Raw genomic sequence first — 142567 nt, forward strand, 5'->3', positions numbered from 1 at the left:
CATTCGGACCCTAAGAAATTGGAATCAATGAAGAAGCTAAAATTAAGGTTGAGAATGGAGACACCAAGTGCGGGACGGTTTTGAATTGATTTGATTTTTTTCCGCGAATGTCACCAATCAGAATTAAAAAGGAGAAAAGGCGGTTTTGAAAAAAACAGAATTGAAATCCGCACGCGATTTTCGAGACACCAAAACAGATATAAATGTAAGAAAACGCGGTTCAATGGTGCCAACACCAAAATAGTAGCGGGACAACTAGAAAACGCCTTGTGCAGTATATTATAATATTTTTTTATTGAAACACACAGTACATTATAAATTGTTTCTCTTTATAGTAATAAATTTTATTTATAAATTCATCTCTTCTAGTGTAAAGAAGGTATCATTTTTTACTTTATTACGAGCAGAAATATGAACTTTACAAATTGCACTTGTATGTCAAACAATAATTAAAGATAAATATTTTTAGTGAATATAAAAATAGTTGGTTATCTAATTATATACTTTATTTGAAAATATATTGTATATCTTATACCACAAAGTATTTTAACTAATAATATCTATTTTTATAAAACAATATATTTCACCTATATATTTGGTAAGTGTACATTGACACATATGTTATATAATATATATATATATATATTATGTATTATAATATATATTTTTTAAAATCTATATGCACAATAAAACCAAAATTCTGATAATATTTCAGTTATATAGTTATTCAAAATAATTAATTAAAAGATAAAATAAAAAATAATAACCAAACAAAATTGATTAAATATAGGAATATATAACCATGTGTAGATTCATCTGGAACCGGAGAACTGAATCGAATCTCTTTTCCGGGTTTGTTTGGATTTGGATCCTACCAATTATCCAAAAAAAAAAATCTATATCTATAGAATCCAATAATCAAAACCAAATTTTATATTTTACATTATTTTTAATATTTATCTAGAAAAAACACAAAATATTTTTTATCCATAAGGTTATTTTTTATTGCTTATTTTATCAAACTGCACTTATCAAATACATTTCAATTAACATTTTAAAATAATTATTTTTATATGTTTATACATATTTGTATTGTTTTAATATATTCTATATTATATACCATTATTATTGTGTTTATTAAATAATTATTCAATACCGCAAATATATACTGTCACCAATCAAACAATATTCCGCACCACTTTTTACTTAAAACCGCAGTTGACCCGTACCGCACTCTAATTCCGCACGCGCAGTTGCACCGTCCCACACTTTAATTCTGCACCGCTTTTATTACCAAATCTGCCGTCACTATTCGGAGCCTTAGTCTGAAAATTTGACCCGATAAAATAATGGCTGGGGTGCCCTTTTACCTATATTACTTTCTACTCAACATTGATCCCAATTAGTGGCGGAGCCAGAAACTTTTTGTACCGGGGTCGGAAAAAAAAATCAAAACATAATGTTTAAATGACCAAAAAACTACAAATGTATTATACCAAAAAAAAACTACAAATGTACTCTACGCTCACTCATAGCTTGAAACCTTTTTATAACAGTTTCATTGGCTACATCTTCAAATATATTTTTTTCAATAAAACAAATAAGACAATCACTTAGAAACTGATCACCGATGCGATTTCGTAATACTGTCTTGACGATCTTCATTCCTGAAAAACATCTCTCAACAGTTGCAGTTGCAGTTGCAACGGGCAAAGTCAAAGATAACTTCAAGAGCCTATACACCAAAGGTTGAGAAAGATGTTTCTTGGTTTCTACCATTAACCGCGATAGATCTCCAAGATGTTTCAAATCAGCAAACCTTTCATCTCCTCGTACATTATCAATATAAATGTCAAGTTGCTGCTTAAGTGATATGCACTCCATAACACTAAAATCCTCAGGATAGAATTTAGCCAGTCTCAATAACTTTTCTTTATCAAACTCACGGAATGAACCAGTAGGACTTAAAGCTGATGTGCAAACGAGTAACTCAGAGTTTACTTCGTTAAAGCGACCATTAAACTCTTGAAGCTCCATATCCAATACTGTATAAAAACAGTTGACTTGATAATGATGCAAGTTGGTAATGTTGGTCTTTTTGCGTGGCTTCCTTGGATCGATGAAATCGTCCTCCATGTTGAGAATACCAGTGTCATGTTTCTTACAAAAAGCTGAAACATCATTCACAAAAGAATTCCAGCCATCATCTCTGAACTTCTGTAGTTGCCGCTTAGTGGATTCTACTAGTGAGACAGCATTTAGGATGTCTTGATCTTTTAGTTGCAACGCCAGTGACAAGTTCTCTGTGAGTCCCAAAATGTGCAACATCAAATGTAGGTAGAACACACAATCAAAAGTATGGATATATTTGAGAAGACCATTTGCTTGACTTCGCTGGGTAAGATCAGCACCTTCATCCTCGACGTACATAAGCATCTCATCCACAGAAGAAAACATCTCAACTAACCGCATCAACGTTTTATAATGAGAACCCCAACGTGTAATCCCTGGTCTTGGAAGAGAAGACTCTTGATTCAGTCCTTTTCCAGTCTTGATTTCACCACTGCTTATTCCCTTTTCAATTATATCCCACTGAATTTCTCGCATCTTATCTTTCCTTTTACAAGAAGCTGCAACCACATTCACTAACAAAGAAATCTTATCAAACAAATCTCTCACTTCAAAATGTTTCTTCGCGACAGCAACAACTACCAATTGTAGTTGGTGAGCAAAACAGTGTACATAGTATGCCGAACTGTTTTTTTGAAATCAGTGCTCTCAGACCATTAAATTCACCTCTCATATTTCCTGCTCCATCATAGCCTTGTCCTCTCACCTTTTTCAGACTCAGACTATATTTAGCAAGCAATGAATCAATTCCAGATTTCAAAGATAAAGAACATGTATCCTTCACATGGATAAGACCAACAAATCTCTCTTTGACCATACCGTGTTTATCGACAAAGCGAAAAACTATAGCCATTTGCTCTTTCATAGAACAATCAGCTGATTCATCCACCAATAAAGCAAACACATCATTGTCCATCTCTTGAACTATGGAATTAATTACTTCTTCCGAAAAGCAATTAACAATGTCTTTTTGAATAGGATGAGACACCATTTGATTATTTCCAGGAGCATTCTTCAGCACAACCTTGCTCACATCTTCATTCTGTGCAGCAGTATATTTCACTAACTCCAAAAAATTTCCCTTGCTGCTAGAATCGACTGTCTCATCATGAGCACGAAACGGTAATCCTTGTTTCAGTAAGTATCTAGCAGCATCGACTGAAGCATTTAGTCGGATACGATTCTCTTTTTTTACAACATCGGTTTGCTTTTGAAAAGCATGTTTGATTGGCTGACCTTGTCTCATCAAATCTTCACACTTCTTTTTGGCTATGTTGTGAAAGCTATTTACCGCACCTACATGGCCAGCCAATCTGTCAGACTTATTCCAACTATCAAATCCCTCTGTGACAAATCCAACACTTCCACTTTTCTTCTCGTTGCTGAATAAATAACAAAAGAAACAATATGCCTTCTCTTTCTTGACATTGTATTCCAACCAATCACCATACTGATCAAACCAAGAAAGATTAAACCGCCTTAATGCGCCTGAGATAACTCTTTGCTTAAAACTATGCCCACGAGGTTGACAAGGTCCTCTAGTCAAGTACTTGCGTCTCACCTCGTCTATTTGATTATGATCATATTCATGAATCCCTTTTCTTTCTCCGGGATCATGCGGCATGTCGTCTAGATGAACATCATCGGTTGATGGAGATTTTCTTTTCAGATTTAGAAATTTATCCATTAGCTTTCTGTTAAATAAGATAGATTAGTCTTTTTGAGATATAAAACTAATCATTAAAAATATTCAGATCATGACATAAAGTAACAAAATAAACAAAAGAGTAGAATATAACAAAAAAAAGTATATAAAAAACAAACCTGAATGTGGAGAGCACGAGTTGGAACAGGTCGCCGTCGTCTTGTGTTTGCAGGGGGAAGAGAAAGGGTTTTTTTCCTATTTTTAATGTTTCTGTATTATAATTTATTTGGGCTTAATATAAGCTGGGCTTAAACTAAAATAACACTAAAGTTTAAATACCCAAAACATGTTTAATGATTTTAAAATTTTTTTGCAACTATAGAAATAAAATAAGATTAAAAACTAATATAAATCCAAAGTTTTAAAAATAAAAAATGAAAATATATTATTTGTATAATTAAATTTTGCCTTTAATGTTTTGTAATTATTTTTGTGGGGTCAAAATTATTTTTTAAATGGGGTCAATACAAAAATTATCTTAAGAAAAATATTTTTTTTTAAAAGTAGTGGGGTCAGCTGACCCCTACCCCTTAGCTGCCTCCGCCCCTGATTCCCAATGTTCTGTATATCAATCATTCCATTTAAAAATCTTATGAGGAATTAGGTTTTAATAACTTTGTTTGGTAACTTCCGTTCATATTTTGGACGAAGTGTATCCCAATGTTCTGTGTATCCGTCGCCTATGCAAGAAAATCTCAAATAATCAAATGACTTTTTCGGAACAATTTGGACGAAGTTAAAACGAGAAAAAAATTTTAGATGATATTAAACTAGGTTGTTTAACAAGGATTCATCGGACACGAAAGGGAAAGGAGTAACATACTAAAATAGTTAAAAAGATTAACGATATAGAAAATGAAAATATCGTTCTGTCACAAATTTTTATCGTTTTCAAATTAGTAACAACTAAAGCAATATATAAACCTCGTACTACTTCTGCAACTTGGAGTTATCAAACAAACACAATAAATACTTGAATAAAAGTATATCTTTAAAACAAGACTGCAAAATACAACTTGTACATGAGCTAATCTTTGAGATAAAATCGATGGTAGTTTGGTAGTAATCCTTTGAGATTCGATGTGTATTCACATTGAATTTGAATTCGATTTTTGCTGAAAATTAAATTATCGCTATTTAATTAGTTCAATTTGAGTTTCAGCTTAAATGGTTAACATAGTGAGCCGTAACAGATGTTCGGTCTATTCTCTGATATTATTCGAAAAGGATGTTCAAACTAGGATTAGGTGGTGTGATATATTTTTTGACTAGACCACTTTAAACTACTAAATATGTTTTCATCGGGGCAATTGGATAACCAATTAAGTTTATAAAAATATATATATATATATATATATATATATATATATATATATATATATATATATAATCTTTGAAATAATGTATTTTAGTGCGAAATAACGAAATCTAAGTTCATAATGTGGAAACGGGTTCGAGATCGGGCATATTTACAGAACTTTTACCGTTACAATAATGCTATTTTTGCGGATACAAGTTTTTTTTTTAATTTTGGGGTATCCCAAACCGATGAAGAGTTTCAAACTAATCCATAAAATGGTGGTGCGGTTCACGGTTGAACCCTCAATCCGAGTATTCAAATGGATCCTAAGACCAGCTCCATCAATGAGGTTTTAAAGGAGTTCTCATCATTTAAGAAAAATGAAAAATAATTAATATTGGTGAGAGAAAGTAGGAAAGGTTCTGAATATAGACATTTAAGCGGTTCTTTACTTTAAGTGACAGATGTCACTACACTACTCTCTCAATTAGTCTTATAAAATTAATGCATAATGAAACTATTATAATAATATTATTTTTTTTGTTTTAGAATCTTTCATAGCATTAACCGATGGAGGTGCTCTAAGATATGTCTATATCTGCGTGGCCACGAAGTAAAGTATAATGTGGTGCCTTCAAATCTGGATTATTTAGCAACCTAAATTCTGCCTACCACTAGACCACCACCTTGTGGTTATACTATTTTTGGTGATACAGGTTAAAAATTAATCATGTAAATATTGGTACAGAAAACTAATTTTATGAGACACGCGCGATTAAGAAATTCAAAGCAAATCTAATTTAGAACCGACGTACATATAAAATATTATAACAGAAAGATATTTGCAATCTAAATACAATTTTGACTGGTATGATTTGTTTGTCTCAGTTGTACATATAACACCATAAATAACTAGTGAGTGGCATTCTATACTATAAGATGAACCAGTGCAAGAGTTCCATCTGTATTTGTAAGATTCTTTTATCTATTATAATTTGCTAGAGCTTATATACGCTTTAATTATTATCAGTATCCTCCCTTCCTATCTTCGTCCCTTTTATGTGAATTCTTACTTCTTTTTGGTCAAGATAAATTTATTACTTGAGATTCTATTCTGTTAATTTTAAACTATATTGATCATTATCCATCGACATCATGATCTTAGGCAATTTACGTAACACCACAAAACACCTCTGGCTCTGAGTAATATATTACCTATCTCACGAATGGTTAGTTTACCTTCATAGAGCGATTATGTGCACAATGAATGGCCTAGAGAAAAAAATTACCGTGGCTAATACTGATTTATTATTTGGTTTTAGTCACAACAAATTTAACATGTTCTAGTGATTTTCCATACTCGTTTATATCATATTATAGTTGAATTTAAGCTAAATAGAAAGAAAAAAAAGGGAATCCACTACTCTTAAAAAGGGATGACACGTTAAGATTTAAAAGCATGTTAACTATAAATTAGTAACGAGAAAATGAAAACTTAGAATAGACAACAGAAAAATAATCAATGCATATATTCTTGTATTGCAAAACGGTGCTTTAAATCTCCATCCTACAAATAATTAATCCTTCCCAAAATTTCTAAAAAATAAGAAAATAGATTCTACAAAATGTTGTAAAAGAAGAGATTCCACAATATGTTGTAAAAAAGAGATTCCACAGAATATCAATATTTCATTTAAGAACATATCCTAACGCTGAAATAAGTTATAGCAAATTACAATTTCATGTCTTTTATTATGAGTTGTTTTTCTTTGAAATATATATATATATCTGAGTACTGATATACATGCTCAACTCGTTTAGAAAAATATCTGATGATAACTAAATGATTTAGACTTTACATTGGTGAAAAACGATCTATTCCCTAAGTAACAATTTTTAATTATGTCTTCTTGGATTTCGATGATTTATAGCTTTGTAATACTGAATTTTAGCCGACCAACCAAAAACTTAAAATTAAACTAAATAGATATATTATGTTTATAGTTTACCCTAACAAAAGAACTCAGACCAGCTCATCTGAAGATTGATCGAGCAGCGAACACCACGTACGTCCATGCAAATATAATATGTATAATAGCATGTTTGGGTTTCGTGATAAGCAAGCTTATGTACACTCTTTCGACTTAGAATCGTTCTAGCTAACCAAGTGGCGATAGCCTATTGGTGATTTCTTAGGGCTTGGTGTGTACCCACATCAGTCATGGATTCGATTCTTCCTGAAAACTAAATTATCATCATTTGGCCAGTCTGGACTTGGGCTTCGGCCAAAGTGGTTTACATGGTGGATCGTAACAGATGATCGGTTCACCCACTGATATTAATCGGAAGGTATTCCAAACTCGGGTCAAGCAGTGTGGTAGCCAGTCCACTTTGTAGCATTGAATGTATTCTTTCCGAAGCCGACCGGATCAGCCGATAGAATTTATAAAAAAAAGAATCGTTCTAACTTCAAGTCTTGAATAAAAAGAAATAGATATATCTTTAGAAATGTGCACCTTCATAAAATTATAAACAAGAGGAAAATTAAGTGGATTATATTTTTTTTCTTTTTCATAATAACATATTATTCTATTTTCAGTTTTATACTTTGATTTTAAAAGATATTTGAATGTAGTTTGACTATAGGAGATACTTATGTAGAAGCAAGTTTTCTTATGAAGAAAAAACACACAATTCTTTATATATGGAACCGTAAAATTTGAGGTTCTAAACAAGTATTCATGCCCAAGGTCGGCCTGCATCTACTAATTATCATCAAACCATATTGACTTCTCGTATAAAATACTTAGCATTCATGTTCTCTTGCAAGGACAGACGCAACTTAAACAAAAGTGTGACACATGCTCTACTCATTTTTTACAAGTACTCTATTCAAAATTTATCTATATACCACTGAACTAATATATGTTATAGTAAATGCCCCATACTAAATAAAGCTCTGGGTCCGCCCCTGTTCTCTTGATCAATTTGTTTGTGTACTCTACAATAATACGTATATAATGGAGATTGTAATCGAATATGCATATGCAAAGGTGGAGAAAAAAAGGCCAAGAAGAATCTCTAGAAGAGAGGACGAGGACGCGCCTATCTTGTTACGCGGCGAGATGTAGAGGCACCATTATATTCCATTTAATTGTTTTGATTTTTGTTTTTTGTAAGTTATATTCTTCTTGCTTTTTTCGATTTATTTATTTCTTCTTTTGGAAAATCTTGGCAAAGAAAAAATTATTTTATCATTTCCCTCTCTTTTCTTTTATTGTTGTGTCATATCATATTTTGTAAAAGCGAAGACCGTGAAATTACTTTTTTAATAGGTAGTCTCACAAACGATGAACCATTTACTTGAGCATAATGTCTTGATTTTTTGTTTGCTTGCGTATAGTGTTTAGTAATATATCTCTTAGTTCACTTGTTCCCTTTCCTCCCCCAGAACATTAGTTAGTTACTATGTTACTTTTTAATATGTTTATTCGATATTGGGTTACGAATCTGTATCGTATGCACGCACTGTAATTAGATGCATGTTTATGGAGCTTAATAATTATTTAGCTCCATTTCTCAAAAAAAAAAAATTATTTAGCTCCCACAACATTAGTTACTATGTTACTTCTCATATGTTATATTCACTATTGGTTTCTCACGAATCTGTATCGTATGCACACATTGTAAATAGATGTATAGTTATGGAGATACACAAATGTTATCTAACATTTGGTCGCAGTTGGATCACAGTCACCACAAGTTATAAACAAATAGAACTAATAACATTGTTTTACATTTTAAAGACAAGGAATGTTGTATATAACATTTTTTGGTAATAACTTAGACATTTAGAAGTAGATCCACAGTTACTGAGATCAGTACCGATTAAAAAAACAACAACAAAGAATATAGCATATGTACCAAGTATTTTATTAGAGTAAGCCTTTTTAAAGTATTTTATTAGAGTATCGTTTCAAATGTTAGATAATTAAAGATTTCACATCAATTGCACACGTTTATAACATCTGCATTGATGAGTTTTTATTTTAATAGATGATTTGAGTATCTTTATTATTTAACCTGAAAATGCTTAATCGATATGAAGAATGAAGGCGATGTATTATGTAATAATATATGGAAATTTCATCATACCGTTGGCCGATGTTGACTTATATATAGTGATGCAGCGAGAAAAAGTCCCCCATAATACATTGATAAACATGCATGCGTCAACTATGGATCCTATATTAATATTATACACGGTTATGTTACATACCTTATGCATATTAAGTTCTATATATCTATTAAATGAAACAAAAAGAAAATTACATTTGACTAATGGCCCGGGCGCATGGTAAAACCAAGGATGCGCAATATGAGAAGAATTGGTATTAGTTTGAACATTTATAACTAGTGATATATATTCTATGCATCAGGATGGTAATTTGGATTGTTCTGAAAGAAGATGATAACTTGGATTTTTCTACCTTGATTTCAGTTATGCTTAGTTACTATAGTATTACATGATAAAAAAATTATTTGATTATTCTACAAACTCCAACGACTAGTGGGTTTTACGGTCCGATTCCAATTATAACAAAAATAGAATCGACGACACAATAAAAACACATGTTGATTCTGAATGACTACTATATAACAAGATCCATGAAACAAATGAGATAATACGCACGTCACACACATTATATAACCATTTTCTTCATAAATTAACTGCTGACGAATTGTTAAAATGGTGAGGAAATACATTTACTGCGATTGTACAACTTCAACCACAACGAACGCATTAGATTCGTGAACTTGTTGGTGTCCACCCTTAGACACATTCCACTTTTAGGAGCCTTTAAACTGAAAAAGCGAGATCTTTAACAAATGCGAAGATGAACATTATTAGTCCTTTGATCTATCTAACGGTAGATAGCTCTTTTGTAAGAAAATAGAATGTTCAAGTCTTTAGTTTTGATTGGCTAGTATCATTTATTTTCAAAAATTCATAAGTGGACTGGTATATGCTTTGGAATATACCAGTTTCATTCTCCTTCGACCCTTCTTCCCTTTAGTACGTGCTTCAATCATTTCGATTTTAATTTTGGCCTAATATTTTTTGGTGTGTTCACTAGTTTTGACCTGATATATGTAAGTAGTTTCTCTCCTTTGACGGGCCAATGTAAGGTCAAAAGAAAACACACATTAGAGACATCATTATTGTTACACTTATGATATTTGAATATTAGGTTTCTAATTAATAAAAATATAACCACGTACGTATTACTGACGGGTTTATTTAGTAAATGTTTGTGAATGTAAAGAGTCAGGAAAATTCAGTAGAATGGGACAACACGCATCTAAACAACTAATCTCCTTCGGGAGTTGATGTGTGATGCGTCGAGTCGATACATGCAACAAGTAATGCAAGTATATATTCATCATGGTGTAATCATGATCATATATTCTTTTTTACACACGTAAATTCAGATGTAATTTTTAAATATTATTATTTCAAATAATTCGGATGCGTTAATCCTGTTGATAGGTATTTCTCAGATTCCGAATAAAATTAATTGGCCATTTGTATGTCAATTTGTCAACTACCAGTTCTAGCATTTGGTTTAATGATGAATTCGCAAACAACTTATTATTGGATGTCATTTAAAATAAAGAACTTCAAAAGAATAACAATCTATAGTACTATATATTCAAAAAAAAATTCTTCGGAAAAATTATTTTTATAGATGGGTAAGTTTCCAGATGATATCTTTTGCAAGTTCATAATAGGTTAAGGTAATATGAAGGTTAATCCTTCAAATAATTGAATATATTGTTCATAAAACTTGGTAGGAAGTGAATATGTTGTTTATAAAACTTGATAGAATCATGAAGGTTTATTCTCACTTCCAACAACCCATTTCTAAATATCTTAAAGCCTCTAATGACATTTTGTCTCTCTTTCCGTCAATCTGTATTAAAGGTTGGTCCTTCTACCAAATATGTTGTCTAAGAAAACATGGTAGGAATCACGAAGGTTTATTCTCATTAACAAAATGCCTTTTCATTTTCTTAAAGCTTTTAGTGACATTTTGTCTCACTTTCTATCAACTTTTTGGTCTTAAACTCGATTACATATGAATAATTTAGGGTAATATGCCAATTATAATTCCGTTTCAATTTAAAAAAAAACATGATAAAAGGATAGCTACAAAGAGTAGGAAATGATAAACTAGTGATCGTATAAACACGAAACCGATATATGCGGCAGAAAGTGCATCATACTTCTCTCGTTTTTTTTGTTTAACTTGCGTTAGAACATGATTATTGGGGGTTTTTAGGGTGAGGTTCTTATCGGAATATATTTAAAAACCGGTTCTTAACTTTTTCAGTTAAAAGTTAAGAAACTGGTTCTTATATTCCGCTAAAAACTCCACCCTAAGACCATGATTATCCCTAGTCTCTTAACTGGGGTTTTTAGATTCGGCTAAGAGACGGTTCTTAGTTTTTCTTAGATTTTAACTAAGAACTCTTAAATAAGAGATATAAGAGTCGTCTCTTAACCGAAAAATAAAAAAAAACAAAAAAACAAAAAATATCAAATCATGAATTAAGAACCCCGGGCTAAGAGACCGGGGTTAATCATGCCTTAAGAACTCCCAATAATCACGCTCTTAATGATACTTATTTAATTACTAAATTTACACAAAGCTAACTTTCACTTGTATTTTCATTTATTTTCAACATGTCCAGTCTAATTTTCTTTTTTGTTGAATAATATTGATCGATTCCGGTATATCCTAGCTAGCTAGTAAAGGATATCTCATGTATTTTATTTTTTTTGTTTTATATGTTACATGGTTATTTTTTAATCTAATAATACATTGTGTTTCTATCAGCTAACGTAGTTATTTGCAGCATATGAAAACACGCTGTATGTCTTCAAAAATAACGTTGCAAATAACCATTCTAGATCTATCATAATAGTACAGGCTAGATGGTTATACTAACACCACGCTTATGACCATCAATCTATACAAATTATTTCAACGATTCTACTAATACCAAATTCACGATATATAGTTTTATACTTCATACATGAGATCACGATGAAGGCTACACATGTACCAAATTTTAGATATCCAATGAATTTTATTTTATTTTGGAAAACCGAAGCGCAACCGTGGTATTAAAACTCTAAACTCTTTCTCATCCATTAGATGACAGGGCTAAAATACGAGATTACGTTAAACAGTTTAGCAACTTGAAAGTCTCTGAAGTTTCAAAAAAATTAAAAATTGAAAGTCCCTGATAGTTTTTGCTTTCATCAAATAATTTATTTGCCTGTCAACTGAACTCAGAACTAATATAAACACCAACTGACAATTCAAAATACAAAAGATTAAAAATTCAATGAATATTTCATTAATAGTTATTCAATTTTCAAGAAAATCAAGGGAATCGTAATTATGCAAGAGGCCTTTTAAGAATCAGGCCTAAATGCTTCATTTATGTCTGGGGCATTGGACCATAATCACCTAGTTTATTTTTGTATTGGGCTACTTTGCAAGCAAAATGTTTATACTAGAAACATAACTTTAAATAGGAAAAAATCGGGATTAACAACCTATTTCTACACCAGAACTTTCGTATAGTAATAAATATACACCATTTTTAACCGTCCTAATTGCACACAGTTCAAATATATAAACCTATAATTCCTCAATCACAAAGTTCGAAACTCGTTTCCACACAACCGAAGATTTGGGTTGATTTGAGGTTTAAAATATCAACCGATATTAAACCAGTTGGTATCAATTGGTTTTATAACTGAATTGAAAACCAACCCAAACGAAAATTCAACTACCTAACCCGACCCAACCCTCTATTAAACATTTTAAAATCCCAAATAGAACACATGAAGAACCCTAAAAATAAAATTTAAAAATTTGATTGTTTATTATCATAGATCGGAATTAGTGATTAGGTCGTCAAATACTACATCTAGAGTTTAATGAATCATCTAATCTGCTGTAAATTGCGAAGAAACGAGTGAAAATGCAGAATTTAGGGTCTCCAAATCGCAAGGTTGAAGACAAAGGAAAAATAGTCATTTATTCATTAAATTGAAAAAATAAATGCATTACTCTTGGTTTCGAACCTACGACTCACGTCCATTTATTATAAGGCACTAACCACCAGCTACACATCTTCATTGTTAACACTTTACAAAGTTAATATATATAACTATTAGCCTACATATTTGTTGTTAATACAACTTCATCTTCTCCGCAGCTTCTCTGCAAACAGGGCCGGAGGTAAAGAGGAGCTTGTGGGGTCAGGTGACCCCACTAAAATTGGGGAAATTTCTTTTTAGTATATTGTTTTTTTAAATTACTATAATATTAAGTCAAAATATTATTTGACCTCTAATTTATGTATAAATTTTCATATGCTCCCATTAATTTGTAAACAAAATATTTCTGTTATAATAACAGTACAAATATTAAATTTAAATATTAAATTTTCATAACATGACCCTCATAAAAAATATTTTTGACTATGCCACTGTCTGCAAATATACATCTATCTCTCTGTAAATAAATATATTCTATCTCTGCCTTTATCATTCTCTCTTTGAGATTAATCTTCTCTCTGTAAATAAATATATTTTATATCTGCCTTTATCATTATGTCATTGAGATTAATCTTCTCTCTCAAATTTCATTTTTCTTTCGTTTTGTGAAATTGGAATACACAATTTGAGAATTTTAACTTAGATTTCTATTTAGGGTTAATTAGCGGGTATGGATTTTGGGTTAACAGATTTTTTGGGTCTGGGTTATAAATTATAAGTCGGTTAAATAATATCTATGGTTAAATAAATTGAATTTCGGTCATAATTGGTTAAGTTTTAAAACAAAGAATACCAAACTAACTTTACACCGCTATTTGTTGATTTTAGTTCATGTTTTAAACTTTGTGTAAAACCGAATTTCACTTTTTCTTATTGGGGGTAATAGGTTTATATACTTGAATAGTGTGCAATCAGGATGAGGTTAAAAAATTGTGTACATTTGTTATTATACGAAAATTCTGGTGTAGAAATAAGTCGTTAATCCGAAAAAATCTAACAAAGAAAATCAAAAATTTCTAGACGAAAGAAAAAAGAAAGAGACAAAAATTATCATCAGACAAAAAACACACAAAAACAATAGGGTTTATTGGCGAAATAGCCATTTTTCAGTGACAAATTAGCTCACTAACATTGATTTTGACATAATTCAATGTCAGTCTTTTTGGTCACTTTCCAGCCGGTTATACCCCTTCACATAACAGGTTGCAAGTTACAATGCATAAAGTAAGCAACGTGGTGTTTTTCCGTGGAATATAAACACACACATACTGATACGAAGATAAGAGGCCAGTTGTATTTATCACGTGTGACAGAACATTATGAAAGAAAATAAGTGGATAATAAGAGTACGCGTTCTAAAACATATGGTAACGTAATGGAGAAACCAATTTTCGAACATTGCTATTCTATATGATACAATAGTATATATCACAATATAAAGGCCAAATAGCATGGAAAGTGTAAAACCTCAGTAAACCACATAGAGGAATATATGCTACATCCTATTAATTAATCACTAAACCTTACACGGAAATATGACTCCTAATCTAATGTGAACCCCAATCTTCAAATGGAAAATCCAATATGCCAGAAACTAACCTCGTTCCAATCATCATTAAACCCTACACGAAAATATAAATCCTAACCCAATTATGAAACTAAAACTTTTCCATATTAATTCACTCTCTACCAAATCTTCAAATTCAAATGGAGAACCCAATATGCCATAAACTAACCCCTCCCCAATAATCACTATACCCTACACGGAAATATAAACCCTCATCCTATGTCACCTCACATCTTTAATAAACTAAACCTATCAACTAATCACTAAACCCTACATGGAAATATAAACTCTAATCCAATGTCAACCATAATCTTCCATAAAATAAACCCAAATTTCAAAATGCCAGTAAAATGAATACCATTTTACATGAGGCATATATAATAGAAAATGTGAAAATGTAGTTGTATTCTAAAGATTATCTTAACATATTTCTCACATGTTGATATGACTATGCCTTCATGGAAGGTGATAATGCTTGCCCAATATCAACTCAATCGTACATAAACTAAACCCTATCAACTAATCACTAAACCCTACAAGAAAATATAAACTCTAATCCAATGTCAACCCCAATCTTCCTTAAACTAAAACTAAAACCAAACCAGTAATCACTAAACCCCACATGGAAATATAAACCTTAATCCAATGTCAACCCTAATCTTTCATAAATTAAACCCAAATTTTGAAATGCTAGTAATATGCATTTCCATTCTACATAAGCATATAGAATAGAAACAGTGACAAACAATATAAGTCAATACATATTTTTCAAATTTTAAAGTGTCTATAATTGAGGGAAAGGAAGTAATGCTTACACCAAATTCAGATTGATTGTAGAAAAAATAAAGATTGGCGGCATTAAAGAAAAGAGGTGGAAGAAACTAGATCACATGAATATCATTCCAATTCAACATCACATTGTATTCTGTTTTATTTGATGTCATAATAAATTTTATTCCATTTACTTTCATATATTATTTCTCTTTAAAAAATCATATACACACTAATATAAAACACATACACCGATACAAAACTAATATCAAGAGAACATGAAATAACAACGAACAAGATTGAACCCTCTAATGCATTCTTGATCATCTCAAACCAGCGGATGTTGAAATAGTTGTTAATCTGTCTTTCCAGTGGGTTCAAAACATGTCTTCAATAATCTACTAGGAATGCCTAATTCGTCCATGCCAAACCTAAAGAACAAAGTATGAGGAAAACATGGTTATGACAAAGTAATTCATTCTATTTTATATAGAAATTAACCTTTTATATTTCAAACAGTACGGTTGTTGATAAAAAATGGTAGCACGTACGTTACAGATCATTCAATTCCATCTCAAGTAGAATAGGTTGTCAATCGATTTCATCTCAAATAGAATAGTTTGAACATATAGTTTTCTTATTCCATCTCAAATAAAATAGGCGTAAGAGATCTCACACATACATGTTGTATTAGATTACAGATGCTATTCCATATAACAAATTATATTACTATACTATTTACTATGTATTTTTCCTAAAATTTAAAATCAAGAACAATCGGGGAAACCAAAACCCTAAATCGATTGGCGAACTTCGGCGCAAAAATCAAATCCGACATGCAATGGTAACAAGGTTGTAGATTTACCAACTCTAGTACTTTAATTCTGACAATATCCCAAATAGAAAAGAAAAATAACAACATACGAAGAGATTCGAAGGTAAACACCCGAGAACTTATTGTAGTTCCAGAGATCTGACAAGAATCAACGGTGTGAAGTGGAATAGGAACAGTCTCATACTACTCGTCACTGACACTTTAACGTCGTCGTGTGACCGACGATTTCAAACGAGAAGAAGAGGACGCGCTTGCAAAGAATGAAGAAGAAGTCAACAATTCAATGTTAATCTGGTGGAGGTGACGATGTGGAGTAAAGCGGTGCCGGAGAACATTCAAAGGTTACGAAGTTAGTAAAGAATACAAAGGAAATATGTGATGTTAGTAAATCAACATTTTACTTTTTAGATATAATAATAATTAAGAATAATATTTATTTTTGTTTCAGGTAATATACTATTAATTTATAAAGTTAACACCGTGTATAGAAATGTTAGGGTAAATGGTTATGTAATGAATTATACGTTTTTGTTTGGTTGTACAGCCCAATTTCCCAAAACAATATTAAATATGATTGTATTCTAATATCGACAATGAAATAAAATTATAGTCATACTAATTGGAAATGTGCCTAAATCTATTGTTATATAACGAGAAACTGAAATGTAGACACATAAACATTATTTATAAGGTACACCGACAAAAATCAGAGAAAAATACTGACCGGTGACTTTGATTGGCGTCAGGTGTGGATCAAAAACCTTTTATAAAATGAATGATAACTACAACAGTATATTTTCTAAATATATAGGATTAATCTCTAAAATATTTTATGAAATTAGTTTGGTTCCAATGCCTAGACTCAAACTTGTTCGATTCCTTTAAATTGAGTTTTAGTTGGAGTGTTTAAAACTGTGACATGTCTTTTTTTTTCTGCTTATTATTAATCTGTTTTAATTTTCTTTTTAATGATGTGTCAAAATTTGACTGGAGAGATGACTTCAATTGTGTTTAATACTATAAATGATATTTATCTCCGCCGTATTAATTCGTCCCAGCTCTCCGCAAGCACCTCCTAACGCCTTTCTCCGATCGCGGTTCTGCCGATTTGAGCGAACCACGAGATCCCAGAGAGCAGATCTTCTTCTGCTTTATCTGCAAAGATGGTGAGACCTCAAATCTCTCAATGTTATTTCCGTTTCCTCTCTCCCAGATCTCAACCGAACTCGCTTGCGATGCGATCTAGATCATTGAATCCGAAATCAACATCTCCGTTTCGTGATGTTGCCATTGGTTGTAGTTTTCATGAAATCGAGTATAGTGTGTGGCATTTGGTTTAGGAGATTGAATTTGGATTGTTTTCATTTGAATTTCGCAAAGATCTGGTGATTTTTTTTTAGGTTTTTTAAAGCTCTCTATGTTGTTACTGACTATATGCTCTCTTTTCTCAACAGCCGCTCAGTCTCGATATCAAGGTATGCAATGAGGAACACTTTCCTGACCTTTCTTCTCTGTTGAATTTTTTATTATAATGCTGTGGCGATGATCTGATTTTGTTATGTTTTGCATCAGAGAAAATTTGCTCAACGATCAGAGAGAGTCAAATCTGTGGATCTGCATCCTACAGAGCCATGGTATGTAATTTCAACTTTTGATTGTGCCCTGCTACAGACAGTTTAATAAATATTTCAATTGTTCGGGGGGCCTAAACTTTTTCTTTTTTTTACAAATTTGGGAGCCTATCTATATATAATGTTTTTCACAAATTTTGGGGGTTTGAGGCGAATGGCTTGGCCATCTTGCAGTTTTGTTACATGTCACATTTTGGATGTGGTGATGCAATCACTTTTTTTTTTTTCTCATGGTGCTTCTTCACTTGTTAAATTTCAGGATCCTAGCAAGTTTGTATGCTGGAACCGTGTGTATTTGGAACTACCAGACGCAGGTGGGTGAATATTTTTACTATCCTACACTCAACAGCTTGTTACATGGTTCAGAGTACTGTAATTAGTCGTTTAGCTTGTGTTTTTATGATTTCATGGAACTCTTTTCTGATTCGAATCTAATATGATTGTCCTCTCAGGTGATAACAAAATCCTTCGAGGTGACTGATGTGCCAGGTATAACAGTTATTACGAGCTTATTCTAAATTAATGTTTCCTTGTTATATGTTTTTGACTTGCTGTATATTGCCTTGTTTAGTTTGTTACTGTTGCTGAGTTTCATATATGGCTTTGCAGTTAGGTCGGCCAAGTTCATTCCACGCAAGCAATGGGTTGTGGCAGGAGCGGATGATTTGCACATCCGTGTATACAACTACAATACAATGGACAAGGTTAAAGTTTTCGAAGCCCATGCGGATTACATTAGGTGTGTTGCTGTCCATCCCACCCTTCCGTATGTGCTGTCATCTTCTGATGATATGCTCATAAAGCTTTGGGACTGGGAAAACGGTTGGGCCTGTACTCAGATATTTGAGGGACATTCGCATTATGTGATGCAAGTGGTGTTTAACCCAAAAGACACCAACACTTTTGCCAGTGCATCGCTTGACCGTTCCATAAAGGTGCGAAAATGGCCCAATCGCTTTTATTTATTGCTTATTCAGGTGCTGTAAAATGTGTTTGCTCAGACAATTTTTTTCATCCTTGTTCATCTCCAGATATGGAATCTTGGTTCCCCAGACCCAAATTTTACACTGGATGCTCATCAGAAAGGAGTCAACTGCGTAGATTACTTTACGGGGGGTGATAAGCCCTATTTAATTACTGGCTCTGATGATCATACTGCTAAGGTATTCTTCTGGTTAAGCTTCCTATATATGTGATTTGTTTCGTCTGCCCAATATGTATTTGCAGATAACTTACTAGTTGTGCTTTTGTAATCAGGTTTGGGACTATCAAACCAAAAGTTGTGTCCAGACGCTAGACGGGCACACCCACAATGTATCTGCAGTATGTTTCCATCCGGAGCTTCCAATAATACTCACAGGTTCTGAGGATGGCACTGTTCGCATTTGGCACGCCACGACTTACAGGTGTTTTAGCTAAACCCTTTCTTCTGTCAATAGACATAACAATGCTGTTTTTTTGTTGGGGTATGTAACACTTAACTACGCCTTGGACACATGAGATTCTTTCTTGTATTCATTTTCACAGATGTTTTTTTTTCTCTATTTTGTCCTTTGATTTGTTATTTTTACTTTTATATTTTTTTTCAGGCTAGAGAACACACTGAATTATTCTCTCGATAGAGTTTGGGCCATTGGTTACATAAAAAGCTCGCGCCGGTGAGTTCTAATTTTTTGCTTCCTCATTTTACCTTTCTATAATAAGTCAATGTTTGTTAGATTTGTTTTCCATGAGTAGATGTTCTCTCTTGGTAGAATCTTTGTTTCTGATTTGCTGTTAGTTCTCGTCTGAAATTGCGATTTGGAGAGCTAATGGTGCTTAGAATTGCTATAAGAGCTGTTGAGGGATCAGGGTTATACAAGACCATCAACAACGAATGTGTTTGCATTTTACAGGGTTGTGATTGGGTATGATGAAGGAACCATCATGGTTAAACTTGGACGAGAAATTCCTGTCGCTAGCATGGACAGTAGCGGAAAAATTATATGGGCTAAGCATAATGAAATCCAAACTGCAAACATCAAAAGTCTCGGTGCAGGTTATGAGGTGTAGCTTCTAACTATAACTATTGTATTATATTTATAGCATGCACCATGCAGCAACATGGCGATTAAGCTATTTATTTGTATTGTCTGATGATTTTAAGTTTACGTCTTTTTGCCTAGGTTACTGACGGAGAAAGACTTCCCTTGGCTGTTAAAGACCTGGGGACATGTGATCTTTATCCACAAGTAAGTGTTACTATACAGAACTGTCTGAAAATTGTCCTTTTGTGCTGAATTATTATAGGGGATATTGGGGAAACATTTCGAAGTTGTGGGTACCACTAGAGTCATGTTTCAGCTAAAAATGATGCTTTAATTGTTCTTTGAAACAATATACATTTGAAATGGAGCAGTTTAAATGATATAAATTAAATTATGTTTCATACGAAGTCCCAAGAGTGTGGTTCCGTATAAAATCATCTCTTCTATCTCATAAATAGCTATTCGTTCTAACTCCCAGAGCTTGAAGCACAATCCTAACGGGAGGTTTGTGGTAGTCTGCGGTGATGGAGAGTACATAATCTACACAGCTTTGGCTTGGAGAAATAGATCTTTTGGTTCTGGACTGGAATTTGTTTGGTCATCGGAGGGGGAGTGTGCAGTTCGAGAAAGCCCATCAAAGATAAAAATATTCAGCAAAAATTTCCAGGTTTGACTTCGCGCTACATTTTTGTAAGAGTGCTTCTAGTGTTGAAGAAATTGCTGATGCTTGCAATGGGGACATATATTTGTGGGTCTGGTTTGTTAATAAAAGTGGTACTTACAGGAAAGGAAGAGCATTCGGCCTACTTTCTCAGCTGAGAAGATTTTTGGAGGAACCCTGTTAGCAATGTGTTCAAATGATTTCATTTGCTTCTATGATTGGGCTGAATGTAGGCTGATTCAGCAAATTGATGTCACTGTAAAGGTACACAACGAATGAACTTGTCTCTGAAGTGAAATTTAACTTTCATCAGTTTTTTTTCCAATTCTCTCTCTTTACATTTTATTCAGTTGGAAGTTTCTCCATTTGTGTCTTATCTAACTCTTTAGTGCTCCATGAAAATTTGCAGAATGTTTATTGGGCTGAAAGTGGTGATTTAGTAGCCATTGCTAGTGATACGTCATTCTACATCCTGAAGTACAATGTGAGATTGCCGGTCAACCTTTAAATTTTCAGCAATATGTTATCGATTTCCGCTTTCGTGGATTTTCCAAATGTTTACTCTGGTGTTCCTCTCTGTTACAGCGTGACTTGGTTTCCTCGCATTTTGATAGTGGAAGACCAACTGATGAAGAAGGTGTTGAGGATGCTTTTGAGGTCCTCCATGAGAATGATGAACGTGTTAGGACAGGTATATGGGTGGGGGATTGCTTCATTTACAACAACTCTTCTTCGAAGCTCAACTATTGTGTTGGAGGCGAGGTACTCTTCGTGTATTTTTATTTTTTCAAAGATTCAATCATCTTTATGAGCCACACTGTATCTTAGCTGCTAATATACTTACGGCAGGTAACCACAATGTATCATTTGGACCGTCCAATGTACTTGTTAGGCTATATTGCCAATCAAAGTCGGGTATACTTGGTAGACAAAGAATTCAAGTACGTTCCTTTACTTCTTTCTTTTATTTTAGACTGTTTTATAATGCATTCAGAATTTGCTGACGTGTTTCACCCTTTTTTTGGGAATGCAGTGTCATAGGATATACCCTGCTGCTTAGCCTCATTGAATACAAGACACTTGTGATGCGAGGTGATTTGGATAAAGCCAATGAAATTTTACCTACAATTCCAAAAGAGCAGCTTAACAAGTACGTTATACGTTACAGACTCATTCTTTACCGCATCTTATCTCATGCTATCTCCTACGACGTGATGTTATTCAGCTTGTGTTTTACATATATGCCTTCCTATCTATTCTTATTTCACTATATAGTTTTTGTATATATCTCTTATTTTGTTCTGGAATTGCTTCCAATTGTTAGTGTTGCTCATTTCTTGGAGTCTCGGGGAATGATTGAAGATGCTTTAGAAATTGCGACAGATGCGGACTACAGATTTGAGCTGGCCATACAGTTGGGTAGACTTGAGATTGCAAAGGTAAATATTATATGTGATGATTGAATGTTTATGAAGTACCTTTTTATTTTAACAAAAGGAGTGTAGTGAGCAACCGTTTCTTATCCATGTTTTTCCATTATTGTAGGAAATCGCTGAAGAAGTGCAGAGTGAGTCTAAGTGGAAGCAGTTAGGAGAGTTGGCCATGTCTTCTGGGAAGGTACATCTTCTCTAGAATATTCTGTCTTAATGTTTTGTGTAAATATACAGGAAAATGACTCTCTGAACAGATGCTATATCAGTCGATTTACTACAAACCCTCTATTGACAACAGAAAGTTGCTATTGTTTAGATTTTACAGTGGCATCTCTCATAACTACTATCTAAGTGATTCTGTTGAATTTGTGTGTGCTCCATCATGATAGCTACAACTGGCCGAGGATTGCATGAAGTACGCTATGGATTTAAGTGGTTTGCTACTACTTTACTCTTCCTTGGGAGACGCTGAAGGGGTGTCAAAGCTTGCATGCCTTGCTAAGGAGCAGGGAAAGAACAATGTCGCCTTTCTTTGCTTATTCATGCTGGGTAGATTGGAAGATTGTCTGCAGTTATTGGTGGAGAGGTATTTCACTAGTGCTCAAATGGCGGTTTATAAAAATCAAGTCCATATGCCTTTCTTGTTATCTCGATGACAAATTTTTTTATTTTCCAGCAATCGGATACCAGAAGCTGCTCTGATGGCACGTTCTTATCTTCCAAGCAAAGTTTCAGAGATAGTTGCTCTTTGGAGGAAAGATCTCAGCAAGGTTACTTACTTATCTTTCTATTATAACCTTTTGGTCAATGAGATTATATATTATATGGCTTTAAGTTAGCTTTGGCCTGTCAACAGGTTAATTCAAAAGCAGCAGAATCTTTGGCTGATCCTGAAGAGTACCCAAATCTTTTTGAGGATTGGCAAGTTGCCCTTTCTGTTGAAGCGAAAGCTGTAGAGACGAGGTACTCCTAGCATAGCTTTCTTGCTAATGTTCTTTTTTTTTTACAGTCTTTATTCCAAGCTGTATGTTCTGAATTGGGACAACATCATCCATGAGCAACTCTCTATTTCATTTGTCTACACATTGAGATAATTAGTGTTGATGGTTCATACCCAGCGTATTATTGGTTTGGTCAAGCCAAGAAATTGACTCTTGTTTATCTACAGGGGAGTTTATGCTGCTGCAGAAGATTATCCAACCCACGCCGATAAATCTGCCATGACCCTCGTGGAAGCCTTCAGAAACATGCAAGTTGAAGCAGAGGAATCAGTGGAAAATGGACACATGGAACACGAGGTGAGTTCACATGGAGCTGTAGGATCCTAAATAGTGGATGGTTCGTTTATATCAAAGCGGCAAGTAGCTTTAATTTCCACAAGACTCGCTGTTTAAAATTGTTTTTTGTAGTCTGAGCAGGTAGCAGAAGAAAATGGTCATGAAGAGTGTGAAGGAGATGAAGAGGAGCAGCTTGAAGAAGAAGAAGAAGAAGAAGAAGAAGAAGAAGTGAATCAAGAAGAGGGAGTTGTTGTTGATGGAGACTCAACGGATGGTGGTGCAGTACTTGTTAATGGAAGTGAGGGTGACGAAGAGTGGGGTACGAATAACAAAGGAAACCAACCAGCCTAATAAATCAAGTCAGTCCAGGATCAATGTTCTTGAGTGATTAATTGGAACTCCCACAGAAAATAATTTTTTTGCCGCTTCTAACATCTCAGCCCTTGTGTCTTGATCATAATCTTGAGTGTTGCATGAGATGGGTTAGGTTTTTATATGAGTTAACTTTTTGTTATATCTCTGCATGTACGTGTTTTAGGATCTAAGGGACTTGCGTCTTTCAATTTCTTCATTTTGAAGTTAGTCTGAACTTATCGTTTTCCATTTGTTTTGTTATGCAGTGCTTACGCCACGTCAATAGCCAGTTACAAAGTACTTGGATGCGTTTCGGAGCAGGAAGTGGTAGCTTTTTTCTCTCTCTCTCTTGGGCTCCCAAGTGGTATTGTGGTTTTCTCATATAAATGATCATTATAAACTACATTAGAGAGTTTCTTTCGAACAAATTTCTGCTTTAGATTTCACAGCTTATGTTTACAGATTGCTAGTGCATATATAATTCTTTGGAGACCTTACTTTTGCTACCCTTTGTTTACAGTTGATGTTAGATATGAGCAAAAACGTAAACATAAATCATTCTTTAAAAAGTGAAAAATATGCTTTTATTTTGTTTGTATTACACAAACTAGTGGCGAAAGAAAAAAAACATGGCTATCAAATGCATGCTTAGATTAAATATTTGCAGAAGAAATATGTTCTAGATTCGATTTATTATCATTTTTGAAAAGAATTAGCGTAAGGTATCAAAAGTTCAGCCCAAAAATGCTATATATGCACATAATTCCTATTAGAGGAAAATGAAAAAATGAAGAAACACGAGAGTTTTCTCTGCTTTGTGAAAATGCTGATTGTATATGGTCCAGTGTTTCCTGAGACTCTCTGACCAACACAAGAGTTTTCTCTGCTTTCTCAAAAGTTCTATGACACAAAATTCAAAATAAAAGACTTCATTTTTTCGTAATTTAAAAGACTTCATATTTCAAACGGATCGATATTATTGTACATATATTAATATAGGGTAAATCTCCAAAATAACACATTTCTAAATTTATGTCACAAAAATAGCCCTCAAAAACTAAAATGACAAAAATAACATTTTATCTTTTGAAAAATTTAAATTTTTTTTATTTTTCAAAATTTAAAATTTTATCCCAAAACCCCACTCCTCAACTCTAAACCCTAAACTCTAAACCCTAAATCCTAAACCCTAAACCCTAAACCCTAAATCCTAAACCTCCTCCTTAACTCTAAACCCTAAACCCTAAACTTCACCCCTTAACTCTAAACCCTAAACCCCACCCCTAAACTCTAAACCCTAAACCCTAAATCCTAAACTTCACCCCTTAACTCTAAACCCTAATGTCTAAATTAATTTACCATTAGAGTATAAGTGTATATTTATCTCTTTTGATAAAACATTAAGTGTTATTTTGGTCATTTTTACTTTTAGAAGCTATATTTGTGACAAAAACTTTTTTAGTTCTATCTTAGTCATTTTCTCATTAATATATATTCAATTACCAAGGAAATTTCCATTGATAATGATCTACTCACGTCAGTCATCCATATGTACAGTATATTTAGTACTAGGATCGATCTGCGGTACGCGCGGGATATGATTTATGTATGATATATGAAAATATATAATTGTATCTTATTTTTGAATGTGTTTTATAAGCTTTTGTAAGAAAAATGTATTATACCATTTAAGGTTTTTAAGAATGTTGGTGTGTAGAGGTTATATGTTAGTATATTCTTTAGTTTATTATTTTAATAATCTTACTAAATTTAGCCGATTCTTTAAAAATTTGATGTGAAAATAATATTCTAGTTCTTTAACTTAAAAGATTAAATATTCTGAATTATATAAATAAATTTTGTGTACAATTCACGTATAACTTTATCTAATTTTTACATATTTTGAACCGATCATTTATATATTATGATGAATACTTTTGGTGTTTATAATAGGTATTGCATATCTATTTGTATTCTATGTTTACTAAATTGTATATTTCGTTTAACGTTTGATTTTGTTTATTTTTCTAATGTGTTTTTGTGTTTTACTTGTTGTCAAATATATTTTGCAACATTGTACTATTTTAGTTATTACCTTCCTTTTATGTTGTATCTTTTCATTTTAATGAAAACACATCCTCATCTGATCTTTGTATACATCTAATTAAAATTAACATTTTTTATATTTTTATTAGTGTTGTTAGAGATCATAATTTGTCTTAGGAATAAAATATGAGAAAAAGACAAAAATAGCACTAAATCAAGTTTTTGTTTCCAAACTAGCACTCAAGGTCAAAAGTCACAAAAATAGCACTTAATGTTTTATCAAAAGTCACAAACTTAGGGTTTAGAGTTAAAGGGTGGGGTTTAGGATTTAGGGTTTAGGGTTTAGAGTTTAGGGTTTATGGTTTAGGGTTTAGGGTTTAGAATTTAGGGTTTAGGGTTTAGGGTTTAGAGTTTAGGGTTTAGGGTTTAGGGTTTAGGGTTTTGGGTTTAGAGTTTATGGTTTAGGGTTTAGAGTTTAGGGTTTAGGGTTTAGAGTTGAGAAATGAGGTTTTGGGGATAAGATTTCAAATTTTGATAAATAAAAAAATTAAAATTTTTAAATGATAAAATGTTATTTTGGTCATTTTAGTTTTTGAGTGCTATTTTTGTGATATAAACTTAGAAATGTGTTATTTTGGAGATTTGCCCATAAAATATTTTCATTATTGTAATTGTTATATAGTTTCTTAAAAGGCAAATCTCCAAAATAGCACATTTCTAAGTTTATATCACAAAAATAGCACTCAAAAACTAAAATGACCAAAATAGCACCTTTCAAAGTTTATCCTATGAAAATTTTAGTTTTTTTATTTTTCAAAATTTGAAATCTTATCCCAAAAACCTCATTTTTCAACTCTAAACCCTAAACCCTAAACTCTAAACCCTAAACCCTAAACCATAAACCATAAACCCTAAACTTTAAACCCTAAACCCTAAACCCTAAACCCTAAAATCTAAACCCTAAACCCTAAACTCTAAACCCTAAACCCTAAACCCTAAATCCTAAACCCCACCCTTTAACTCTAAATCCTAAGTTTGTGACTTTTGATAAAACATTAAGTGCTATTTTTGTGACTTTTGACCTTGAATACTAGTTTGAGAACATAAACTTGATTTACTGTTATTTTTGTCTTTTTCTCTTTCTTAAATGTTTGCTCAAATTTAATATATACATATAGCGAATGGAATATAATTTTTATTATTTCGGTTAGGTTTAACACTTACAACATTGGGTTTATTTTCTCTTTTGTACATACTTTTGAATTTACTGGTAGATTAGTTCATTATATTCTTTTGGAATCAATAATTTAAATAATCCAAAATGTAAGTACATAATTCACTGTTATAGATTTTTTTTTAAAGTTTGGTAAATACATTGAAAACAAAATATTAATTATTACTATTCAGATAAAGATATTACTGGATTTTATATATTATTATATTTAGAGACTGAATAAACTTTGTTATCCAAATAATTAATTATATTTAAAAAAAAAAATTATTTATTATTTTCGATAGATTGTCACATTCATTTTTAATGTACGTATTTTCATTATTTGACTCATTTAATTATGTAATAGTTTTTTAGAAGGTTCTGTACAATGTATTTGTAATTTTGATTTAAAATCAAGGAAATAATTTTCTTAAGTTTATATTACTAATTAATTTAATTTAATCTAAAATACTAAAATAAATTCCAAACTAAACCCGAGTATTCCCGGATTATTTTGTAGGGTTACACCAAACGGCTATAAATTATAATGCTTCATTGTTTCGCAAAACACGCTTTCAAATCAAAGTCAATAAATGATAGTCAATTTCACAGTCTAATATATATGTGACCTCAAATCCGAGAAGTCATTAACTATGTGTTTGTTTCCTCCGTTTGTTCAAAATTTTATATCTTATAGTCAACTTTTCTCTGTCTTATAAATCTGACCACAAGTCTGGATGGTCATAAATTAAGTATTTGATTCATTCGTTTATTCATGTCAATTTCACAGTCTTGTAATATATACGACCTAAACTCGGTAGTGTCATAAATTATGCATTTGTTTCCTTCGTTTGTTCTTCATGGCCATGTGAACCTTTATGATATAAACCTAATTTTGTGGTCAATATCACATGCTTTATTTATTTATATTTTTTTTTGTTTAAGGAATAAAATAAAGAAATTTTCTTTTATTGAGAAGTGTATATATAGTATTCTCTTACGAATTTTACTTTTAATTCTGAATCTTTTTATTGTTGGAACTAGAGTTGGACTCAGGACCGTGGAACCTAGCGTCCAGTGCCAAGCCGGCCGCACAAACGAATACGATTTGAATAATTTTTGATAATATATTGTTTTAATCGCGAAACAAATTTTAGGTTTAGTAAATAACTTTAATAGGAATTTGAACACTTGTTTTTATTTTTTATTTTCCTTGTCGTCTATACATGGACCAGATCTGAACCTGACTTATGATATAGCGAGTGCACTTATAAAAAATCAATAAGCTCCATCACTCCATGACCCGGTCAATTAACAACTTCATAAGATATCAAACCTTAGCGTATATTTACATCATTGATTACGAAGCATATAATACGTTATGTTACTGATGAATATATAAAAAGACTCGTGAATTGATTATATGTGTATATATAAAAAGACTCGTTAGTTTAGTCTGCATCATGGGCTCTATTTAAAGCACAAGAAGTTTTGCTTCAAACATCAAAACAACTAAAAAGTACAATATTAAGGATCAAAACAGTGTATTTAATTTGGTGTCTGTAATGGCAATCTCCACGATGGGAAAGAAAAATGTGGGTTTGGCCCTAGCAATGTGTCTCGTTCTCTCAAGCTTCCATGAGATTTCTTGTCAGGTAAGCAAGCCACAATCAGATACCTTTTTCCTAATTATTACCATACAAAAGAATTAAAGAAGGAATAATAAGATGAAGATCAGAATTAAAATTGACTTGCATGCATGGATTTGGTTTTTGTTTAGGTTGGCGAAAGCAGGGAATTTGGAACGTTAGAGAGTCAAGAATCTGAATGTAAACTATATATTTGACGAACTTAATATTATTGTTATCTTAACGTCGATATATAAATAGCAACGGTATTGAATTTGGGTTTTGTTTGGGTGCAGCTAATGTCCAAACCTTCGAAGGGAAAGCGACATCATCTGTGTCTCACTCTGTCGAAGCCGAGGTAAACCTAGAACATTCTTTAATGTTATGACTCAATTCTAGGTTAAAAAATGAGGTGGACATAGAACATTTTGACGTCTCAATTCTAGCTAGGTTAAAATAAAAGGCGAGGTAAACTAGAACATTATTTTGATGTTTATAAGTTATATAACTCAATTCTAGGTAAAAACAATAATTTATGGGTGATTTGGTGTACATTTTTTTGGCATGTGTTAAGATTTCTTAAGTAAACAGGTTAATTTTGTAAAGAAAAAAATTGTGGTTTGTGAACTTTCGGTTATATATAGTCTGAAGATGCTAGTAGTTATGAAGCGGGTCAAGGTTCGAGTAGCTCGGACGACATCAAACGTCTATTGCAAGGTATAGTGGATTAGAACTACCTATTCAGATTGAATAAGAAAGGCCATGTAGATCCGTTACGTTTTTAATAGGTTTGTCCTTTTTGATTGTAGGGTTTAATAAAAATGCTGGATCTGAAGCTGAATTAATGGATGCTTCTGAAACCGGTAAGAGGTTCTTTTTATTCTACACAGTTGTTTTTGGTAACATTTTTCTTATGTGTTGTTAAATTCAGGTGCTTCGAATCAGGAAAGGGTGAAAGAGCTTCAACGCCAGATAGAAGGTAACTTTATCTATATATGTGTTCTTAGGTAATCTTGAACCCCTTCTTGGTGCATGAAGTGATATATTGTTAATATCCAAGACTTCTAATGTATTTTTGCTATTTTTTCGTCTAAAAATAGAAGTATAATTTACTCATATACATCCCTCTAAAATAGCATTCTTCTATTATAATGTAAAAAAAAAACAGAAGAATGTTATTTATTCCTTTATTTATAGAAAGAAAACTAGTAATATATATCTTTTTTTAAAAATAGTAAATTTACCTCTAAATACTATTATATAAGGAAAAATATAGATGAGTTGGAAATGCTTAAGTAGCTTTATTCCAACTAATAACTGTTCACATGTTCCATTTCGATCCTAGCTTCGGCATCTAGCAGAACTGTTGTAGAAGAAGAAGAAATCACAGAGGAAAAGAGTAAGGTGGAAACAAGTGGAAACACATTCCAAGGTACAGTTTGAGATGATATAAAGTTTTTTTATATAGTTAATACTTGTTTGTATTAAAACTTTTTATCTAGAGAATTTAATTTAATTTTTTTTTGACATCCGAATTTAATTTAATTTGCTGAAGCTTATTTGTTCATTTCTTAATTCCAGGGGGTGAAAATACAGATGATGGAAGAATATATTATAACAAGGGTGAAAAGGAATGTAAGAATACACTTCAGTTAGTGTTCTTGTTTACTTCTTTATATGCTAGTTAGATCTCTTGCAAAAGAGTTCTTATATCATGCATTGTAACAGCTGAGGGAAACCGAGGGTTCATGATAAAGGAACCGACAATAACAAGAAATGAAGGTATATATAATCTTCCTATTCTTAAAAGGGTTCTTAAAAGAGTTATCAGATCATCGTGATGTATATAATTAGTTACCTTTTTCAGATGGGTCAATGGGGAGTCGTGAGCAGTATGAGTCGAAGCAAGAGTCAGTGGAGGGTCGTCTAGAGTATGAGTCGAAGACAAGCAGTAGTGGCTCAGGGGTTCTGGGATCTCTAGCAATTGGACAGTCAGGTTTGTCTCTCATAAAGCTTTTAATTTGGACGTACCATAAACCATACATTATTATAAAAAATGTGAGAAGGAAATGACCCTAGACTATGTAAAATTAACTTCTTCCTAACGAGAATCGTATGATGTCTACTACGCAATCCGAGAGTTTTCATGAATACGCCAAGATAAGATTATTGTTCAAGTGTTTGTAGTGTTTAACGTTAATTATTGATTACCTAATGGTCTTATTTCCAAAAAGAGAGAAAGAAATCCCAAATTTACTAAGGTTTTTACAACTACTAGCTGTTTTCCTGCACCATGTGCAGTAATTAAATTTTTAAACTTAACTTATATTTAAAAATAAATTTTATTAAATATTAGATTTTAATATTTTCTTACTAATATTTAGATTTGATATATATTAAATCAATTTGTATAAAACTAATAAAAATGATATAAAATTGTATAATTATAAAAAATTTAGCCTAAACAATATTTCTAAAATTTGTAGATATATAAGAAACTAATGATCTTACGATTAGATAGTTAAATTTTTAAAAAATTTGTAAAATTTTTTGAAAGCTTTAGTAATACAAATTGTATAATTATACAAAAATAATAATATTTCAAAATTTAAAATGTTATATATGAATATATTTATTTTATAGATGATGTATGAGTTATTACCATATTTTAAAAAAGTTTACCAAAAAAAAATATCAATATTAAATATAATATATGAATTATTACCATATTCTAATAAGTTTGCCAAAATATAAATCAACATTAAATGAAATTATCCATGTCATATTTTTCCGGAAACCATGTCATTAATTTCGGTAGTCATCTCATATTTGTTTTGTAAAATTGATTGTAGAAAGAACACGTGGCAAAATCACTTCGCAAATATAGTCTAGGGGATATGTCGTATAAGAAATTTTGTTACCTAAATATTAAGCAAGAAATATGCTGAATCCGTTTCGCAATCTCTAAATGCCCTAGTTACAAGAAACTCAGAAGAGCATTATAAAAAAACAAGAAACTCAGAAGAGCTTAATTTTTTGTTGCTGTGGGCATGCAGGTGCATGGCGCTGTATTAACCAAGACAATAATGGTGTTAAGGGAGACGATTCTATAGTTATACCAAAGTATGATTTAAATGACATCATCAAGGAAGAATCCATCAAGGTAATGCTCCTTAGGCTTGGAGAATATTTCCATGAAATATAGTCAATAATTTATTGGGATAAAATGAAGTTATTTTAGTAACATCACTATAAATGTGTTAACTTTGATATGTAGGGCTCCTCGTCAAAGACCTCTAGTCTCATAACATCGCTGACCGAGATTGTTGATAATCATAAGAAAAGACGATGGACGACAGATGTAAAAATAGGAAAGGTTTCTACTACAGAAACATCAGAGAAGGTAACGAAGCTAAAAATGACCTTGAAAAAGTACGTTGGTATAAAGGTGCGTGAGCTCGTGCATCGTTCGGATTACGAGGAGATACTGACGATGGCTGCACGCTATGAGGAACTAACCCGGGCTAAGGTAACCTACATATCGAGGCTGGCCACATACGGGACTGTGATAAGAGAAGGATTCAAAGCCTCTCAGCGAGTGAAAACCGTGCACCAGCGTGTCATATTGCATGAAAACGTGGCCATAGAGAAGCAGAAAAGGGTGGACGCTGAGTTCGAGTTAGTCAAGGCTTTGGCTCAGAAAGGAGACAACTTGGCCGTCCAAATATTCGCAATGAAGAAGGCGGTGTTGAAGCTTGAGGCCGAGAAGAAACAAGTTGAGATTCAATTCCAGAAGAGTGTCGAGAATCTGTCAAGTGTTCTAGAGGAATCGTCTCACGCATACGAGAAGCATCGTGTGGTTGTGCGCGAGTGGAAGGAGGTGCAAGCATCTGCTGAATATTCGCTTGAGACCATCGAGAAGGCAGATGTCGTTTGGGTTCAGTTTCTCAACACTCTTACTTAGATACAAGTACTCTCTTCTGTTTCTTCTCAATTGATTTACACACTTTTTTATCTTGTTTTATGTTTCAGTATTCCTTGTCATCGTTACTTTTCAATAAAATTTGTTTGTTTTCGATCGAGACTATATATGGACTAATGTCATCATCCTTATAAACTAAATTCAATAAATTTATTTTATTAATTCAAAGCTAAAGATATATCATGTCATCATGGCTTTGAAAGTAATATGAGTATAACTTTCTGAGTTGTGAACAATTTAGTTTAATCAACAAAACAACTTTTTCAACTCCTGCATATTTACTTCATCTTCTTAATACTAGATTAATTTAGGCGAAGTTAATTAATCTAGAAGCTAGTAAATCATTTTATGTCCAAATTGTCTTCGATGAAACATATGAATGAATTTTATAAATGTTTTGTATTTTTAGACAATAAAGATTAATTTGTCCAAAAAGACAATAAATATTAATGAATGAAGTGCTAATTAACTACTTAGACTTGTGTTTAACACACAACAGATTTGTGATTATTAATATAAATGGATGTTAGATATTTAATTAGTGTATGATATTATCAATGAAATGAATTAGTCTACATTACTGTTCTTAAACCTAAATATTACTATTGATTGATCAATCATCATAAATTAGTATCTAGTCACTCAAATTTACTTTAAACCCAAGAATTTATTTGGTAATCATTTTCTAAAATTATCTGCTTCAACTCCCATTTGGTGTTTTAGTTGCTTCTTGTTAACTCTCTGTCTACTTGCTTTTATTGCAAGGTTCATTTGATCATTTTAATTTGAATTATCACTAGTTATTAGAATTGATTAAACTTGTTTACCTTAAATTAGATTACTATTTACATTTACAATATGTCTATTCACTCTTTTTGAGGTTCGACTTTCAGTACTACTACTACATTGATATGTTGTATGCTCAGGGATGAGTGTAGTTGAGATTATTAAACTTCAACCATATCAATATGACAATATCGTTATATTTTATAGGTTATTTTTTCTTTCATATAGGTACTTTACACAAACATAGGACTTACATATATATACTATCAGCTCAAAATTGTTGATTGGTAAAAAATGTTTAAAATAGAAATTATAGCCAACGTCTTGCGATCGTGAAGTCTGATTTTGAATTAATGATCTCTTTTAAAAGTATATGATGGTTCTTTTTTGCTAAAAATATAGTTGATGGTTGAGTTAAGGCCGACACATATGTGTCACATATGCATGATCATATACTCCATATATAAAATGTATTTAATGGTCTCATGTTGCACGCTAATATTATCTTATACCTGTAAACATTTCTCAGCCAATGAGTACAATGTAAAACACTGATCGACAGACTAGTCTATATAAAATATATGTGCTTATCTAAAAGATACGATTTAGTAGTACTGACCATCGCATTATTGAATTACATCAGCAAAGAAGTTCACAGAACGTGGACAACTTTATCTTTTTATTAAGATTAACATGGACTCGATTAGACTCTGATGTTAATTTTAATTAAAACCTTTTTTTCTAAGTTCAGACCACAACGTCATGTAATATTAATTTTGTTTCAAGCGTAACTCTATGATGTGCGTTACGTTCTAAAAATTTTCTAAGGTGTTTTTCCAGTTGAACCAACAGCACTTGATTCAAAATATAAACATTTAGCTTATTATTCCAAAAAAAGTTCATTAAAAATTTGTTAAATGTTAGATTCGGGTTTATTATGGGCTTCCAACTCAAAACCAATTGGCAATAAGTGGATTGGCCCTAGCCCTTTATATATTACTTAATATCCCATTGATTGTCCAATGTGGGATACATATCCCTTAATACCTCTCCTCGAGATGATGGCTCTTATCGGCCAGAAATCTCGGAAACTTTTTAAGACAGTTATACTCGGTCGAGCGAGTCAACTACGACCTATATAACCGGTCGGGTAGGGTTAATATTAATTAGGGGTTTAACTTATTAGGATCTGGGCTCTGATACCATGTTAGATTCGGATTTATTATGGGCTTCCAATTCAAAACCAATTGACAATTAGTGGATTGGCCCTAACCCTTTATATATTACTTAATATCCCATTGATTGTCCAATGTGGGATACATATCCCTTGATATTAAACATATTCAAAGAAAATAATGTTAGCCTAAGATAAAACTGTGATTGATACATAGTGGATATTGGATAAGCATAATTGCATGAAGGTTTTACAGAGTCCCAAAGTTAACTACTGAAGATAAAATAAAGAGCGGTGACTTGTAAGCAGTAGGAACGTGGAATATATAAAAAAAGTAAAGCCACGTGAATTTATATTATTAAATTAGAAAACCACGTTGAGTTGTTAATTTGGGTTTTATTTAAAGTCTTGTTATGTGTTTTCTCAAGCTTCAACACAGTGTATCTCTTGATCTTTGCGATAACAACTTACGCCATGGGAACAAAGTTCTTAGCTCTGGTTTTGTCTCTCTGTCTTGTTCTCTCAAGCTTCTATGAAGTTTCTTGTCAGGTACGCCATACACAAAACACTATTTCTCTAAAACCATTTGAATTGATTTCAAACGCATTGACTTTTGCTGTGTAGGATGAAGGAACTACAGGTTTGAATTTAGATCTAATCGACCGTGAATACCAAGGTAATATTACGATAAATTGTCTGAAGAGGCTCATAGTTTTTGTTAGGTCATAACAAGGAAATGATTTTTTTTTTGAACTAATAGGAAATGATATTTTGTTGCAGATAATGTCAAGTCTCTCCAAGGCAACGAAGGAGAAGATCAATGTAAGACCTCTCTCTCTCTCTCTCTCTCTCTTGTTTCTTTTTCTGCAAATTACCGTCTATGACTAAGACAATTAATCTCTTTGTTGTGTATGTGATCTAATCAGCTGGTGGTCAGAAAAACAGTACAGTGACGGTTAATAAGACTATTTCTCTGTCTCTATCAGAAGAATCCGTGGAAACTCTTAAAGATTCTGCTGATACCTCGTCTCAGGTAGCTTGCTAGGGTTTGGATTTGGTTTAGGATGACTATGATCTAAAGATTGCTGCAAAGTAGTGCGACTCTTGATTAATATCTGGTGTCTTGTGATTTGGATCTATAGTTAGGAGCTGTTACTGATGAAGTCGTTACACCTTCCAGTATGTTGGACCATATCGAACTTGAGTTCCAAGGCAAGTCAAGAAGTTTCCTCTGTTTTGATCTGTTTTTCTTAAAAGTTGATTATGTTTGGATCAAAGTCTTGACATGAATGGTTTGTTTGTTTCTTGATAACAGCACATATCGATGAACTTGAAAAGGCTGGATCTGACGGTATCAACAAAGTTGATGAATCCAAGGATGATGAAGAACTAGGTTTGAAAAAACAAAAAAAACAAAAAATCTCCATATTCATCTAGTACCCTTTTGCTAAATGAGTGTTAACTATGCTGTCTTTGTAATTTTAGCTGCTCAGAGGAAGAAAATGATGGAGGAGATTGAACGCGAGTTTGAAGGTACTTTTAGATGTTTCTGTCTAACTTCACATTAGTTCTTGAAACCAATGTTATTGATAGATTCATACTGACTTTTGGTTTATGTCTTTGTTTCATTACCTCATAATTACTTACAGCTGCTGTAGCTGGATTTGAAAAACTCAAGATTGACGGTTCCACTCAAGGAATAGATGATGAACAATGTAAAAACACACATTCTTCCTCTAGTACTTGTTACCAATCATTTGGTTCTTCTTCTATATTCTAATTCCAAGTTTTCTATTCTTGTGTTACAGCTGCAATGAGACAAAGCATGATTGACGAGATTGAACGTGATTTTGAAGGTATTTTAACATTAAAAATATAATATTTGTTTAATTAAGTACTTAGTTAACTAATAATTAGTTTCATTTCCAAATTGAAGCTGCTACAAAAGGTCTTGAACAACTAAAGGCTGATGATTTAACTGGTGTCAGCGATGCAGAACATGGTTCAAAACTCTCTCGCATTGTTACTTTGTTAGATGCAATGTCTTTATTTACTGTATTACTGAGTCAGGCTTTGTGTGTTTGTTATAGCTGCAAAGAGACAGAAGATGCTAGAAGAGATCGAAAGAGAGTTTGAAGGTATCTTAATACTTAACCATAACTAGTGTTTTGTTAGGTCACTTCATTTTACCTTTACAAAACCATCTTAGACTTTGTTTTGTCCTCTGTTTTGCAGAAGCTACAAAAGGTCTTGAAGAACTAAGGCACTCCACTTCAAGCACGGATGATGAATCACACTGTAATATTTGCTCTCCCTCTATTCTCATGATACCTACATATTTAACTAGAGGACTCATAGATCTCATTTGTCTTCTTATTAGCTGCAACTAGAACAAGCATGCTAGATGAGATTGAGCGTGAGTTTGAAGGTATCTTGACATACTCCTACTAATTGATTCACATTCTTTGTGGTGAGACTTCTTAGATTAACGATTATGTTTACATCTTCTTCTACTTGCAGCTGCTACAAGTGGTCTTAAACAGCTAAAGATTAATGCTCACACTGTCCAAGATGATGACAAAGAACAAGGTAAGAAACTCTCATCTCTACTTTGATACCTTCTTGTCCCTCATTCAGTTTTCTGAGATAGATATATGTTATGTCTTTTCACAGCTGCCAGGAGACAGAGTATGCTAGATGCAATTGAACGTGAGTTTGAAGGTAATGTGACTTAATAATCATCACACGCATAGAGATTCTTTTACTCTCTCTCTCTCTTGGTTTCAAGAAGTTCTTAAAGAGTGTTTCCTCTCTTGCAGCCGTTACCGATAGCTTTAAACAGCTTGATGATCTCGCTGATAACAAAGATGAGGGAGACCAATGTAAAATAATATCACCATTTAACCTTTTAGAAGTTCCTTTACCTTTCTTGGAGGTTTAGTCTCATGCATGTCTTTGTTATCAGCTGCAAAGAGGCAAAGTATGTTGGATGAGATTGAGCGTGAATTTGAAGGTACTATCATCATATTCATTATCCATGTTAAACCTCTTGTCGTTCTTAGATCAAATTTTGAACCATTTCCTCTGTTTTACCCAAACTACTTTGCAGCTGCTACAAGTAGTCTTAAGAAACTAAACCTTGAAGATTCCACTGAAGGAGATAGTGAAGAAAGTAATGAATTGTTCTAACTACTTTTTATGATCACTTTGCATCTTCCATAGTATTCTGAAGAATGGTTGATGTTTTTTGTTACAGATGCAAGGAGAAATAGCATGCTTGAAGCTATCGAACTCGAGTTTGAAGGTTACTTTCACATAATAAACTTATTTGCTGAATGTTTCTTCTTCAAAAAAGATCAAGTACATAAGTTATTTGTTCTTACTTGCAGCTGCTACAAAAGGTCTTGGAGAGGGAAAGGCTAGTGATTCAACTCAAGGCAAGGATCATGATGAACACTGTAAAAATATTCTTCCCTCTTGTAGCTGTAAAAGATATATGTTCCAAATTTTTTTTATAATGTATACTGAATCAGATTTTTGTTTCCACGTTTTGTTGCAGCTGCAAGTAGAAAAAGTATGCTTGATGCTATTGAACGCGAGTTTGAAGGTACTTCAACACATAACTCTCTCTGAATATGAAGAAAACTTGGTGCAATAAGTCTTGACAAGTATATGAATTCAAATCAGAATGTTGTAGAAAGAGTTTTCTTATGTATTCTTTTTCATATTCCATGTTTCAGCTGCAACTAAGGGCCATGTAGAAAAGACTTATAAAGATCAAGGTACTAAGAGTTTGATACCTTTGTTCCTCTTAAAGCCTTCTAAAATAAATTATAAAACATTTTTTCCCTTTTTTTTGTTAACAGCTGAAACTCAGAGAAGCAGCATGTTGGAAGAAATCGAACGCGAATATGAAGCAGCTGCAAGTGCAAAGGCTTCTGGAAAATACTGTAAGAAACCACTTCTTCTGTTTATGTCATGTTTCCATCTTTTAGCTTCTTTTGGTCTAAGACAGCTCTTACATGTGTTGTCACAGCAGCAGCTGCAAAGAGTTCATCAACCATAAGTACAGTTCAGAAAACTTCTGGTGGATCCAACTGTAAGTACTACAAAGATTCTCACAAACACATTTCTCTAAATTGAACTTGATCTCAATGTTCATATGTTTATTTTCTACAGCTGGCTTTAGCGGTCTTCTAAAGTCTACAGGTTAGCTTTGAATCTTTCTAAACCAAAGAAACACACAAGAGAGCTATTTTAAAATGTTTTCTCTCTATTTGTGTTTCTTGCAGATGGTGTGTGTGGTTGTTTTAACAAAGGCACAGATGGTCTTAAGATTGACACAGATTGTTCAATTAACATAGGGGAGATACTCGCTGAAGAATCAAACTTCCAGGTTTGTTATCTATATTTTTCTTTGTAACAACAATGGTAGGACTCTAATATCTAAATCAGTTTCTTGATTTTGTGCTTTGGTAGGGATCAGAGAGCTCTAGCCTCACAACTTCACTGAACAATCTCTTTCACACCCATAGACAAGAAACAACCTCAAAGGTAGGCAAAGTCCTTGGCTCATCTTTAACAGTCACTTCCACCGAAAGCGAATCATCCGCTACATCGGAGAACATAGACAGCTTAAAGGAAACCCTAAAGAAGCTACGCGGTCTAAGCGCACGTGACCTTGTAAACCATCCCAACTTCGACGAGATCATAGAAGCCGGTACGCGTTACGAGGTACTCAGCTCAGCTTCAATAGGTTACATCTCTTTGCTAGCCAAATACAAAACCGTCATTAAAGAAGGACTCGAGGCTTCACAGAGAGTCCACATCGCTCAAACCCGCGCCAAGCTTCTCAAAGAAACCGCCATGGAGAAGCAGAGATCCGTGGACGCCGAGTTCGCATTCGCCAAGACACTTGCCCATCAGGGAGACGCGTTGTCTATCAAAATCTTTGCGATCAAGAAACTGTTGGTTAAGCTTGAAGCAGAGAAACTGAACGTTGATCTAAAGTTTAAATCTACAGAGACCAATCTAGCAAGACTTCTTAAGGAGGCTTCTCATGCTTATGAAGAGTATCATGTGGCTGTGCGTAAGGCGAAGGACGAACAAGCTGCTGAGGAGTTCGCTCTTGAGACGACCAAGAGAGCTGAACATATTTGGGTTCAGTTTCTTAGTTCACTTAATTGAACTAATGAGGTTGTTGATTGTGGTTAAGACATGTGTTCAACTAGTTGTGGTTCTTGTCTTGTTTTTCTTGGTCTTGTTTTGTTACAGACTTTGTTTGTTGGTTATATCAGGTGAGAGAGGTTGAGTCTGTTCATAGATAGAAAAGAGTCTGTGAGAGATGTGAGCCCCAAAATAATGTTTTATTCCTCTAATAAATTTGTTTTTTTTTCCCATTTCTAGCTGATTGCAGCATGAGTGACTATTTCAAAGGTATCTCTTGGTATTAAAATATTAATATTTACAAATAATTCAAGGGAGAATTGCCAAGTGTGACTCAAAACTTGGAGTCAAACCCAAAACAATACCCCAACTTGGGTCAAACGCAAAAGTAACTTAAAAGGCTATTGAAATTACAACTATCCCCTTGTGACCAAACAAAAAAACGGAATTTTTTTTACGTTTCTACCCCTCGCAAGTCGTCTGTTTAGACGACTTGAAAATAAGTCGTCCAGACGACTTAACTGAAAGTCGTCTGGACAGTTAGTCTTAAACATAATTTAAAAATTTTGTAAAAAATATTTTGATAAGTGAAAAATGGGAATTATGTAATTAACATATGTCTTAGGAGGTATAAATTAAGATATAACAAATTTCAATTGTTTTCAGCATAGATGAGTGAAAGTAGTGAGTCATGATATTCTTTAGTTTATGTTTCATCAACATATGTTGTAGTATTGTATGTGTTCTTAGGGTTAGATTTTGGAAAGCATTAAAACCGTTTTTGAAAATTTTTAAAATTACTTATCCGTGTTCATTTCTGTGTATAGTAAACACTATTTAAGTATAATTTGATTTTATAACGTGGTTAGTTAGTTAATCTAGTCATTTTAGTTTAGGGGTTCATTTTAGGGTCTAGGACGACTTAATATTTTGTCGTCTGAAAACAGACGACTAAATATTAAGTCGTCTGTTGTACATTATCAGCCAGAATAAGTCGTCTAAACCGGACCAAACCTTAAAGTTTACCAATGTACTTTTAAAGCTAACCGGATTATTTACCCAATATATAAGGTGATTTTTTTTTTGTTTCATTTTTCGCGAAATTCAGAAACCCTAACAGTTCTCTCTCAAAACCCTAACAGTTCTCTCTCAAAGGCGATTTCGAATTCCCACGATTTCCGAACAAACCATCGTTCTCAACGTCGGCTATCTATCTCACTTCATTCTCACCGTTGTCGCCGCAGCTTCTTCTAACCCTAGCGCCGCCGATTCCTCTAAACCCTAGCGCCGCCGATTCCTCTAAACCCTAGCGCCGCCGCTTCCACTATTTCCGAACAAACCGTCGCCCTCGCCACCGTGGTCACCAACGTTCTCACCGCCGCTTCCTCTAAACACTAGCGCCGCCGCTTCTTCTAAACCCTAGCGCCGCCGCTTCTTCTCTGTAAACCTTAGCGCCGTTTCTCTGTAAACCCTAACGCCGCTAAGTCATCAATCTCGAGGAAAAGATGAACATAAAACGTTGTCTCTATCAATTTACTCATTCTCACCGTTTCACGTTTATTTTTTCAGATCTATAACCGCAATGACGAGTACTCCAACTCCTTCTGCGACTGGAAGACTTGTAAGTAATTTAAGTCGTCCGGCTTTGTCTTCCAACTGGATGACTTAGTAGATGACTTAAATATAAGTCGTCCATTTGGAAGACTTTCCAGACGACTTAATTATAAGTCGTCTACTAAGTCGTCTGGACTTATATTGTTGTCTTTGATTATTTTGCAGACAAAAAGGATGGATATTCCAGAACTCCCCCGTAGGTTATACACATCAGGGGAAGAGCCAGAAGCCCACAATAGCATTTCGTATCATACGGATAACAGCAAGTTGCATACTGCTCTTAGGAAAGCTCTTACTGATGACGAATTTGAAGAGCTCAAGGAGTCGAGTTTGGGAGTTTTCATCAAGTTCAAGGAGCAGGGATTTGGTTGGGCTTCAAGGCTGGTTCACTACATGCTCAGTTTCAAGCTGGACATTAAGAAGAAGTATGAGATGTGGTCTCTCGTTGGTCCAGAACCTTTGAGGTTTTCACTGTTAGAGTTTGAAAACCTCACTGGTCTAAACTGCGAGTACATCGAGGACCTTGAGACACCAAAATGTGACGTTACCCCAGAGATGGTTTCTTTCTGGGGGATGCTGGGAGTTCATCTGGAAGCTGGGCCAACTACTGATCAGATAATAGCAGCACTGAAGAGTACATTGAATGTCATGCGCTCGGGGGCTCCTTTGACCCTAAAGACTTTGCTAGGTGCAACGCGAAGAAAATGAGGGATAATATGGCGGTGGATATATGGAAGGAGCTTGTTGATCAGCATCTGAAAGAAAATGTGGATGTTGATAAGTTCGTAGGCATGTATGATTAGATTTGTATTTGAACATGATTTTTTAACATGATTTTTGTATTTGAACATGATTTTTTAACATGATTTTTGTATTTGAACATGATTTTTTAACATGATTTTTGTATTTGAACATGATATAAGTTGTCTGGAAGAAATAAGTCGTCTGGAAGGTTTTCCAACTGGACGACTTACAAATAAGTCGTCTAGAAGGTTTGGACGACTTATTATAAGTCGTCTGGAAGGTTTTCCAACTGGACGACTTACAAATAAGTCGTCTGGAAGGTTTTCCAACTGGACGACTTACAAATAAGTCGTCTAGAAGGTTTGGACGACTTATTATAAGTCGTCTGGAAGGTTTTCCAACTGGACGACTTACAAATAAGTCGTCTAGAAGGTTTGGACGACTTGAAGGGATAGTAGAAGGTAGTCTAAAAATAAAATACACTTGAAGGTAGTCTAAAAATAAAATACACTGGACGACTTAGTAGAAGGTCGTCTAAAAATAAAATACACTAGACGACTTAGTAGAAGGTCGTCTAAAAATAAAATACACTGGACGACTAAACATTTAGTCGTCTGGACGGGTAATCAAGACTGGACGACTTAAATTTAGGTCGTCTGGACAACTAGTCAACTGGTTGTGTACATTGTGGTTTCGTATGGCCAGTTTCCTTGCAGTTTGAGCATCTCCGTGCCCTGTGTTTCTTCCTGGGTTTGTGTCCTCTCATCCTAGATAGCTCCAACCAAGATTGCCATCTTGATTTCTTCGGTCTCCCCCGACCACGCTTTAGTTCTGGAGGAAAGCATTCTCGTTCCTCAATATGTTGTGACACGATAGGATATATATTCTCTGAGTATCCTGCATACAGATAATTCTTTGAGTACAGTGGACATACAAGTGTGGAGATATGCAAACCAGCATGTATTCCAGCAGCTATAGCATGAGAGCAAGGTATTTTCTCCACTCCATAGACACCACAATCACACTTTGCATGTTCCAAATCAACCACACAGTCCATTTTGCCACCTTTGACAAAGAAATGCCATCCATCAATTGGTTCGACCGTCATCGTACCCGCTATCTCTTCTCGAACAGCAAGCAAGTATTCAACACCCCCGCTATGTTCAGTTGTGAGACTCAAAGCATCTTGTCTCCTTTTCCAATACCATTTTCCTAACTTCTGCCTTATGAACTCCAGCAGGAACGTAATCGGAAATCCTCTTGCTCGCTTCAGTGCGGAATTAATAGATTCAGCAATGTTGCTTGTTTTTATGTTGAACCTGTTCCCCTTACAATAAACCCTTGACCATAGCCTGACGTCGGCTTTCTCCAAATACGTTGCAAGTTCCGGGTTTGCACTCCGTATCTCAGCCATGTACCGGTCAAAATCGTAAACCGTGTGAGCATAAGCAGCCCCTTTCACCAAGTACATGAGATGTTTCCCTTTAAACTTTTTGACAATGTTATCTTGAAGGTGATAATAACATATTCCTCGGGTTGCCCAAGGAAACACCTTATCACACGCACTTTTAATGGCCTTGTGCCGGTCGGAGACTATCACCAGAGGCTTGTCATGAGATATACAACTAGCCAATTTTGTGAAAAACCATTCCCAAGAAGGTATATCTTCCTCATCCACGATCCCAAAAGCCAATGGGAATATCTGAAAATTGCCATCTTGTGCGGCTGCAACTAACATAGTTCCTCCATACTTTCCACTTAGGTGAGTTCCATCCACCACAATGACCCTTCTCTGATACTTAAAACCTTTGATAGAAGCTCCAAAAGAGAGAAATAGATACTTAAATCTTTTCATAGAATCAAGTTCTATCGCCGTGATAGAATCAGGATTTGCAATGGAGATTTGCTCGAGATATGATGCCAGACGCGAATACCCTTCTTCTGCTGATCCTCTCACCAATCTTTGTGCATATAACAGTGCTCTGTATGAAGTGGTGTAATCAAGCGCCATGCCAAACATGTTCCTCATTGCATCAGTGATATGCTGCGGAGTTATCCCATCAATGATTCCAACACGATCAATGAAAAGACTACCTACATACTTCGGAGTACAGTGTCTCCGCTGAGCGATTCGGTCTCCCGCTGAGCATAAATGTTTTTCCACATACTTTGTTACCCAAAACGTGTTTGTCCCATGTTTGACACTCGCTCTGACCTTCCATCCACAATAGCTAACCGGACATGTTGCCACAACGAGAGTTTTCGTTGATTTGTATAATCTGAAAGAAAACTTACCCCTCACTGCTGCCAACCGCAGCTCTGAAAGCAGTGCACCCTTGCTAACAAAACTCTGGTTGACATAGATACTGGTACCATTCGATTTTCCTCCTTCAATAGCATTTGTCTTAGCATAAGTCTTTTGGATTTCTTCAAAACAAATATTATCATCATCTTCCTCGTCCTCATCTGGAACCTTTCCATAAAGACTGTAATCCCCACCATTCTGATCCGTTTCACCAACAATAGAATTATCAGCATCCTCCTCCCCATTTTCCTCCTCCTCATTATCACCAACATCTTCAAAACATTCATCAGCTTCATCATCATCACCAACATCTTCTTCCCATTCACCAGCTTCATCATCATCACCAACATCTTCTTCCCATTCACCAGCTTCATCATTATCACCAACATCTTTTTCCCATTCACCAGCTTCATCAATATCCCTTTTCTCTGAAACCATTTCGACCTTGCTGCGGCTTGATACACAAAGACATACTCTATGGGTTTTGAGTATCTCCAGCAAGTTTCGAACTTGTCTATCACTTGTAACATGAATGGGAAGACTGCCTGGAGCCATCATCATTTCTGCTGGTAATGAGTAGCTAATCTCCACACTCACTGTTCTCATGTCCAGGTTATAATCTTCTTGAGCCATTGCAACAAGTTCAGCATGTGTTGAATCTTCATTCAATAAAAACAATCTTGCTCCTTTGAGATCATCAACCACAAAATCCCAACGGAAATCTCTCAACAACCATTCTCCATACACTGCATGTAACTGAAAAATCATCTACAAATATTCAAAATAAAACACATTAGTAAACATAGAGAAAATGAAGAAGTTCAATAAACATTGCCGCAGACGACTTAGCATTAAGTCGTCCAGAAGACTTAAAGGTAAGTCGTCTAAAGAGGTCACTTTTGCAATTGAAAATTAAAAGGGACGACTTAATTCTAAGTCGTCCGGCTTTGTTTGTTAAAAAAAAAACTTCAGACGACTTATATATAAGTCGTCTACGAGAAACGGGCTAGTTTTGCATTTGACCGAATCGTGTCAGATCTTTGACTATTTCTGGACGACTTATAATTCAGTCGTCTCTAGGAAAGTTAAAATTTCAATATTTTATGAAAACTTGACGACTTACGTGTAAGTCGTCCTAGGTTAGTTTTGTAATTGAAAAATAAAACTTGAAATTTAACTTTCTCCAGACGACTTAGATGAAAGTCGTCCAGCTAAACGACTTAATTTAAGGTCGTCCGGGATAAGCAAGGTTTGACCAGAAAATTGGGAAAAATTCTGGACGACTTCGCTTTCCCCGGACGACTTTAAATTAAGTCTTCTGGAGGGACGACTTTATATTAAGTCGTCTGGTTAAAGTTAAATTATGAAGTTTTATTTTTCAATTACAAAACTAACCTAGGACGACTTACACGTAAGTCGTCAAGTTTTCATAAAATATTGAAATTTTAACTTTCCCAGAGACGACTGAATTATAAGTCGTCCAGAAATAGTCAAAGATCTGACACGATTCGGTCAAATGCAAAACTAGCCCGTTTCTCGTAGACGACGTATATATAAGTCGTCTGGAGTGTTTTTTTTAACAAACAAAGCTGGACGACTTAATTTAAGTCGTCCGTTTGACCAGAAGACTCATCAGTAAGTCTTCTACATACAGATGACTTACTAGTAAGTCTTCTACGCGAACAGATCTTGAAAAAAAATTCAAATTCGTACCTTAAACTAGGTGAGATGACTTTGTTTGCACACAAGGTCTTCTCCAACCACCCAGAACCTCAAACGAAAGCAACCGTAAGTCAAAACGAAAGAAATATGGCTCTGTCAACCATAGCCCATATTTTGAATCAAAAGCTTGAGTTTTTTGGATGAATATAGAGAGAAAGTGAAAGAAATGTTGTTTTTAGTTCATAACAATTGAAACAGAGAGAGTGTAAAGAGATTTACGTGCATTAAAGGGCAATAAAAGCTCCAAACAGTTCGTACAAGGTTGTTGCCACTATTCATTGCAGTGGCAATATTGTAAATACTTGAAGAAGATGAGGTTGAGACAGTAAAGAAGCCATTTTTGAAAAAAAAAAAAAAAAAATGTTAATGGCATTTTCGTAGATAAAATGCAGGTGTGGGGTTAAAATCTCAAAAAAAAAGGAGTCAAAAGAAAAGGTTAGTTTTCTGTTTGACTCCAAGTTTTGAGTCACTTTTGCAAAAAGCCCATAATTCAATTATTTGATTAAAAATTAATATTTTTAAAATAATAGTATCAATTAAAAATGACAAGTAATTAAAAGAACTTCACCATTTTCTAAAAAAAAAATTCAAATGACTATTGTCAACTTCTACTCTAATTTTTTTCTTACTATGTCTTTTTTGTTTATTAGTATTATTTTGTGAGAAACTTTTGTATATCATTATTTATTTTTTGTCACTTGACTCGTTTTATAGCAGTATGCAGATGCTATTGACAATTGCATAGGCCACAACTGAAAAAATATAAAGTTTAGTGTTTTTCTTGGGTTCACCCTCCCTCCAATAATAGGTTGCTACATGTTTTTGAAAAAAAAGGAAAAAAAGATGAAAAAAATAGTAGTTATTGCCAAAAAAGGGAAAAAAAAACACAAAACCTTGTTAACGTCATTGTCGGGTTTTGTAACCCTTGTTTTGTGAATTCTCTTGAACTTTGATAACATGAATTTGCTCCCAAATAATTCTTAGCTTAAGAATGTCGTTGAACTTCAATCTCAATTGGTTCATTTATGCTTCCATTACTGGGAAGTTTTGTAATAGATAGTAATACGCTGTTCCTGATTACAACATTACGTGAATGGTGATTTTTTTTTAGAAATGTTACGGAATGCATTATTTTTCGTCATTCTTTGGTCACCATTCGTACACTTAGCAAACCGGTTACGAGATCAATTTATTCATAGAAGTACTGAAGTTTCGTTAAAGGGAACTAATGATGCAGCTAGAATATTTGGAAAATATTCTTAAATATTTTAATTATTTGATTTATTAAAATAGGATAATTATTTTTATTGATTTAGGGTTTTTATGGTTTCTTTTATATATAGCCATTTAGGCTTACATTTGTATTCAGTTTACTGATTGATTTATAAAAGAGAGGTTTGAAACTCTTTATTTCCTTGTTACGGCTAGAAGAACTTGAGAGTTCTCAACGAATCAAGAAGACATCGATTCTTAGGTATTATTTATTTTAGTTTAGATTTAAATTAAAAAAATAAATCTAGAACCAATTAATATCACTTGCCAAATAATCTAAATTATATTACAAATAATGATTTATGGAACTAATTGTTCAAATTATATAAATAATAATAACATTTGATAACTTATTTTTTATTTTTATAAACTAAATAATATAATGAACGAAACTTTTTATAATTCTTAATTATTTTAATTAGATCTAAAATAAAAGATAAGTCTAAAAGTAATTATTATCACTTGCCAAATAACCTAAATGATATTACAAAGAATAATTAATGGTAGCTAATTTTCAAAGTTATAGAAAGTGTAATAATGTTTGATCAATTCTTTTTATATTTATATACTACATAAAATAATGAATAAAAAACAATTTATAGAAATCGATATAATGATTTCATATTCATATAAAAATATAGTAGTATCTAATAACACTAAATAATCTCTTATAATGTCCATATATGCTTTATAAATAATTAGGTTTTGAAGATTGGATGAATTATATTTAACGGACATGCGAGAATTTTGATTTAAAACATGTTTTGCATTTAAGTCAAATAATATAGTGAATAAGGTAATGTTATGATTGAAAAGAATAATTTTATGACTGAATAGAATTCTATGATGGATTTTTGGTTTATTGATTGTATGTTTTATATTACTATTTAGAGAGAAAAAAATATTGGGCAAAAAGTATGTAAAATTTAGGAAACAATTAGCAAAACTTTAATAAAAAAACGAAACGATAATGAGAAAAATAAGAAGAGACCGAAGAAGATGCATAATATGTGTTGGTGAAGTTAATGTGATAATTATATATATAATTTCACAAGCATTTGTTATAACTAAATATTCATCAGTTATTTTTACATCAAATTTATTGAAATTTTATAACTAATTTTCAAATTATTTGAAGTTAACAGTTATATTTTTAATGTTCAAACTATATGACACTGTATACATAATATATAATTTCATACATTATTTATATCCGCGAATTCGCAGGCAACTACCTAGTTAATATAAAAAAAACTGTTATGAATATTATCTAAAGAAAAAAATAATGAAAATGTTAAATAATGTAAATTAGGGTATTTAATAATTACAACCATTGTACAGCTTCAAAACTAGGAAACTAGTGTTTATAAAGGGGACAATTGGGTCTGAGGCTATTTTCTTTACATAATATTCAAAACATTTTTTTAATTAATTTAGTAATATATTAAATAGTACAACTTACAATATATGTAATAAAATTAAACATTCTACTATATCATTTTTTATCTCATATTATTTATAATTGCATTTGTGAACAAAAAAACCTGAAAATGTTTTCTTTTAAATCATAATTATTAAAAGTTAAATAAATTGTAGTTTATTTTTTGACACATCCATGATAAAAAAAAAAATTCTTGCAATGTAATGATAATATTAGAGCAAAAATTATTTTTTCTATCACAAATCAAATGAACCAAATTTCTACTGCTTAAACATAAAATTATAAATTTTGATATAATTTGTTTTACAAAAAAAAATATTTGGTATAAAATAATTGATATTAAATAATTTGGGTGTAATAAAATCCCAACAATCAATGGCATTGCTGAAGATGTAATAATCTGGTTTTTTTTAAAAACAATTCTCACTTCCCATCACTTTTTTCTTTATTCAGTTTAAATGAAGCAAATTAATATTATATACGCCACATCATACATTTTCAATCTATTTAATTTAGTATTTAATGTTTGAAAAATTGTGAAAATGCTGATTGTATATGGTCCAGTGTTTCCTGAGACTCTCTGACCAACACGAGTTTTCTCTGCTTTCTCAAAAGTTCTATGACACAAAATTCAAAATAAAAGACTTCATTTTTTCGAAATTTAACAGACTTCATATTTCAAACGGATCGATATTATTGTACATATATTAATATATATTCAATTACAAAGGAAATTTCCATTGATAATGATCTACTCACGTCAGTCATCCATATGTACAGTATATGTAATACTAGGGTCGGCATGCGCGTATCAAAATTTAAAAGATTTCATATTTCAAACTGATCGATATTATTGTACATATATTAATATATATTCAATTACCAAAGAAATTTCCATTGATAATGATCTACTCACGTCAGTCATCCATATGTACAGTATATGTAATACTAGGGTCGGCATGCGCTACGCGCGGAATATAATTTATGTATGATATATAAAAATATATAATCAATATGACTAATTATTTAGTTGTATAGCATTACAATATATCATAATTTACTTTTTTATATGAAAAATATTATTTTGGTATGATAGATAATATATGTTTGTTTCGGAGTTTCCATGAATATTTTTAAGATCTTTTATAAACTATTATATAATTTGATAAAATAAATATATTTCTAGTTGCTAAATGCTGGTGATAAGATAACGAACGTCTTAGATAGCATACTCATTTTAATCTTGAGATTTTTTAAAATGTTATAAGTTTGTAAATTTGTATGTTTTTAGTTTTTTGATGATAAATTCATATTGATTATTTTTTCTATCATTCTTTATGTTATCCTTCATTCTAATTTATTGTTTGTCGTCTTTATAATTTTATTAAAAAATTTAACTAATTTATTTGACATGCTTTCTTAGACTCTTTATTTTTTTTATCTAACTTGTAAACATTGTTCTTTAGATATTTTCTTCAACATAACTCAACAGAGAGAATCTTAAACTTTATATGTTATAATAGGTGGACCTGACTAATGATTATAAGAATTCATCATTTAGTTTGCTTTAATAACAATTGTTTTAAAAAATATTGTAGATCACATCATGTTAGATTTATTTCACTATAGCTTATTTGTTTAGTTTCTATGAAGATTTTGACTGTAACTGACTAAACAAATATTTGTACAAGCATAAAATAATAATGTTGATTAATATTTAAAATTTTAATGGATAAATAAATTCGTTAGTTTTTTGATTGATTAAAAATATTTTGAAACGCATAAATGAATTATGGCTTGCGATTCCCTCTCTCTATCTCTGCTCTCTTACTTAACATCTTTGAGAGAGAGAATGTAAATTTGAAATATTTTTCTTATATTGGAATTATTCTCTACTCTATCCAATTTTTTGTGTGATACATTTTTTCTTTATTGGATTTTATCTTCGGCTTTGTATGCCTACTTTCTGTCGCGAATGTTTTACATTTTTTTTTGTAATATTTCTCATTCACTATTATTGTTCATAAACTTCAAGTCCTATATTCTTGACGCATTCCTTGTTCATGAAGATTATGTTTGGTTTTTCGATTTGGATATTATAAAAGAAAACATATTTGATATTGATTTATAATTTATGTTGAAAATACACTTTTGAGATTTTATTTTAAAGAGTTATATTTTTATTTGTGTTCCTGGAAGGAAAAATATTGTATCTATATCTATGAATCAATTTAATTTTAATGATTTATTTATTAGTTTACCTTATTTGATGTTGAATTCCATTTTGTGTTATCAATTTTGGAAATTTTACCATTTTAAAAATAGTAAACTATAATTATGATTTTTCATATTTTGATTGTTTTTTTTCTAATCCTTTGTGTATACTCTCAGTGACTTATAGCCTCATACATAGTATATTTTATTTTTGAATATTTTCAATAGTATATAGCATAAACTTTGAAAACCATGAGTTGAATTAATTTACTTATAATTGTTTGAAAGTCTTGTATTTTTAATATTAATTCTTATTTTATATTTTATTTTATTTTAATGTTAAATTTTGAGAAATATTAAATATTAAGTAAATTTATTTATAATGTTTTACCTTTGTTAACTTACCTTGTTTGATATTGGTTTCTATTTTATTTTAAATGATCTTATGGAATTTTTTTAATCCTAATCAAAAATTAATGAATTGTTTCTCACTGATTTATAGTCTTACGTTATATATAATGCATGTTATTCATGAATATTTTCAGTAGCATATAGCCTAAATTTTGAAAATCATGAGTTAAATTTATAGTTATAATTGTTTCAATTATTGCATTTTAAAATTAATTATTATTTTAGTTAATTTATGTTAAATTCGAAATTATTATTATATATATATAAAGTTAATATATATAATGTTTTTACTTTTATTAGTTTGCCTTATTCGACATTGTTTTCTTTTTTATTATGAAATAAACAAGTTTTGGGAAACATTGACATATTTAAAAAATAATGTTTATTTGTCATATTGATTGTTTTAAATCATAATATATTTTCGTGTATTATTGTTGTTGCCTGTAAAATTTGTGTCAAACATAATATATTTTGATGAACATATAGATTAGTAATGACTAAATAAACTTCCTTATGCCTTTTGATCAATAAGAAGCAATTCAAACCCATAATAAACAACTCTTTTTATGTTACTTATGATATGAGCAGGTTAAACAATGAACCCATAAGTAAACTCCCAAAAAATAACATTCTGCAAAATCCATAATAAACAACTTCTTATTAAAACTCTACTCGGGGTTGTGGGATACCAAGGAAGAAGCAGAAGCAACCATAGTTTAGATTTCTTTTTTTTTTCTTCACTATCTATCACTTTCTCAAAGTAAGCAGAAGCAACCATAGTTTATACTCTCTTGGAAACTTAGATAATTATTTATAGTCACGCAATACTTCATATATTAGAAATTAGAAAGTTTCTTATTTTATATATTAGTCAAACAAATTTTAATTGTTTTTTTTATTTTAATTATTTTAACATTAAATTATATCGAAGAAGACATTTTTTTGTTGTTAATATTACTATTTTCTATTGAATTTCTATTTTACTTTAATAGTTAGCATTTTTCAGTAAGTTATGAAAAGTTAATATCTATTTTGTTAGTTTAGTATATTTATGTAATATTAATTTCGTTTTAAAGATTATATTTAATATTAACATTTTTAAAAAGATAATAAATTAAGATGTTGATTTGTCATATTTTGATTGGTAGTTTAACATCGTACGTGGACGCTCTCAATGGCTTATAGCCTCAACTTTTATATAGTATAGTTGGAAACTTAGACAATTATTTATAGTCAAGCAATACTTCATATATTAGAAATTAGAAAGTTTATTATTTTATATATTAGTCAAACAAATTTTAATTTTTTTGTTATTTAAACTATTTTAACATTAAAATATACCTAAGAAAACATATTTTTTTGTTAATATTAGTATTTTCTATTGAATTTTCATTTTACTTTAATAGTTAGCATTTTTTAGTAAGTTATGAAAAGTTAATATCTTTTTTTTTATTTTAGTATATTTATGTAAATATTAATATTTTTCATATTTTGATTGGTGGTTTAACATCGTGGACGCCTTCGATGGCTTATAGCCTCAACTTTTATATAGTATAGACTAGATTTTATATTCGTCCTACGCGAGAGTCTGTATTAATAATTTAATTTAGGTTAATAATAACTTAAAAAATAATTATTAATTTATTTATATAATTTCATATCTGAAATATGATTTGTTGATTTTATTATTTATGTTTATTTATAAATATACCCTCTTATTAGCTATTTAGTTATTTGTATTTATAAATGTAATAATTATGTTTATAAACATATTCATAATTTTTGAAAAATCTAATTTGTATTTTAAAATATTATATAAATTGCTTGATTCATGTAAACTTGTAATACATTATATTTTATCATACATTTTACATATATTATATTTGTATAACATAAACGATTAAACTATATGCATAATATCTAATTTTGCTTTTCACAATTAATGTGTGATTGTTATATATATATATATGAGATAGTATAATATTTAGATTTAAAATATAATCATTATAAATATTTTTATGAACTTTAGTTAATATTAAACTGCCTTTATAAGATAATATAGAAAGTAAAGTAAATATAATGAATTTAACAAATGTTATCTAACATTTTTATTTATTGAATTAATAATATTGAGAATCTAAAGTATTAAATTTATCTTTTACTTTATTCAGTTGACTATTTGTGTTGTAGTTAAGCTTGTATGATCGTTTAATGTATTACAATATATTATAATTTACATTCTTGTATAATAGTTAATATTTGTTTGTTTTGGAGTTTACATGAAGATTTTTAAAATTCTTTTAAAACTATTACATGATTCTGATAATTGTTTTTTTTTCTATTTGCTAAATGCTGATGATTATTACAATATATTATACTTTACTTTTTTTTAATGTACAAAATTTGTAAATTTGTATGTTTTTAATTTGTTGATTATAGTACTTAGATATTATAGATATATTGATAAATTCATATTGATTGTTCTTTCTATCATTTTTATCTTATCTTTCATGCTAATTTATTGTTGGTGCTCGTTATAAATTTTATTTAAAATCTTAACTAACTTATTTGACATAATTTCTTAGACTCTTTGTTTTTCATCTATCTTATAAACATTGTTCTCTAAATATTTTCTTCGAAATAACTCAATAGAGAGCTTCTCAATAAGAATTCATCATGTAGTTTGGAATTATTCTCTATTATATCTGGTATTGTTTGGTGTGATGCATTTTTTGTCTATCAGATTTTGTCTTCGACTTGTATGGTTACTTTCCATCGCGAATGTTTTTCGTTTTCATTCACAGTTATTCTTCATACATTTCAAACCCTATATTTTTTTATGTGCTTCTTAGTAATTCTTTGATTTGGATATTATTAAAGAAAATACATTTGATATTGATTTCTAATTTATTTTGAAAATACACTTTTTGAAATTTTATTTTGAATAGTATATTTTATTTTTTGTTCTTGCAAGTTAAAGATCGTGTATTCTTTATATTTTATTTTAGTTTAGTTAACTTTTTTGTTAAATTTCCAAATATTTAGTATACATATAAGGTATTTCCATTTTAATGATTTATTTATTAGTTTGCCTTATTTGATGTTGAATTCTATTTTGTATTAAATAATTAGCTTTGGAAATTTTAACCTTTTAAAAAATAGTAAACTATAATTATGATTTTTCATATTTTGGTAGGTCTTTTATAATCCTATGTGTATATTCTTAATGGTTTACGGTCTCAAATTTTATATAGTAAATAAATGATATTTAGCATATTTTTGGTGCTTTAAAAATATTATGTGAACATTTTCAATTATTTATACCTTCAACTTATAGATAATACATGTTATATGTGAATATTTTCATTATCATATAGCCTAAAAGTTGAAAATCATGAGTTAAATTTATTTAGTTATAATATTTTGAAAGTCTTGCATTTTTAAGAGAATTATTATTTTGTATTTATATTTTTATGTGAAATTTTTAATAATATTTTATATATTAAGATAACTTATTTATAATGTTTTACTTTTGTTAACTTAACTAATTTGATATTGGTTTATGTTCTATTTTGAAATGAACAATTTTTGGAAATATTAACATTTTTAAAAATAATAAATGAAAACAAATGATTTGTCAAAATATATATGGCTTTTTAAAATCCTATGTAAACGTCCCCGATGGCTTATAGATAGCCTCAAATTTTATATAGCATAGATTTTCATTAGCATATAGCCTAAACTTGGAAAATTATGAGTTAAATCATAATATGATTGGTTGCTTTAAATCCTACGTGGACACCTTCGATGGCTTATAGCCTCAACTTTTATATAGTATAGACTAGATTTTATACTCGCGAATAATTTATTTATATTTTATGATAATTTAAATCGATAAAAATAGAAATGATTTTTATAAATTATATATATATATATATGTCTACTTAAAATATGATTTCTTATTATTCTTAATTATTGTTTAGAAAATTATACTTTTAAAGTAATATAAACCACTACTAGATTATAAACATTTTCATCTTACGTTTTAACTATTTTTTATTTGAATGTCATAACTGATTAATTTATCTGCATAACAATTAACTTTATTTTTTACCTAAAAATATTTAATATAAATATGTGATTTTACATGTATACATATATATTGGTGCACATATGTACTTGAAAAGACTTTGTATAGTGTTTTAAATGTATATCTAATAATATAATATTTATATTTTAAATTTAATCATAGCAAGTATTTTAATGATTTAAAATAATATTAAATGGTTTTTAGAAAAGAAATGAATGTAAATATAAATAATTTTGAGTAATATTTCACTAAATGAGATAATAATATAAATAATGCAGAGTATCAAATTTATCTTCTACTTAATTAGCCATAATTTTATAATGTTAAATTTTGAATGGTTATATAATGCATTGCAATGTATATGATTTTAATTTTTTGTAAAGAAAATTAATATTAATATTTAGTTGTTTAATAATGTTTATTTGTTTCTATAGTTTTACATAAAGATTTTAAAACTCTCTCAAACATATAACATAATGTGACAAACGCTTTTGTAATTACTAACTTTCAGTATAAATTATAGTTTTGGTAATTTATTTTTAACTGTTAAAAATTGATAAATTATTATTTTTTCCTCTGTTAATTATCATTATTAGATTTTATATTTTGATATTATGTATATTGAATATTTTTATATCACTATCTTAGCTTGTTGTGCAAGCTATAATTTATTGTCGGTATTATTCAAAAACATTTAATAGAAAATTCAACTAATTTATTAGATGATCTCTTTAGATTTTTTCATCTGCCTTATAAATAATATTCTCTAAATTCTTAAGTTTTTTTTGTTTGATTTCATCTCTAGCTTTCTATATTATGCATGTTTCTTCACTAAATTTGGCATAAGCACAAATCTTGTAACTTATTTTATGTGTTCTTTGTTCATTGGGATTATGAGATTCTTTGATTTGGATATTATTAAGAAGATTTTTGCTTATTTGACATAAGCACAAATCTTCTTTTATATATAAAGATTCTTAAGTATTCACTACAAAAAAAACATATTTTTTAAGTTCCAAAGTTACAGCAAACAAACATTTAATGAAAAACTGTATTCTGAAGGTAAAAAGGAATTTTATGTTCCAAAGTTACAGCAAACAAAACCAGGAAGTTTTTGTAAATATTCTGACAAAAATTGTAAAAAATATATATACAGAATATTCTAAGAATTTTAATAAAAATGAAAAATATATAACAAAAAATATCAAAATTTAATGAAAATTACTTAAATATTTAGATACAACAACCAAATCTTAATTATTATTTAACAAAATATCATTTGATTTATATTCAATTATCTATTTAGATTTTACCATATAGGATGGTGATTAACATGTATTTTTCCTTTTGATGGGGGTCAGTAACACTAGTAAAAATACACTGCATAGCTACGAAAAAGCCACTAACAAATCGTGGGTACATAAGCCAAAAACCGTGGCTATCTGATTACCAGCCACGATTCTATGTCGAGAAACAACTGTGGCTATAGCTTCGTGACTACGAAAAACTGTGGCTTAGCGTGGCTTATTAGCCACGGTTTCACCACGATTCTTTCGTGGCTTTTTTAACCACTGTTTACCCTGTTTGGATCGTGGCTATGCCTAGCCACGAAGATTGCCACTATCTTTCCGTGGGAAGTTTTAGCCACGAAGATTGCCACTATATTTTCGTGGGAAGACTTAGCCACTGTTTTTTCTTGTTAGTATCGTGGCTATGTACCCACGGTTTTGTCGTGGCTAGTGTTAACCATGTTTTTTTAAAATTCTGGTTCTAATTCAATTTCTATTTCAATTTCTAATTTTAACCCTAAAACACAATTTAAATTAAACATGAAATTATAATCATAAGAAAGTTGGTTTACAAAAGCTAAACATAAGAAGATTAGATATTAAACAAGTACATTGAGTCTTAAGAACAAAAGGATGGTACATAAGAGATCAAAAGATGCCACACATGCATCTAAAAGCCAAAAGAGAGTTTTAAGATTAGATAGAAAGATGCTAAACATGCATCTAAGCCTGAGTCGAAGGGTCTTAAGCCTGAGTAGAAGGGGGTTGTTGCTGAGGGTTAGCTTGGGGTCGAAGTGATTGGATGAGCTCAGTGATTGCAGCCCTTGTTGCTGCGAAGTCCTCCTTCATTGTTGCCACATCCTTCTTCACAGCACCTACATCAGCCTTCACTACACTTACATCAGCAGTCACACTTTGCAAGCTTGTCTCTAGTCCACTCACACGCAACTCCAGCTCCAAGTTGCGGGCCAGAGAAGCAGGGACTCTTGCAGATGGCGCATGTTCCCTATACTGGGCACTGCCAAGTCCGTAGACATGCCCCCTCTTACCTTTAGCATTCTGAGAGCAAACACAAAGCATATTCAGTCAAAAACAACTCCACATACAACAAGATGAGTCTATAGAGGAACTAGACTCAGACAACACCTAATTCCAACTCCACAGACAACAAAACTCCTAATTCCAACTCCACAGACAGCAAAAATCATAATTGCAACTCCATAGACAACAAAACTATCAACAACAAACACTTGATATATTTTTATTGGAACCTAGTTCTGTAGAGGAAACAAAACACATGACAAGAGTTTGAAAACATACCTTCAGATAAGCTTGGTTTAACAAAATGCGAGAAAGAGCTGAGGTTGCTGATGGACTTTGAGGTGATCGATCACTGTTAGTGTTAGAGACCTGAGTAGCTTCCATCTCAGCTTGAGTTACCAGTTCTTCTGCACGATAGTCCCCAAAAGTCCCATCCTTTTTCGTGTGTGTCCTCCTGACAAGGTCTGTGTAGGATGGAGGTTCACCAGTCTCAACCGTCTGCCAAAAAAAAGGAAAAAAAATTATTTAGGCAAATGTGTAAGAAATAAAGACAAGGGAAATTACTATGTTGTATTCAATTCTTGCAAAACCAACCGGTCCTGCATTGTGCTTGAATACCCCTTTACCCAGAGGGTCAGACTTGCGGCTTTTAGCAGCGTTATTGTTCTTCTTCTTGGCTGGTTTTGTCGCCCAATACTCCATAAGGGTCGTCCGGTCATTCTCATTGATGTACTTTGGCTGCTTGTTTTTCCTCTTCTTGGTGCTAATCCGTTCACCAATCGAAGTCCATGTTTCCTTCTTCCAAAGAGCATAGACCAAGTCATTAAAATGTTGCTCCCAGTAGAAATTTTGCTACAAAAGGAAAACAATACAGTTGGTGTTATTTTTTTTTTTTTTGAAACACAATACAGTTAGTGTTATCAAAGAACAATTTTAGAGGTAAATTAAAGTTGGTAAATCACTTATCACAAACGTCTGCCACCATGAATCCCTTCTTTCGTCAGGGACAGACCTCCAACTCTTCCAATGTCCCATGTAGTATGCTTTCCATGTTGCACGGATGAAAGCATTCACTGATGGGTCAATAGAGAACCTAAAAAGACCACAAACATCAGAGATATCAAAGAGAAGCCTAAACAATCAAATGACAGTTAAACACTAAGAGAGAAAGCTTACCATAAAGCTCCATTGAGCTTATCAGGATGGAGGTGTGGATGGGATATCCTAGCAGGAGCATTGAACATGGCATTGAGAGACATTTGCGGATAGCTATTTGAACGGGAGGATGAAGCTTGTCCGGTTGCAGCCACTCCCGTGGCACCAGGAGGCATAGGAGGAGATGTCTCTTGTCCTCTTCTTGACGCCATCTGCAGTTAACAGAAGAAAAAAGTTAAAGAAAGTATAAGTTTAATCGAAAACCCACAGAGACAAAGAGAAATTGAAACAACAAAGACACATAAGAGTGTCCAACAAAACTATGAGACAGAGACAATACTGCTAGCTAAATCGCTTTGGCTTAATCGAACAACTCTATCACAGAAACAAACCCTAATCGAACAACTATGAGATGTAGAAGAACCATTAGTTTGAATATTATATAATCGAAATAATAAAGGCAGAGAAAAAAAAACAAAATAAGAGAGACAGAGACAAAACCGAAAGAAACTGAAACCCTAAGAAACAGAGACAACTCTAAGACAGAGACAATCGAGAGAAATCGAAACCCTAAGAAAAAAATCGACAGTAACAACAGAAAAAAATTGAAACCCTAAATCAGAAACAAAAACCAAACATGCAACAAGAACATTCAAGTGACAGAGACTGAACGAAGTGATCGAAACCCTAGATCGAGAAGACTAAGGAAAAAAAAAGTAATCGAAAACCTAGATCGAGACGAGACGATTCTCGAAGAAGAAATAGAGGGTTACCTTGAGAGCAGAATGGAACGAGAGACGTCGCGGCTTGGAATCAGAGACTACGAGTCTTCGAATCGGAGAGGACAATTGCTTTCGTCGGTGGCGACTCGGGAGAGAGTTTTTTTTTTGTCTAAGTGTTGAGAAGAAAGGGGAAAGGATTAAAACCCTTTCAGCATAGCCACGATCAAAACGTAGCAAACCGTGGCTCGGTTTTAATAAAACCCGCGAATTGTAAAATAATTGGAGGCAAAACCAAATAAATTAAGCCAAACCGAATGGTTTTGCCAAATTTCGTCATAGCCACGAAAATCCCACAAAATTACAGTGGCTTTGGTTTAATATCAACCGCGAAATGAAAAACAATTGTGGAGCCAAAACCAAATAAATTGGAGGCAAGCCGATTGGATTTGTCATAGCCACTGTGTAGCCACGAAAGTTAGCGTGGCCTTGTTTAAATCACCTTCGCAAAACACCAAACCTCTAACTCCTAAACTATAACCCCTAAACTCTTACCCATCAACCTCTCCTCCTACAACAACATATCTCAACCTTTATACATATTCCATAATCTTACAAAAATATTATACAACCTACCAAATTATTTTTCATCCTTACAATATATTTTACAACCTTACAAATTATTTTTCATCCTTAAAATATATTTTACAACCTTATAACTTATTTCTCATCCTCACAACTTATTTTTTTAATACATTCAACCTTACAACATATTTTACATATTTTACACTCTTAGAATATATTTTTTCTATTCTGAACCATCGTCTGAATCACGGTCTGCTTCTACATCACCATCTGATACATATTCATCGTTTGGAGGATTCACCGGAGCAATATCATAATCGGACACATCATCAACAACATGCGTTTCCACCCGTAACAATGAAATTTCAGCAACCTGATCACGTCTATCATCTTGCCATGCCGTTAAAGCAATTTCGGACGTGTCTCGGATTCCTCGGGGAAATTTTTTTGGCGCAGGCCCACCAGTCATGGACTGATTGTTGACGTACCCGTGGATAAAGAATAAAACATGCTTGATCACAGTTACCTGTTAGTGGTACAAAAATATCATAGTTTCCAATCATGGCTTTTCATCAATAATCAAATCTCAAAAAAAAAAAATATTTTTTTTTACTTACCTGGTAATACAAAAGGATCATATTTTGCATATTGTCTTCGTGGTGAGACATCAACAAGACCAAATGGATGTATTCTCATACCTCGATTTTCCGTCGTGTCAAACCACGAACATTTAAAAACCATAACTTTCAAGCCAACATCACCATGATACTCCACCATCATAATCTCTTGTATGAGACCATAGTAGTCTGTCTCATTGGTTCCAGGTACACATACACCATAATGTTGAGTTTTCTTATTTTGACCGTGGTTATGAGTGTGGAAAGTATATCCACGTGTGTGGTATATTGGCCAAGACCTATAACTACGCCTAGGACCTTGTACAAAATCCAACATCCACATAGAAAATGTGTAAAACTGAGTCGCATCATTAATCTGCAATATAATAACATTGTTATAAATAACAAATTTAATTAAATGAGTTCTGGAACATAATAATAATAAAAAAATAACTCACATAGTCTTTGCACCACTCAGCGAATTTGGTGTCTTTCGCTTTTTGCATTGCAGCCGGAGTAATATCAGGAACACTTAGAGTCATATATTCTTCAAACATCCTGCACACATTTAAATCTTAATTATGTAACTAAAAATATGTATAAATATGTATTTATTTTAAATTTTATATAATAATGAACTACCTTTCATATGGAGTAAATGTTTCACAGTTGAGCATCATAAATGTCTGAAGAACGGTGTTACCTTCATCATTCAACAACCAGTTGAGCATTGACCACTGATTCGCCCTTCATGGTAAAACAAGGGTGGTATATCCGGATAATTGTATGAAAAGCGAATATCACTCGGACCTTCTGGAATGCTCATGATTTCAGGATGTCCAAAAAAGGTAGAGAAAGCATTTGAAATCTCCTCGTTTATCCATTGTGCAACTATCGAACCTGCAATGTGTGCTTTGTTTTTGACCATCTTCTTCAAATGATACATGTATCTTTCAAATACATACATCCATCTAAAATGGACGGGGCTACCTAAGGCTACCTCATCTGGAAGGTGCACAAGAAGATGTTGCATAACATCGAAGAATGATGGAGGAAATATCTTTTCCAAGTTACAAAGCTTCATACCGATATTTGCCTTTAAAAGGCCAACATCTGACTCTTTCAAAATCTTCGAAGAGATATCTCGGAAGAAGAGGGCAATATCTGTAAACAAAAAAATAAAATTAATTATAGCATAAATTATAGTAAATTATAAAATGATACAAGAAAATAAATACATCTAATCGCTGTGTGAACATGTTTTGGAAGGAGTTCACCAAACGCATATGGATATAGTCGTTCCATTATGACATGACAATCGTGACTTTTCAGTCCATGTAGCTTTAAATTGCTTTCGTCAATACATCGACTAAATTTGGAGGAATATCCATCGGGAAATTTTAGGTCATTTTTCAACCACAGAATGAATGCTCTTTTTCCCGCATTTGGCAGCCTGAATATTGGGATGGGCATCGTTTCATCCTCTTTCATCTCTAAATCTCGCCTTTTGCATAGTCCTGGGAGATCCAATCTGCTTTTGATATTGTCTTTCGTCTTTCCAGGAGCATTTAACACCGTGTTCGTCAGGTTATCGAAGAAGTTTTTCTCAATATGCATGAAATCAAGGCTATGCCGAAGTAGATGATTTTCCCAGTACGGTAACTCCCAGAAGATAATCTTCTTTACCCAATTGTGAGTAACTCCATATCCGGATATTGTCTTGGATGGATTATCATGTCCATTCCCTCCACAATCAACAGATTTGGATAAACCTTCTATATTGTTTATCCTTTCACGGAATATTTCTTCTCCGGTCAACCACGGAGGAGGAGCATCTAAAACTGTTTTCCCCCGTCTAAATGCTTGAGTGTTTTTTTTCTGTAAGGATGATCCGCATCTAAAAACCTTCTGTGGCAATCAAACCAACTATGTTTCCTTCCGTTAGTTAACCAGAATGCACCAGTCTCATCTTGACAATATGGACAGGACAACCGACCATGAGTCGTCCAACCTGAAAGCATCCCATAAGCTGAAAAATCGCTTATCGTCCACATCAAATCTGCTCGTATTTTGAATATTTCTTTCATTGAGATATCATATGCCTCCACACCATCCTTCCATAACATCTGTAATTCTTCAATTAATGGCTGAAGGTAAATATCTAAGCTTTTTCTTGGATGTGTGGGCCCCGGAACTAGCACCGAAAGGTAAAGGAATTCTCTTTTCATACACATTCCCGGAGGCAAATTGTATGGAGTTACAATAACAGGCCAAAGGGAATGTGCTTCTCCATTCATACCAATCGGATTAAACCCATCTGTTGATAAGCATAGATATATATTCCGGCTTTCAGCAGCAAATCCAGGATATACCTCATTAAAGTGTTTCCACACTATGGCATCAAATGGGTGATGCATTTCGCCTTCCGGAGTCACATGCTCCTTATGCCGCCGCATATTGGAAGTTGTCGCCTCGAGTTGGTACAGACGTTTCAGACGATCTGCAATAGGCAAGTAAAACATTCTCTGCTTTGGCTTGTTTTTTCCTTTTCCATTGTTCGGATAGTAGCGATCTTCTCTTCAAAACTTACAACTAACCAAATTCGCATCTTCCTTCCAAAATAGCATACAATTCTTCACGCAAACATCAATCTTATGTAGGGGTAACCCAAGCCCTCGAGTCAGTTTCTTTGTCTCATAATATGTTGCTGGAGCATTATTCGGCTGCAGAAGCCTTTTTTAAAAAACTTCAGAAATCTCATCTACACAAGCTTCCGGCAAATTATAATTCGTCTTCACTTTCAGCATCCGCGAAGCAAGAGACAACTGAGTTATTCCGTCTGCACACCCTTCGTAGAGAGGTTGACTGGCTGCTTCAAAAACACTCTCACGATATGGCTCTGCTACCTCCGTCTCTTCTATAGGTTCTGGTATGTATGGTGGTGCAATGTCCGCTGGTACTTCCGGATTACTCTGGTAGTGATCTTCATGAGCATTCCAAGTAGGATTCTCCCACATTTCCTCTTCGCCCGTTGAATGATTCGCTCCAGAACTCTCACCAACGGTGTAGAATTTCTCTCCATGACTTGTCCAAACGTAGTAATTTCCCTTAAAACCGTATAAGAATAGATGTTTTGAGACAACTTTTGCATCTCATTGCTTCACATTTGCGCATCGAGCACACAGACACAATAATGTTTGCCGCTCTACGTAATCTGCTTGATTACATGCAAATTGAAGAAATGCGTTAATGCCTCCAAGAAACACTTCTGAAACAGAATTACTCTCAGGATCAATCCTTTGATCCATCCATTCCCTTGAATCAATGTAGAAAGACATAGTTTTGTTTAGAAAATTTGGTTGAAGAACAAAAGTTATTAATGTCTCACGGGAAGTGTATATATTTTAGAAAATAGCCACGCTACAGCCACGCAATCTTCGTGGCTAGTTAAAAATATCGCTGACACACGAACCTTTCTCTGCTTCGAACTGTAAAAGCTAATACTAGCCACGGTTTAGCCATGATGAAAGTGTGGCTTCGTACATTTATTCGCTTTTTGATGTCGGCAGAAAAAACTAAACATAGCCACAAAAAATATAGTGGTAAATTCGTGGCTATGGCTCGGCCACGAAAATTTCGTTGCTATACCGCGGCTTTTCTAGCCACGAAAATAGTATCGTGACCAGTTCGTGGCCAGATTTCGCATTTTCCGTGGCTCTGTTTCTTTCGTGGCTGTAACATGGCATGTTCGTGGCTTTTTTTATACAGCCACGGTTTTGTAGTAGCACTGCCGTGGCTATGCGGTAGATTTTTACTAGTGTAAGACGTATCAGCAATATGCAAATATATAACAAACGCTTAGTATCTAGTATCTGTAATATCTTCTATCTTCATTCTTGGAACATCGATCATAAAAACAAGAACGTCATAAAAACTAATAATACTTAAAAGATAATATTTAGCAGAGAACGAAATATAAAAAAAAAAATTTAGTGCTGTCAAAAAAAAAGTTTAGTAGATAAATTTAGTTTTCATAACATAAGAACCTCATGAGTGTCTGATTGGTATAAGATGTGGATTTAATTATCTTTCTTTAGAATATAAGCTATAAAATTTTTTTTGTAGCTATAAATTTAATTGATGTAGACATATATCAATAATTTTCAAACCACTAAATTGGTGTAAAACTTGGTCTCAAATTCTAGCTTAATTCTAATTAAGTCTCATTACTATTATTGAAATTAATTTTTTTGGAAAATAAATTGGTAAATAGAATAGGTTTTTGATTCTGTTTATAAATATTCAAATAGGTAAATTAAATTATAAATTATTAAACGAAATTTTCTTTTTATTGAAAAAACAAAGAATAAAAACAAAAGACATATTTCTTTTTTTTTATAGTTTAGCTAGAAGAGGAGATTATATGAAAAATTTAACTGATTCTTTCGTTTACTTAGGTCACTGGCCATTCGCCAGGATTTTCGGGTTTAATACCAATATTTTAGCAACAAATCCAATAAATCTAATTGTATCTTCAGTGTATTGATCTTTTTTGGAAAGGGAGTGTGTGTGAGTTGTTAATTTCAAGAATAGGCTGGATTCGCCCAATGGCACAGCAAAGAGTGCCTAATTCCGCGAATTACTTATGAATACAAAATTCAATAAAAAATCATATTTTAGAACCATAGCATTTCGTTATTTTTTGGTAAGTCTACTTGACTTTGATTCTCTATCAACCACAAATTTGGGACCAATAATTAACATGTTTAAAACTAGACTGTTTGAAGTTCAGATGCAACATAGTACTCTTTCTACCATAATTAGTCTAATTAAAAAATGAATAAGGTTTTCAAAAAGAATAGTTCAGATTTTTTCGATATAAAACACTCATGTCGATAAAAAAATTTGAGTCTTTTTGTATAATGCAGAATTGATAACCTACATATAAAGTACTAAAAATTCTTTGGATTTCAAGAGAAAAAGAAACAACTTTGCTGATAATTATCAATTTTTTATTGGTCGGAAGAATCCTGCAAATAGTATGTGTGATGCCTTGTCTTTATCTATAGTATTACTGAGTCAGGCTTTGTGTGTTTGTTATAGCTGCAAAGAGACAGAAGATGCTAGAAGAGATCGAAAGAGAGTTTGAAGGTATCTTAATACTTAACCATAACTAGTGTTTTGTTAAGTCACTTCATTTTACCTTTTACAAAACCATCTTACTCTGTTTTGTCCTCTGTTTTGCAGAAGCTACAAAAGGTCTTGAAGAACTAAGGCATTCCACTTCAAGCACAGATGATGAATCACACCGTAATATTTGCTCTCCCTCTATTCTCATATTTAACTAGAGGACTCACAGATCTCATTTTTCTTCTTATAGCTGCAACTAGAACAAGCATGCTAGATGAGATTGAGCGTGAGTTTGAAGGTATCTTGACATACTCCTACTAATTGATTCACATTCTTTGTGGTGAGACTTCTTAGTTTAACGATTATGTTTACATCTTCTTCTACCTGCAGCTGCTACAAGTGGTCTTAAACAGCTAAAGATTAATGCTCACACTGTCCAAGATGATGACAAAGAACAAGGTAAGAAACTCTCATCTCTATTTTGATACTTATTGTCCTTAATTCAGTTTTCTGAGGTAGATATATGTTATGTCTTCTTACATCTGCCAGGAGACAGAGTATGCTAGATGCAATTGAACGTGAGTTTGAAGGTAATTTGACTTGATATCATCACATGCATAGAGAATCTTTAACTCTTTCTTGGTTTACAGCCGTTACCGAAAGCTTTAAACAGCTTGATGATCTCGCTGATAACAAAGATAAGGGAGACCAATGTAAACTATTACCACCATTTAACCTTCTTCTGGTTTGCTTTACCTTTCTTGGAGGTTTAGTCTCATGCATGTCTTTGGTATCAGCTGCAAAGAGGCAAAGTATGTTGGATGAGATTGAGCGTGAGTTTGAAGGTACCTAAGACATATCATTATCCATTTTAATAAGCTCTTGTGGTTCCTAAATCAAGTTTTGAATCATTTTCAAACTACTCTGCAGCTGCTACAAGTAGTCTTAAGAAACTAAACATTGAAGATTCTACTGAAGGAGATGACAGTGAACAAAGTAATGACTTGTCCTACCTACTTTTTTCTGATCACTTTTCATCTTCCATGGTATTCTGAAGATATATGGTTTTATGTTTTGTTATAGATGCAAGGAGAAATAGCATGCTTGAAGCTATCGAACGCGAGTTTGAAGGTTACTTTCACATAACATTGAACTTATTTGCTGAATATTAGTCCTTCAAAACATATCAGCTAAGATAAGTTAACATTCTGTTTTATGTTCTTACTTGTAGCTGCTACAAAAGGTCTTGGGAGAGCGAAAGGCTAGTGAAGGAAAGGATCATGATGAACATTGTAAACTATTCTTCCCCCTTACAGCTGTAAAAGATATGTTCCAAATTTGTTTATAATGTATACTAAATCAGATTATTGTTTCCATGTTTTGTTACAGCGGCAAGTAGAAAAAGTATGCTTGATGCTATTGAACGCGAGTTTGAAGGTACTTCAACACATTCCAATCTTTGAGTCTTGAAAAGTATATGAATCCAAATCAGGATGTTATTAGAAAGAGTTTGCTTATGTATTCTTTTTCCTATTCTATGTTACAGCTGCAACTAAGGGCCATGTAGAAAAGACTTATAAAGAGCAAGGTAATAAGAGTTTGATATATTTATTCCTCTTAAAGCCTTCTAAAATAAATTATAAAACATTTTTTCCCTTTTTTTTGTTAACAGCTGAAACTCAGAGAAGCAGCATGTTGGAAGAAATCGAACGCGAATATGAAGCAGCTGCAAGTGCAAAGGCTTCTGGAAAATACTGTAAGAAACCACTTCTTCTGTTTATGTCATGTTTCCATCTTTTAGTTTCTTTTGGTCTAAGACAGCTCTTACATGTGTTGTCACAGCAGCAGCTGCAAAGAGTTCATCAACCATAAATACAGTTCAGAAAACTTCTGGTGGATCCAACTGTAAGTACTACAAAGATTCTCACAAACACATTTCTCTAAATTGAACTTGATCTCAATGTTCATATATTTATTCTCTACAGCTGGCTTTAGCGGTCTTCTAAAGTCTACAAGTTAGCGTTGAATCTTTCTAAACCAAAGAAACACACAAGAGAGCTATTTTAAAATGTTTTCTCTCTGTTTGTGTTTCTTGCAGATGGTGTGTGTGGTTGTTTTAATAAAGACAAAGATGGTATTAAGATTGACACAGATTGTTCAATTAACATAGGGGAGATACTCGCTGAAGAATCAAACTTCCGGGTTTGTTATCTATATTTTTCTTTGAAACAACAATGGTAGCACTCTCATATCTAAATCAGCTTCTTGATTTTGTGCGTTGATAGGGATCAGAGAGCTCTAGTCTCACAACTTCACTGAACAATCTCTTTCACACCCATAGACAAGAAACAACCTTAAAGGTAGGCAAAGTCCTTGGCTCATCTTTAACAGTTACTTCCACTGCAAGCGAATCATCCGCTACATCGGAGAACATAGACAGCTTAAAGGAAACCCTAAAGAAGCTACGCGGTCTAAGCGCGCGTGACCTCGTAAACCATCCCAACTTCGACGAGATCATAGAAGCCGGTACGCGTTACGAGGTACTCAGCTCAGCTTCAATAGGTTACATCTCTTTGCTAGCCAAATACAAAACCGTCATTAAAGAAGGACTCGAGGCTTCACAGAGAGTCCACATTGCTCAAACCCGCGCCAAGCTTCTCAAAGAAACCGCCATGGAGAAGCAGAGAGCCGTGGACGCCGAGTTCTCATTCGCCAAGACTCTTGCTCATCAAGGAGACGCGTTGTCCATCAAAATCTTTGCGATCAAGAAACTGTTGGTTAAGCTTGAAGAAGAGAAAGTTAACGTTGATCTAAAGTTTAAGTCTACGGAGACCAATCTAGCACGGCTTCTTAAGGAGGCTTCTCAGGCTTACGAAGAGTATCATGTGGCTGTGCGCAAGGCAAAGGACGAGCAAGCTGCTGAGGAGTTCGCTCTTGAGACGACCAAGAGAGCGGAACATATTTGGGTTGAGTTTCTTAGTTCGCTTAATTGAACTAATGAGGTTCTTGATTGTGGTTAAGACATGTCTTCAACTAGTTGTGGTTCTTGTCTTGTTTTTCTTGGTCATGTTTTGTTACAGACTTTGTTTGTTGGTTGTGTCAGGAGAGAGAGGCTGAACATTTTCAAAGATAAGAGTGAATTTGTGAGAGATTTGTGATCACAAATAATGTTTTAGTCCTCTAATAAAATTTTATTTTCAATTCTTTTTGATTAGAGCATATTTATTATGGATCAGTATTTCAGAATGTATCTCTCGATATTAAAATATCATTATTTAAAAATAATTTAGTTATTAAATTTAATATTTTTTAAAATAATGTTGTCAATAAAATGAAAGTGGTTAAAAAGGGCTTAAAAGCATAAATATAAGTTACTTTTCTTGTAAATGAAATTTATTAATTATTAATCTTTTAAACATTATTTGTGAATTGATTTGCATATGTGTCATCATCATCTTCAATCTTAACAAAATATGATGATATGACATTAACCTAATTGTGGCATGTAGAATTTTCATTATAAATATTTATATAACTTTCGGAAACGTTTTTAACATGATAATGAATATCACCATTAATATTTTTCTAAATATTTATTTTAAAAAACTATTTAAATATATTAATAATTAATAAATCATATATTACCATTAAATTAATATATATCACAGTAATAAAAGAAACTAAGTATAATTATATATACATATTTTACATCAAATGATATATCATCTTTTATATATAATGAAAATTAGTTGTAAGTGTGCATCAACAAAAATAACACTAATCATTTTTATAGTAAAATTATTAAAATTTATCGGTTCATTATACTAATTAACAAATTGATTATTAACAGTTTAACATATTTAACTATTAAAATCCAAATTTTATTAGAATTTGTATATTTAAATATATTCTTATTTAAGACTAGATGATAAGACATATTTAAATATAATCATCAAATAAATTAAAAATTAAATTAGAATTTATTTTTATAAAATGTATATCTTATCTCTATTGAAATTTAAATAAAATAAAAGTGAAATAGTTAAACCAAATCATAACTATATGAAATTCACATTTTTCTGAAAAGAAATTTCTGAGATGGATAATATTTAAGATAAATATTTTATTATAAATAGTTAGTTTTTTTTATCATCGAATTTTACAGACTCATATTGACTCTGTAAACCAAACCGGGTGATCCGTATCCATGTGAACGACGAAAGACGGCTGCTTCCTAACACGCAGCTAGTCTATTATAAATAGTTAGTAAATTAGTTAATAACTCCTAATTATTTCTTGTTTGGGTGATATAATAACCGTTTAATATAAAAAAAAAAGAATTCCTATTTATGTCTCAAATATGATTACACAATAATTTTACTATCTTTAGAAACAACTTAAAAAAAAAGAGTTAAACACCAGTATAATTACTACACAATATTTAGAAAAAAGCAAGCCACACAAATCAAACCAACTTTTTCGGATCGCCATACAAGACATGCGTTGCTAGTTTACATGTTTTTATATATAAATTAGTTTCCATCTCAAATAGATATTTCAACCATCAAACGAGTAAACATAAAATTCAAAAGAAACAACAATAAATGTGTTTGTAACGCAAGAATATCACGAAGAACAATATGTCGTCATCACAGTTCACTATCTTTTACATCATTTTGATTGCTTTAATTCCTTTTCATGAACATATGTGTTTATACTAGTTTCTCATTTTTTATCATCTACCTTTTCACTATTTGAAATCACATCATAATATCTATAGTAATTGTTTTTTTCCTCCGAATGATGTTGTTGTTACTTTTTGGTTTATATAGATGTATGTGCTTATACTACTTTCCCTTTTTTTCATCATCTACTTTTTTTCATCATTGCAATCACATCATCTATACTAATTGTTTATTTCTCGAAATGATACTGTTTTTTACTTTTTTTGTTTATATAGATGTTGATGGTCAAAGTCTTAACGCGGGAAAAGAAACTTGTAAGCAAATAAAATGCAACAAAGACAAAAACCTTACTTGTCCTTGTTGTGTCTTCAAAACTGAGAATTGGTATAAGTGTTACAAGAGCATGGAAGAATGTTCGCGTTTCTGCGGCAAGCGTTCATAAGCTATCTCCAAAACTTATATCTACTTTCATTTTCTATTACATGAATATTTGAAATCCAGCAAATACGCTTTATGCCTATTGTATTTGTGTTAGAGACTTTCATATTCTATGTAATGCACAACAGTTAAACCTATTTTTTCTCTTAATTTCATAGTTTGTTATGAAAAATGATATTTTCTCTTTTTTCTACACTTATTCACTACCATTTATGAGTAAGGAAAAAAAAACTCTGATCAAAAAGTAAATGTAGAGATTATTATTATCAGCCTAATAACAACAAATAAAAAAAATATTTTTTTTTTTGAACAATTAAAATCTTGTTATAGCTGCTAGCTGCAACCAGAACAAGTATGCTAGATGAGATCGAACGTGAGTTTGAAGGTATCTTGACATGCTTGCAGCTGCTACAAGTGGTCTTAAACAGCTAAAGATTAATGCGTACACTGTCCAAGATGATGATAAAGAACAAGGGCAGAAACTATCATCTCTACTGTGATACGTTTTTGTCCCTTATCTCTTAAACACTTTATTGATATACATTTGATCCTTTGTGCCTATTTATTTACAGCTGCCAGGAGACAGGGTATGTTAGATGAAATTGAACGGGAGTTTGAAGGTAACTTGACTTACCAGTCATCATATGCATAAAGAATCTTTCACTCTTTCTTTGTTCAAGAAGTTCTAAGAGTATCTTCTCTTGCAGCCGTTACCGATAGCTTTAAACAGCTTGTTATCTCGCTAAGACCAAAGATGAGGGGACCAATGTAAACTAATATCACCAGTTAACCTTCTTGTGGTTCCTTAACCTTTCTTGGAGTTTTAGTTCTCAGGTCTTTTTGTCTTTGTTATCAGCTGCAAAGAGGCAAAGGATGTTGGATGAGATTTAGCGTGAATTTGAAGGCACTTTCAACATATCAGTATCCATGTTAATAAGCTCTTGCGGTTCCTAGATCAAAATTTTCCAAAACTACTCTGCAGCTGCTACAAGTAGTCTTAAGAAACTAAACCTTGAAGATTCCACTGTAGGAGATGAAAGTGCCCAAAATAATGACTTGTGCTAACTACTTTTCTTATGATCACTTTGAATCTTCCATGGTATTCTGAAGAATTGTTTTGTCTTGTTATAGATGCAAAGAGAAATAGCATGCTTGAAGCCAGAAGAATTATTTAGTGGGTGCATTATTGGTGATACTAAGCCTGGGCATTTCGGATATCGGTTCGGTTCGGTTCGGATATTTCGGATTTCGGGTAGTTCGGATAGGGGCTAGAGGATCCATTTAGTACTTGACCTATTTTCGGTTCGGTTCGGTTCGGATAGTTTCGGATTCGGTTCGGTTCGGATAGTAAATGTAGGAACCGGAAAATATCCGGAAAAAGTTCGGTTCTCATTTGGATCCGGTTCGGGTTCGGATAGTTCGGATAATTTGGATAAAATATCGGTTATTTAGGGTAAAATATTAAATAATTAGGATGATTTACATAAAAATTTTGGATATTTCGGATTACTTTGGACATTTCGGATAAAACTATCCGGATAGTTTCAAATACTTTCGGGTAGTTTGGATACTTTATAATAATTTAGTTATCCTCAACTATTTTCAGATACTTTTAATAGAATTTTAAATTAACAATATATATTTAGTGATGTTATATGTATATATAATTAATATTTTTATATATTCGGGTACCCGTTCGGTTCTCGGTTCGGTTCCGGTTCGGTTCGGTTATTTCGGATATAAAAATATAAGAACCGTTCGGGTATTTGAGGATATTGGTCCGGTTCCGATTTCGGGTATTTCGGTTCGGTTCTTCGGTTCCGGTTATTTTGCCCAGGCCAAGGTGATACAATTAAATCTGCATGCAAGGATCCTCGAACTCAAGACTTTATGGGTGCATACGCTTAATTTTACCAATTGATCCACTGAAACTATAGTACCTTTAGGTGTAAAATTGTTAATATAAATAACTAAGGGGGTGCACGTGCCACCACACCCACCTCTTAACGCGGCTTCGCCCCTGCTTGAAGCTATCAAACGCGAGGTTGAAGGTTACTTTCACATAACACTGAACTTGTTTTCTGAATGTTAATCCTTGAAAATATATCATCTAGATAAGTTCTATTCCGTTTTATGTTCTTACTTGCTGCTGCTACAAAAGGTCTTTGGAGAGCTAAAGGCTAGTGATTCAACCAAGGCAAGGATCTGTAACAACCCACCCGTAGGATCCAGGCTGGTTCTTTAGAGCACCGATTCTAACCCTTCACGTGTAAGCTTTAAACTCTTCCCAAATAGGTTATCAATGCGTTTGGCGATCCACGAATCCAAAAACTAACACTCGAACCTAAGAACTCACCTTTGAACCCAAGACCTCACCATTTATTTCTCTCAAAGCCTTCTGAAATAAACTTCAAAACTTGTTTCTTTTTTTCTTGCAGCTGAAACTCAGAGAAGCAGCATGTTGGAAGAAATCAAACGTGAATATGAAGCAGCTGCAAGTGCAAAGGCTTATGGAAAAATACTGTATGTAAGAAACCACTTCTTTTGTTTGTCATGTACTCCTGTTTTCCATCTTTTGAATATTTTTTTGTCTGAGATAGTTTTTACATTTGTTGTCACAGCACAGCAGCTGCAAAAAGTTCACCAACCATAAGTACAGTGCAGAAAACTTATGTTGGATCCCAAGTAGTTCAAATAATATATAAAGGGATTAATAGTAAATAAATCACACTAACTAGAGATTAGTGAACAACATTAGCAACGCACCAAATACTATGGAGATAAGGTAAGGGGATCAGCCACATTCTCCACTTTGTAGTTAACTACGTGGTGGATTCCACACCGCCAAGATCTCAAGCTCCTCTTTCTATCCAACGGATTAAACCAATGCCACGTGTAACTAAACATATCGTTAAACCGAACGAACAATAACAACTCACGTGTCATCACGATCCGATCATTATCCTCTCGATCCAACGGACCCAAACAAACTTCTCTCTCTCGCCGCGACCTCCGGTTTACGATGGCGGATTCCGATAACGATTCAGGCGGTCACAAGGACGGAGGCGGCGCGTCGTCGCGCGAGCAGGACAGGTTTCTCCCGATCGCGAACGTGAGCCGGATCATGAAGAAGGCGCTCCCGGCGAACGCGAAGATCTCAAAGGACGCGAAGGAGACGGTGCAGGAGTGCGTGTCGGAGTTCATAAGCTTCGTCACCGGCGAGGCGTCGGACAAGTGTCAGAGAGAGAAGAGGAAGACGATCAACGGCGACGATCTTCTCTGGGCGATGACGACGCTGGGGTTCGAGGATTACGTGGAGCCGTTGAAGGTTTACCTGCAGAAGTACAGGGAGGTGGAAGGCGAGAGGATGACCCCAGGAGGGAGACAGGGCGGTAAAGAGGGCGGCGGCGGAAGTGGAGGAGGGATGTACGGTGGGGTTGTGACGATGGGGCATCATCATCAAGGACACGTGTACGGTGGGAGTGGGATGAATTAGAAATTAGAATATCAGCCGACCTCTGACTCTGTTAACTAGAGATGGCTCTCAAAGCTTTAGACTCATTATAATGTCTTTGGTTGATTCTTCTCTGTTTTTGATCAGAGCCATTCATGTTGTAACAAGTGTGTTTGTTTCTTCTTTAGATGATTCATGTACAAATTATTAAAGAGATAAGGATGATGAAGAAAGCTGATCCCTTTACTCATTACAAGCTGCTGCTGTATTATATTTGTTTGTGCCTTCTTTCTTGCAGATGGTTTACTCATTTGACCAAGACAAAACACGGCTTCTTATCTAAGTAGCTCACTGAAACATCCCAGATTTGTGAAGTGGAGGTCTCTCTCACTTCTGATACACGATCTCAGTTTCTTGACCTTTTTACATCTTTTGATTTTGGTTTTTGTTGGAGCTCAGAGACCTCTAACCTTAAAACAATCACTGTCCAATCTTGTTCAGGCGCGATAGAAAAGGTAGTAGCCACAGTCACTGGCTGGCTAATATGTATCATCAGTGAATTGTACGACAGCATAGAGAGCTCGAAGCTACATGTACTCATAAACCCATCTAGCTAGGTAGCAAAGGACGTGAAAAGGTTGAGAAGATGTACATGAAGCAACACATATACAAGAGATTTGTGGATCAGGTTATACAAATCCTCCCATATACATGGAAGCATTTCCTTGGTTTATTTTGCTTTACTTCTGTAAATTCGCCAATCAGGTTATACAAATCCTCCCATATCTTATGTAAGTCCATGCTCTGTTTAGTCTGCTACTTTTATTACACGTCAAGGCATTATTCAACTGCCAAACCCCACTCAGTTAAAAAACTATATTGTATCATAATAATCATGTTGGAGATGTCTGGCTCTGAGTTCCAGGCTTCTGTAGAAGATCAGAACTAAATGCTGTCTGTGTACAGGTGAGTATCAACTGTCCAGTATTTTTCCAAAAGCCTACAACAGTTCATTGCCATGCGATTCGTTCCCAGAGTGCCTTTACAAAGATCCTTATCCCTAACCTTAAAGATACAATATAGTTTTTTAACTGGGAACATATCCATGAACTCTTTTACAAAGACATCTCCAACAACATATCCATGAACTCTTTTACAAAGATCCTTATCCCTAACCTTAAAGCAAGCAGAGAGAACAAGAAGTAAGGTAACAGAAGTTGGAAAAACCAATTTCCTCCGCGAAAAGTCTCAAGGTTTCTTCATAATGTTTCATCCTATTACACCCAGAGATCATCAAGTTCCAAGAAAAGACATCCTCTTTCCTTCCCCTGTCGAAAACCCCACGAGCCATATCCATCAGCCCACACAACGAGTACATTTGCGCGAGACCATTCTGCACATAAATGTTACAACCTAATCCGAATTTGAGAACATGGCAATGCAGCTTCTTACCACAAGCCAACGCTTCATCATCCTTAAGACCGTTGAGCAAAAAGGGAAACGTGTGCCTATCAGTATCTATACATGTCCCTTGAATTTTAAGTGTTCTAATGGTTTAGCTTTGTACCTAGGGAAGCTTTGGTCGCGGGTTTGATTCTCTTGAAAAACATTTTTTTTAAAAATAATTTAAAACGACGTCGTATGATTTAATAGAAATTCAGAGACGGCGATTAACCCGTTAACTCAATCTATTAACCATTTTAACGGCGTCTTAGAAATGGCTTAGTCAAAATATGTTTGGGGTTAAATAGGCTAGTCAAAATAAATTGAGGTTTTAGATCATCCACGAGAAAGTTTATGTTTTTTTCAACCAAATTTTAAAGTTGGTGATTTAAATGATTTTTTTCCAGATTAACAATCCTCACAATTTTCTTTAATGTTCCAAAACTAACAAGTAGAAAGCCATTCTAGAACACGTGTACATAGTTTAGAGTACCTTCTCAAAATACTCAAAATGTTCCGCAAACACTCGAAACAAAAAGGGAGATAAAAGTCACAATAGTGACTCCTATAACAAGCCTCCTTCTGCACCGTCAACTAGATCTCCTCTAGAATAACTGGAGAAGCCTTCTCCATGTGAATTGATAATGTTCTGCGTATTCCAGCAGCTGTGATTTATTGCCGTGATCAGAGGCTAAAATGGTGTTGTAACCTGCTCTCTCCACCTTCCAGAGAGTCAAAACAAAGTCTTTATCCCTAGTGATGAGGAGGAGAGTCGCATGAGCCGGTGTAACTTCCATCCACCTACCTATTCTTCGCTTGATGCTTTCGTCGCTTGCTTGTTTAACGGTAGTATTTAGGGTATCAAACCTAATTCCACTCAGTTTCAGTTTTGAACTGACAAAGGAAGGCACTCTAGATTCGTTCGCCGCAACCGCTATGATCTCTACTGGGCCTCTAGACCCTAGATCCCATAGTGACCTCAAGATTTTCTCACGAACCTGGGCCGCTTTGCAATCAGATGGAACTTTACAATTCTCGATGTCCCAGAAAATGACAATGCGAGCCCACTTGTATCCCCCTTGAGGCCCACCATTTTCATCAAGTGTCCAAAGCTACAAAACAACATTTGAATTTTACAAAACTTAGAGACGAAGAACATAAGGATGATGTTTCCCATAACTTTCTTAGTGAAGTAGAACAAACCTCTCCTCCACATATAAAGAGTTTCTTCATCAACTCCATGTGAAATTTCCACTCTAATCACCCGAGCTGGTTCAAGAATTTCTCATGAGAGGTTGGAGATTATCTATTATCGATAAATCAATCTGACGAAAGATTGTTTTATGGGTTATTCTTCATATTTTAATCCATATCCAAAAATTTAATGAGACAGATTATGCTAGTTATGTAATTTTTTGGTGTACAAAATCTGATCAACTGATTTGGAATATGTTATGATTTATATAACATTTTATCTATAAACATCGAGGTTTATATAATAAATTTTGGAAAATAGTTTTCTTTAATAAGAATTCAACTTAATAATTATAAAATTTAAATTAGATGCAATGTTTAAGTGTAAGAATTTCAAATTATTAAAGAGATTAACACATTAACAATATGTCAATGCAAATGAAACCCTGAAAACAAAAACAAAATTTAGAGAAGAAATGAGTAATTTCCAGTGACCAACTTTCAAACAAAAATATTAAAAAGAAAATAACAATTATCAGCTGAAACAATTGAGAAATAGTCTTTAGCATAGTTACAAAGAAGTTAACTAAAGGCAAAATGATGCACTAAACGTCTCAACAACAATGATGTGAGTTGTATCTTCACAATAACATTTACTTGATAATCATATGAATACATTACTTTCTAAATGATTGAAAATAACATGGGTTCTATTACAATAAAATAACAAACTAATTTTAGATATAGTTTTTTTTAATCCATTTTAATATATTTTTTAAGTTTTGTTAGGGAATTTTTAGTTTCAGTAGTGAACTTCAAAAATAGCAAACATAGTTGTCAATTCCTAGTGAATTAAGAACCTACTTTAATATGTTAATACTGATCTGAAAAAGCAACTGTGCAAATGAGAGTGACTTTTCAATAAAGACATGTTATATATAAAAAAAAATGGTAAACCATTTCTCGAAAAGAGAATATGAAAGCTCTGGTGACCACGCGCATGGAAATCTGGTGTGGTGCAGATTCAAACTCAGGTCCTTTTAGTGATCTATAAAACGCCTTGACTAACCGACCAGATAGGCGTGGTTGATATGTCATATATAAGAAAAAAAGAGGATCCATAATAAGAAGGGGGTCAACTAAGTTATTTGTGTTCTGTTAACATTGAATAAATCCCGCCTAAGAAGAGCTTGCTGAAATCAGTGGCAATGGCTCTGCCTATCTATGCGATGTCCTGCTTTAAGCTTCCTAAGGATGTGTGTGAAAAGATAACTAGCGTTATGAGGGAGTTTTGGTGGAGCTCGGGGAATAACAAAAAGAAAATCTCTTGGGTTGCGTGGAAGTCACTGTGTAAAGACAAAGAGCTTGGTGGTTTAGGGTTTCGAGATATTGAACAGTTCAACCAGTCTCTCCTTGCGAAACAAGCTTGGAGAATATGGTCGAACCCCACTTCCCTTCTGGCTCGGATCTTACAACAACGCTACTTTGCTCGATCTTCCTTTTTGGAATGTAGCGTTGGCACAAGACCCTCCTATGCCTGGCGCAGTATTCTTCATGGTAGAGAGCTCTTCTCTCAGGGTCTTTTGCAGAAGATCGGGAATGGAGAGAGTACTCGTGTCTGGATTGATAGCTGGATCAAAACTGAGGTTCCTCGTCCTCCTCAATATCGCCAGGATGCTGTTGTGGATCTCACTCTCTCGGTTAGTGACCTGATCAACCCTATTGACGGATCATGGAACATCCCAAGAGTTAGGGAAGTTATTGCGGAAGAAGACGTTAATTTGGTCTTGAATACGGGATTAGACCTCTCATCTCAAGATGTCAAAGTCTGGGGCCTCTCAAAATCTGGTTTCTATAATTCTAAAAGTGGATACAAGCTAGCTGAGACATTGGAGAGGTTACAAGCTCCTCCATCTCCGGGTCTTCCCCCTATTGAGCGCAAACTATGGAAAGATCTTTGGAAAACCCATACTTCTCCTAAGATCAGGCATTTCATGTGGCGTGTATTGTCGGGAGCTTTAGCGGTCAAAGAAAGACTATGATCTCGCGGTATCTTGTTAGACACGACATGTCCTAGGTGCGGGTTATGTGAAGAGACAATCTCTCATGTTCTCTTTCATTGTGAGGCTGCAAAGGAGGCGTGGTCTCTATCACAATTCCCGCTTCCTCCTGGTGGTTTCTCTAGGTCATCGGTATGGTTAAATTTTTACTACTTGATGTTTGTAAGCAAAAAGCTTCCCCCGGAGAACGCTTCTCGCCTTTCATTCCCCTGGATTCTATGGCACATATGGAAGGCCCGCAATTCCTTTTGCTTTGAACAGGTTCAATACAGTGGCTCATCAATCTTTAACAAAGCCTCGGAGGAGTCTGCTATATGGTTATCTTCCCAGCTTCTCAGCTCTGATTCTCCCTCTACCTCTTCCTCTAATACTGTTGTGAGTTTGAAGTGGCAAAAACCACCAGTGGGTTCTGTTAAATGTAATGTAGCATCCTCTTGGACAAGTTCATCACAATTTTTTGGTGCGGCCTGGATTGCGAGGGATTCCTCTGGCTTACCACTTTTCCATAGTAGAAGAGCTTTCCCTTTGGCTCCATCGGCATTTGAAGCTAGTTTATACTCGCTGGGATGGGCAGTTAGTGCACTTCTTGATCTTCGTGTTAAGAGAGTGATCCTTGAGATCTCTTCGCCACAGACTCTAGATGCTCTCCTGAACCCTCAGTCCTACCCTAATGCAGCTCTCGTAATCTCACATATTTTACGCTCCATGCACTCCTTTGATCAGTGTCAGTTGCTGGATGTTTCGCTTGGAGTCAACTCTTTGGCTGTGGAAATTGCTACGAGTGTAACAAAGGATCGCCGATTTCAATCCTATGTTGCGAAGGGTGGTCCACTTTGGTTATCTTCTCTTCTACTATTGGAAGCTAAGAACGACAACCTTTCCTGATAAAGTCGTATGGTCGTATCTTCCTAGTTGCAGATGAAGATCTCGCTTTGATCTTTCTCTTCCTTTTGTTGGAAGTTATCCCTTATAGCATATACTGATGTTGTGTTTGCTTTTCTCTTCTCTCTCTTTTGTTTTGTTTCTAAGTCTGTTGATTTCAAACATTATAATGAATTATTCATTGAAAAAAAAAAAGAAGAGCTTAAGCTACTAAGAAAATGATCAAATAAGAAAAAGGAAGCAATGGAGCTCAATTTGAAGACATTCCGGCTCTCGGCAGTCTGTTACTGCTCTCTGCAACGTCAGTCTCTGAGGGTTTGCTTTCGTCTTCTGGTTTGCTTTCGTCTTCTGGTTTTAACATTACATTGACAAAACCATTCGAAAGCTTAATATTTTGAAAAGTTTTTTTTTTGGTTAGATAAATTCTTATATTTAGTTTCCCAAAGATTAGTCTCAAATTGAACCATGTACTGTCTCGTCTACAGCATTAACAACATCATTCACAGTAACAACCTATGGATATGTTCATCATCTCAGGGCTCTCTATAATCTTACCCAGCCTCGAACAACAATTCACTAGGCAAGTGCCTTGCAAACGTCGACTCTTGAGCTAACTCTTCTAGTTTCCTGTAAATCTCTTCTGATTGAAGGTGTGACTTGTCTCTACAAACAAACTCGTAAGTAACACCGTTGACGTCAATCAAACTACACCCTGGTATCTTCTTGGCTGCTACGTCCACCATCTCTTTTCTCACTTCTCGCAAATCCTCCCATCTTTCGCAAGCTGCATATATATTGCACAACAAAGCATAAACAGCCCCGTTATCAGGTTCCAGCTCGAGAATCTTCTTAGCTGCTAACTCAGCCATTGATTCATCATTATGAAGTCTAGAAGCACTTAGTAGAGCTCCCCACACAATCGAGTTTGGATTCACTGGCATGTTCCTTATCATCTCATACGCTTCCTTGACCAGTCCAGCTCTACCAAGCAGGTCAACCATACATCCATAATGTGCTAAACTCGGTTCAATCCTATGGTCGCTTCTCATCTTGGAGAAAAAGTCTTTTGCTTGCTCTATCATACCACTATGGTTACAAGCAGAGAGCACGCCGAGGTACGTAATCTCATCTGGTTGTATCGACATGTCTTGCATTTGAAAGAAAACTTTAATGGCATCTTCACCCTGTCCATTGTTGGCAAGACCGACAACCATGGCTGTCCAAGTGAACTTGTCTCTCTGGCGCATCTCATGGAAAACCTTCTGCGCTTTCTCACAACACCCACATTTGAAGTACATATCGATCAAAGCGTTCCCTACAACAACATCGTTCTTGATCTTGTTCTTATCTATGTACGTCTTAACCCATTCACCTATCTCCAAGGCACCTAGATGGGCACAAGCTGTGAGTACGCTGACCATGGTGAACTCATCCGGTATCATCCCTGCATTTTGCATCGCACGGAAAAGATCCAAAGATTCGTTAAAGCAATCAGCTCGTAGGTAACCATCGATCATAATAGTCCAAGAGATTCTATCTCTCACCTGCATATCATCAAAATACATCCTTGCAAGATCTAGATTCCCTATGTCGACAAACCCTTTAACAATACATGTCCAAGAAATCACATCCCTAATCTTCATACTATTGAAAATCCGCACCGCTATATTCATCTCCCCACAAGCAGCATATGCATTGACCAGAGCATTCACCAGCTTCAAACTAGGCTCTCTCGCACACCCACTAACATATCCATGAACCCTTTTACATAGATCCTTATCCCTAACCTTAGAGCAAGCAGAGAGAACCAGAAGCAAGGTAACACAAGTTGGAATAACCAGTTTCCTCTCCATCTCCGCGAAAAGTCTCAAACTTTCTTCATATAGTTTCATCCTATTACACCCAGAGATCATCAAGTTCCAAGAAAAGACATCATCTTTCCTTCCCCTGTCGAAAACCCCACGAGCCATGTCCATCAGCCCACACAACGAGTACATTTGCACAAGACCATTCTGCACATAAAGGTTAGAACCTAAACCAAACTTCACAACATGGCAATGCAGCTTCTTACCACAATCCGGCTTAAGACCGCTGAGCAAAAAGGGAAACGTGTGTCCATCAGGAGTCACACCTTTCTTCAACATATTCAAATACAATCTAACTCCTTCCTTGACACAACCCACTCTGGAAAAACCCTTGATCATATTGTTCCATACAACCACGTCTGGTTCGGGCATTTTCACGAACAACTTATAGGCATAACCAATGTCGCCATTTAAGCGACTAGACCAGGAGAGTAGAAGCTTCTTTTGGATTGTTGGGTTTGGTTCTAGACCTTGAATGATGATTTGGGAGTGTAGTTGCTTGAATTGGGTCGTTGTTTTGCAGCTCTCGGGGATTGCGATGAAATGAGAGTAGTCATTGAAGAGTAGCTTAAAAATCGATGCTTTAGGGTTAATTGGATTTCGAAGAAGCATCTCCTACGGCATCATCAAGCAGAATCAAGAGTGTTAATATATTCACATTTTTTATTTTAATAAAAAAGAAAAAAAAAGTTGGTAATGATGAGCTCGGACGGCACTTGCTATCGTCACGGTAAGTCAGGACGACAGCGACGGACTAAGCCGTCACTTTAAATTGTTTTATCTTCACCGCTCGAACTCGGGTCGTAAACCAAAGTTCATATACCAGTCAACCACTCAACGAGGGTGGCTTTTTGTGACAACTTCATATACATAATTTACTTATTTCAAAAGAATCAAAACGCATCGTATTGACTCGGTGGGTGGCAAGAACAAAGTGAAAAATCTGAAGAGAAGATGAATCAATCAATCAAGAGAGAGTAATAAGTAAAGGGGGAAGATGAATCTGTACGCGGACGATCTCTCTCTACTCGATTACAACTACAACGTCTCCGGTCCCTTCGGCGAGCCGTTCTCTCACCGTTTCCTCTCTCCTGGTCCTTACTTCCGCGGCGAGGACGACGATTACCGCCGCAATATCAGCTACAGTCTCGGCGGAGGAGAAGCGGATAAAGATTCGAGGGTATTATCTGCGGAGCATCGCCATGACGGGAAGTCGCCGTTGCCTTTGGGCATGGATTGGAGCGCTCCTCCTCGTCAATGGGTATGCTTTGCCTGCAATGTTTGAATTGATCGCATTTTAAGTTAGGTTCTTACTGAACTCGTGAACTGTGTGGAGCTAGATTTGTAGTTGGTGTCGTCAGGACAATGAATAAGTATTGTCCTTTCTTCTGTTGAATAGGTTCATGACATAAGAGATTCTGTTAGCCTTTGTTACTTGTGCAGTTACGAGGATAAAATACAAACTTTCTAAGATAAAAAAAAAAAATTCGCTTTTGAAACTGAAAGCATAGGGTCTTTCTTCTTTCATATCATTTCTTTGACGATTTTTGTTTTGTTTGGATGTTGTTCCTTAACTATAGGAAGGACGGAACACTGTTTGGCCACATGATCCTCGAACTGGTTGGAGCTACTGCGTCACTGTCCCTTCTTGGGTTGACCTTCCCAAATCAACTGTTTCTGATCCTGCTGTGGTCTGTATTGTCTTTATTCGTAGCTCATTCTTTTGTACTAATCTTTATTCATAGTCTGTATGAATGTGTTGCTAGTTTTTTTTTGTTTTCCTTCAACGTTTTCGGTCTTCTATTCCCTTAAACTTTTACTTTCGTCTTTATCAGTTTTATAGAGTGCAAGTGGCGATACAATCTCCCGAGGGAATCACCTCCACTAGGCTCATACTTCGAAGATTCAATGATTTCTTGGATTTATATTCCTCAGTGAGTACTTCGTCTGTGCGCTTTTTTTTTTAGTTCTAGCTTGCTCATTTGTTTTATATCATGCAACGTTTCTGTAAATAACTATGACTTGCTTGCTTGAATATGATATTTAGCCATTTTATTTGGGTTGTACTGTTTTCAACTTAAATTCGTCATTTTCAGATTAAAAAGGAGTTTGTGAAGAAAAGGTTACCCCAGGCACCACCAAAGAAGAGACTGAGGATGAAAAACCAGACACTTTTGGAAGAAGTAGATAATTATTTTCTCAATTTTAAGATCAGTGACAGCAAAAAAAAATATCCTCAAAATGTTTAGTTTATTGCAGAGGAGGTGCTCTCTGGAAGATTGGATGAATAGGCTTTTGACAGATATCGATATATCCAGAAACGCTCTGATAGCAACATTCCTTGAGCTAGAAGCTGCTGTCAGGTCTTGTATGTGCTCTTCTTCTTATTCTTTTCTCTTGCCAATGAAAACAATGTAAAGATAAAGTGAATTTATCTGAACTGTCATCCCTTTATGTTTTTACAATCTATTCGATGTTTTGATGCTGTCTGAAAGTCTTTCATGTATTGTTACTCTCTTCAGATTTCAATGATGAATATCAAGAAAATGAAGATAGCTCTGTAGACAGTCGGCTGCTTCTACCTGACACCAGTTCTGATGTTCCTGGTAGTTCATCAGTTACCGCGGATCATGTCAACGACTCTTCTGATGAGACATCTGATACCTCAACAATGAAGCATGACGAAGCTAGTCTCAAAAACATTGTCTCAAGGAATTCAACTTCTGAAGATAATGTGACTGATTGGCATGAACTAATCACAGAATCTGGACTTCTTTCCAGAACTGATAGAGCTGCAGAAACTGGTACCATAACCGGAGAGGCGTCAAAATCCGGGGAACCTAACCAAGACTACATGGAGAGTCATGATGACGTTCAAGGAAACAGTTATGGTGCTGATACTGAAACAGGGAAGGATGTGGCGATTGTATTTCAATCCGAGGAGAGAAGTAAGTTAAAGAGGGTTGTTGATACGTTAGAGCAGAGACTGGAAACAGCAAAAGCTGACACGGAAGATCTTATCTCACGGCTTAATCAGGAGTTAGCTGTTCGACAATTTTTGTCAACAAAGGTGTGCACAATTATCTTACATGCATGTCATCATACTCTCTGTGATGGATAACAATATGCTTTTTTAATGTTTGGAGTTGGGCTCGTAGGTGAAAGATTTAGAGGTTGAACTTGAAACAACCCGAGAGAGCTGCAAGCAAGGCATGGAGCAAACAGTTCTGAAGGAAAAGGAAAGATTTACTCAAATTCAGTGGGACATGGAGGAGCTTCGCAAGCAATGCATGGAGATGGAATCATTGTTAAACTCTATGAAGGTTTGTGCTTCTCTTAAGTTTATTTCATTTGCATTCAACGATAGATTTTCTTATCTATGTTTGGCCTTACAGGACGAGAAAGAACATATTGAGACTACAAATGAGTCACTTGTTCAAGAAAACGAAATGTTGCTGCAGCAGATGGATGAGCTAAGAGACAAGTTTGAGAATTTGCGTAAAGAGCATGAAGAGCTGGAGGTGAAATCGAAAGCAGAGCTGAAGGTCCTTGTCAAAGAGGTCAAGACTCTCCGAACCACTCAATCAGAATTGAGAGTAGAGCTTAGCCGCACGATGAAAGAAAAGCTTGAGATGGAGGTAAACTAAACATACACTCCTTTGCAGGATTGTTATTCAAGTGTATGTGTTGCGATTTGAACTCATTGAGTGTTACGCAATGTTTCAGAGAGTTGTTCAACGTGAGAAGGATAGAGGAGAGACTGCGAAAGCCGCAAACGAGAAGTTGATGCATGAGTGTGATGTTCTACAGAACCGTCTTCAAGAATGCAATGTCAAGTTCCAAATCGAAGATGAGAGTAAGTCAATAATGGAATCATCGTCTCCATCGGAAGCGATTGATCTACTAGCAACATCTGATAACCGAATAGGTCTTCTAATTGCTGAGGTAGGCTCAACCAAGTACACTTTGATGATGAGTTTATGTATGTTTTGAGACACAAACAATAGCGTTGATGTAAATCTTATGTTTAAAACAGACACAGCTTCTTTCAGAAGAACATGGAGGACCAGATGATGTAGTAAGAAAGATTCTAACAGAGGTGCTGATTGATAATGCGAGGTTAAGGAAGCAGGTTAACTCTGTTCTTCGTTGCTCTTTGTCCGGACATGGAGTATCAGTCAGAGAAGCCAGATCAGAACAAGAAGAAGAAGAAGATCAAGAAGGGAGTGTTGATCTGGCAAGTACTGTTCTAAGCAAGATCCTTGAGAAATGATATTTATACATACTGTAATCAATAATCACGTACGTGAGTTACGTCTTGTAACATACGCTTTCTTTATATATATGAGATCTTGTGATACACTTTTGTTATGAACGTGAGTGTAAAACGCAAACGTAGTTTTTTAACGTTTCAAGAACCAACGCAGAACGTGAGATGTGTTTTAGGTGGGGTGTCGTGTATCTCTCTCTTATCCTCTGTTCACGCCATTTACAAGACTGCTTGACCAAAAAAGACGGCAGCTTTAGAGAGAGAGGATAAGAGATAGAGAGAGATGTCAGCTTCTGTATTCGTTTCAGGTATGGCGGTTGGAGTTCCGAGGCTCTCTAGCTCGAGCTCTGTTCACCGGAGATTGGAACCAATGAAGAAGAAGACCATGAGTAGTGTTAAATTCGTGACTAGCTTCCGAGCTCCCTCGCCAAACTCAGGGACAAAACGGTCATTTCGCGTAATGGTTTCCGGTAACCGATCGGAACAACAAGCAGATAACGGTCAAGGAACTCAGGTCAGTTCTGTGTGGAGAGGAAATCTTGTTCTGTTTCTTTTTGTTATTGTGGAGGGAGCCTCAAAGAATTCACATTTATCAAAATAACCGCTATATTTAAAATTTGTCGAATCTTTTATTTAATTTTGGGCTCAAATAATTCAGAAGTTACAAATAAGTCCTCTTTTCGACAAAGTACAGGAGGACTTGAGCTACCTGTTGAAGCTTGGAGCTGGGTCAGTAGCAGGTGCAGCTATAATCAAATACGGCAGCGTATTGCTCCCAGAGATAACAACACCTAACCTCACGCAAGCCCTCTTCATTATATTTGCTCCTGTTGTAATCTCTGTTATACTTTTGTTCCGATCATCTTCTTCCAAGAATCAGAACTAGTTCAGCTCATTGTGAAAAAAAAAAGATTGTGTTAAAAGTTTCATTATAATCCATAAATAAAAGTATTCAATCTTTCAATCACAACTTTCTCTTTATATGTCAATGCCACACCTTACAAACATCCAATCAAATGAAAACCAAATGTTACAAACGAAGAAACACACACACAAAAAGAATAACCAATACCTCAGAAACTAAGCCAATATGAACAAATGTTAATGTGCCTAAAAAATCTCTATTGTTGTTCTTCTGAGATCACATCTGAGCTTTCCTCTCTACATGGATTCTTGAAGAGAGGATTGGCTTCAAGTTCAGACATTTTCTCCTTTGATTCATTCATCAGCATCTCCACCACTTGAGACATTGTCGGTCTCTTCTCCGCCTCTGTCTGAACACACATGACTCCCACCAAGACAAGCTTCTTTAGCTTCTCTTCCACTTTCTCCTCTTCCAGCTTCTGATCCACTATTTCACCAAACTTTCTCTCGTACACAAGCGGTAACACCCACTCGGTTATCCCACGCTTTGTTGTCGCGTTTAGCCTCTCTATTGGTCTCTTGCCAGTAACTAGCTCCAGTAATAAGATACCAAAACTGTACACATCACCTGCTTCTGATTCTTTACCTGACGCAACACATTCTGGTGAGAGATAACCGTTATTACTTCTAGCTTTAGTAGCTTCGTCATCATCTGGCATCAGTTTACCATATCCAAAATCCATAACACGAGGCTCAAACTCAGAGTCTAGCAACACATTACTCGCTCTGACATCTCCATGGACTACATGATTGTGTAGGTATCTGAGGAAACACACATAAAACGTTACAAACTAAAGAAGTTATTAAAACTTGTTGTTGAATGGTTTTTCAGATACTTGAGACTCACGCAAGGGCCTGCGCAGTTCTTATGGCAATCTTTATCCGAGCGGTGGAATCTAGAGAGCACTCTCCTGAGTACTGCTGGCCATGAAGATTTGAGACAAGGCTCAAGTTCGGCATGTAGTCGTATACAAGAAGACGTTCCTGTCCTTCATCACAGTAGCCACGAACGCTCAGCAAGTTCTTATGACGGATACGGGAGAGAATCTCGACTTCTACAGCGAAGTCAATCTCTTCTCACTACAACAAATATGGCTTTTAATAGCATACGGATAACGCTATTATATGGTATCCATAGCGGTTTTACAAATGCTATGAAAACGACCGCTATAATAGAGTCCCTATATACGATAGCGTTTTCGGATGACGCTATCGTAGAGTAGCCTTTAATAGCGTTATGTTTTCGCTGTGTTACGGTTATTTATTACACACAATTTATGCTATAGGAAATTGTATAACAGCTATATTTATCTGCTGTATTAAACCTATTAATAGCTATTATTTTGTGCTGTTCTAAATTATGTAATAACTTTTTTATGTTGCTATATATTTTTGTAAAATAGCTATATTCTGTAGCCATCAATTACGTTGTAGTAGCTTTACATTGGTGCTACTTTATGATGTGTTGCAGCAGTGGTATTGAGTTATGTTCATATGATTTATAGCATTTTTTTCGTGATATCAAGTGAGTGTATCATAACTTATTTTATATGCTATTTCACCCATTAAAATATGCTATTTCGCCCAATAAATGGTTCACTATAAATACACAAAATGCTCAAAAAGAAGTAAACAAAGTCTGAAATTTCATAATAGAAATACCATATCATAATTAAGTTCAAAAGTAAGAACACAAGTGTCATTTGCACTAAGTACCATAAGTTCATAAGTTCTAAAGCAATGAAAATAGAAGACCATACGTTCTTATTCATCCTCACACGATGACAACCTTGTCTTCAGGCCATGCTATAGTGGTACCAATAGCATCCTCCATACACTCGATTGCAGATGTAGGCCTCCAAACCATGGCATCATCCACCTTGACTACATCAACCCACACACGAACTGCATTTTTTCCCAAAGGAACAAAATGCACTAACTGTTCTGGGTTGTTTGAAGACCAGCGTCCTTCTGCAACAACAACTTTCTGACCGGTAATGTCGAGCAGTTTGCACTTCTGACCTTCTTTCACAATCTGTGTATGAGAATGATGTCCATTAGTGTAACACATATGAAAGCATTACCAACTTTATTAGATATATCAACACAACCTACACTACTACTTACCTTCCGAGAGCTTGAAGGAGTTTGTGCCACTGGTTTTAAAATATTAGCAGGAGCCGGTGGAGTGTGTACTTGTGACTGCGTAATAGGAGATTCTGTAGCTGGTGACTCAGAGTTTAAACTGTCGAATGAAACTCTGCTGAGAGGCCATGCTACATACGACTTCAAACAATCACCGAGGGTTGAGTGTTTTTCTGTTGGCCTCCAAAGAAAAGTCTGAGGTAACGTCACCGCATCTACATATACTTTCACAGCATTTGGTCCAAGAGGAAGGCCATCCACCAAGGCTTTGGGATCACGACTCTCCCAACGACCTTCAGCAACTGTTTCTTCATCCTGTGTTAACCAATGTAGAAGTTTGCAGTTGTTCTTCTCTACTGTCTCAGGGCTCTGTCAAAACAATAAATTCAACACGTGAAATACATTACTAGATTTTAGAAAACAGAAACTTAGACACCAAAGTGAGATGAGGACTGAAAACCTTACTTTACCAAGAATGTGATCTGGATCGATCTCCTCGTCAAGAACAAGAAGAGAATCTTGAGGCCACGCAACTGTTTCTCCTACAGCCTGACCAATAGTGTAAATTTTTGGCGCCGGTCTCCAAAGAAATGCATCTACTTCAATAGCCGTCTCAACTACCACCTTAACTGAATTAGGGCCCAATGGCACATTGTTAACAAACTCCATTTCATCCGATGACAGAAAACGACCCTCGGCTACTTTGCATTCCTTGTCACACCAATCATATAGGATACACTTAGGCTGTGGTGTCCAATTATTCGTCACACTCTACAAAGATTAATCAACACAACAGTTACATTCCGTTCAAGTTAGTTGAGCATGAATCCGATTTGCACAAGTACTTACTCTTGGTGCTGAATTCTCACCCTCTTCCGATTCTGGCCTCTGTAATTAGAAAAATAAATAAGGTTTGTGTTCTTTAATAAGAAAAAAAAAATCACAGGAGAGTTGCTCAGAAACACTTACTCGACTATTCATTTTAGCAAGAGCCTCTTGCAATTCTTCGACCTGCTGCTTCAACTTATTTTGTGTCTGTTGCATTTCAGTCACATACTTGTTCTTCACTTCGAAAAAAGCCAGTTTGCTCACACTCATTCCTCTACCCATAGCCCTCAATCGTCCAGGATTGTCAGGTCCCAAGATCTGAGTAAGAGTATCTTCTTTTGGGTTTGATGATGATGATCCTTGATGGTCAGACCGAATAAACTCAGTAGCCTTTTCCTGTCACAAGTTCAAATTTTTATGTGAGATTTTTAACTCTAATTTTAAACATCACAAATGAATAAGAGAACAACATAAGAATTACTATTTTGTCAGCAGCATCTGTGTTTACTGCAGTGCCATCCTTTTTAGTTCGTGACTTCACCCACACATTCAGTCTCGTCACTTCAGTGCCATCCTTTTTCTGCATAATGATTCAGGTTTATGATTCAAGAACAAAAAAATTCCAAAAAAATTCCAATAAATACACAAATCAGGCTCCTGTATATATACTTACTAAATCTTCTGCCAATCTAACCATTCCTTTACGGCTACATGTGTGAGGAATCTGCTTACGTCTTCTTTCCTTGTACGACTCCCTAACAGCCTATATAGAAGTGTTAGAAAGCAGATGTAAGATAATATAACTAATTAAGATGTCATACCCTGAACTCTTTACTAGTCTTCTCTTTCACAAACTTCTTCCACTCTGCAAGTTGAATATTATCTGGCCTCAACTTCAAACGCTCTGTGTGATTTTCAGCATTCAGAATCTGATTAACCAAGCGTGATTTAGAGGCCCTCCATATGCATCCCATCTGTTTCATAACTGCCGCTTTCTCGTACTCTCCATCCAGTTCAAAACGTAACTACAAGAACATTAAAAGTTGTAAGGCAGAGTTCGTTAATTTAGTTATAGTGTCAACAGAAACAAATTACCTGAACAGATTTCCATAGAACAGTTTTCCGGTCGTCGCCTATTTTTCTCCAATCATCTATCACCACAGGAACATGTTCCCTCACCAAGGGACCTAAGTACGAAGAGAGCTTAACTGATCCTTCTCCACAGGGTTCTCCAAATGCTGTGAAATCCACCTTGATCCGTGCATTAGGATCTCTCGCAATATCTTTCATCTTCGTTGGTCCTCGTCGTTTTTTATTGTTCGGCTGAACAGTATCAGTACCCTCATCAGTAGACTTAGCACCATCGACATGAGCCTTTGCACCTTCGGATTCTTTCTCTTGTGTGTCTTGAGGCTGCGATTCCTGCTGTGTTTCCAGAGGCGGAATCTCTTGCTGTGTGTCCCAAGGCTGCATATTCGGCTGTGTGTCCAGAGGCGGAATCTCCTGCTGTGTGTCCCAAGGCTGCACTTCCGGCTGTGTGTCTTCAGGCTGTGATCCCTCTATCTGCTTCTCATCTTGCGTTTCTTTAGTATATATGGTGCGGATAAATTCAGGCTCATCATCGTGCACAATCATCTTCCTTTTCTTTGATCCCCTTTTTCCTTTAGCCATGGCTTTCCTGCAACAAACTAAAGGGAAACTCAAAAAAATTAATCAAATGTCAAACCAACTCAACACTATATGCAAACAGAAATAAATATAGGTAATCAGTGAAATCAATCATATATTGCATTGGAAAGTAACCAACTAGAATGTCATGGAAAACCCAAAAAAAAACGTATATTCCTTCACAATCATCTCTGACATTCTCAGACTCATCTGATATGTCAAACGTATATTCCTTCACAATCATCTCTGACATTCTCAGCCTCATCTGATATGTCTTCCAGACACATATCTATATCCGAAGGCAATGGTCCTACATCTGCATGTCCATCTTCAGGTTTCTCATCACTGTATCTTCTACATGGACCCTTCATAACTACATACCAACTCGATTCATCAGTGTCCCTTGAGTAAAATATTTGTCTCGCTTGAGATGCTAAAATGAATGGATCCTTTGCAAAGGATATGTGGCTGTGATTAAAATTAACCAGCGTAAAGCCATCCTCTACCTTCACACCGTTACCTTTAACTGCCCACTCACACCTGAATATTGGGACGTAGAAGCCATTGTAGTCTAGTAATATAATATCAACTACTCTCCCATAGTAGGATACAACGTCGACCACCTGAGCTGTGTCCTTTGCACTAGATCTACACATTGCTGTTGCTTCATAGTAAACACCACTATTCTGACTTAGCCTATGCACCACATTTGTGTGAAATCGTAGCCCATTCACAATGTAGCCTGTGTAAGATCTGGCTATACTACGAGGACCATAAGCCAGCCACTTCAGAGTGTCTTCCTCATCAGGTGAATCAATAGATATCTAAAATTTATTCCATTAAAAATTGTTAGCTACACAACATGGTATAAAATCGGATTGAAACATATACAGTACTAGCAGACCTGTTGCTTTAGCCACGCTGCAAATTTTTCAGTGTGCATACGCCATAAATATGTTGCATCCCTTTGACATCTACTATTCGAGTCTTGTAGATGTTGTAAATGAGCACTTGCAAATGGAAAAAGCAAACCTCAACACTGAAATCTTATAAAAGTCACAATCAATACTTTTATATATACTAAGAGAAACTTACTCAACATATGGATCCACCATGGCCGTGTTCTGTATTACAGCAAGATGAGCTATTTTCAACTCTGCTTCTGAAAATTGGAATGAGCGGGCGGCTGATATAGGACGACCTTCGAGGATGGACTTACTCTCATACTCAGTGTTTCTGTCCTCTTTTTCTTGCACATTTGTTGTAGTAGTCAAGAAAGCCGAGCAGAACTTCATGCACTCATCCGCAAGATAAGACTCAGCTATACACCCCTCTGGTCTTGCTGTGTTTCTGACATAGTCTTTCAAGACTTTCATATACCTGTTTTAAAAGAACATAGGTCATGATTAGTAAGTCCATTAGGAAGATTAATAATTTTTTCAGTGGAGAACATACCTTTCAAATGGATACATCCATCGGAAATGGACCGGACCACCAAGTCTAGCTTCTCTGCCTAGATGCACACACAAGTGAACCATGATGTCGAAGAAACTTGGTGGCCAAAATCTTTCAAAAATGCAGAGAGTCTCCACGATTTCAGATTCCATTTGCTGAAGTTGTTCCATATCGATTACTCGTTGGCATAGAAGGTTGAAGAAAGCGCATAAGCGGAGAATGGCTACCCTAGGACCCTTAGGTAGTAAGCCCCTGATTGCTACTGGCAGTAGTTGTTGCATTAGGACGTGATAATCATGAGATTTGAGTCCCAACACCTTACACTCCTCTAATGATACACAACTAGATATATTAGCACAGTAGCCATCAGGACCTTTAAAATCATATAGCCGCTTACAGAAGATGTGTTTCTCTGACTTTGATAAAGACCAGGGAGCTGGTGGAAGTAATGTCCTTTTACCCTGAGCTTTTGGATGCAAATCTTTCCTGATACCAAGACTTTCAAGATCCTTTCTAGCCTTTAGACCATCCTTTGAATTGCCACAATGTAACAATGTCGCAATCAAGCTTGCAGCCACATTCCTCTCCACATGCATAACGTCTAGATTATGCCGAACAGGGAGCTCCTTCTCATGACAAAGCAAATAAAGAAAAATATCAGAACAGCTCTTACAGACTTAAACAGTTAGTAAATGTTTAATTTTAAACATACCTCCCAATAAGGCAATGAGAAAAAAATGGAACGTTTTTTCCATCTAGACAATTCCTCTTCGTCTTTATCTCCTACATCTTCATCCTCATCAGATCCACTTAGTTCATCTTCCTTATCAGATGGTATGTCAACTCGAGTAGCCCTCTTTTTCCCAGACTGTTTTCTATTACCAAAAACATTCTTGTAATTTCTCAACACATATGAGACATTCCTGCCTGTGAGTACCCTTCCCTTCGTCCCATGTTCCGTTTTCCCATCAAACCAAGCCTTCTTTCCTCTAAAACTATGCAAGGGAGGCAAACTTTTCCGGTGGCCCATAAATACAAACTTCCTACTATTCTTCAGCCACAAACTATCTGTGTGCTTCCCGCATATAGGACAACCCATTTTACCCTTCACTTTACAACCAGCAAGATTCCCGTAAGCCGGGAAATCACTAATAGTCCAAAGTAGCATTGCCTTAAGGGTAAAGGTAGTCTTACTAACTGCATCATACGTTGGCTCACCTATTGACCACAACTGTTTTAAATCTTCAATCAACGGCTCTAAGTAAACATCTATACTATTACCCGGCTGATGTGGTCCTGGAATCAGCAGACTGAGCATTATGTTCTCCTCCTTCATACATAGGTCAGGAGCCATGTTGTAATTCACCAGTAACACAGGCCAGCAACTGTATCGGCTGTTCTTCATACTAAAGGGATTAAACCCATCTGTTGAAAGCCCAAGTCGCAAATTCCTCTCCTCCGCTGCAAACGACGGATACTTGTCATTCATTGACTGCCAAGTAACAGAGTCTACTGGATGTCGGAGTTTCCCATCTGTGCTCTTGTTATTGAAATGCCATCGTAAATCCATTGCAAGTTTCTCCGATCTGAACATCCTTTTCAGACGAGGTATCACCGGAAAATATCTCAAAACCTTCTGTGGAACACCCTTCTTGATTTCACCAGTATGCATGTTGGTCTTCCATCTAGACGCTTTACATGTTGGGCAACTCTCAGCCGTCTTCAGCTTCTTTCTAAATAAGCAGCAGTCGTTAACACAAGCATGAATCTTTAGATATCCCATATCAAAAGTTTTCAAAAACTTCTTGACATCATAAGTTGATGTGTGCAGCACATTGTCTTCAGGTAACATATTTGGCAATGTTTGCAGCAAGTCATCAAAGCTCTTGTCTGACCACCCATTCTGAGACTTAATCCTAAACAAAGAAACTACAGCTGATAGCTTGCTATGACTAGAACACGTCGGATACAAGGGGGTTTCAGCCTCTGCAAGTTTTGCTAAAAACTCATCTTCTTTCCTGTCCTCACCCTCAACTGACTCACGTAACTGTGAACCCCGGTTGGCTAAATCCTCATCTACAAAGTTTGCAGCTTCATATAAACTAAGAATCTCAGCATTCCAGCATCTATCTTTAACATCCACTACATCAACAGAGCTACCATCTCCATGGTGAAACCAATCCGTCCGTACCTTGTAAGCATCATCCATTCCATTTATAACCAAATGAGAGACAACCTCCTCACTTGTATGGCGATACAGATTACGACATCGGGCGCATGGACATACAATCTTCCCATTAACTCCTAACTTATCAGTAACACCATTGACAAAAGCTCGGGCAGCTCTCTCGTATGCAGAATCAACTCTTAAGTTCATGAAAAAAAAAAGTTATGACGCGAATTTTTGGAATTCTATAACCTGAACACTTAGGGAAATGTACATACCTACTTATATGAACCCACGACTTGTCCAACATTATTAGGACCCTTGCCAAAATTCCAAAAAGTGTACATGGTTCAAGCAACAATGACAATATAAATTTTGCTTCAATGTCTAAACCGCAAACAACTAGATAAATGTCTACAAAAGTATACAAACTATTAGATAATGTGAATAAGTGATCGATGTGTCTAACCTCGACAGAATATAGAAGACGCAAGCTTGTGAAGTCACGAACCCGCACCTGCAAAACAAAAAAAGAACTGATTAATGGAAACAAATATGAACCGATAACAATGAAATTAATCAGAACTTGAATCAATCGAATCTAACACCTATTTACTTTCACAACTTCAATCAATCAAAACTAAGACCTATATACATGCACAACTTGGATCAATTGAATTTAAGACCTCACTCTTAAATTAGAGTCTCGGATTTGAAATTGGAGATGATGATGGCTGAATCCAATTGTATACTCTGTTAGGATGAGCGACGAGATTACGGATGGTGAAAGATGAGAGATCGAGGCGGAGATGGTGGAGAGAGGTTGTGGAGAGGAATGGAAGATGGAGAAAACGCGGCGGAGATGGTGGAGAGATGATGTGGGGAGGAAGGGTTGGTGGGCGATGGAGTCGTAGATGGTGGAGAGAGGATGTAGAGAGGAAGGGAAGATGGAGAAACGAGTCGGAGATGGTGGATAGAGCTTTGAGCTCGATGGAGGTGGAGAAGAAAGGGAAGACGGAGAGAACGAGGTAAGTAAATCCGATCCCTTTCTTTTTTTTTTTTAATGCTATGAAAAGTATATGTTCTTAAAACATACCGCCTAAATCCATTTTTTTCACTAAGTGTTGGCGCTTATTCTAAAAACTTGGGTGATTAGTGAGTTTTTTTTTTCACTTTACCGAATTTTCGGCATAGCATAAGTAAAGTGCTATAACTTTGCGAGGCAGACTTCCAAATACCTTTCCATAGCAGTTAGGAAAATTGTGCTATCTTAATCTGCTATGAATACCTATATTTGTTGTAGTGTCTCTGCTGTTCCATGCCTTGAGTCTCTTGACTGCAACCTGCAAGAAACACAAATGAATCAGAGAAAACTCTGAACAAGAAGCACGGTCTATATAACAGTTTGAGATGAGGTTTACTTGTGAACCATCAGAGAGCTGACCCCAGTAGACACTGCCGAAGCGACCTTCGCCGAGTTTGTTGTCGTAGTTGAAACTGTTTGTGGCTGAGTGAAGCTCCTTCAATGAGAATATCTTCCGAGCTGGCTCTGTCTCCACTTTCTTTTTCCTGTGTAACCGTGACATCAAACCAAAACTTAACCTCAGTTTTATTCTTTTTTTTTTCAGACCAATTCATCAACAAATCAAGAAACATCAAATAGAGCCGTTTCTGATCTTCATCACTATTCAAGGATCAGTGAGGTTTATCCAAAACAGAGTATCTGTTTTTTTTTTTCCAACGAAAGGAACAAACTTTACATGAAAAAATCATTAGAGACGAAGGGAAAACATAAAGATTTGAGCATAAATTGGCTCCAAAATTGATATAAAATCTCAGGAAGAACATCATAAATCGTAAGCGAAAGAAGAAAGATTTTGACAATCATCGAGTCAAAGAATCAATCAAGAAGATAAAACAGATACTTACCCTTCAAATCCTTTTCCGCAACAGCTAGTAAAAAGTTGCATCTTCAGAACAAACCCAACAAATGAGTTACTCTGTCTCTAGAAGGTGAAAACAAAAAGGTGACGCTTTCTGTGGAGAAGGTGACAGCAAAATAGAGAACAAGTCTTTAGAGTAACTCTCTAATCTAATCTCCTCTTAACGTGAGAGAGAACAGAACAAGACTATTTATTTTGTTAATTCTTTTATTTTATTTTTTTGCACGCTTACTTTTTCTTCTCGCACAAAAAGGAACAAACTTTATAAAATTAATAGAAAACAAACAAAATAAAGCTGATAACAAATGAATTAAGAAAACTTTACCAAAAGAAGAATTTAAATTTTGAATGTTGTTGTATAGGGTTTTTCTCGTATATTTTGAAAATGTATTTTACTTTTTTTATATTTTGCATGTTGACAAAATGTTCTTTTGGATTTTGTAGTTGTTAGTTGAGGGCCGGCTTATGGTGAGTCACGACAACTCATCCTAACCTTTTATTCGGTGTTTCAAACGTTAAATAAATAAATAAACTGATAATTTCTGCAATCTTCTTTATAAAAAATATTCCCCATGATTCATTATAAGTGTCGTTTTAGGTTTCGGCACACGGATTAAGAACCATATTTCAACCAATAGAAAAATAAATTTTGCATTGAAAATCGAAAACGACACTTTTTTTGTAATGAAAAAATTCTCTAAAACGACATTTAATATGAAACGGAGGGAATACTAAACAATTTTAAATTTAATATATAACAGGATTACGATGATTAAATCGCTAAATAAGCGTGGTTAGAGCATCTCCAATGTAAAACTCCATTTTTTCCTTCAAAATGGAGTAAAAGTGAAAATGAAGTAAAATTGCTCCAACCCTACTCCATTTCCCACTCCATTATGAAGTGATGAACAAACAAAAAATAAACTACTCCATTTATGGAGTAAATTTCATTATGGAGTGAGATATGAAGTTGGGTTGGAGCATTGCTTACTCCATATCCACTTCTACTCCATTTTAGAAGAAAAAATGGAGTTGAGATGGAGATGGCCTTAGAAAGGGAATGTTTGCTCTCATCACGAAGTTCTATTTGATGTGATGCTTCACTAACATGGGCTTCAGGAATCATGTCCTAATTAATTGCAATCACTGATGTAACATCAAAACACCTTTTTCAAAAAAAAAATCGGATTTAGAGTTTATTTCATAGACTCATCAATATGCAATTTTTTTTTGCATTATGTGTGAATTTAATATATTTTTTACTTCTTATTCTTTTAACTCATCAAATAAGATCTAAAAATCAGAATACAAATCTAAGCCAAAATAGATTCTTAGACAATGGCCCCAGCCCTAATCCCTACACCAACCATACCCCAACCACTGCTTTATATATTTTTAAAATATAAAACATCTCTTATGTATTACACCATTTTTTCTTTAAAATGGAGGAATTATTTTGTTTTAGAATTAAAAATAAAGTGATGAATGAAAAATAATTAGATTGTTCTATTTATAGAGAAAACTCATTTTTATTATATTATGGAATGGAAAAAAAAGTATAATAGGATTGGAAACGATTTTACTCCAACATCAATTTTAGAGTGAGAAATAAACAGGGGTTGAAGATGTGCATAGACGATGCCTCCAATCTTATTTGAAATCATGTTTTCTTCTGGCAGCACACAATGCTTCTTCTACTACAAGAAAACACGCTATATTCTGACGGACGTTCCGACAGACAACAAAGTATAACGATTTTCCAACGTCATTCCGACGAAACCAAAAAATACTACTTCGTCGGAAATTCGTTGGAATATACCAACGACTTTCCGACCAAAGAGTGTGCGTCGGTATATACCGACGCAATCTTGACGACATTCCGATTAAATATATAACTGTTACGTTCGTCGGAAATTTGTCGGTATATACCGACGACTTTCCGACGACCTTGCGATCAATAATATAACCGTCGCTGTCGTCGGAAGTTCGTCGGCATATACCGACGAATTTCTGACGAACCTTTTGACCGTTGCCGACAAATACATATGACCGTTTTATAGCCGTTGAGATAGGAAAATACCGATGGAATTCCGACGGATATGACCGTTAGGGTCGTCGGAATTCCGTCGGAATGTCGTCGGACTGCCGTAAGCAATTTCCTATAAATACAACCTCTCCTCATTCAACTCATTCACTCCTCGTTCTCTCTTCACTCTCTCTAATCACAACAATTCCGAGAAAATCATGTCTTCAGGAGTTTATTATCGTTCGTGGATGGATAAACCTCATATGGATCCCAACACAAATTTACTTACAGAAGAATACGTTCAAGGGATTGGAGAATTCATGAAGCTTGTTGAACAGCAACCAGATGCAAAAACCGGTATGTTAAGATATCCCTGTTCTACTTGCAATAATAATAGGATTATAACAAAATTTGATGTTTGGACTCATTTGTATATGAGAGGATTTTCACGTAATTATAAAGTTTGGTATCTTCATGGGGAAACTGGTTATGAATATGGTAGTACTAGCGAACCTCAGCCTGTTAGCGAACCTCAGCCTGATATTAGGTTAGAAGAACCTAGATCGGATATAGATTATGGTGTAGGTACTGTGCAGATGGTACATGATCATTATAGAGGGGAAGAACCAAATCCCGAATCTAGGAGATTTTTTGACATGTTGGATGCCGGAAAACAACCTTTGTATAAAGGTTGTAGAGATGGTCATTCACCCTTATCATCTGCAACTAGATTGATGGGTATTAAGACATACCATAATTTGGCTGAAGAATGTGTGGATGCGATTACTGATTTTGTCAAAGGTATTCTACCTGAGGATAATCTTGCACCGGGTTCATACTACGAGGTTCAGAAACTTGTTGCGGGTCTTCAACTACCGTACGAAGTGATAGATGTATGTATTGACAACTGCATGATCTACTGGGGAGCGGATAAGGAACGGGATTACTGCAAATTTTGTAGGAAACCTCGTTATCAGGAGACGAGGGGAAGAGTTCCGATCCCGTTCAAAAAGATGTGGTATTTGCCTTTGACGGAAAGATTGCAGAGGATATATCAGTGTGAGCGCACAACAAAAGCAATGAGACCGCATGTAGAGCATTCCACAAATGGTGAGATTAGACATCCTTCAGATGCGAAGGCTTGGAAACATTTCCAGTCAACATATCCAGAATTTGCGGAAGAGAGAAGAAATGTTTATCTTGGATTATGTACTGATGGTTTCAGCCCATTTGGAAAGAGTGGAAGACAGTATTCTCTATGGCCAGTTATTGTGACACCGTACAACTTACCGCCGAGCTTGTGCATGCGACGAGAGTTTTTGTTCCTCTCAATTCTCGTCCCCGGGCCAGAGCATCCTAAGAGATCACTAGACGTGTTTCTTCAACCACTGATATATGAGTTGCAACAACTATGGGCGCATGATTTTGAGACATACGATGTTTCGTGCAAAGAAAACTTTTATATGCGGGCAGTACTTATGTTGACAATAAGTGACTTTCCAGCATATGGTATGTTATACGGATGGACAACACATGGGAGGCTATCATGTCCATATTGTCAAGATGACACAGATGCTTTCCAACTAAAGCACAGAAGGAAGTTTGATGGTCCACCTGATCATCCATACCGTAGGAGTAAGACTTTGTTTACGAAGAACAAGCATGTGTTTGATGGTCCACCTGAGGAAGTTAGTGGGGAAAAATTGTGGAAGCAGTTGAGGGATTTTGGTGCAGGTAGGACGCCAGACGTAGGTGGACATGAAAACATTCAAGTCGATGCGGTTGGAGAGCTACATAACTAGCACAAAAAGAGTATTTTCTGGGATCTGCCATATTGGGAGGATCATCTATTGCGGCATAATTTAGATGTCATGCATATCGAGAAGAACTTTTTCGACAATATGATGAACACAATCCTTAACATCCAAGGTAAAACGAAGGATAATTTGAAGTCAAGGTTGGATTTAGTCGATATCTGTGATCGTTCTGAACTTCACCTTGATGAGAACGGTACGGCTACTTTTCCCATTTATCGGCTGGATGGTGCTGGAAAAGAAGAGTTCTTTGATTGGATTACAGATAGAGTGAAATTTCCAGATGGTTATTCTTCAAATTTGTGAAACTGCGTTGATAGAAGGGAAGGAAAGTTTACTGGCTTGAATAGTCATGATTGTCATGTAATTATGTAGCGCCTCCTTCCGCTTGCTTTTTCCGCAATACTGTCACGTAATGTTCATGAAGCAATTGCAGGTATAAGCGTTTTTTCGCGATTTATGCACCAGAGCAGTGACTGCAGAGGGTATTAGTAATCTGAAGGCAAACATACCAGTCAGCATGTGCAACCTCGAGAAGATATTTCCTCCATCATTCTTTGATGTAATGGAACATCTTCCTATTCATCTTGCAAGAGAATTGGAACTTGGTGGTCCTGTGCAGTACCGATGTATGTATCTTTTTGAACGTTATATGCATCATCTGAAGAAGAAGGTCAAAAATTTAAGCAAGGTGGAAGGATCTATAGTCGCCCAGGTGATCAATGAAGAAACTGCAATCTTTGCTGAAAACTATTTTCCATTAGAAGTGCATACAAAAAACCGAAGACCTGCTCGGCATGATGACAGAGGGGAGAGGGCAACATATCATGTTACTGTCCCAAGCATGTTCATGGAAAACCCACGAAGCGGAGACTTACGGAGACTGAGCACGCTCATTTGCAAACATATTTGCTCACCAACTATGAAGATGTTCTACAATATGAGAGGTAAAAATAGTTATTCATTTAAATTTTTTGATTAATATTCAATAATTTTATTTTATATTGATAATATCTTTTTATATAGTGTTTATATGGCAGAGTTGCGTATGACTCACAGACATGCGACAGAAGATGAGCTTCAACAACTCAGACATAACGGATTTGCTGCATGGCTTCTTAGTTATGTGAGTCATATATCATATTACCCTATGCATATGATTAGTTTATATTTAATATAAAGTAATTAACTTTTCACTCATATATATATGTTTCCGCCTCTCTCTCTAAACTCTCTCCGATTTCTCTCTCTTTGACGGCGACTCCGGTGATTTGCGAGCTCCCATCTCTGGCGATTCCTCTTACCACCGTCAGATCTCTTCCCCACTCCACAAATCATGTAAGATTCTATAAAACCTTTGTGTATTTCAATTTTTTTAGGGTTTAGGAAGTTAGATCTTAGGATTTAAGGTTGTTTAATTGAAAACTTTAAGATTGAATGGATAGTTTAGGATCTATTAGTTAGGATTGTTGTTTTAATTTTTTTTGGATTGAAAATGTTTTTGTATTTTTAAAATTGTTTTTGGGGTTTCCAGTAATATATTATATATAATAAACGCTTTTTAAAAGTTTTATATATATATTTAACAACCTTTTCTATATTTGTAAACGTTTTATAAATTTTTTTTTATAGAAAAAACGATTTTATATTTTTTTATATAGATAAAAACGTATATATATATTTTATTTATTTATTTAACAACCTTTTCTATATTTATAAACATTTTTAAAAATATTTATAATTTTTTATACATATATATATATATATCATTTTTAGATGTAAAAATAATTTTTAATATATTTAACAACCATTTCTATATTTATATTTTTTTTTAAACATTTATAATTTTTTTATACATACATATATATATATATAAATCATTTTTAGATATAAATATATAAATTAAAACATTTTAAATAGAAAATAATTTTTTAATATATTTAACAATCTTTTGATGTATTAACATTTATTTTTTAGGTCCGAGGAAGCACGCCATTCCGCATCCCGTCGTTCTGCACCCCGTGGCGGCCGAGGTAGTTCGGCTAGCAGTTCCCGTCCATCGGGATCATCTCACGAACAAAACTCGGTTCCCGCATATGTTCCCGCTCCCGCTCCCGCTCCATATGTTCCCGCTCCACCTGCTCAGGAGAATCCGGGGGTCATGTCAGTTCAACAATTGGTTCAACAACCAGGTCGAGAGCATCTCCCGGTTCTCCATCCCAACCCACGACCGGGACATACAACTTGGTTAGTATTTTTATTTTATTTGTAGTGTTTTTCCATTAATTAACTTTCTAACATGCATTTTTTTCAAAAGGTTCGACAAGTCGAGCAATGGCATTAGCAGGAGCATCAACAATATGATGTATTCCATGCTCCATACCGGATATTCGAAGTGGAGTGTGATTCCTCGCGAGGACCGGGAGTTGTCACTACAAGAAAACACAGTTTTAGCAAGGAAATTTAACGAGGAAAACTATTCCTCGTGAAATTACGATGACTTAACGATGAAATTGCGAGGAAATAAAGTTTCGTCGTAATGGCCTTGTAAAATACCGAGTAAAGCTTTTCCTCGTAAAATCGTCGTAAGTTAACGTGGTTTTTCCGAGAAAAATGTGTTTCGTCGCAAATTCGTCGTAATTTTAGCATGATTTTTACGAGGAAATAACTTACGAGGAAAGAACGAGAAATCCACCAACTTAACACGTTTTTTTTGCCACCAACCTAATTTTTCGTCGTAAATTCCTAGCAAAATTCAACTACCAGATTCGAAAATTATCTATATATATGGAGGTTTGAACATAATTTTAAGCACACCAACAAGAAAAAAAAAAGTGAAAAAAATGTCGGGCTTGGGAAATATTTTCGAGTTGCGGAGGTGGATGTATATGCATAGAGATGCTAACGGGAGAGTGACGAAAGAATATCTTGCTGGGTTGGAGCGTTTTATGCATCAAGCAGATTCTACACCGCTCGCCCAAGAAAGCGGTAAAATATTCTGTCCTTGTAGGAAATGTAACAATTCAAAGTTGGCAAATCGTGAAAATGTTTGGAAGCATTTAGTAAATAGAGGTTTCACGCCAAATTATTATATCTGGTTTCAACATGGAGAAGGTTATAGTTATGATCAGAATGAAGCTAGTAGTAGTAATAACAACTTTCAAGAAGAACCGGTTGATCATCAATTGCATAATGCACATAGTTACCATCAGGAGGATCAGCCGATGGTAGATTATGATAGGGTTCATGATATGGTAACTGATGCATTCGTAGCTCATGATGATGAAGATGAAGAACCTAACATAGATTCAAAAAAGTTTTATGAAATGTTAGATGCGGCAAATCAACCACTTTACAGTGGTTGTAGAGAAGGTCTCTCTAAATTGTCATTGGCTGCTAGAATGATGAATATTAAAACTGATCACAATCTACCTGAAAGTTGCATGAACGAATGGGCAGATTTATTTAAAGAGTATTTGCCGGAAGACAATGAGTCTGCTGATTCTTATTATGAGATTCAGAAACTGGTTTATAGTCTTGGGTTGCCTTCGGAGATGATAGATGTTTGCATCGACAACTGCATGATCTACTGGGGAGATGATGAGAAGTTGGAAGAATGTCGATTCTGCAAGAAACCACGATTCAAGCCGCAAGGAAGGGGACGTAATAGGGTACCGTACCAAAGGATGTGGTACCTACCAATTACAGATAGATTGAAAAGATTGTACCAATCGGAGCAGACTGCTGGAAAGATGAGGTGGCATGCCGAGCATACTCAGACGGATGGTGAGATGACTCATCCATCAGATGCAAGAGCCTGGAAACATTTTAACAAAGTACATCCGAATTTCGCTAGCAATAGCCGGAATGTGTACCTCGGATTATGCACAGATGGATTTAGTCCATTTGGAATGTCAGGGAGACAATATTCATTGTGGCCTGTCTTTCTTACGCCATACAACCTGCCACCGGAGATGTGCATGCAACGGGAGTTTTTATTCTTGACCATATTAATACCCGGTCCGAAGCATCCAAAAAGGTCACTTGATGTTTTCCTACAACCACTGATAAAAGAGTTGAAGGATTTGTGGTCAACAGGGGTGAGGACGTATGACTGCTCAACGAAGAAGAATTTTACGATGCGAGCTATGCTTTTGTGGACCATAAGTGACTTTCCTGCCTATGGGATGTTGTCTGGATGGACTACACATGGGAGATTAGCTTGTCCATATTGTAATGGAACGACAGATGCATTTCAACTGAAGAATGGTAGAAAGACAAGTTGGTTCGATTGTCACCGTCGATTTCTTCCAGTTGGCCATCCGTACCGAAGAAACAAGAATTTGTTTAGGCACAAAAAGGTTGTGAGAGACACTCCTCCTCCATATCTAACTGGAGAACAAATTGAAGCGCAAATCGACTACTACGGAGCTAACGAAACAGTTCGCTGGGGTGGTAATTGGCATGTCCCTCGTAATATGCCTGATTCTTACGGTGTTCATCACAACTGGCACAAGAAGAGTATATTTTGGGAGTTACCATATTGGAAGGATCTCCTTCTGCGCCACAACCTTGATGTGATGCATATAGAGAAGAATTTCTTTGAGAACATCATGAATACAATATTGAATGTCCCAGGGAAGACAAAAGACAACATAAAATCGAGGTTGGACTTGCCGGATATTTGCTCAAGAAGTGAGTTACATATAAAAAGCAATGGCCAAGTTCCCGTTCCAATTTTTAGATTGTCTTCAGAAAAAAAGTCGGTTTTGTTCAATTGGGTGGCATCAGAAGTGAAGTTCCCTGATGGGTATGTTTCAAATCTTTCAAGATGTGTTGAAAAGGGTCAAAAGTTCTCCGGGATGAAGAGTCATGATTGTCATGTCTTTATGCAACGACTTCTGCCATTTGCATTTGCGGAGCTACTTCCAACAAACGTACATGAAGCACTTGCAGGTAGTTTACAATAGGACAATAATATTAAATTGGTTTAGTTTACAATAATAGTATTTGACTAACAATGTGTTTAATTGTTTTTGGAATAGGCATTGGAGCATTTTTCAGGGATTTGAGCACACGCACTCTTAAAGAAGAAGTCGTAGAACAGCTTCAGGAGAACATTCCTATCTTATTGTGCAACTTGGAGAAGATATTTCCTCCAGGCTTTTTTGACGTGATGGAGCATCTAGCTATCCACCTCCCATATGAGGCATTGCTTCGTGGACCGGTACATTACGGATGGATGTATCAGTACGAGCGAGCCATGAAATATTTGAAGGGAAAAGCAAAGAACCTCGCCAAAGTTGAAGGTTCTATAATTGCTGGAAGTTTGACAGAAGAAGTTTCTCACTTCACATCGTACTACTTTGCGTCAAAAGTACGTACACGAAGAAGAGCTCCAAGAAGATATGATGATGGTGGCGTTGCGCCCACATATGCAGTTGTTGGTGTTCCAGAAATCTTTAGCCAGATTGGACGACTTGGTGGGAAATCAAAACAGGTTTGGTGGTCGAGTGAAGAAGACGCTCATAGTGCACACACCTATATTCTACTCAATTGCGAGGATCCATTGATGCGTTATTTTGAAAGGTAACTTAAATTGAGTATACATTATATAATTGAGAGAGATTAATTCATGTAAAATGTGAATTTACAGCATGTTTGTTTCACAAGTCGAAGAAACATTTCCTGGTATATCCACAAGTGACGTAGACAAAAGAAAAGATCAACACTTTGTTAAGTGGTTGAAGAATCAGGTATTAATCAAATACTTTTAAAATTTTCATACATGAATGATTTGTATTTCAACGTTCTTTTTATTTTTAAATAGGTTGATTATGACGACGATGCAGATTATCCTAAGTGGTTACACGAAGTAATTCAATCTCCACTTGTAAAGGTCACCACATCACAGATGTATTTCACACGAGGCTATACTTTTCACACATATGAGTATGGTAAACAGCGGGCAACCAGTAACTATGGAATTTGTGTGAAAGGAGAAACAGATTTCTACGGAATCTTGACGGAGATTATTGAAGTCGAATTCCCAGGGATATTGAAGCTAAAATGCGTCCTCTTCAAGTGTGAATGGTTCGACCCCGTCGTCAATAGAGGTGTTCGGTTGAACAAATTCGGTGTAGTAGATGTCAACGGTGGCCGGAGGTACAACAAATTCGAGCCCTTCATCTTAGCTTCACAAGCAGACCAAGTTAGCTTCCTTCCATACCCACGGATGAGAGAGTCGGGTATAAATTGGTTAGCCGTGATCAAAGTTACACCTCGAGGACGAATCATCGTAGGAGAAGAACCACCATTGCAAGAAGAACAAATAAATGAAGTTCATGAACCTGAACAAGAAATTGATGACATCCTTCTCATTGATCCGCATAATCACGAGTATGAAGATCTTACCGAAGATCCCACGGAGGAAGCTGTTGAAGACGAGTTTCATGTAAATGATGATGTTTCAAGTGATGACGAGAATGTCGATGAATCCGATTAATGTATTTCATATTTGTATGAGTTTGATTTATTATATATAATTAAAGATAATGGGAGTTTATTTATAAATAAGATATCGACATTAATTATAAGTAAAGGAATTGTGTTTTTATAATTTTCGGTTTGGATTAGAATGAATTGCTTGAGGTTAAAGGATAGAAGTGTTTGATATATGAAGTAGAAGATAAAGAAGATGTGGTTTGGGATTTGGGGTTTCGTTTTAGGGGTTTAGAGACAGTCGTCGTACTTTCCACGTTATCTCACGGGAATTTTACGACGATTTATAATACATTACCTCGCATATTCCACGGTAACAGTAAACGTCGTAAGAGCCTCGTTAACTTACGTGGAATAAGAGACGATTTATAATTAAAAAAGCGGACCTCGCTTATTCCACGTAAGACTAAAACGTCGTAAGAGCCTCGTTAACTTACGTGGAATGAGCGAGGTTAGCTTTTTTATTTTACTTTTCGTCGTTAATTCGTCGGTAAATATAAACCCTAAACTAAAATGAAACCCAAATCCCTAAACCCCAAATGTGCAAACCCTAAAACTCCCCATCCTACTTCATATAAACTAAAAAAAAATTAATTTTCAATTTTTTTTTTATGTTTTTAAACCTTTCATATATGATTTGTAGAGTGTGTTTGATTTGTTGTGTGATATGTCAAATTCAAAATTTGTAAAATTGTTTTCCAACGTATTAAACCTTTCAAATTCAAAAAAATATATATATTGAAGTTAAAGGGTTAGAAATATATGAAGTATAAGATAAGAAATATAAGGAAGATAGGGTTTGAGGTTTGGAGATAAGAAAGATAGGGTTTGAGGTTTGGGGTTTAAAATTTTAGGGGTTAGCAAAAAAAGCCTCGCTATTTGCACGTAAAATCGATGATAAAAACAAAAATCGTCGCAAGAACGACGTTAAATAAAACACGGGCCTCTGTATATCCTCGTTAATTTGCTTGGGCCTTGCGACGAAACAAAAGACGGGCCCACGTAAAATCGATGATAAAACAAAAATCGTCGCAAGAACGACGTTAAATAAAAGACGGGCCTCTGTATATCCTCGTTAATTTGCTTGGGCCTTGCGACAAAACGAAAGACGGGCCTCTGTCTTTCCTCGTTATTTTGCGACGAATTGTCGACGAACACTAATCCTATATATAGGCGAAACCGCAGCCCTCTTCATTTCCTCTCTAATTCCTCTCTAGAGCCTCTCTATTTCCTCTCAACATGGTAACTCTCTTTCCTCTCTAAGTAGTTTAGGGAATTTAGATTAGGTGGTTAGTTTAGGGAATTTAGTTTACGAAATTAGTTTACAAAATTTAGGTTTCCTCATTTTATTAATTACGTAGTTAATACTGTTCATAATTTTTTATTTACTCTTGAATTTAATTTAGAAATTTAAATTTTGCAGACTATTCGTAGGCACCAGCGTAGTGCTCACTACTCGCAGATGTTCGGTCCACCGGGTAGTCGGTTAGACCCGTCTTCACTTCCCGGTTCTTCTTCAGCTCCTGGTTCTTCGGGTCAGCAGGAGACCGTCCCCGAGACTCAATCTTCTCAGAGAGTCTCGCCTTCTTCTACGGCATCGCCATCAGTTCCTCATGTGCCTCCTCCGGTAGCTCCTCCTCCGATGCCAGCTCCTCATGTGCCTCCTCAGATGCCCGCCCATCAGGTTCATGCTGATTTGATGGTGCCAGCGAGTTGTCCTTACTCTCAGTACACTGTTGAGGACATTCTCGGTTTGCCAGGCAGAGAAGGCTTACCGATCATAGACCCCGACCGACCTGAAGGAACTCTTTGGTATGTATGTTACATTTATTTTTTAAAATTCATTTGTGACTTTAATAAATATTTAAAACTTTGAATTTGTTTTTTTTTTCCAGGTTTGGGGTTGATAACTGCCTTGCAACAGAAGTAACCGAGACGATTAAAGGTTACTTCTCCATGGCACATCCCAACTGGAAATCCACTCCGATCTACATCAGAAGGACGTGGTTCAAGATTTACGCTGTAAGTTTTTACAATTTATTCCTGATTTATATTTTTTTAAATTTTATTTTTCTAAACTAATTATTAATGTTTTTTTTTTTGCAGCAAAAATTTAATTGGTCCATGGGGGTCACTGAGAAGGTGCGGAAAGAGTTTATCGACAAGGCGAAGAAACGTTTGTTGGACACGGTCTCCAACTGGAAGGGTGACTGGATCGTGAAGGGCTATGAGCGGGGCAAACCCTCAACCATCACCACGGACGTGTGGGATGGCCTCATCCGTTACTGGAGGGATCCTGATGCCATGAGAGTCGCCCAGTCTTGCTCCGCCTCCCGTAACTCGGTAGATGAGCATGGCCACAGGGCGATGCAACATAGTACGGGCCAAAAACCACACGCCCGCGTCCGTTTGGAAATGGTACGTAATTTAAATATTTAACTTTTTGATTTTTAATATATATATATATATATATATAAAAACTTTCTTAACTATTTTTAGGCCAAGGAGTTGGGACGTTTACCGACTCTTATGGAACTTTTCGATCGGACCCACAAAAACAAGGCGGGCGCATTTGTAGATGAGAGGTCTGAGAAGATCTACAATGATGTGGCAGCTCGTATTGACGAGCGTGAGACCCAGCTGGCGCAGGAGTCCGCCGACGGATTACCCGTCGTCTTATCCACAATAGAAGTGGATAGAATTTACGAGGAGGTAAATTTTATATAAATTTTTTATTAATTCCATTTTACTTTAAAATTTAAATTTTAATATATATTTTATTGTTTTTTAAGGTCGCTCCTAAGAAAAAGGGACGTGTGTTGGGGATTGGTTCCGTCAACGATGTTCCGAGAGCGACTTCCTCTTATGGCCAGAGACGGGATGATGAAGTCTCTCAGCTGCGCGACGTGTTGGAGACGACACAACATCAGCTGTCGTCGACACAAAACGAGTTGGCCTCGACAAAATCGTCGTTCACAGCTCGTATGACTGGTCTCGAGAACTTCTTGGACGTCATAGCGGCCACAAATCCGGAATGGGAGGCCATGTTCAGGACCATGAGACAACAAAACCCCATTCCAGGCGAGACATCCGTGCAAGTCAACGAGGAAGATCTCTCGAGAAGGAGCGAGGAATTCTACGACGCGGCAATGCAGCATTAGTTTTTTTTTTGTTATTGTATTTTAAAATTCAAAACTTATTTATATATTATATAATTTCATTTTAATTCGGCCAAAAAAATTTTTCCTATTCGATTTAATTTCAATTAAAATTTTATTAATAAATTAAATAAATATAATTTTTATTTATAAATTCAGTAAATAGAAAACAAAGTAATTTCGTCGCTAATTCCCGATGTATTAACGAGGAAAATTAACGACGAAATATCGAGGAACAATTATCGAGGATTTTACGTGGATTTACTTACGATTCTATTACGACGAATTATTTTCGTGTTTCTTACGTTTTTATTACGACGAATTTATTTAGAGGTTTTTGCGTGTCTTTTACGACGAATCATTTACGAGTTTCTTACGAGGAAGCACAACGACCGCGTTACGTGGAAACCCCACGTGGTCTTTACGACGAAAACTTAATTCTTCTTTACGAGGAAAATATAACCTCGCTAATTAACGAGGAAATGGCGACGAATCTTCTCTTACGACAATCATATAACGACGAAACGCCTTTCATCGCCATTTCCTCGTAAGCCTTCTTTTCCGAGGAAATAACGACGATTTTGGCCGTCGTTAAATTTGTGTTTTCTTGTAGTGTGTGGTTTTCTTCAGTTTGCGGTAATTCTTCAGATTTTTTTAAAGCATTTTTCAATTTTTTTTTATATATACCTACTAATTAAATTATGTGTGTTTTGTAGCAAGAGTTCACTTGGGAGTCCAGTCTCACGGAAACAGTCCGTCGGAAATTCAACGAAAAGACCATGGACTCTTATACGAAGCAGATCAACGCTTGGAAGACATTATGGCAGAAGAACAAGAGGCCACAGTACATCAACGGGACGGTGTGGGAGCAGTTGATAGTCCATTGGGAGAAGGACGGCACTGCAGTGACGTCTCATAAGAACTCCAAGAACCGGAAGAGCGATCGTGGCGAGAAAGGTATGTATGTGCACAACCTCGGCGCTTGCTCTATGTCTTCTAAGGAGGATCAACATGTAAGTTCTATTTTTTTTTATCTTTATATTTATTTAAATAAATATTTTTATATATTCTTTGGCTAATGACTGTTTTTTAGATTGAAGCAAATGACGGTAATCCCGTTGATCGTCTTCAACTTATTAAGGAGGCTCACACTAACAAGAAGACGGGTCAAATTCAGGACGCCGTGATCAGATCCGTTGACTTGGTGGAAACTCAAAAAGAAGCTCTTCTATCTTCTCAGCATCTCTCTGATGACGACGATTCTACGGGAGCTTCAACTAACATGTTCCGATTGCAAATAAATGAGATGGTCGAAAAGGTAATTTTTTATTAATATATTTATTTTATAATGTAGTTTACTAACTTTAAATATTTTTGTAGGCGGTTCCTAAAAGGAAAGGAGGACGTTTAGTTGGGTTGGTCCGCCGTGCTTCTTCGTATCCGGCGTCTTCTTCGCAAGTTCCGTATACCGATCCCATGATTCTGGAGCAGCTACAGAACAAAGATGAACGGATTGTGGCATTGGAGGAGCAGAACGCCACTATTCTTTCTGAGAATGCCACTATCCTTGCTCAGCTGGAATCCCAAAAGAAGACCAATGCCGGGATATTGGAAAGGCTAGATCGTTTGTTGCCTTAGGGTTCTTAGTTTTTTTATGAATTTTAAAACTTGATGAATGTTTTTTTTTCTATTTAAGTTTCTATGAATTTAAATTCTATAATATTATTAGTTTTAAATTTCAGATTTTGTGTATATATTAATTTTTAATATAAAAAAATATTTATAAATGCAAAATTTATTGATATTTAAAAATGGTATATTCTGACGAATCTGAGTCGTCAGAATATACCGACAAACCGGTTCGTCGAAATATACTGACAAATCATAGTTGTCGGAATATACCGACGAGTACAGGTCGTCAGAATATACTGACGAATTTGTGTCGTCGGAATATTCTGACGAATCTGAGTCGTCAGAATATACCGACAAACCGGTTCGTCGAAATATACTGACGAATCATAGTCGTCGGAATATACCGACGAGTACAGGTCGTCAGAATATACTGACGAATTTGTGTCGTCGGAATATTCTGACGAACCTGCTTGTCGATATATTCCGATGACTCTGATTCGTCAGTATATTCTGACGACCTAATTCGTCGGAATATAATGTTTCCGATGAATTTTGTTCTCAGAATATGTTATCGGAGTGTCGTCGGAAGTTCGTCAGAATGTGGTTTATCGGTATTCGTCAGAAAGTCGTCGGAAACTCTGACGAAATTCCGACGAATTTTTTTTTTCCGACGAAATGATACCGACGACCACTTTCGTCAGAAATTCGTCAAATTGTCTCTATTCCGACGAACTTCTGACGATTTTGTCCGTCAGTATCCGCCTGTTTTCTTGTAGTGTTCTATGTGGAACACATCTCCAGTAATAGTCTAAAAGTGGCTTGTAGAAACCTCATAAGAATGTCAAAGTCTTCATGCAGTCTAATTAAAGACTATAAATCATGGCATGAATGAATAGGTAAAATGAAAGTGAGGCTACATGTCTCCAACGTCACTCTTTCTGTAAGAGTAAGTGTAAATGATAGCGGCGAGGCCGTTAATCACCACAAGTATTCATGAGAGTACGTTAGAACTGTGAAAACAGCAGTTTGTTTAAGTAGCTTAAAACGATAACTATATGATAATCCATTATTTTAAATTTAATATAAGTTTGAGAAATATAAACATCCTCACTGCCTCTAGGCTGAATATCATTGACCAAGTTACTATTTATCATTTCCAACTCATCAACCTCTTTTGGCGGTGATTTGGATTCGGTTAAGATATTATAAAGTGTTGCTTATAGATTGACCTCTGGAAACATTCATACATATCTAGTTTATTTATTTTTAATCATGCGGTATGTAACTTTTCATGCCAGCTTTAGATACAGATTCATATCTCTTTTTTCATCGAGATGATTTTGATTAATTGTATTCAAGGAAGGGGGGCGGAGTCTACAATATTGTTTTACATTTATACGATGAACGGTGTCATGATGCAAAAATCACAAAGTGCCAGTCATATTGTATACTCTCAGCTATGTGCTTCGCATCCTTTTCAACAAACGATTATCCATCCAGTACTAGAAATTATGCCCTTTTTAGATAGGTGGCTTCATTACATTCCAGAGCATATCAAACAACTCCTAACTCTCAAGTGATTATATGACACTATAAAGGTCTTAAATGTGCTGAAAAGGTAAATGGTCTTTCAGACAACATAAGTAAAACTTGTTGTCCTAATAAACCTTTTTATAGTAGCGTCAAGCAGAAAAACATCCTATATGTTGTAGAAGCTAGAACAAATGCTACTGGTCTGTTTCTAAGCTCAACCACGTCCACGTTGAGTAGTTAAACTCATAACGAATCATGGGCGAGGCAAAGAAACCCTTTTTTTTTTGGGCATATATGGCGCCAGTGCCCAAACAGTTTCGCCCTTGCATAAGTACATACATGTAAGGCTTGTGCTTGGGATGGCTTATACATCCGTATGCTAATCATTTCCTATTCTCAGCTTGATCTACGTGACTACGTCTTCCCGAATCAGTATCTTTGCTCCCTAATAAGGCCCAGTTCATCACGGTTAATAAGTATGTCAGTCAAATCTTTATGCCCTACAAGCCAATGTTCAAAACAAAAAAAAAATCTTTACGCCCAGTGGCGGACCCAAAAAAAATATTTGTCGGGGGCACATAATTAATTATATAGAAAATTAGTATAATAGAAATAATTTATTAATAAATATTGTAAAATTTTAATAATAAAACATAAACAACTATAAATATGAATGATAATATTAATAATGCCAATTTTCTTCAATTCATGCTAATTTTTTTAATGATAAACTATTACTTATTACATAAGTTATTAATTGCAATACATTAGTTTGAAAATATATAGGAAAAATCAATCTTTAATTTACACACACACACATATATATATATATATATACTAATAAGTTAATATCATAAATAAAATTGTTTTTGGTCATCATACTATAAACCACTAAACTTTGAAATAGTAAATAAAATAAATGTATTATTTAAATATTAGTTAGAATTAATCATTTACTAACAATTGATAATGTCTACTATTAAAACAGTTAAATGTGCTTCGAAAAGGACTAAAATCTAAATATACAAACAAGGAAAGAAAATAAATACTAACAAAAAAAAAGAAGAATCTACAATATAATAGGGCAGTTGCATCACTCCTGATGCGACACGTCAGAGATATGTGGGTCTCACTTTTAAAAAGTGTGAAAAAATGTCAAATCTGTGACTCGAACCCGGGTTATTGAGATCTGAACAACAACGTTTATACCACTGAGCTAAAAGATTCTTTGTACATTGATGGCTGAAACAAATATATATTTATGAAGATCATAAACCTTTGCTTTTTCGGTTTTCTCTATGGGACCCACACTTATTTATTTTATCTAATGATTTAATAAATATTTTATAACTCACGTTTTGAAACGTTTTGAAATAGGATTAGTTAAAAAAAAGCCCAATAAACCTCTTTGGTTTGTAAGCGTTTTCTTCAATGGAAGTTTAGGGCTTTCAATTTTTAATCATCGGTTCATGACTCATCTAAGAAACACAGATTGACTCTTTGAGTTTCATGAATCAGTTTTTCTTCTTTAGTCTCTACATCTCCCCATCTTTAATAAATTCATCATCGGTTCTTTTATTTTGCCTGATAAATCATGATTGTGTGGTTTTAATTTTCTTTGGTCATCCTTAGCTTGCACCCTTTGATCTAACCAAGAAGAAGAAGAAGATATTTATCGTTCAGGATGCCATCAAGGACTCAGCTGATTCACACGGGAGACATACTATCTGTTTCCTGATTGTTCAAAAAGAGTTTATGTGATGTAAAACATATTTGTTTCTTTTCATCAATTGCTTTGTTTAATCTTTTTTCCTGCAAATAATGATGGCTTTGACAGTTCATTCACGGGAGCCAAGAAGTAAAAGAAGAAGAAGTCAGTGAGTGTTTGACATTTTCTGTCTTCCTGAGTTTTTTTTTCCATTCATTAAACTTGGATTTTGAAGATTATGTGCCTCACATTCTTTTTAATTTGATGGTTGTTAGGTTGAATGAAGATCATTGAATAAAGAAAATGTCGATGCTCCTGAAGATTTAGAGGGTAATTTATATTTCTTTCTCTGATAATTCTAGCGACATATATTTGAACCTTACAGAGGGTATATTGCAAAACATCCTAATGATGAGGAAGAGGTGGAGGGAATTGATCTGCACCAGCAACGTTACCCGTGGGAGGGAAGTGACATAAATTACTTATACGACGAGGTAAGCATATCATTAGATGGTATGCGGTCCATCTTTGAGAGCTGTCGATTGTAAGTGTCTATCGTTTTGAAGTTGTACGACACTAAGATGTAAAGAATTACTGATCACAATTACCTTAATAGCAGAGTTCTTTTGCACAGCTATTGTCAATGGAATTAACACTGGAAATTGATGGTGCTATATTTCATGTTCCAAATGCTAACGCAAGCTCCAATGTTGATTCTCAGCTTTAACATGCCAAAATCACAATGCAGTGGGTGTTGTAAGGTAATTCAGTAGGCACAAATGTTCAGTTGAAAAAAATTCTAAATTGTATTTATGCATCAAACTTATCATCTGTAACATAATAATATGTTTTTTCAGTGATAGGAACCGTTTGTAAATAAATGTCTCGGATGTATATGACTGCTTAGTTTGGTTCTTTTGATAGTGAAATCACTAAGTTTGCAATGTGTCAGGACAACAAAAGCATCTCAGTTGATGGCTAGCTTTACAATTTCGTTGGTTTCTTTTTCCTATTATGTTGGATGGATTATTTTAGCTAACAAATATCGCAACAGAACGCTGGCAATAACTCTAATAGATTTATATATACATGTAGAATTGGAAGTTTGGTGAGAACATGAACAAGTACTTCTGTCACGCTATTGGACAGTTATACGCCATTTCAAGAGAACTGGTTTCTTATATTTCCCATAACCAGTAATATTTTAACTGTTTTGTCTACTTTGCATTCATACCTCATTCTCCATCTAACTTCTCGGTGCTATTATATAATGATCAAGTTATTTTCTGCACAAATAGGCAAGTGGGGATGAAAAGAATACGAAGCAGATGATGAAAAATGATTCGAGCAAATTAGTGGCAACACAGAGCTAAACGAGATAAAAATATCAATCAATAAAGAATGAAAGAAGAATGAGCAGAGTTAAGTTATTACATAAACCAAAACTAAGACAAATCAAACGACATAACGTGAAAATAAATGTAAACAAGACAAGAGGAGATGGTGAAGATAAAATGCATTGAAAAACTGAATGCTAGATTAGTAAACAAGAGACAAAAATAGATTAAAATACAAAAATCCTGCGCTTTGGCGTGGGTAACGATCCCTAGTAATATTAACAGTAGAAGAAAAAGTATGAAAATGCTACTATAATAACTAAAAAGATATTGTGCAAGTAAATGTGTCAAACAAGTACATCAAAAGAGAAAAATTACATCGTGGAAGGTTTTCGAACTCTGTAGGGGTTAATTTAACCGGGACACCTTTACCGAATGTTCTACCAAAATAATTGTGTCTAAATAACTAATTAGTTATAAAAAATAGTTGAGGCACGTGCCCCGGTATGTAATACTGTAGATCCGCCCCTGTTTACACCCTACACTATCATGTAGTAGTTCTATTTGGGAGAAAAGCTGAACATCATCAAGATTAATGCTATACAAAAAAAAAAGATTTCTCTATTCTTTTTTTAAAAAAAATTAAAGCACACGTTTCTATATTCTTTTTTTTTCTTTCTAAAGCACATGTTTCTGTATTAGTTTATTTGTTACCATTTACGCATAGTTTATAATTTAAGATAATCAAAATAAACCATAAATCTTTTAAAAGTCAAAAATATAGAAAAGGAAAAATATATTAGCATTCTTGTCAAAGTTCAAATTCATTTTTATACCGTTTCTTTTAATATTACTCCTTCTGTTTCACTTTAGTTGTCGTTCTACGTTTATGTACACAAATTAAGAAAAAATTTAATTTTGCATACTTCTAAAAATATAAAAATTATTATCCATACACTTAACCATATTTCAACCAGTAAAAAATAAACTTGATAATATTTGTTAATAAATATTGCATTGAAAATATAAAACAACATTTAAAATTAAACAAAATTTTAACACTAAGATGACAAGTAATATGAAACAGAGGAAATATAGCGGTAGAACAACAAATTCTCAACTGTTATTAAGATTTTTTTAAAAAATATTTGTAACTATTTTTACGATTAGCTGATGTCGTAAATGATTTATAGTACTAGTATTATGGCATTGAATTCAACACAAGAAGAAGAGAAATAAACCAATTAATAAGAGACACTTTTATTTAAGTTTCGTTTGAAAAGAAGAAAAAAACAAGAGAAGAAGACGCGAGCTACACGTCAAAACCTAACGAGAGAGCATTTAATTAGACAGCAGAGATGTACTAGATTCGCAACAACATAAATACATACTTAAAAGACGTCGTTAAATGTCAAAAAAATACGTCATTAATTATTTTTTTTGTTCAACCGTCATTAAATTTTTAAAATGAGCTTTATTATGGTGGGGTGCAGCGTATATTAATTTCCTTTTTAGTTAAATTCTTATCTACAAAATACACGTTTTTATTATTAACATATACACCCAACTACCATAAAATATAATAATTATTTTTTTATAAATTCAAACCATGTATTAACATTACAGAAGTAGACTTCAGATTTTATCAAAATTAAAAAAACGGAAATCTACATATTTACAAATATAATTAAAGTGGATAATGACACTTCTAACATAATGATGACCACACAAAATATAAAATAAAATGAAAAAAGCAATAAATCCAAGAAAAAAAAGGAAACTCCGAAAACGAGACAGCATCGGCATAAATAGCCCCACGTCTCTCTCTCTGCTCTCTCTCTCTCTCTCTCTCTCTCTCTCTCTCTCTCTCTCTCTCTCTCTCTCCTTGTTCAAAGTCAATTCAACAGGTATATTACCTTTTCTTTTTTTTTAACTTTACTTTTTCTCTCGGGGGGCCTCCCCGTTTGTTCTCGCACGTACGCTCCTTGGGATTCTCCTTCTCAATTCCATCGATTTGTCTCTGTTTCGATTTCCTCTGTTTTAGATCTGTAATGGGTTTTGCTTTTTGTGATGTTTTAAAACCCTAAATTCTCGTTATAGTATTGAGATCGAGAGAGAGAAAGAGGATATGTCGTCTCTCAGCAGAGAACTCGTCTTCTTGATTCTCCAGTTTCTCGACGAGGAGAAGTTCAAAGACACTGTTCACAGGTCAAATTCAAAACCCAAAGGCTCATACTTTTTTTTTGAATTGTTTGCTTGTCGGAATTAGTGTAATGTTGTCGGGAGTATTAAAGCTTTGAACTTTTTTGGTTGTTTAGTGTGCTGAGAGTCTTTGTTGTATCTCTTAGGTTGGAGAAGGAGTCTGGCTTTTTCTTCAACATGAGGTACTTTGAAGACTGTATAACCGCTGGTGAATGGGACGATGTGGAGAAGTACCTTTCTGGATTCACTAAAGCTGATGACAATAGATACTCCATGAAGATCTTTTTCGAGATTCGTAAGCAGAAGTACCTTGAGGCACTTGACAAGTAAGTGTTGTTATTGATTCATTGCCTTGAAGGGAGATGAGTATCCATAATTAATTTATTTATTTTTTCTTTTTCTTTCACAGGAAAGATCATGCCAAGGCAGTTGAAATCCTTGCTAAGGAGTTAAAAGTCTTCTCCACATTCAATGAAGAGCTTTTCAAGGAGATCACCATGCTTTTAACCTTAACTAACTTCAGGTAAAAAAACTCAACTTTTGTATTATAATCTCAAATAAACATGTTTTATTAAGAATCCATTTATCTTGTAATGTTTAAAGGGAAAATGAGCAGCTCTCCAAGTATGGGGATACTAAGTCTGCAAGAGGTATTATGCTTGGGGAACTCAAGAAACTGATTGAGGCAAATCCTCTCTTCCGGGACAAACTCCAGTTTCCAACTTTGAAGAATTCAAGATTGAGAACCTTGATTAATCAAAGGTAGTGCAAGCTTTGTATTTTTGCTGTCTCTTTGGTGGGACAACTAACTGAATGTGCTTCTCTGCTAAAATTGTAGTTTGAACTGGCAGCATCAGCTTTGCAAGAATCCAAGGCCTAACCCGGATATAAAAACACTCTTTGTTGATCATTCTTGTGGGCACCCTAATGGTTCTCATGTTCCTTCCCCTGTAACTAATCATCTGATGGGCTCAGTCTCTAAAGTTGGAGGCTTCCCACCACTAGGTGCTCATGGTGTAAGTGTTATTAGATAATGCCGCTTGTATTGGATTATGTATTACTAGCACGTGAATTTAACGCATATCTATTGGTTCAGCCATTTCAGCCAACACCAGCTCCTCTTACAACATCTCTTGCAGGATGGATGCCTAATCCATCTGTATCACACCCTGCTGTTTCTGCTGGGCCTATTGGCCTAGGTGCCCCCAACAGTGCTGGTAATTTTTTTCATAACTAATTTTATCTTCTTATCTATCAGTCTTGGAGATATATTCTGTTTGCCAATTAGATACCTCATCATAATCTGTATTCATGATTTCCTCCTGACAGTGTCTATGCTAAAGCGTCCCAGGACTCCTCCAACTAATAGCCTATCAATGGATTATCAAACAGCAGATTCTGAAAGTGTATTGAAGAGACCCAGACCCTTTGGGATATCAGAAGGGGTAATAAAGACTGCGTATTCGCTTTTTTTGGCTTAATTTCTCATCCCTAATATCTTTGAAGCTCACAGTTTTTTATACATTTTCAGGTTAATAATCATCCAGTCAATGTCTTGCCAGTCACATATCCTGGGCAAAACCATGCTCATGCAGCCTATTCTACTGATGACTTACCCAAAACTGTTAGCAGGGTTTTGAGTCAGGGTTCTGCTATCAAGAGCATGGATTTTCATCCAGTACAACAAACGATGCTTCTTGGTTAGTTTTCTCAACCAAAGCATGCATCAGTCCTATGAGTTATGGTGGTTTATAATCTGACAGCATGTATATATGTATACATTTTATCTCCCTTTTAATGGTGGATTTGCATTGGTTTCATAGTTGGCACCAATCTTGGTGATATTGCAATATGGGAGGTGGGTAGCAGGGATAAGCTTGCTTCTAGAAGCTTTAAGGTTTGGGATCTAGCTACCTGCACTGGGAATCTTCAGGTATGGTTCATCTTTTATTGATATATTGTTACAGTTAGAACATAAATCGAGTGGGAAATTTTTTTTATAAGTACAAAACTCGGTGGATTAGTAAGGAACAGATCAAGGTTAATAACTAGTTATCTGAAAGAACTCTTTAAATTTTTCACTATGGCCATATACTATATATCACGGACATCTTCTCTTTTTACTGACCTGTTGTTTGGTCTATATATTAGGCTTCACTTGCTAGTGAGTATACTGCAGCAGTTAACCGAGTCATCTGGAGCCCTGATGGAGGTCTTCTGGGTAAGCCATTCTATGATCTTGTGGTCGTATTGTGGAGTCAATTGTTTTCTCCCTTCTGGGTTTTTTGGGCTGGTTATCGCATAGATTTAGAGTACATCTAGCGCTTAGCAATGTATACTTCCTATTTCAGGTGTCGCATATTCTAAGCATATTGTGCATATTTATTCATATCATGGTGGCGATGATTTGCGGAATCATCTAGAGGTTTGTCTCTTACTCACGACTTTATATTGTATATGAGTTTACACCATCTTCTGTATCTTATCCTAGTCAGTTACCATTCCGCTTATGTTTATTTTTATCTCTGAAGAGCATTCTTAGACCTTTGGTGTTTGTTTTTTTTGTTTGTTTACCGTTATAGATTGATGCTCATGCTGGTAATGTCAACGATCTTGCCTTCTCCCAACCAAACCAGGAATTGTGTGTTGTGACTTGTGGAGAAGACAAGACAATCAAGGTTTGAATCTTGGAATGTGTTTTCAGAGCTGGATATAATGGCCTAATGAGAGCATCCTAGCTTATATAAGTACTTGTTATACAGGTCTGGAGCGCTGTTACTGGAAATAAATTGCACACATTCGAAGGCCATGAGGCACCTGTTTATTCCGTGTGCCCACACCAGAAAGAAAATATTCAGGTAGCGTAAATATGCTTAAAGTGTCTCTTTTTCTTTATTCTAGGGCCCTTGACATTGTTATGATAGAAACTTTTTATTTTTGTCAGTTCATATTCTCAACTGCTGTTGATGGAAGGATAAAGGCTTGGTTATATGACAACATGGGTTCTAGAGTGGATTATGACGCCCCTGGTCGATCTTGCACGGCAATGGCCTATTCTGCTGACGGAACTAGGTAAATAAATCTCTGCTATTCTCGTTATGCTAAGCTAAACTAAATCCATCCTTTTGCTCATGTCTCTTTTATCTTGTCGTGTGTTGTAGATTATTCTCTTGTGGTACTAGTAAGGAGGGTGAATCATTCATTGTTGAATGGAATGAAAGCGAAGGAGCTGTGAAGCGTACTTACCTCGGATTAGGGAAACGGTCTGCGGGGGTTGTTCAGTTCGATACCTTGAAGAACAAATTTTTGGTAGCTGGTGATGAGTTCCATGTCAAATTTTGGGATATGGATAGTGTTGAGCTCTTGACTACAACAAATGCAGACGGGGGATTGCCGGTAATGTAGTCTATTTGATATTTTAAAGGAATGGTTGCTTACTTAATATTTTTTGCAGTCTTCCCCTTGCTTAAGGATCAATAAAGAAGGAACTCTCCTGGCTGTCTCAACTACTGAGAATGGAATCAAGATACTAGCGAATGCTGAAGGTTCGAGGATTTTGCACTCCATGGCAAACCGTGGCCTTGAAAGCTCTAGACCTCCTCCTGGCTCAGTTTCAAAGGTAGAAAGCCTATCATCACATCTTTTATATATTCTGCTATTGCAGAAAATAAACTGAAAATGCATATGATTTTGGTTCATAGGGTCCTATTGTTGGCACATTTGGGACTCCAAGTTCAAGCACGGGAATGAGTCTCTCAATGGCTGAGAGAAGTGGTCCAGGGGCTGCTGGTACTGTAATGGTAATCAGTGGAGACAGTTGACCATTCAAAATGTCCACTTCGTTTCTCTAGTGAAGTTGGCAGAGATCAAAGTGTTAATTGTTACTTATTTACTTCACAATCTTTTGGTTTTTAGAATGGCGATACTCGAAGTCTGTCAGATGTCAAACCACGAATCCCTGATGAGGCAGAGAGATCAAAGGTTTGGAAGCTGGCAGAGATTAGTGAACGTTCGCAGCTTCGTACTCTGCGGCTACCTGACACTCTGCTACCAGGAAGAGTAAGTGTCCAATCTTATCTCAAACACATTGCCTTTATTTTCATTGCACTCTACTCTCTCCTGCAATCTTTGTCGTGATGTCATCTTGTTTCTCGATACAGATTGTCAAGTTAATATATACAAATTCTGGAGGTGCCATATTGGCATTAGCGGAAAACGCTCTACACAAGCTATGGAAATGGCAGAAGAGTGAGCGGAATCTTTCGGGAAAGGTACATCATATCCCTTGTGATACAGCATCTAGTGGTGATTTTTGACACTCATTATTGTAGCTGCTTGTATGGTTTTTGCGTGTTTAGGCAAACAGCAATGTCCCACCACAGCTTTGGCAGCCACCTAATGGAGTGCTAATGACAAATGACACACGTGAGGGAAACAAAGAAGACGTAGTTCCGTGCTTTGCCCTCTCAAAGAATGACTCTTATGTCATGTCAGCCTCTGGAGGAAAAATTTCCTTGTTCAACATGATGACTTTTAAGGTCCCTCTCCGTTTCTAAGTTACGTCTCTTACAAGCTTCGAATTTACTTACTTATGTCTTTGTTTTAACTGCAGACGATGACTACATTCATGGCGCCTCCACCAGCAGCGACTTCCCTCGCCTTCCATCCTCAAGACAATAACGTTATTGCTATTGGAATGGATGATTCCTCTATTCAAATCTACAATGTTAGAGTGGATGAGGTATCCTGACTTAACTGAAAGTGTTAAGTCTTTTTATTCCTTTTTCATAGAAATAACTTTTGGCTGGTGATGATTCATGTATAGGTTAAAAGTAAATTGAAGGGTCACCAGAAGAGAGTGACTGGTTTAGCATTCTCAAACGTTCTGAATGTACTTGTTTCCTCTGGTGCTGATTCCCAGGTAGCTACACTACCTCTTTATGTTCCCTGCTATGTTCAGATAAAGATCTTTGAGTGATTGGTTTTATGATCTGTTTAGCTTTGTGTATGGGGCATGGATGGATGGGAAAAGCAAGCTAGCAAGCAGATACAAATTCCAAGCGGTCATTCGCCAAATCCACTTGCGCATACACGCGTTCAGTTCCATCAGGATCAGACGCATGTTCTTGTTGTCCATGCCAGCCAGTTGGCGATATATGAGGCTCCTAAATTAGAGAACGTGAAGCAGGTTTGTTGCTACATTGTTCCATAAGCCTTTGCATTTAACTGTTTTCTCAGTGTGTTTCAAGACTTGATCTGTTAATTTCTCTCTTACTTCAGTGGATACCAACGGAGTCAAGTGGTTCAGTGACGGATGCTGTGTACTCATGTGATAGCCAGTACATCTACGCAGCCTTTGATGATGGAAGCGTGAGTATCTTGACGGCAACGACATTGCAACTGAAGTGCCGCATTGGTCCCAGTTCATATTTGCCTTCAAACCCGAGGTCAAGAATCCTCTTTATCTTAATGTTCATCAGAGTTGTGGCATTGACCAACACAACATCAGTTAACATCTCCTCTCTGTTGAACAGCTTGAGATTATATCCAGCAACCATCGCAGCACATCCCTCTGAGCCAAACCAGTTTGCAGTTGGGCTTACTGATGGTGGAGTTCATGTGCTCGAACCACCAGGACCAGAAGGGAAGTGGGGAATGTCTCCACCGCCAGAAAACGGTGCAGGACCTAGCGTCTCCTCAGCACCAGGTTCAGATCAGCAGCCGAGGTGAAGGTCGGATTCAGCAAGCTCAGCACAGCCTACCTAAGTTACTATTATACACTTTGAGTGGAGGAGAGCTCTGCGATTTGTAGGTTATATATTGTCTTACTCATTGGTAGTAGGTGAAAGGTGAAAGCAGTAGCAGTAGTGTCTTCCATTAATTCTAGTGTTTTTACTTTTGAGATTATTCTTATCATCTTAGAGTTTCCTTCCCAACAATCTTTTTATTTCTGTTTCAAGGTTTTGTAGATAAAAATTGATTTAGCAAATTCTTAATCTTCATTTGAGCTTCACTATGTTACTTCTTAACGTTGGTGGCCAAGCCAATGATAGCCTCAAGAAATCCAGTGAGAACTGCCCACCACTGAGTCAATGCCTGGCTGTGGCTGAGAACTCAAACCTTTGATGATTGTTACTACCTACATGATTCATCATCAAGTTCTTTGCTTATTTCATTATAAACTGTAAATGTCGTGTAGAGGACAAAAATGCTTTAAAATAGCCCACAAATAAAAATTCGACAAACGAACAAAAGCTAATATGAGACAGCTTTAAGCATAGGCAGTTTTATTAAGATTGATAATCAGAAACTAAATATTCATTTTTAGCATGTGTAACCATTTGTTTGTTTGTTACTTTCCAAATATAAACAGAAGGAAAGTTCAACAGCTTCGGTTTCAGGTAAACCATGGCACTTAACATATATTTATGAGAGAGGGACACTAACAAACGATCATAACACACAAAAAGAAATAAAACGATGGATGTCAACAAGAACATCGTCAAAACCCTAGCTCGATGGTGCCTTCTCCTACAAGCAATAATGATCTCTTCCAACACCGTGGCTCTCAAGGAACCAGACTACGTGAACATGAACGTAACAATCCGTAACGCAATGACAGGGCTAATCCGACCGGAGATCGTCTACCGATGCCAGTCCAAACGCAAAGACTACGGTTGGCATCGATCTAAAAAACCAGGAATGCAGTTTTCATTCCCAATCATTCTCATTAAAGGTGAAATCAAGATACCTGCTATTCACATCTGCAATGTCCGGTCAGTCCTAGGAACCGCCACACTCGTGATCGAAAACACTTATCTCGATGCAGAGATGTGTCCTAAATCTTCATGTGCTCACGTAGCTACACCTAAGGGGATCGTGTTTAGAGGCCTTGAATGGGATTTCAAAACCGTGTTTCCTAAACTCAAACCAGTTGAGTATCTAGAGTTGCCGTGGACACCTTGGCCTAACAGAACATGAATTTTTTGTTTCTTCTGTACTTAATGTAACTATATACTGTATTTAGAGTTCATAATCAGTATGTCACATACAATTTCTTGCAGAGAGATCTATATATACGTTTTATATAAAAACACCAACAAAAATAAGTAGGGTTAAAAAACCGTTTCGATTCAGGTCATGATCACATAGTTTTAGGATCACTCACTGTTTAGTGCCATTCGTTGTTTGTGAGTTTCTGAATGTAGCTTAACATCGGTAGCTAATCCAATGGCTTGGAGGAAACTAACGACGTACCAATTCATATCAAGTTGCAACCATTCAAGGCCATGTTTCTCTGAAAACTCAAAAGCATGGTGATTGTTGTGCCATCCTTCTCCAAATGCTAGAGCTGGTACCCACCTAAGGCATCATAATTCAGATTAGAGTTATATATATAAAGATGGGTGAATAAGGATTTGATGGTATCAGTTCTTCTTCGACAAATCTCCAGTGTTCCATGCTTGTCTTCCCCATACATGACAAGCTGATTTCACTAGCCACATTATATGATATATACCCATACTATTCCTACACCCGACAAAACAAAACCATATTAGAGATGTAAGGGATGAGAAACAACGGTCGAGAATTTGCTAGAAAACGGAAAAAAATTTACTATTTGATATTTTTGCTGCTATCAAATCAAATTCTTTTGTGATATGTTAGCATTTATGGCCAGAAGAAAAAAAAATCTGTTTACATTTAAATGTGAAATTAGATCTCGATCCGCGCAACCGCGCAGGTTTTTGTTTTCAATTATTTTTATATAAATATTTTGTTTTCAATTCTAAATTGATATATATTATAATATATGTGTCTATCAATTTTTAAAACATAGTAAGTTTACGGTATATTTATTCAATGAATAGATTGTTTTAAATTTTCACATGTATTTGTATCTTTATATATATATATATATATATATATTTGGATTATTATTTCATTATTAAAATCGTAACTATATATATAAACTATAAAGATTAGTAAAATATTGTTTTATTGTCATATTCAAAGATATTGTAACATTTCACGAATTTAGAAAGTTTTTAAAAAAATAAAATTTTCGCTTCATAGATAAATCACTACAAGAAAACAGCGATATTCTGACGGACATTCCGACGGAAAATGAAATCCTCGGAATATCCCGAGGAATTTCCTCGGAATATACCGACGGAATTCCGAGGAAATATCAATCCGTCGGAATATTCCGAGGAAATTCCGAGGAAAAATGGGTTCCTCGGAAAAAACCGATGAATTCCGAGGAAATATTATAGCCGTTGGAGAGCCGTTGGGGGATTTTACAAAATTCCGAGGAAATTCCGACGAACTAGCCTTTTCCGTCGGAATTCAGTCGGAATTTCCTCGGTCTGTCGGCAGGATTTAAACTATAAATACAAGCACTCCTCTTCCTCTTCATTCACTCCATATCTTCATCCTCCCTCTTGCTCTATTTACACACGAATTTGATTCATAAAAAATATGTCTTCTTCAAATTATTTTCGTTCTTGGATCGATCGACCTCATTTGGATCCGAACACGAGATTGCTTACGGAAGAATACCAACGAGGTATAACCGAATTCATGGGGTTAGTTCACCGACAACCGGAAGAAAAAAATAGGTATGTTAAGATGTCCTTGCTCTAATTGTAAAAATAGAAAGGTTATTAAAGAGTGGGATGTTTGGACTCATCTATATTTGAGTGGGTTTACACGAAGTTACAAAATTTGGTATCATCATGGGGAAACTGATTATGAACATGGTAGTACTAGCGAACATCAGCCAGCGGTTAGATTAGAAGAACCAATTAGAACGGATGTAGATTATGGTGTAGGTACTGAGCAGATGGTAAATGATCATTTTAGAGGGGAAGATTTACCCAATGCAGAAGCTAGGAGATTTTATGATATGTTGGATGCTGGAAAGCAACCATTGTACGAAGGTTGCAGAGATGGTCATTCAGCTTTATCATCTGCTACAAGATTGATGGGCATTAAAACAGATTATAATTTGGCTGAAGACTGTGTGGATGCGATTGCTGATTTTGTAAAAGGTATTCTACCCGAGGATAATGTAGCTCCTGGTTCATACTACGAGGTTCAGAAACTCGTAGCTGGTCTTGGTTTATCGTATCAGGTAATAGATGTATGCAGTGACAACTGCATGATTTATTGGAGGGCGGATGAACAGCGGGTTACATACAAATTTTGTGGAAAGCCTCGTTATAAAGATACGAGTGGAAGAGTTCCAGTGCCATATAAAAGGATGTGGTATTTACCTTTGACGGAAAGGTTGCATAGGTTGTATCTGTCTGAACGCACAGCGCAACCAATGAGATGGCATGCGGAGCACTCAACAGATGGTGAGATCAGACATCCTTCAGATGCAAAAGCGTGGAAGCATTTCCAATCAAAGTATCCCGACTTTGCGTATGAGAGAAGAAATGTCTACCTTGGATTATGTACTGATGGTTTCAGTCCGTTTGGCAAGAGTGGAAGACAGTATTCTTTATGGCCCGTCATTCTTACACCATACAACCTACCCCCCAAACTTGTGCTTGCGACGAGAGTTTTTGTTTCTCTCGATTCTCGAAGCGTTTTTGGATATATATACATCGATCGATCCGTTTATAAAAAAAATTGACGTATTGAAACCCCAAACACTAGTTTCTCGGAATTTCCTCGGAATATTCCGAGGAAATTCCGAGGAATAAGAGGGTTTCCTCGGAGTTCCCTCGGAATAATCCGAGGAAATTCCGAGGAAATAGGGTTTTTAAACCGAAAACAACGTTTTGCGGTTTGAATAACACCTATATAACCCTTATTAAGTGTCTTACGTTCATTATGAAGTCAAATATTTGTTCCTTACCGTATAATTAACACTTTTCCGATTGTATGAACGAAATCCCACAACATAAGAGAAACACTTATACCTTTTAATGAACGGTAAAGGGAATACTTTCAATTAGTTTTGAAATTTGTTATTTCATGGTTTATGCTCATCTATACAAAGAATCCTCAATGGTATGCATTACAATTGTATAAGAAATGAAATACGGCAAAAAAAATTGATGTTTTGAAACCCCAAACACTAGTTCCTCGGTATTTCCTCGGAATATTTTCATTTTACCGGGCAAATATTTCGCGAAATTGAAATTAGAATTCCGACGGAATTCCGACGGATATTATCCGTCAGACCCTAGGTTTTATAACCACGAGCCGCTTCTTCTTCCCCATTTCTCTCTTCTTCCTCTGCGCGACTCCTCTCTCCTTTCCGGCGATTTCCCTCTGAAATCCGACGATATCTCCGGCGATCTCCCCCTTCTCTTACACAAATCATGTAAGGACCCTATCCCACTCTCTTAGGTTCTATATGTTAGGTTTTTGTGTAGTTTTGATAGATTTTTGTTAGGGTGATTGGTTAGGATTGTGTTTTGGTTGTATAATAGGTTTAGAATTATGATTTGGTTGAATAATTTGTTTTGTTGAATTGATTTAGAATTTTTTTATTTTTTATTTTATTTTTTTTTTGTATTTATAAAATCGATTTTTGTATACAAAATCGATTTTTGTATTTTACAAATCGATTTTTCTATATAAATTCGATTTTTTGGATTTTACAAAAAAACATTTTGTATATAAATTCGATTTTTTGGATTTTACAAAACATTTTAAATATCTACAAAACTTTTTTGTGATTAAAAACTATTATTTGGGATTTAAAAATATTTTTAATATATATATATATTATTAAAACTATTTTTTTGTAATTATTAAACTATTTTTATTTATTAAAACTATTTTTTGTTTTATTAGAACTATTTTTATATATTTATTAAATATTTTTAATATATATAAATCTTTTTTTGTGATTAAATTATTTGGGATTTTTAAAAAAAAAATTAATTTATATATTTCTCTATTTATTAAATATATTTTTTTAATTTACAGGTCTCATGATGATCAGACCCGGCCTCGACAGCGTCGTGGTCGTGGTGGTACGGGGAGCCAGTCTCGGGATTCCAGCCATTTTCAGGATTCTCCTTCGCCCCACAACTCCAACCATACATCTCCCTCTGCTGCACCCGCTCCTGCTCCTCTCGCTCCCGCTGCTTCATCCGCTCCTGTTCCTCCGGGTCCTCCGGGAGTGATGCGTGTTGCGGAGTTGGTTCAACAGCCCGGTCGTGACCATCTTCCGTATCTCACTCCGTATCCACATGGACGGGGTCAAACATGGTAATTAAACAAATTTTTTTCTTTAAATTTGGATTCATTATTAACCGTTTATTCTTTTTATTAGGTTCAACCGATCCGGGAACGGGATCAGCGCATGGATCAACCGTATGATGTACTCGGCCCTCGACAGTGGACATCCGACTTTCACTCACTTCCCTACCGACAAGCAGGTTCTGTGGTTTCGTCAGTTTGCGGTAAGTATTCTAATTTTTTACTTATATTTTTAATCTTTAATATAAATTTTCTACTAATTGTTTTTTTTTTTCAGCAAGAGTTCAACTGGAATTCCGATGAGACGCTCTTTATCTATCACCACTTTGTCCATAAAGTTATGGACAACTATAGGAAGCAGATCCACGAGTGGAAGAAGAAGTGGGAAATCAATAAGGTTCGATTTAATTTATTAAACTATTTTTTAATTTATTAAACTATTTTTTAATTTATTAAACTATTTTCTTTTTTTTTTTTATTAAAAGGTCCCAAATTCGATGAACGACACGGTCTGGAAGGAGTTGTGTGCGCATTGGGATAAGGAAGAGACGAAAGAAACTTCTTCCACCAACTCCACCAACCGCAGAAGCGACCGTAAAGGGAAGGGCATCTACAAGCATAACTTGGGTGCTCAATCTATTGCCACTCTGGGAGATCGCATGGTAAGTTCAACCGCTTTTTCTTCAATTATTTGAGTTTCAGAATTTTAATTTATTGTGCATTTCTTCTAATTTCTAATGTTTCTTTAATTTATGTTTTTTTTCAAGGCGGAAGAAAATGATGGCGAGCCGGTTGATGATCTCGCCCTAATGAGGAGAGCGTATACCAACAAGAAGACCGGCCAGATTGATGACGGTCTTGTGAGGGACGTGGTCGACCTGGTCCAAACTCAGGTGGTAGACGAAGTGTCTCAGCTTCAAACCGAGGATGACGCTTCGACGGCTTCGACCAACTTGTCCCGGTTTCGAATCAACGAAATCGTTGAATCCGTAAGTTCTTTTTTTTTTAAAGTTCAATTCATTTATTTCTTGGTTTAAATTTGTAAATTTGGCTATTTTCTATTCAGTCGGTTCCAAAGAAGAAGGGACGTTTGGTCGGTTTGGGTCGTCGCACCAGGTCGGTTCCTCCTTCTTCTGCACCACCGCCCTTTGTTGATCCAGAAGTACTTATGGCTCAGTTGAAGGACAAAGATGATTGTATATCTTTGTTGGAGACCCAGATGGCGGCTCAACAGGCGGGCTATGAGGCACAGAGGAGGCTGAACCAGAAAATGATGGAGATGATGCAGAGGATGTACCCGAACGAGGGGTTCCCGGACGTGCCAGACCCGTAGTTTTTTTTTTTTCCAAAAACTCGGATGTTTTATTTTTATTTGTGAAACTTTGAATATTAATTAATATGATTTCAATTTTAATTTTAATTTCATATTTTCGAATTTAAATTTCAGAAATTTTATTTTTTTAAAAAAATTAATATTTTTTACATTCCGAGAAAATTAATTATATTTTTTACTCGATCGATCGATGCGTTTTTGGACATAAATCCATCGATCGATCTGTTTACAAAAAAACGTTCGGAATATACCGAGGGACATGTTCCTCGGAATATTCCGAGGAATATGTCCGTCGGTATATTCCTATCGATCGATGTATATATGTCCAAAAACGCATCGATCGATGAACGTCCGAGGAAATATCCCGACGAAGTTCTCCCTCGGTATATTCTGAGGACATTTCCGACAAACTAGTGATCCTCGGAATTTCCTCGGAAGTTTGTTTCCTCGGAATTCCGTCGGAAAATTCCGAGGGATTTCCGAGGAAAGAAGAAATTCCGAGGAATTATTTCCGACGACTTGTTTCGTCGGTATGTCGTCGGAAAAACGATATTCCGACGAAATTCCGACGATTTTTTCCCTCAGAATCCTTGCTGTTTTCTTGTAGTGAATAATTAAACATTTAGTTTTTGTTTAATTTTTTAAATAAAATATATAGTTTAAAATTTGTTTTCATTGGTTTAAGGTAATAAAGATTAATCATTGTTAGATAATATGATTTTATTTATTTAAAAAAAATATTTATAATTTTAAAAGTTAACATCGACAAATATTTAAATATTTAACATATGGAGGTATAGTATTACAACATTAAATTATATTTATTTAAATTCATGCCAGCTTGCTTAAGTTGGGGTTCAAAACTGATCAGCTGCTAAGCAAACAACTTAGGCTCTATGGATCGTGTGGTTCTGTTGAGGATGCAAGGAGGTTGTTTTATGATATATACAATTCCAAACTTGCTGGAGTAGCAGTTTGGAATTCCATTAGCTATCAATGGTGGTGGGAATGAAGCAATCACCAACATGCCTCGGGGATTGAGCAAAACACATGCCACCTACTGGAACACCATGCTCGGTTGTTCACATATTGGTGAGACAGGCTACGCCCACTATTTGTTGGGAAGGGCGTTTAAATGCTCTGGTATTGAGCCGAGCATGGAGTTGTTGGGTGCTTACGTCAGACGGTTTAGCCAGGCACTACCAGGGTGAGAAAGCAGTAAGAACATTGAAGGGTATGAGGTACAAGCCAAATCAGGGGATGGTGGTGATTATATTGTCCAAGTACGAGCTGAAAGCTGATCCTTCTACATTTGCTAAAGATTTTTGTTCAGTATCTTGAGGAGCAAGAAGTGAGCTTCTACATTTGAAAAGCGCTGTATAATAAACTTGCGTCTGAAGCAGGAGTTGTTTGGAAGTCGAACGTGAAGATTCAGAGGAGGAAGAGTACTAGGGGTTGTTCCAACATCACCACAACAGCATCCAACTTATGAAGAGGAGAGGTGAGGCTCTTCACCCAACACTCTGGAGCTTTTTAGTTTCTTTTTTTTTCAGATTCTTGAAACTTTCTTCTTTTACCAGCACATTTAAAAACCGAGTCTTGACGTTGAGGTGAACGTCTAGTTTGTGTTTGAGAACCTCTAAAGCTTTCTATGCGTCAGGTCCCCATTTGAAGATTTTGGGTGTCTTTATAAATGTGAAACCTTTTCTCTTGAAACCTTAAACGTTCAGTCTCGAAAGTGATATAATGTGCAGGGTTTTACCAGTTTGTTTGAATCTCTGAGAGAGGTGAGATAACCGTGCTGAAGCAATATTAAAAATAAAGCTTCTTAAGGAAGAACTCACACTTATTGAACTCAGAGTTTTACAGGAACTAAACATTAGAATAAGGATTATTAGAACATGTACTATGTTTGAGTTCTAGCTTCATCATGCATATCTTCCACAGGGCACCAGCGCAAAACCAGAGATATAAAAGGACCAGCATTCAGCTCGAGAAGGGGGTCAGCACCCAGTGGTAGTAGAGACCAATACATTGTTCTCCCTAAGACGTTTCTGGAAATGAGCAAGACGGTTCTGCAGTTGGAGTGTACCTGCAGCCTTCTGAGAGAGAATAGTGTTCAGTCTTGAAATGTAACTATCTAGATGGTTTCCAGGCTGGTCTGCTTCAACCAGCAGATTCATCTCCTGCACATGTGATTCCAAAAAGATATTATAGAGGCATTAAAAGGTAGAATCGAAACAAGAGGCTTGCAACACGATAAAATTCATACCTCTTTCACGATGTTCATGGCATCCTCAACTTGTTTATGGTGAGCATTCACAAGTTCTTCTTCCTGTAAAAATGGTTCTTACGTCAAGGCTGATAAAAAAAAAAACAGAAGATTCCTTTAGTTAGCTGTAGGTTACCTGCAGAAGTGCATTTAGATTGTCATCAGAGTTTGACTTCTTCATATCAGGCCTTGGCATGTCTCTTGACTTCATTGGAATATTAGGTTTCTGGATTCTCTCCGGAGCATAGGATACCTCTGGCTTCACGTTTTTCTTCCACGTTTGCTTCTCTTGCTCGTAATCCGATGCATCAAAGTCATCGTTCTCTTCATTCCACATCTCATTCATAGTTGGATGGAGGAGTAGGAAGTGAGGTAGATAAAGGAACTTTCGTGGACTCCCATAGGTTCAAGGGTGAAGAAGACACATCTTTCTTAGAGCCGTTTCCCTTCGAGAGACTCTTAACCCTACAGTTCCTCACAGTTAATGGGATGAACGCACATATGACAACAAAAAAGAAAGAAAGAAAGAAAGAAAGATACAAGTAAAACCAAACCTGTCAGCGTATCTTAAGGTGTTAAGAGTGTGCTCACACGATCCAGAGCTTGGAGATATGCAAGATATCATCACAGTACGAGAGTTCCCCATGAAAGAGTCCTCTAAAAGGGATGTGACCTTGATCATTATCCAAAGCTCTAATACACTCTTTTAACGCCAGCAAGCTCTTGTTGATCTCTGCTCCTTCCAATCTCGTCTGCTTGTCATTGTCCGTTGTGTCTGCACCTCGTTCACTTCCAGCAAGATCGATGAAAGAGAGCTTGCCAACGAGGCGAGGGGGCTTTGACTGATTCCCCTCAGCATGCGAGCGAGAGGATTCTTCGTTTGCGCCGGTGGTTCCAGTACTTCTCGTCGCGCTTCCTCTCTCGATAAGCTCCACGATGGCATCAGTGTCGGAGACTCTGTACTCTTGCAAACCGACGATGCACACTTGGTGCTTACCGTCTTCTCTCATGCACAGCTTCCTATAAAAGGTTAAGATAGTTTTGTCTTTCAGATGCATAAAATGGGTATAATAGTCAAAGATGAAATAACAACTTACTTCCTCTCGCTGAGGAGATCATAAAGCTTTCCTCCGTAGATTTCAAAGAAGCTGACGAACAACTGAAACCCTTTGGTTTCTGTATGTGTGGTGCATCAACCTTAGGATATCCCTTGAAGCCTTAAGAGGCAAAGGCGGCTTCTTGCCACTACCTGAGAGGTCAAACAGAAACCGAAGATGACATAATAAGTTGAGAAAATTAAAGAGAGATGCCAAATACTTTTAATATTGATCTGCTATTAGCTTGTCAGTTTTTCTGGAAAGTGATGTATGATTCATTTGGAGACTGTTTACCTGTCTGCCCATATGCAAAGCAAGTGGCTTCGATGCGCTGGAAAATTAAAGGAACAACAGGCTCTACTGTCTCGCGATAACAAGGCTCCCTCTAGAGTAAACATTGATCTTGTGTACTTCCAAACAGCAGTTGATACTTCCTCATCTAGCACAGCATTAAACACAAATTCATGCTTTTCAACATAGGCTGTCAAGTCAACCTGCGATTATATATAGTCATCGATCAGTCTTGGTGTCTTGCTACAGAGAAGTCTAAGAGAATTGAGACTGCACAAAATCCAAACCATCTGTGTGTCAATAATGTCTTCCTCGTTTTTCACCGACTCCTTTTTGTTAAGTGGTCTCTTACGCACCTGTTGAAGAAATGATTAGCATACACGATGCAAAAGGCTGGGGAAATCACTTAATTTCAAGTGTTAATTCAAGTGATTCGCTACAGGGACAGAAGTGAATAGGAAGGCAACGTACAACAACTTTGATTTTTGCAACAGCATTCATCTTTTCCTTCTCAGCTGCCAAGTTATCAGCCAACGCACGGCTACGGTTAGGCTGCTGCTTGTTGTAAGCCTCAAAGTCATCAAAGCTTTGGCTTTGACTGGGATTGAACATTGACGGTCCATCTAATTGGGTAGAGACTGGAATCTGCTGACAAATATAACAAGTTAGAAGACTAGGGCAAACGCAATGAAGTTCACACATTCATCTTATCTTCAACAGAGAATCAAATAACTAGACGGTGTGAGATGATTCTGTAACAGATTTTGACTTATGGATACCAAATTTAAACTTGTTTTGCTAAAAATAGTTTGATCAAGTAAGAGAGTTATGCAATGAGTCCACTCTTTCATGAAGGAATAAATTTTATGGATGCAACACCTAAACACACCAGCATTTAATCATAAAACACCTACCTCAGTATCAAAAGAATGCAGATCCAAGAGGCCGGGACTAAACTCAGATTCACCGTTGTTCCTTCGTTGGCTCGATGGACGAGAACCGTATTGAGGAGTAGTTGGTTCTCCAAAGAAGTCGTTTCTCTGAGCATTCTGGTATCCTCTTACTCCTTGTCCACCACCATAGTATCCATAATCCTGTGTGTAGAAGTCACTCACACCATTAAATTCAAAACTTGCTCAACATTAAACAACTTTGCCTAGAGCAATCAAAAACCACCAGATCGAGAATTTGCATCTAAAGGATCAAGAAGCCTCGTGGGCTAATAGATCTTCTTAGGAAACGATAGAAAATTCAAAGCTTTACATTGGGGGATGGCTGAAAGTGAGGGAGACCAGTGGATTGGAGCCATCTGCCATTGGAGGAAGACATGTCGAGAGGGTTATCGGAGAGCTGTCTCTGGTCTTCGAACTCCAGTGGTAAAGACAGTGAACTTATCTTTTAAGCAAGACTAGACCTTGACCAGTGTGGTGTTTATGTAAGGATTTATGTATATCATATATTTTGTTACGTATCGTGTTATATATATTTATTTAATGTGAGTTGGAACTAGGGCTGTTCAATATGACAAAACTTAACCGTACCAAACCGAAATAGATAATATGATTTTGATTTGGTATATACTATACAAACCGAATGGATATGATTTTTAAAAAACCGTAAGATTTGGATATGGTTCGGTATATAACCGATAAAACCGAATAAAACCGATCAAAAAATAGAAACATGTAAATATGTATATATTTTATAACAATGTATGAAAATCATAAGTTAATTTTTTTACTAATAACTATTACGATATTTTTTACAGTAATAAAATAGTCCTGATTTGTAAAACACTTGAACTATAATTAAATAACAATTCATCGCAAACATGCTTCTTATTTTCTTAGTCTTCTTTTGATTTTTTTGCTTTAATTTAGCATTGACTAAATTGAAATAAAGATTATAAATTTGCTGATAACAATTAGTGGAAATTCTTCACAATTTTTTTTTTCTATAAACGAATAGAGTTTCGTGTTTAATAGAAAAAACATGACTTTGATGAACGCTAAATATGAAAGAATATAATAACTTATTTTTTGTGCTTCGTGCTTCTGTTTTATTTTTTGTTTTTTATTTTTATTATCAAAATTTTGAGCTTTGATTTTAATTATAGATTTGATTATTTTATTAGATGATAGAAACATTTTTTTATTTTTGTTCTTTTATTTAAACTTATAATATTTTTTAATAAATGAATGTGTTGACAACAAGACTCTAAATTTCATATAATATGATCCCAAAATAAAGAATTATGTTTTTTAGTATAAAATTGAATAAACCAAAAACCGACGGTATATAAACCGAACCGAACCGAAGTAAATATGGATTTAGAATGATAGTTATATTTTACTAACCGAAATACCGAAATACCGAAAAAACCGAACCGAAACCGAACCGATATCCGGATTGAACACCCCTAGTTGGAACAGTTATGTAACTATTAAAAAAGATTGGATGTAAATATATATATATATATATATATATATATTAACATACTATGTTGGATCAAATTTATATTGACATTTCTTTCATATTTAATTGTATAATTAAAATATATTATTAGTATATTATGCATTTGGGTCAAACTTAAAATGAATTACAATTATTCTAAAAATCCAATTGGACGGGATATAAATTGATCCACCCATTTTAAAATATAAATGAATCACGTCTAATATATATACAAAATATTTTATTGGTAAATTATAGTAATAAACATTAATTTTGTTTATATATGGTAATATATACGTATTATAACACCAAAAGCGTGGAAGTTAGCTTTTAAATTATTTTTCATAGTTTAGGTTGTTTTTAATATTTGTTTCAATAGTTTGTTAATATAGGTGTATTTTAAAGTTGATTTAATTACATTTAACTCAGATTTATTTAAGAAAAACACATTAATCTAACTGAAAAAAACAAACATTAAAATAGAGAATTTAATTTAATGTTCAGTGGCGTGGAAATGTAATTAAATTTAAAAACTAAAGGGTATTTTTAATGGACATTTCTTTTTTAATAATATAGATTTAATTACATTTAACTCAGATTTATTTAAGAAAAACACATTAATCTAACTGAAAAAGATAAATATTAAAATAAAGAATTTAATTTAATGTTAAATGGTATGGAAGTGTAATTAAATTTAAAAACTAAGGGATATTTTTAATGGATATTTCCTTTTTAATAATATACACGTAGCATTAGGCACACGATGGGAGACTAGATAATGTTTTCAACTCTGCATAGAATCAGTGTGAATGTAGTCACTTCTCTTATTTTTTTGTATAGAAAGTTATAAGTTAAAGTAGTTTATGCTGTAAATTAGGGTATTTCTTTTGAATCAGTTTTAAATTTTTCCTTTTAAAAGCACTAGAAAATGATTATTATTTTTCTTTTTATTATTATTTTTCGGATGGTTCCCATATTAATTTCTGTACCGACCAGATTATTTTATAGATTTTTTTTTTTAATTTTTTTCCGCCTGGTCCCAGATTTATTTTTCCAAATCATTTTTTAGTGATTTTTTTAATTATTAGTGCTAGGCAAAAAAACTCAGATCCAAAAAACCGAACCGAATCCGATCCAAAAATATAGTACCGAACCCGAACCAAAATAGATTAAATATCCGAATGGATCTAAAATTATGGTATTTAATGAACCGAAACCAAACCTGATCTGAACCGAAATATTTTGGGTACCCGAATATATCTGAAATAGATTTATAAACTTATATATTAACTATTTTTTAGATTTAATGTATATTAAAAAATATCCAAAATATACTTGATACTTTTAACTTATCCAAAATAGTTGAAATTATATACAAATAATCAAAACTAAATGTATTAAATAGTTAAAGTATACTCAAAATACCAAAAATACTCAAAATATTTATTTATTCTCTATCCAAATATTCAAACCAAACCAATTTATATGTTAAGTTTAGGTATTTTGACATGTGTTATTCAAATTTATATGTAATATATTATTTTGTTAATAGATTTTGAGTATTTTAAAATATATAATGAATTTTAAAATTTTAAAAATAATTTAAATGGGTTATCCGAACCCGAACCGAACCCGAACCGAAATTTAGAAATATCCGAATGGGACTGAAATCTTTGACCCCAAAAACCCGAAACCCGAATAGACCCGAACCGAACCCGAATGGGTACTGGAACGCCCACCCCTAAAAATTATCAAAGATTAATATAGCTAAAAATTATAAAAATAAATTATGTTTATCCTAAAATAATATTCTAATAGATGATAAAATAACAGAATAAATTATTAAAATACTATTTAATCAGCAATTAACTTTCAAAAATAAATTTGATAAAATATTTATAAAAATTAATTTTCCTTCAATAAAAATTTATTTCTTTTATATAAAAGCACTCAAATTTAAAATAAATATTTCATATTCAAATCAACAATTAATTTCAAAAATATTAGTATAAATTATTTCAATAATATTTCAAAAATACAAATTTAATAAAATATTTATTTTAATAATATTTTAATTAAACATTACTTTAAAAATAAATTTAATCAAAATATTTATATAAATTTGGGTTACATAAAAATATTTCAAAATACAAAATTAATAAACATGTATTTCACTAATATTTTAATCAACAACTAATTTCAAAAATAAATTAATAAAATATTTATATAAATTATTTTCCTTAGTTTAAGGTTTTATATCATATTTTGAGAATTTCGGGAGATTGAAAACAATTTTTAAGACATTTTTTTTTTAGGTTTTAGATTTATTATATCCGTTTTAGAAAAAAAAGGATTATCTAGAATATCATTAAAATAAACTGTACATTTTGATAATGTAAATCATGTATGATTTAATGAGAATTTCGGAAGATTGAAAATGAATTTTAAAACTGTTTTTTATGGATTTTAGATTTATTATATCCATTTTTAAAATAAAAGTATCTAGAATATCATTAAATGAACTGTATATCTTGGATGATGTAAATAATATAAGATTTACTTAGAATTTTGGAAGATTTAAAACGAGTTTAAAATTGTGTTTACTGGGTTTTAGGTTTATTATGTTCTTTTTGCAGAAATATTTTCTGAATATAATTAAAATGAAGTGTATATATTGGGTAATGTAAATAATGTAAGATTTAATGAAAATTTGGAGACATTCAAAATGATTTTTAAAATTGTGTTTATGGGGTTTGGTTTATCTTACTTCATTTTGGAGTATAGTAGGACTTTAATATGGTCATAAAATATGCTAGTAGTGGTTTAATCCGAACAACATTGTCCTAAAAATGATTAGACTATTAGGATTATTGGATTTATGTGTGTAACCGGACTACTAAGAATATTGGGTTTATTGTGTGTAATTCGGACTACGAGAGTATTGGGTTTATTATGTGTAATTCGGATAGAATTACTTGATTTTATATGTGTAATTTAATCCTTATGTATTGCAATTAGTACGTTTATTTAACATATAGAACCCATATATTATCTATTAGTAGACTATGTATATAGTAAATAATACTATTAAAACTATTTAGATGATTATTTTCTATAGTTTAGAAATACTTATCATTTTTCCAAAATGATTCCTAAGCTTTCATGGTTGTTGTGTGAATTGTAAAGCTATAGTAATCTATAAAAATAATTATTTCTTGCAAACTGTAATACTCTTACTTAATGATATTCATTGTATAAAGTCATTTGTTTTACTACAAAATATCTCATATGGACATAGTTTTACTAATAAAACTTAAAATTTACCAAAATATTACTATGTGTAAAGCGGTATTACTAATGTCTTGAAGATTACTAAAAATTACTAAGTGCAATTACAATATTAAATAATTAAATATAACACGGTTGCACGGCTACTTTTTAAATTATTATTGAGAAACACATGACTTACATATTACTCGAAATCTAAAGAAGCTACGAAGGAATCCGAAATGTATTATGATAAACTGAGAAAATTTGAATAAGTACAAGTGCATAGAGACTAAGAGTAAAAACATATGAAAAACTGCAGATTCAAGAGAAGGTAGAGACGAAGGAACTATCTCTATACATTTATTCAGTTAAAAGCTTAACACTCTCAGATATTAAACTCCATAAACATAGTTAACACTGAACTGGATTATTGATGCAAAAAGACATACACACAACATTAAGCAAAGTATAGAAGCCTCTTCAGTCTTCGCAAGCGGTTGGAGTTTGAATAGTTTTATTTTCTTCATAAGCTCTTGTATTCGTGTTGCATCATATATCTTCCATCGTCTTGAAGCATATGGTTCCAGTTGTCCTCTTCTCACACATACAGACCTTTTAAAAATCCACAGCGAGCTTCCTTGACTACTTTCAGAACACTGGCCAATCCACGGTCGTCTTCATTCTCGTCCAAACACTATCATCCATCGTGTAAACATACATGTAATATAATTCAAACTGCACCTGCTCATTGATCCTGTTATACAATAAAGTCCAATTATTTACCATCTTCCTTAGTGGCTAAATACATAGAGCAGGACAAGCATATATTAATTTTGTCTTACAAGTATTCCAAACGTACCTTAGGTAGTGAAACTAAGTCTGAATCCACGGCCACAACCGTCTCTTCCTCTGCCACCGCTCCTTACATCACCACAAAAACAACGATCTCTTCCTCTGCCACCACCACTGTTATCCACCTGAGAAAAAGTCAAATGGCCAAGAAAAAAAAATCAAAATGCTAAAAAGGGAGCATATTTACAAAAAACCTATTAATGTCATCTTGATTCTGGCAGTTCTCAATCAACGTTATAACAAAACACTTGGAGGCATTGATCTC

The 142567-nt window shown here is 34.8% G+C and overlaps 14 protein-coding genes, 1 non-coding gene and 3 pseudogenes across 25 annotated transcripts; 9 read left to right on the plus strand and 9 right to left on the minus strand.

Annotated features, from left to right (window-relative positions):
* Window positions 1-1506: 1506 nt before the first annotated feature.
* Window positions 1507-4015, minus strand: LOC106451687 (annotated as a pseudogene).
* Window positions 4016-17452: 13437 nt separating this feature from the next.
* On the plus strand, window positions 17453-24328 carry LOC106377387 (coatomer subunit beta'-3-like). 4 transcript variants are annotated; one of them, XM_048746222.1, is made up of 25 exons: window positions 17453-17614; window positions 17903-17923; window positions 18021-18082; window positions 18339-18393; window positions 18532-18568; window positions 18689-19014; window positions 19111-19242; window positions 19337-19485; window positions 19669-19737; window positions 19975-20125; window positions 20245-20310; window positions 20585-20773; window positions 20891-21031; window positions 21177-21251; window positions 21353-21529; window positions 21617-21708; window positions 21801-21917; window positions 22092-22206; window positions 22313-22384; window positions 22590-22786; window positions 22877-22970; window positions 23057-23163; window positions 23369-23498; window positions 23610-23796; window positions 24098-24328. In XM_048746222.1, the coding sequence occupies exons 1-25, from the start codon at window positions 17612-17614 to the stop codon at window positions 24115-24117; spliced, it is 2784 nt and encodes a 927-aa protein (XP_048602179.1). In that variant the 5' UTR covers window positions 17453-17611; the 3' UTR covers window positions 24118-24328. The 4 variants fall into 4 exon arrangements, with proteins under 4 accessions (XP_048602179.1, XP_048602181.1, XP_048602177.1 ...); XM_048746224.1 differs by having other exon boundaries at window positions 23619-23796; XM_048746220.1 differs by having other exon boundaries at window positions 23610-23836; window positions 24098-24127.
* A 4327-nt stretch (window positions 24329-28655) lies between these two features.
* Window positions 28656-32793, plus strand: LOC106374077 (NAI2-like protein). Its single transcript, XM_013814179.2, has 12 exons — window positions 28656-28745; window positions 28871-28919; window positions 29015-29076; window positions 29363-29435; window positions 29528-29581; window positions 29650-29697; window positions 30064-30150; window positions 30300-30353; window positions 30447-30500; window positions 30586-30714; window positions 31775-31881; window positions 31996-32793. The coding sequence occupies exons 1-12, from the start codon at window positions 28656-28658 to the stop codon at window positions 32680-32682; spliced, it is 1494 nt and encodes a 497-aa protein (XP_013669633.1). The 3' UTR covers window positions 32683-32793.
* Window positions 32794-35059: 2266 nt separating this feature from the next.
* Window positions 35060-40059, plus strand: LOC106377388 (TSA1-like protein). Of its 4 annotated transcripts, none has more exons than XM_022700435.2 (27): window positions 35060-35209; window positions 35285-35336; window positions 35441-35482; window positions 35587-35693; window positions 35803-35872; window positions 35976-36053; window positions 36140-36193; window positions 36310-36375; window positions 36469-36516; window positions 36597-36662; window positions 36751-36798; window positions 36896-36958; window positions 37041-37088; window positions 37181-37249; window positions 37334-37381; window positions 37480-37542; window positions 37626-37673; window positions 37770-37832; window positions 37917-37964; window positions 38050-38118; window positions 38220-38267; window positions 38401-38442; window positions 38527-38610; window positions 38697-38759; window positions 38840-38869; window positions 38953-39056; window positions 39140-40059. In XM_022700435.2, the coding sequence occupies exons 1-27, from the start codon at window positions 35135-35137 to the stop codon at window positions 39845-39847; spliced, it is 2304 nt and encodes a 767-aa protein (XP_022556156.2). In that variant the 5' UTR covers window positions 35060-35134; the 3' UTR covers window positions 39848-40059. The 4 variants fall into 4 exon arrangements, with proteins under 4 accessions (XP_022556156.2, XP_022556157.2, XP_013673067.2 ...); XM_022700436.2 differs by having other exon boundaries at window positions 38700-38759; XM_013817613.3 differs by having other exon boundaries at window positions 36146-36193.
* A 17613-nt stretch (window positions 40060-57672) lies between these two features.
* Window positions 57673-59336, minus strand: LOC111205583. The gene is made up of 5 exons (XM_022701664.2): window positions 59146-59336; window positions 58939-59062; window positions 58564-58821; window positions 58249-58467; window positions 57673-57987 (listed from the first exon to the last, which is right to left on the minus strand). The coding sequence occupies exons 1-5, from the start codon at window positions 59334-59336 to the stop codon at window positions 57673-57675; spliced, it is 1107 nt and encodes a 368-aa protein (XP_022557385.2).
* A 1315-nt stretch (window positions 59337-60651) lies between these two features.
* On the minus strand, window positions 60652-63501 carry LOC106374078. Its single transcript, XM_048744018.1, has 7 exons — window positions 63006-63501; window positions 62410-62886; window positions 61856-62209; window positions 61688-61748; window positions 61504-61603; window positions 61167-61421; window positions 60652-60954 (listed from the first exon to the last, which is right to left on the minus strand). The coding sequence occupies exons 1-7, from the start codon at window positions 63499-63501 to the stop codon at window positions 60652-60654; spliced, it is 2046 nt and encodes a 681-aa protein (XP_048599975.1).
* A 2935-nt stretch (window positions 63502-66436) lies between these two features.
* On the plus strand, window positions 66437-69381 carry LOC106404963 (annotated as a pseudogene). The gene is made up of 14 exons (XR_007318649.1): window positions 66437-66473; window positions 66566-66634; window positions 66725-66765; window positions 66826-66888; window positions 66973-67020; window positions 67106-67171; window positions 67259-67306; window positions 67407-67467; window positions 67565-67612; window positions 67722-67763; window positions 67848-67931; window positions 68018-68080; window positions 68274-68377; window positions 68461-69381. The product of XR_007318649.1 is annotated as a TSA1-like protein (transcript).
* A 4487-nt stretch (window positions 69382-73868) lies between these two features.
* On the plus strand, window positions 73869-75005 carry LOC106377389 (nuclear transcription factor Y subunit B-3). Its single transcript, XM_013817614.3, has one exon. It carries the CDS (start codon window positions 74321-74323, stop codon window positions 74792-74794), a length of 474 nt encoding a protein of 157 aa, XP_013673068.1. The 5' UTR covers window positions 73869-74320; the 3' UTR covers window positions 74795-75005.
* A 5757-nt stretch (window positions 75006-80762) lies between these two features.
* Window positions 80763-83010, minus strand: LOC106377392 (putative pentatricopeptide repeat-containing protein At3g15930). The gene has a single exon (XM_013817618.3). The coding sequence runs from the start codon at window positions 82806-82808 to the stop codon at window positions 80883-80885; it is 1926 nt and encodes a 641-aa protein (XP_013673072.1). The 5' UTR covers window positions 82809-83010; the 3' UTR covers window positions 80763-80882.
* On the minus strand, window positions 82899-82987 carry LOC125581204. The gene has a single exon (XR_007318911.1). It is a non-coding gene; the product is annotated as a small nucleolar RNA snoR121 (small nucleolar RNA).
* A 93-nt stretch (window positions 83011-83103) lies between the features above and the next one.
* LOC106377391 (PX domain-containing protein EREX) lies at window positions 83104-86567 on the plus strand. The gene is made up of 10 exons (XM_013817615.3): window positions 83104-83457; window positions 83777-83887; window positions 84032-84130; window positions 84293-84379; window positions 84456-84564; window positions 84719-85266; window positions 85355-85519; window positions 85592-85834; window positions 85923-86141; window positions 86233-86567. The coding sequence occupies exons 1-10, from the start codon at window positions 83194-83196 to the stop codon at window positions 86467-86469; spliced, it is 2082 nt and encodes a 693-aa protein (XP_013673069.1). The 5' UTR covers window positions 83104-83193; the 3' UTR covers window positions 86470-86567.
* A 176-nt stretch (window positions 86568-86743) lies between these two features.
* BNAC01G35640D lies at window positions 86744-87433 on the plus strand. Its single transcript, XM_013817622.3, has 2 exons — window positions 86744-86980; window positions 87161-87433. The coding sequence occupies exons 1-2, from the start codon at window positions 86750-86752 to the stop codon at window positions 87350-87352; spliced, it is 423 nt and encodes a 140-aa protein (XP_013673076.1). The 5' UTR covers window positions 86744-86749; the 3' UTR covers window positions 87353-87433.
* Window positions 87434-87587: 154 nt separating this feature from the next.
* Window positions 87588-88350, minus strand: LOC106377394 (PTI1-like tyrosine-protein kinase At3g15890). Its single transcript, XM_013817621.3, has 2 exons — window positions 88238-88350; window positions 87588-88152 (listed from the first exon to the last, which is right to left on the minus strand). The coding sequence occupies exons 1-2, from the start codon at window positions 88348-88350 to the stop codon at window positions 87588-87590; spliced, it is 678 nt and encodes a 225-aa protein (XP_013673075.2).
* Window positions 88351-89016: 666 nt separating this feature from the next.
* Window positions 89017-96953, minus strand: LOC125580930. 4 transcript variants are annotated; one of them, XM_048746226.1, is made up of 11 exons: window positions 96345-96953; window positions 96123-96170; window positions 91459-92051; window positions 91185-91388; window positions 91037-91126; window positions 90845-90943; window positions 90505-90759; window positions 90385-90423; window positions 90001-90306; window positions 89518-89904; window positions 89017-89425 (listed from the first exon to the last, which is right to left on the minus strand). In XM_048746226.1, the coding sequence occupies exons 3-11, from the start codon at window positions 92032-92034 to the stop codon at window positions 89165-89167; spliced, it is 2217 nt and encodes a 738-aa protein (XP_048602183.1). In that variant the 5' UTR covers window positions 92035-92051; window positions 96123-96170; window positions 96345-96953; the 3' UTR covers window positions 89017-89164. The 4 variants fall into 4 exon arrangements, with proteins under 4 accessions (XP_048602183.1, XP_048602184.1, XP_048602182.1 ...); XM_048746227.1 differs by having other exon boundaries at window positions 96340-96953; XM_048746225.1 differs by having other exon boundaries at window positions 96123-96953.
* Window positions 92034-96146, minus strand: LOC106366210. The gene is made up of 6 exons (XM_048744019.1): window positions 95932-96146; window positions 94199-95852; window positions 93487-94112; window positions 93127-93411; window positions 92936-93041; window positions 92034-92855 (listed from the first exon to the last, which is right to left on the minus strand). Exons 1-6 carry the CDS (start codon window positions 95961-95963, stop codon window positions 92250-92252), a joined length of 3309 nt encoding a protein of 1102 aa, XP_048599976.1. The 5' UTR covers window positions 95964-96146; the 3' UTR covers window positions 92034-92249.
* Window positions 96954-119145: 22192 nt separating the features above from the next.
* LOC106387486 (topless-related protein 4) lies at window positions 119146-125523 on the plus strand. The gene is made up of 26 exons (XM_013827349.2): window positions 119146-119212; window positions 119406-119513; window positions 119654-119833; window positions 119917-120030; window positions 120111-120269; window positions 120346-120523; window positions 120604-120724; window positions 120837-120952; window positions 121039-121207; window positions 121331-121440; window positions 121659-121728; window positions 121859-121932; window positions 122090-122185; window positions 122270-122365; window positions 122452-122579; window positions 122669-122903; window positions 122962-123126; window positions 123209-123307; window positions 123423-123566; window positions 123668-123778; window positions 123866-124045; window positions 124120-124248; window positions 124333-124428; window positions 124507-124695; window positions 124788-124954; window positions 125042-125523. Exons 2-26 carry the CDS (start codon window positions 119434-119436, stop codon window positions 125235-125237), a joined length of 3402 nt encoding a protein of 1133 aa, XP_013682803.2. The 5' UTR covers window positions 119146-119212; window positions 119406-119433; the 3' UTR covers window positions 125238-125523.
* On the plus strand, window positions 125427-127278 carry BNAA01G28420D. Its single transcript, XM_048746229.1, has 2 exons — window positions 125427-125638; window positions 125763-127278. The coding sequence occupies exon 2, from the start codon at window positions 125988-125990 to the stop codon at window positions 126486-126488; it is 501 nt and encodes a 166-aa protein (XP_048602186.1). The 5' UTR covers window positions 125427-125638; window positions 125763-125987; the 3' UTR covers window positions 126489-127278.
* A 6600-nt stretch (window positions 127279-133878) lies between these two features.
* Window positions 133879-137055, minus strand: LOC106383717 (annotated as a pseudogene).
* Window positions 137056-142567: the final 5512 nt, after the last annotated feature.

Source organism: Brassica napus, chromosome C1 (genome assembly GCF_020379485.1).
Source record: "Brassica napus cultivar Da-Ae chromosome C1, Da-Ae, whole genome shotgun sequence".
In the NCBI taxonomy this organism is placed as follows: Eukaryota; Viridiplantae; Streptophyta; class Magnoliopsida; order Brassicales; family Brassicaceae; genus Brassica; species Brassica napus.

Bases quoted from the DNA above. Each gene is read 5' to 3' on its own strand.
- LOC111205583 (XM_022701664.2), bottom strand. From the start codon at position 59,336: ATGGCGTCAAGAAGAGGACAAGAGACATCTCCTCCTATGCCTCCTGGT. The intron at 58,468-58,563 runs GTTGGTTTTGCA...TTTTTTTGGCAG, and splicing joins TCAAGCACAATGCAGGACCG to ACGGTTGAGACTGGTGAACC. The intron at 57,988-58,248 runs GTATGTTTTCAA...GTTTGCTCTCAG, and splicing joins TAAACCAAGCTTATCTGAAG to AATGCTAAAGGTAAGAGGGG.
- LOC106374078 (XM_048744018.1), bottom strand. From the start codon at position 63,501: ATGCGGCGGCATAAGGAGCATGTGACTCCGGAAGGCGAAATGCATCAC. The intron at 61,604-61,687 runs GTAGTTCATTAT...AAATGTGTGCAG, and splicing joins ACATTTACTCCATATGAAAG to GATGTTTGAAGAATATATGA. The intron at 60,955-61,166 runs GTTTTTAAATGT...TACCACTAACAG, and splicing joins ATGTTGGCTTGAAAGTTATG to GTAACTGTGATCAAGCATGT.
- LOC106377388 (XM_022700435.2), top strand. From the start codon at position 35,135: ATGGGAACAAAGTTCTTAGCTCTGGTTTTGTCTCTCTGTCTTGTTCTC. The intron at 35,483-35,586 runs GTAAGACCTCTC...TGATCTAATCAG, and splicing joins CAACGAAGGAGAAGATCAAT to CTGGTGGTCAGAAAAACAGT. The intron at 36,054-36,139 runs GTTTGAAAAAAC...CTGTCTTTGTAA, and splicing joins CAAGGATGATGAAGAACTAG to TTTTAGCTGCTCAGAGGAAG.
- LOC106366210 (XM_048744019.1), bottom strand. From the start codon at position 95,963: ATGTTGGACAAGTCGTGGGTTCATATAAGTAG. The intron at 93,412-93,486 runs GTATGTTCTCCA...CTTTTAAAACAG, and splicing joins TGGATGTATCCATTTGAAAG to GTATATGAAAGTCTTGAAAG. The intron at 92,856-92,935 runs GTCTGCTAGTAC...AATAAATTTTAG, and splicing joins CAGCGTGGCTAAAGCAACAG to ATATCTATTGATTCACCTGA.
- LOC106377387 (XM_048746220.1), top strand. The intron at 22,971-23,056 runs GTTACTTACTTA...GCCTGTCAACAG, and splicing joins GGAGGAAAGATCTCAGCAAG to GTTAATTCAAAAGCAGCAGA. The intron at 23,164-23,368 runs GTACTCCTAGCA...GTTTATCTACAG, and splicing joins GCGAAAGCTGTAGAGACGAG to GGGAGTTTATGCTGCTGCAG.
- BNAC01G35640D (XM_013817622.3), top strand. From the start codon at position 86,750: ATGTCAGCTTCTGTATTCGTTTCAGGTATGGCGGTTGGAGTTCCGAGG. The intron at 86,981-87,160 runs GTCAGTTCTGTG...GACAAAGTACAG, and splicing joins ATAACGGTCAAGGAACTCAG to GAGGACTTGAGCTACCTGTT.
- LOC125580930 (XM_048746226.1), bottom strand. From the start codon at position 92,034: ATGGCTAAAGGAAAAAGGGGATCAAAGAAAAGGAAGATGATTGTGCAC. The intron at 91,127-91,184 runs GTATGACATCTT...ACTTCTATATAG, and splicing joins AGACTAGTAAAGAGTTCAGG to GCTGTTAGGGAGTCGTACAA. The intron at 89,426-89,517 runs GTAAGTAGTAGT...TCTCATACACAG, and splicing joins CTCCTTCAAGCTCTCGGAAG to ATTGTGAAAGAAGGTCAGAA.
- LOC106377392 (XM_013817618.3), bottom strand. From the start codon at position 82,808: ATGCTTCTTCGAAATCCAATTAACCCTAAAGCATCGATTTTTAAGCTA.
- LOC106387486 (XM_013827349.2), top strand. From the start codon at position 119,434: ATGTCGTCTCTCAGCAGAGAACTCGTCTTCTTGATTCTCCAGTTTCTC. The intron at 123,308-123,422 runs GTAATCAGTGGA...TTTGGTTTTTAG, and splicing joins GGGCTGCTGGTACTGTAATG to AATGGCGATACTCGAAGTCT. The intron at 123,779-123,865 runs GTACATCATATC...TTGCGTGTTTAG, and splicing joins AGCGGAATCTTTCGGGAAAG to GCAAACAGCAATGTCCCACC.
- LOC106377394 (XM_013817621.3), bottom strand. From the start codon at position 88,350: ATGCCGAACTTGAGCCTTGTCTCAAATCTTCATGGCCAGCAGTACTCA. The intron at 88,153-88,237 runs GTGAGTCTCAAG...GTGTTTCCTCAG, and splicing joins AGAACTGCGCAGGCCCTTGC to ATACCTACACAATCATGTAG.
- LOC106377391 (XM_013817615.3), top strand. From the start codon at position 83,194: ATGAATCTGTACGCGGACGATCTCTCTCTACTCGATTACAACTACAAC. The intron at 84,565-84,718 runs GTATGTGCTCTT...TACTCTCTTCAG, and splicing joins AGAAGCTGCTGTCAGGTCTT to ATTTCAATGATGAATATCAA. The intron at 85,835-85,922 runs GTAAACTAAACA...GCAATGTTTCAG, and splicing joins AAGAAAAGCTTGAGATGGAG to AGAGTTGTTCAACGTGAGAA.
- BNAA01G28420D (XM_048746229.1), top strand. From the start codon at position 125,988: ATGGATGTCAACAAGAACATCGTCAAAACCCTAGCTCGATGGTGCCTT.
- LOC106377389 (XM_013817614.3), top strand. From the start codon at position 74,321: ATGGCGGATTCCGATAACGATTCAGGCGGTCACAAGGACGGAGGCGGC.
- LOC106374077 (XM_013814179.2), top strand. From the start codon at position 28,656: ATGGCAATCTCCACGATGGGAAAGAAAAATGTGGGTTTGGCCCTAGCA. The intron at 28,746-28,870 runs GTAAGCAAGCCA...GTTTTTGTTTAG, and splicing joins TCCATGAGATTTCTTGTCAG to GTTGGCGAAAGCAGGGAATT. The intron at 29,436-29,527 runs GTATAGTGGATT...TTTTGATTGTAG, and splicing joins CATCAAACGTCTATTGCAAG to GGTTTAATAAAAATGCTGGA.